This window comes from Condylura cristata, unplaced genomic scaffold, assembly GCF_000260355.1.
Source record: "Condylura cristata isolate star-nosed mole 26May11 unplaced genomic scaffold, ConCri1.0 scaffold00002, whole genome shotgun sequence".
In the NCBI taxonomy this organism is placed as follows: domain Eukaryota; kingdom Metazoa; phylum Chordata; class Mammalia; order Eulipotyphla; family Talpidae; genus Condylura; species Condylura cristata.
In genome coordinates, this window is record NW_004567103.1 from 39,654,776 (window position 1) to 39,788,183 (window position 133,408).

Here is a 133,408-nt window from a genome sequence, read left to right on the forward strand (position 1 = left end):
TGGAATCTTGGCTTTCATCTCAGCTCAGGAGCTTCAGTCTTCATGGTTTGGTGCCGTAGACTCCTGGAGGAATATGAACGACTGCTTTATCCTATGATGAAAACTAGTAGGACGAATTTGCTTTACTTCATAGGTTTAAAGATGGTATGTATTAAAGGAATTCAAAAGTTGGATATTCTTTAGCATCCTTGATCATTCTTTTTAGTGAAAAAGTCTGGATTTGAAAGGAATTTATTTGAACCCTTTCTATTTCTTTGGCTTTTGTGGCCGTTAAGTTCTACTATCTATATGAATGGATGTTTTGAACTCCTTTTACTTATAAGCTTCAGATCTTTCCAAAAATTAATTTTTGCTTATGTTACTTAAACAGCAGAAATTGGCTTCCATCTCACATTGTTTCATTACTATAGTGTAACTTGTTGTGGAGCATTTTAATGGGCTCTTTAGGGCCTTTGCATATTAATGTAGTATACTAAGGATTATTAAAGCATTCTAAACAAAACTTAATTACCAGTTAAATGTCTGTTTTATTTGTGATAGCGAATGAAAATGACAGGCTAGTTATTATTATGGTCACTTAGAAAAACATATTATAACCTTATACAAACTTAGTTTCCTCAGATAAGGCAACTTAGTCACATAATTCCAAAGATGGCTAGAATGTATTACTCTCTCCATTGGATTATCATTAGTAAAAACAATCAAAAAGAATTTCATCCCACTATTGATTATTTAAGTCTGAGACAGGTTTTTTCCTTCTGTCAAAAATAATATGGTAACAGTTGGTTTACCTTCACCTGGTATGTACTCCAGGATATTGAACTTTTGAAAATCTCTAAGTAAATGCTAATTGGTGTTGTCAACTACATTAGAAGTTTGAAAAATAGGGAACAATATAAGTATAAAATCAAATAATACATCATTTAAATAGTCTCTTGCTTGCTTTCTCTCAGCCAGAAAGAAATACTAGATACTCATCAAATAGTCACTAAAATATTGAAAATTGAAGCTTTATTCAACTAAGTAAGCAAGATGAGCCCTTTTCAAATAAATTAGATGAGTACGGGTATAATGTTAAATGTCTGAGTTTAAAATCAGATAAGATTTCTAGTTTCTATTCCTATTCTATCCATCACTAGAAGATGACCTTACATAACTCATTTAACTTCTCTGGACCTTCTTTGCCCATGGTAATAATACAGACTTATGCGGGATTCATTCGACAGATATCTTTGGAGCTCCTGATATACTATGTTTTGGTATCATAAAAAGAGAAAGAGAGAAAATCAGCTACTACTTTTAAGGAGCTGAGCATTTAGTAGAAGGGGCAGTTATAAAAACTAAATATACACGTATGTGGATTTGACAATATAAAAGAAATTTTGTAACATACCAAAAGCAGTCTTTTCTTAGTTAGGTGAGGGAAAGGAAATTAACAGTGAGTTTACAGAGAAGCTATTTTAACTGAGTTTGAATACCATTCTCCAGAGAAAGGAAGGAAGATGTAAGAGCATAGGCCTACAGGAGAAAGTCGGCATAAAGTCTCAGGACCTAATAGAGGTCATCTGTGACTAGACTGTGAACATGAGAAGAAATACATGAGAGATATTTGGAACATATGGGAAAAAAGCTTATATGCCAAGGATTTTAGAATTCATGAGAAGTAAGGGTATAGTTCTAATTAGATCTGTGATCTACTAGATTGGCTCTTCTAGAAAGATCACTTTAGTAAATCACAGAAAAGACTTGGGGAGGGTAAAGGCTGGAGACAAAGAAGTAGGTAAATTATTACAGAGAAACGTGGGGAGATGATGAAACTGACATAAGTAGCTATGAAGTGGAAGAAAAATAACTGTAAGACATGAGGGACAGGGATGCCTCTGACATCACTGAGTAGATGAGAAATAAGGAAGTATGAGGAAGGCCTACAACATTTCTTTCATAAGTTGATTACAATTTAAAGTAACTATATGAAAACTTTGCAATCCAAGGAAATATATATTTAATTTTATATTTAATAGAAATATATATTTTTTAGAACTTGAAAAAATGATTTATTGTTTTGAAAAAAAATCATTGTTTTTAATTGGAAGTTATGATTTTAGTGCGGACTAAGTCAGAGATTAAAATTGATTCTCTGTTCAGAAGACAGCATAGACAAGTAAATTGTACTGAAAACTTCACTCCAAAACATATTATACTTGAAAAAATAAAAACCATTCTGTTGAGAAAAATCTGTGAGGTACCTTAACGCAAATTCCCTTGAGACTCAAAAAGCCAGAAACAAGATCAGAGTCTGTATAAGTAGCATTTGCAGATAACCTGAAATCAGAACTCACATTTTAAATTCCTCTGAATCATCCCCACCCATCTTTGGATTTAATTTTACTTACTGAGGATAGTTATCATCACTTCCTCTGACATGAGCACTATCTTTACATCATTCCAAATATTTCTGCAAATTCCTTGAAGCAGTTTCTTCTTGAAACTATCCTATTTACTCCAGCCCACTAGAAGTTGGTTACTACTCAAAGTACACCAATAAGTTGGCTCTTGAATAGACCACTGTGTTTTTTGTTTTTTAATATTTATTTATACATACTGAACCCAGTACAGACCAGACAGGGAGTAAGAGGATTCACCAGAGAGAGTGTGTAGCAGAACAGGCAGATCTACTGAAATACACTGCTGAAGGGAGCAGCAGGTGGGTCAGGAGAGGTCTGCCATACCATGTGGGTCACCTCCCTGGCCTAGAATCAAACTCATGCTGTGTGGCTTCTTAGCTTCATAATGCTGTGCTTTAACCCAATGAGCCACCAGGGAGGGCCTAGGCCATCATGTTTTAATTGCCAATTCCAGTGGATGTTTCTTATTCCTATTACTACTTGACCTGTATTCATGTTTATGAAACTCTCTCCTCATTTGCCCTCTGTGACATCAGGCTGACCTTTTTCCTTTCCTCACCTCTGTCTACTTTGTCATTGGCAGGTTTATAGACTCCTCTTCCCCCATCTAAACTCTCCCTGGGTCATTTTATCCACCCTTCTCTCTACAGATGTTGTTCAATGTATTTATGTCTCTATATTCAGAAATAATCTAATGTTTATGTAAAGAAATAATTTAACTTTCTCAGGATAGCTTCACCTGGTTGTTCCACTAGCAACTCAAATTCAACATGTCCAGAACTGAACTCCTTTCTCACACATTTGCCTTTTCTGATCACAACCTCTTGTTATGAAGAGAGTCTGCTTTCCATTGTAGATATGATCTTACCATACTTTTTCCTCACTCATACCTTCCCACTCCACCTTCATTCTCCTAGATGTGTTATTTTCACTATAAACTGAATCTTTGGCCTTGTTACACATATACAAAAAAGACCATTTACTTTATCTCGTTAAGTGTTTTGAGCTTTCAAGACTCTGTGAAGTAGTTCTTGTTACAGAAAACGCTTATGGCCCAGGACCTTTGTTGCTATATGCCTATTTGTTGTTTTATATTAACTTTTACTCTAATATAGCAGTTCTGAACAGGGTGAGAACAGAGAAAAGGGAATAGGAAATATGAAGGTGATTTACTCCCAGGGAACATTTAATAATGTCTGGAGATCATTTTAGTTGTAACTAAGAGTGGGAGCACTTAATGACTACTGTGAATAGAGACCAAGAGTGCTGCAAAAAACCTTACAGTGCACATCCTCCCATACCAAAGAATCATATAGTATAAAACGTCATTAATATTGAGACTGAGAGTAGGCATTGTTTTAATTTAAATTAAGTTCAAAGTCTTTCTATATTTCCCAGTAGATTATAAGCTTTTGGAGAACAAAAACTGTGTTATATCGACATTATGTACAAAGTAACAGGTGGCTTGGCATATAGCACACAATCACTAAATATGAATATATGAGTAGTTAGATTGGTAGATGTTTTAAATGATTTTATGCCAGAGAGGGAAAAAAAACCAACAACAACAACAAAAAAAAAACAAAAAACAAAAAAAACTACAGTTAGATGTGGACTGAGGGCACTAAGTTCTGGGTTTTCACTCCTGCAATAGCCCTCGTACAATTTCTGCTATAGGTGCTGATAATGGAGAAACATAATTGTGAGACTCAAACAATGGGCACATATTTCTTTCTTATTGCATATTTAAATATATCATTTTATTTATAAGAGTAGTTTTCTATATTACTTGCTGAGTGAGGTATTACATTTGTGTTTGACCTCATTTCTAGTAACTAAAATAGTTCTGAGAATATGCTATAATAAAGAAATATGAGCATGTGTGATGAGAAATAAGATTTTGTTTAAATCCTAGCTTAGTTTCAGTACTGAGATATGTAAACCTAAGACTGACAGTAGGCACTAAGAGTCTTAGTGCCACTAAACTTTAATTTTCTCAACTATGTAGCATAGTATTGTTTTGATGATTACATGAACTTAAGTACATAAAGTACTTTATATATGGGACATTCTTTCTGCCTCTGCCTCTTCTTGAAACTACTTATATTAACTAGGAATTGCCTTTGACTCAGAGCCCTGATAAATAGTGACTTAAAAAGTAAATTTCTTCCACACAAAAGAAGCTGGAAATCAGAAGTCTGCAATCAGAGTTCATATTATATGTTCATAGTCATTAAATAATCTAGGTCCTTTTTAGTTCAACACTTCACTAATCCTTAAGTATGATTATAGAAGTCAGAATACCTGCTATAGCACCAGTCACAAATTCTATATGCCAAGTAGCAGACTAGAGGAAGAAAGTAAAGATTATACCTTCATTCTTTTAAGGAGCCTTCCAAGACATATTTTTACTACACTAAGCATGCTAAATAATAAATTCCTCAAGGCCCAGTGTCTTACAATATAAAAGGGAGATATATTATAGTATTTACAAATCCATTTTACCATTCTATATTTAACAGTTTTACTGTCTATAAGTTCATGTGTGTATATATATGTACTCTTACATAGATTTCTTATATTTAATGTAGATTTATAGAATGGACCTCATTAGTTCTGATGTTAGAAATTATTCAATTTTAAAAATTACATCATTTACTTAAGGCTGAGAAATAGCAATGCCATCTCAGTAACAAAAACCATACTTATTGCCTAACTAAAAATTTCTAAATATCATTCTCCAGTAAACAAAATAAGAAATTCTTAAAGATCAGAATTAACACCACAGCAACAAGTTGTTTTGTTACCTATTTCCTTGGTATAAATTGATGAAAAGAGCACTTTATTTCTGTGATATTCTTTCAAAAAACCTAAATTTCAATCTGGTCATGAGAAAACACTAACAATCTGAAATTGGTTGTTTTGTATATATCATAAGTAAAATTGTGTGTGTGTGTGTGTGTGTGTATGCACATATATAGAGAAAAATAAAATTATTGCCCAAACTACTCAGGGTCATGATAAAATAAGAAATTATCAGAAATTATGGAAATTATCAGACAGTGTATTACATGATGCATTTAAGTATAGATATATTTAATTATAACCTCTACATATAATCTCTGAATGGACCTATGGTGCCTTCTAGGAACCAATTTATTAACCTAAGGATATAACAGTGAAGAATGTTTACTGCCCCCAACTGATGTTTCTGAGTTATTGTCATTTTTTCACTGTATCGCTTTGCAAATTGTATTTGGGTATTCTAACGATTTTTACAGGCAGGAAAATCAGAGTATTTTATTCTCCATAATTTTTCACACTTTGTGAGGGATAGATTTTATAGGATTGATAACTGTCAGGTGTTTAAAAAAAATAACAGGAATTTGCTGTAGATTCTAATTCAAGTAAATTGAAGCCTTTTTATAAACCTATGAGATCAGAGATTAGAAAGCTACCTAATACCAATTTTCTACAAACTACTATTAGTATAAAAGTGACCTAATGGGAAAGGCACTTAATTATAATCCTAACCTCATCACCTAATACCAACACATTAAGGACGTTTTTTTACTCTCTCTAAACCGCAATTCTCTAGAAAAACTTGAATAATAATACCTCACAAGGTTCCTGTACAGTCCTCTAATAACGAAAATACAAATCCTCTAATAATGAAAATACAGTGGCCCTCATAAAACAGAAGCTTGTTTCTGTGTCAGCTAACAACGCAGAATAATACAACAGCATTTGGGGGAACACCTGCAGCCCCATTTTACTGTTTAGTCACCTCTGCTTTGTATATAGCTATTTATTTGCACACTAGACTCACTACCACCACCTCAATGTCCGCCACAGGAAGGCGGAAATCTAGAGAAAGTCCACCTTCCCTTCGAAGGGCATGATCCGGAAGTTTTCATATCCAGTCCTATCTCATTGGCCAGAAATTAATCATGTGATTCCACAACTAACTGCAAAGGAAGCTGGGAAGTGTTTTCCTTAGCTTGGAAGCTACTTACTGAACTTCCGGTACTAGTGATCTTATCAAGAAACCTGGCGTAACTTTCAGTAAGTAGCTGACATAGTATCTCAAATGGGATAAATACTCCCCAGATGATGGTCTCTCGCCAGATGAAGGTGATTAGTGTGAAAAGGTAAGTAGAAACATGTTATCACCATGATTTGCATTTACTCAATTTAAGAAATAACTTTCTAGGAAGCAATGTTTGCACTTGAAAACTTGCTCATCTTGTAAGTTAAGACTCAGCATTCAAGACCTAAGAATTTATCAATGGATTCATCCTAAGGAAAATAGCAGCACAAGCAATGTTTCTAAGTGCATTCGTTTTTATATGTAATGACTTCAGCTAACTTCCCTTCTAGCTCATGAAACTATGATAGATTAATTTAGAAGGAAGTGTCTCTGGAGAAAAATGAAAGCTACAATGTGAACCATGTTATTTTTAGTGAAGAAATTCTTTTGTTTATTCCATTGTAATTTTGTTAATCCAAAATCTTTGCTCTTTGCATGGGTGTGGTTTCAAGTTATAGTAATAATTTATATTTACACATGTGGGACTGCATTTTTAGGAAAATTTTTCATTTTTCTATTGGTTTGATTTGATTATTTTCCTGAAAATATTTACTGTAACCTGTTGAGCCTTAAGAGTTTTATAAGGAAAGCAGCTTATAGTGAGAACTCTTCTTGGCTAACCTTACCCAAGATATTCTTTTACTCATGGCCCCAACTATAGTGGTCAGTTTCTTATTCCACCTATCAGACAGCTCTTCTGTCCATATGGCAGCTGGATAGGGCTCAGTTGGCACCGCTCTTTGAATGACACTGACACACGAAAGGTGATTAGGATATTATTGTTATTAGTCAGTTTAGGCTGTCTTAACAAAATGTGATAGACCAGGTCACTTAAATAAGAGACAGTTATTTCTCATAGTTCTGGGGACTGGGGAGTTCAAGATCAGTTGAACTCCAGTTCAGTTTCTGGCAGTTGCCTTCTCTTTTTCCTGTGGCAGTGAGAGATCACTCTGGAATCTCTTCCCAGTATAAGTGTGTAAGCCCTATTGGACTAGAGACCCTACACTTATGACTTCATTTAACTGTCATATCCTCACAGGGTCTATCTCCAACTACAGACACAATGGAGGGTTAGGGCTTCGGCATTTGAACTTTGAGAGGATACCATCATCCCAAAACATTAATCTCTTTCATTTATCATGGCACCCACAAAAAGGTGGACCATTTGTCTAGTAATCAATTGCCCTTTATCATTCTGGGAAATCTGCCTAAATTTTCCAATAGTAGAAGAAAAAATTACTCTAGGGGCTTACTAAAGTCTCTTTCTTTAATGAGGTATCTCGTTTAATTCCATTGTTTGGTCACACAAAATACCTTGGGAGTTATAAAATGTTGAGTTATTACAATATAATAAAATTATATAGAGCTTTCCACAGTTTTCTTGCTTACCTTATGTTTTGAATCCTCATGGTAACTCCATGAGAATGGTCAGGACATTTTATTGGCTCCATTTTATACATTAGAAAATTGAAGTTTGGAGAAGTTCAGTGATTTCCCCATGGTCTCCAGGCTAATAAATGATTGACACTAAAACTCCATTCTGGCTCTTCTAGTTTTTAATCCACAGTAGACCAAATAGGAGCTGGAATTTAGGTCTGTAATTACTAAGAATTAGTTTCAATCCAAGTTGTGTCACTTATTAACAGTCAGTGGGCAAGTTACTTAACTCACTGAAATTACTCAGTGTTCTCTGTGTCATGGAAATAATAGAGTCCACTTTACAGGGTTCTAATGAAAATTAAATTATATACTGCATCAAAATCACTTGATATATTACCTGCTACATTGTTGATTGTTATTTTAAAGCACATATTAAACCCTGTTGCATTGAATTTAACTCTGAAATCAATGTATACTTTTCATTGGACTTTACTTAAAATATTGTTCAAATTATGTAAGCTCTTGAGTGATTTTAGGATACAAGTTTTTTTGGTAAAATTCATAAATATAGACTCTATTGAGATAGAAGAATATTGTCACCTCAAACATCTGTCTCTCTGTATTTATTTATCCTTCTTTGTCTGATCAAGTAAAAGATTAAAAGCTAACAATTACTTTTTTTTTTTTTTTAAGTTTTATTGCAGAACTGGGTACAGGCCAGAGGTGCAGGGGAAGTGAAAGGACTCACCAGAGACAGGGTAGGGAGCAGAACAGGCAGATCAACAAGGTACATTTGCTGAGGGAAGCAGCAGGTGAGATTGGAGAGGTCTGCTGTGCCATGTGGATCACCTCCAGGGCTGGGCATTGAACTTCCTCTGAAGCGGCTGTGGCTAGCTTGCAGTGCTATGTCCTAACCCATTGCACCACCAGGAAGGGTCCCAATCACTTGCTATTTTAAACTCTTACCAGTTATACTTTAAGCAAACAAGTGGGATATTTTTTAGTTATCTGGCTTTGGTTTGAGGTTATTTAGTGTTTGTTAATAAAGAAAATGGAGTATTTAGTGTTTGTTAATAAAGCAAATGGAGTAATTTTCACCAGTTAGCCAATAATAGTAAACATATGCTAATCATTGTGATCAAAGCAGCATTAATAAAAATGCAAAATTTAGCTGCTTGGAATTTTGTAGAGAGAAAAGTCAAATTATGTGCAATTATTAACATTATCCAGAATTTAATCTTTAAAGTTAAATAGTTAATTTATGTCAGAATTCACATTTTTTATTATTATTTTTTCTTATTTATATATTTGGCCTATGTTCTCAGGAAGCTTATAGGGAAACCAAAACAAATATATGTGTTGAGTGGACTAGGTAATGTGAGACTAAGCAATATATAATAAATATGTTATTATATATTTATATTCTTCTTAGTATATCTGTTTCTAAAAACCTAATGTTAGAGTTCATTGCCATAGACTATGTCAACCATAAGGACTAGGAGATATGTTCCAAATCTCAGATTTGTTGGGTAATTTAATATGTATCTCAAAGTAAATTAATAACACATACTTAATTTGTTGTGCACATCAGTCCTGATTTTCATAGGAAGTAGGTAATTAGAGAATTTCATACTTTTTTAGATTTAATATGGGTGCATGTTTGTGGATGTAGGTATAAGGGAATGTTTTTATTCAGATAATTAGTTCCAGTTAAGGTGTCATGTAATAGGTCAAGTAAGCTTTTCTCAGGTAGGAAAAACCACCAAAGCACAAATTAGCACGTTTGGAACAAAGTCTGTTAGCAATGTAAATGTCATTACCTCTGATTTGTGATTAGCTAAACAAACAGTGAAGGACCGGGGTGACTTTTAGACTTTAAGAACAGTGTCCAGTGACTTTGAAAAGTAAAAGAACTGTTTCCAACTAGGTATGCATGTTAGTCGATTCTGAACTATCTTGACTGATAATACTGCTGATGACTTACACTGATACCAAATGGTTCTTAGTAACTGGACAGAGAACTCTGAAAACATAGGTGAGTGAGGAGGATGGTAATATCAATTATATTTCTTGCAGATGGTCTCAGATTGACTATACATACGTGAACATAAAAACACACACACTCTGATGGTTTTGATTTGAGAATGAAAGGGAACCTTTATCTACTGTCAGTTTGCTTTTATACTATAAAACATAATATAATAATTACTATAATATGTGGTTTAACATAGTATAAACTCAGAAAGAAGAGCCACACATTACCTAGTCCACTGAACACACATATTTGTTTTGTTTTCCTTACAAGCTTCTTGAGAACACAAACCATGTCTTACATAGGGGGAACACAGGGCCTGGCTCACAGTTGATGTTTACTAGCTATCTGAATGAATGGGTAAATGGACTTGATCTTATGACTGGAAAATCAAAGTACTTATATATACAACATGCATAAATATAATCCTGATGTGAAGACTCTATCCTGATGTGTATATGGATGCATACACAAATATTTCCTTTCTTCTGTGTATTCTTAGTATTGTCACTCATTAAGGAAAGTAATGTGCATGGCATCTAATCAGCAGTAATGCCATAGAAATATGTTAATAAATATTGTTCAAACAGGGAAAAGTTAATTTATTAATTCTTAATGTGAAAAATGAGTAATGTTCAGTTTAAAAACAGATGAGAGTTAAATAGCCAGCCTAAGAAAATTAACTGAAATTTTAGCACACTGGTATGCATGTCCACCAGTTATTTGGTTGTGCTTTTAATTAAAGATAGACTTTCAGTTCAAAACCACAAGGCAATTATTTTACTTTTACTCACTGTTTTTCTTACTGTGTGAATAAGTAGTACTTATCTTCATAATTTACTGGTAATACTGAGACATAATTATCCAAATTTTTGTTAAAAGAAAATTATAGATTTTATTCTAATAAGTATGTTATACAACCTGATTTCCCCATAGTCAGTAATTATGAAGAGCACAAGTCTACATGTCCCATTTTCTAGAAATTTACTGACATACATGTGCAAAGTTTCTACTTAAGTAGAACCCAGCTCTATATAATTAGAGAATTATAAAATAAGTTTTAAAGAGCTATATTCATGTGTACTATTTGATATGTTACTGGAGAAATGTTACATTTCATTGTGAGATTACTTATTTTCTATATAATCAGCTTTGTTAGCTACTCCAGTTAGAACCAGAAGTAGATTAAGGTAGAAAAAAAGTATCCCAAGATCTCAGTTGAAGAAGCATTTTTACTTTACTTTTCACTAATCTTGGCCTTAAATATAAGACAACTTCAATCCATTTGGGTTGGGTCATCAGCATATTGTCTCATGTAGTGTTCTGAAGACCTTGAAGAAAGTCTTAATCTTGACTCTAGTTGTCCAGTGGTATAGGGCTTCTTCATGTATCAATGTCTATTTGCAGGAAATGATTACATTCTTCTGCCTCAATATATTTTCATATCCAAGTTTCAACATATTCCTTATATCCTCTATGAAGAATGTTTGAAATCATCTGTTAAGAGATCTTTTTCTCCAACCCTCCCTCTTCTCTAGTAAAAGTATCAGCTTTTACCAAAACTCAGTTATTAAAAACTCATTCGGGACAACAGACATACTGGCCTAATAGAGATTTCTGGAATAAAAAACCTGATTGCATTTTCTCTATATTTGTTGAACTACCTGAAATATTTTTTTTTAAACATTTCTTTTTTTCTTTTTTTTTAAGATTTATTTATTTATTCATATAGAACTGGGGTACAGGCCAGAGATGCGGAGGGTGAGAGGATTCACCAGAGACAGAGTGGGGAGCAGAACAGGCAGATCGACGAAGTACATTGCTGAGGGGGGCAGCGGGCGGGTCAGGAGAGGTCTGCCTCGCCATGTGGACTCCTCCGGAGCAGGCAGGAATCATACTCATGCGGGAGTGGCTTAAGCTTCTCAGTGCAGTGCTTTAACCCGCTGCGCCACCAGAGAGGGCCACTACCTGAAATATTTAAACCCATGGTGGTTATGGGACTAGAGCTACAATCCAAACACTTCCTGCTTCCTGTTATTTTCCCTGAATTTACATGTCTCTGCAATATCAGTATCCTTTTGCAACTAATGGTACTAAATCATTACAGAATATGTGAATTATAGAATAGATGAATCATTATAGAATAGATGAGTCATCATGTTTGAGTTTGGTGGTTGTTAAAATAAGTGCTTGCTTAGCATTGGGTGATTGTGTTATGTGTTAATATATACAGGATTGTGTGTATGTGTTAATGTTGTATGTATATATTAATATATACATATACTTATAACACAAGGTAGTAGATATCTAATGAGGAAAATAAAACAGAAAGATAGTGGAGGGATACTTTATCCAGCTGCCAGCCTGAGTTGGTCAAAGAGAGACTTCTCTTATAGAGTGTATAGAAATAGGCAAATAAAAATGGAGCAGAACAAAGTTTCAAGCAAGAGAGAACTACAGGAGTGAGAAATGGCATAATGCATATGGAGAATTATAAAACAGATGTGTATTCATGCAGTGTCTGACATAGGGATGGTGAAAAATGAAGACCAGTTGATTGTTATGAATCTCATCATGGAAGACCATGTCAACCATAATTGTGTGACTCAAATGGTGAAAGCAAAATTCCACAGACACTGAAGCCCCAATGGTCTTGTTCATTCCATATTCTCAAGCTCTCTTGTGCACATTGTCCTGGCCAACAACAAATATTTGTTGAATAGATGAATTAAAAAAGGAATTTAGATAGAAAATCATGTGGTTCCGTTTGGATTTTGATAGCTTGTTATAGCAGCAGGCTGAAAGATGAATCTAAGGAGAGAATGAAGCTGGAGTGAAGACCATTATGTGGGAGGGAGGATGGAACCAGCTATCATGGAGCCTTAACCCCAGACCTTTTGACTGTTTCTCCATTTTGCATGGGAAAAGACCTATGTTTGGAGTAAAATAAAAACAATCGTGAGGTACACAACAAACCCAACAGAACAAAGGGGACCTCTTCATTTGAACCTAAAGTTCAAATAATGCTCAGTTTAATTTGTACTCATATCATTAAGTTTTACTAATATGTCTTATTTTTGTACTCTGAAGATGTGACTGTAATATATATTGCTAGTCTTTTGCTTTTTCACTCTTGTCACTGACTATCTTCTTCTAATTGTATCTCTTGTGACCTCAGAGTCTTTCTTCAATATTTGTACCTTTATTCTCTCACATTTTAAAGTTTCTCAGCTTGAATGAGGTCATAGATACAATTGTGGGTGTATAAGCAATACCCAGCAGGTATACGGATATACAGAGGTGAACCATGGAGTTGAGCTGGGTTCTGAGCACTAGTTGTCAGCCGATCAGTGCCTTAGAGGCAGAATCATTCATCCAGGGAGAGGGTGTAGTGAGCCCAGCAGCAAATTAATAGTGAAACTCAAGCATCAGCATACACAGAACTGGAAAAGAAAAAACAAGCCCCAAAGAGGCAGAGTAATTTGATTAGAGAAACTAGAAGAGGACCTGGAGAGTCTTACCCAGAAAGTAAGACTAAAGAGAAATTCAAGAAGGAAGGAGGAAGAGAGCAAGTGAAGCAAAAAACTCTTTGGGTAAAACCAACTTCTCATGCGTGCGCCAATCTGTTTTCCTAACAATCCTCTAACCTCTTCACCTTGCCGGTAGTTCATTGTTTATATACTTAGAAAATATTAATGATTTATACCACATGACATATATATTTTTTCCGTGAACAAGTATGATGTTAGCTTCTTTTAATGGTCTTGTCCTATAAGCAGCTACAGTTTATTTGATTCTAATACAAGTGTTTGGATAGTTGTTATTTTTTTTTATTTTTTTTATTATTTTGTTACTTAGAAGTTTACCATTATTTATTTAGGGATTTTTTTTTTTTTTTTTGGTCCCTTCTGCTCCTTGTTCAGCATGAAACTGATAAATACATTGCTTGGAGTCAAACAGAAATAGTTTAGATTCCATGGACTTTCTACTTTATTGTTTGCATTAAAAGAGCTAACAATTTGGAGAGGGATAAACAAAAATGTTCATTTTATTGCACAGTGTACTGAGCAAGAGCAAAACTTTGTTTGTTTCATATCAGTTTTAGGTTTGTATTTTATCCAAAGAAAGTGAGTATCCACAGAAAATACAGTTCTATTTCTCCCTGAATAGTTTGTGTGTTAGCTGTATTTGCCCAACTGAATGATGAAGTTCACATGTATGATTCAAACCACTAAGCCTAGACATAGGTTGTCTTTCTGTTAAAACACACACCTTTTGTTAACTTTTATTTGTCCTTTCCTTCTGGGGAAAGATTTTATTATCATTCTTAAACAGCATTACAACAAAGGATTGATTTTTAAAAATCATTCCTTTCGTCTCACAGGGTATAGGTCTGTGTTAAGAAAAAGAAGATGGAACACAAAGTACTGTGGTGGTGGACTATGGTATCTTTGTGGTGGGTGTGGTATGGTAACCACCCTTGAAGGGGGAAACCTTATGTTTCTAGTACATGAATAATGATGTAAGCCAATATTACTTCAATAAAAAAAGAATGAACTTAGTACTCTTAAGTTTTATAAAGTGAATAGGAACTCATGAACTTTAATTCCTGTGGCATTTTTGAGAGTTTGTTTTGATTCTTTCTTTGAAACTGAGATGTAAGAAATTCAGTATTTTTTCCCAGAGCCCTGCAGGTGTTAGTTCTGAATAATCTTGGCATTGCTGGTAACAATAATTTGACTTTCTGCTCTAAGCTTTCTTAAAATATCGATGGGCACCTTGAGTACTTTCTCATTGTTTTTCTTTTTATCTTCTATAGAATTAATTTGTATTTTTTAGCTTCAAAAGTTCACATAGCACAGTTGTTTTTAAGTTCAAAATAACTTTCTTAAATTTGACAGTTAGCCTAAACTTTAAATTTTTTAAAAGACCCTATCATACTGCATATGATCTAGTTCATGAATAATGCAGACTGTTATTCATCCATTTTGAGAAAAAATGATATATTTTACTTTTGAAAAGCTTGTTTCCAAGAACAAAACTCATTCTTTAAGTTTTTTTGTTTGTTTGGTGGTTTTGTTTTTTTCAGGCAGTTGCTAGATTCACAATAATTATCTTGCCAATTGCTGTTTAGTTTTGCAAAATAAACAATTATATCATTCCTTTTAACTGAAACTGAGTGCTATAAGTTAAGATTTTATTTCTAATATTAATAGTTCATGTGAAATTCTTGGAGATAAAGCAAAAGACTATAAATCAAACTGAAAAGATTCACTTCTGATATAGATGTAAATGTGAAGTGCATATGTAAAGTCTGAGAATGAATGAAGTATGAATTAGTCATTTTCTAAGTGACTTTGATGCAAGATAGGGTTATTTTCTTGATTTCTTTCTCTCCCAGTTAATTGTATATAGGAATACAACTGATTTTGTATAGTCTTTGTTTGAAGGATCAACACTTGTTAGGTTAACATTAAATGCTTGAGAGCAAAATTTTGAAAAATAGACTAAATCTGACCCAGTGCTGGATTATTTGAGATGCCCCCAAATCAAATACAATTGTGTAAATTCAGGCATGAGCTGAAGGCTGCTTTGCCCATCACTATATCCATAACACCTGTGTGGCTTTAGTCAGCCATCATTAAATGTCAGATGACATTTAGGTAAATGAATCCATACCAGGTCACCAGTAGAGATAGAGAGGGAAAAATGGGGGCCAAAACAATTATGGAGCCCTGTCCAAAGGATCAAAGGCCCATGAGGGTTAAGAACAGCACGGGGAAGCAGCAAAGCAGCAGACCATGCCTTCTCTCTCCCACCAGTGCCAGGCCTGAGACAAGGATAAAAGCTGAGGCTCATATTGTGTTCCTATGATGAAGCTAAACATCAATCCACTATAAATTGCCAAATTAAAGTATATTTCACCCTTTGCCTTGGCACATCTATTTGTGAAAACCTCAGAAGTCCATTTACTTTAGAATTTCCAGATACATAAATCTGGAAATACAGAATTTAGACACATAAAGTGTTTCCTCTCCACTCACTTATTCTCATCCAGCCCAGTCCTCTACTGAAAGAGTAGACACATCCCAGTCCATCCATTTTTCTCAGAAGCAGCCATCCTGAGGCTACTCCTAGGCCCACCTAGGTATTGTCTGTCTCAGGGGGAGAGCTGGTAGAAACCTAGCCAGAGTGATTAAAGGATGGGCATTTGGAATGTTAGTTATCCAGATGTAATTTAAGAGGTGGGAGCAAAAACGTAGGATCAATGTGGTATGAACTGATACAGCTCATATATATATATATATATATATATATATATATATATGAGTTACATCTCTCCTAATAACCTCTCATTGTTTATACTTTTAAGACAATATGACTCTGTTCAGTTTTATTCTAGGAAGTTGTTTAAAGTAGTGCTTCACAGCAGTCTTAGGAGCTAAAATATTGTTATAAGTTTGGGGTTGGTTTGTCATCTGAGTTGTCCATTTACTGACTGTAGCACCCTGGGCAGGATGCATCCTCTGCTGAGTGGAGGTAATGAAATCTCCCTTTAAGGTTGTAGTGAAGTGAGGTTCAAGTCTCTAAAAAACTTAGCTTAAGTGAATGATCAATAGATCATAGTGCTGTCATCATCATCATAGTCACTGTCATTATTTTTACAGCTGTTATTCCTTGTTGTCTGTAACTATCAAAATGACCTTGGGCAGGTCATGGAACCTGAATTTATTCACCCATAAAATGAAGTCTTTAGAACAGAGGATAACTAAGGTTGTGTCCTTAAGAGCAGGGACTTTTTAGAGTTCTACTTTTATTTTTCCAATTACATTAAACTTGTACATGATCTCTAGGCTACATCTTAAGTTGTTAATCAACATTAGCACTATGCATACAATATCACAGTATGTTCTATTTTAAGTGAAGTTGGTATTAAAAATATGAATATTTTTGTAAAATCTGAAAATAGTGGGTTTAATGTGTAGTGTATGAAACAAGTGTTTTAAAGAAAGACACATTGTAAAGTTCGTTTACTTACTAGTTCTCCTGGTACAGTACAAATCAAATTTGATTTATAAAAGATATTCAGTCTGCTTGTAACTTTTCAAAACATGCAAAGATTTTTGATTTATGTGAATCACAGAACCCTTTGAGAATTAATTACATCTGATTAAATTCTCCCCAAAAGGAGCATGGTTGTACATTTGCATACAATTCTTAAAGAACAGTTTGGTCCATGCATTATAATTTAGGAATCCATGACATACATCCACAGATGATTGCATAAGGAAGATGGCTTATATATACACAATGGAATATTACTATGCTGTAAAAATAAGATGGGATTTTGCCATATGTAACAAAATGGATGGAACTTGAAGGGACTATAATAAGCAGAAATAAAGCACAAGGAGAAAGCAAATAGAAGATTTCACTCAGATGTGGAATATAAAGAAACAAAGCAAATGGACAAGAAATTCAAACAAGGAAGTGAGGTTACCAGAAGAGGAAAGAATTTGGCGTATAGGTAAAAGAGACCCAGTGAAATATGCGGTTATCGTACTTCTTTGTGGGCATGCTCTGGTAACATATTTGAAGAATTATTATCCTGTACTCATGAAACATATACAATGTTGAAACAGTAAGTAAACAAGTAAATAAGTCCCTGGCATTAAGCCAAACAAAGCAAAGTCAGTGAAAATGAACTATGCTGAGGTTTAGATGCTGCAAAACACTTGGCCCTTTTAGGAGTAGAGTAAAGGAAAACTACCATGACTAAAAACATACTATAACCCACTTACTGCACTGAACATTTACATGTGTTACATTGTTCACTCCCTTTCCAAATCTAAAACACAAATATTATCTCTGATGAGAAAACTAAGGCTGGGGTAGTTAGCTTTCTCCTCAAATCACCTCAATAGTAAATAATAGAAGCAAAAGTTGAACTGAGATTTAACTCTAAAATTACTGATTTGTGATTAAAGGGCCTAAATTCCTTTACATCTCTTCCCAATCTCCCAAAGGTTTGTAAAAAAGTAGATTGCAAAAATGCAGAAATCTATCTTCCTTTAGTGAACTTCTGAATAAGGAATGTCTTCAGCCACTTCATGTTGAAACCAGTTCTTCCTCTCGCCAGCATTCTGTGCCATCTCACTGAGGCTGGCCTGTCTTGCAGGGGAGCTGTGCTGCTGTTGGGATGGAATAGGCAGACAGGGAGCTAAAGGATGATGGATTCTTTTGGTTGGAAGTGATTCTAAAGTTCTGATCCCCTGCGTGCTTCAGTAAAAGTTTCAGCTGACATTTGTGTAAAAGAATTGTCAGCTGAGGAACAGAGGAGAGACCTGTCAGATTCACAATGTCCCATTTGCCAAGTCTTACATGAGAAAAGTGAAGACAGGTCCCATTTGGAACAGATGATCTGCTTTCCAAAAGATTTATTACATAAGGGTCATGTTGCACAACATGAGTTATGCTCAGTAGAGTCAACTCCTTTTTGATTCATTCACATTTCACATGATAGCTAATTAATCTTTTTTTAAAAGGAGGGAGTAGATGGCATAAATGAAGGACGGTACATGAATGACAGAACAACCTGAGTCCTGCTGGAATTCTGTCTTGATTCTATAAGCTGATATTCTACTATCTTCCTGAGTACCATGACCCAATATTTTTCAGAACTCAGTGAGATCTGCACACATAAAATTTTCCTTATGTATTAAGTTGATATCTGCATCTCCATGTTCTCGCCTTCTTGGAGAGTTGGAAATAGCACTCACATATCCATTTTTGGTTCTATGTCATTTTAAGATAAGCTATCTTATCACCTCAGATTTCACAATGTGTCCTAGAAAACTATGCTGTAATCACAGTGATATTAAAGGCACAGTGATACTTGGTATTTGATTTAAATTTTCCTCATGATTTCTCACGTGATAATAGAACTGCTTCATTGAAGTCACTTGCTGCTAAGCATGTCAGACCTCTAGTTGGCAGTAATGAGAAAACAACTGCTTGAAAATGGGAGTGACTTATTCATATTTAGAAATAGGTGTTATCAGATATGTAATTTTTCTTATATGGTATGTATGGTGTGAGCAACTCTCTGAGTTTACAGGTCGTCCCTTATATCAGCAAGGCAGCATAACATAGGGGTTAAAGTATAAACTCTAGAGCCAGACTATGGATCTCAACCCTGCTAATTTTTTTCCCCTCACCTATGAAATGTAGGTAATAGCAAATTCCTTCATTACTGAGTGAATTTGAATATTGACTGAATTAACATGTATAGAATGCTTTGAAACATATTGACATGTAGTAAATGTTTATCTGTTAGCCATTGTTATACAAATGTGTAAAGATAACCTATAAACTTTACCTTAGGTGTTAGAGAATTCAAAATACAGGTTATTTTGTCCTTATATTAGGAAGGTCAGGCAGATCAGCTGAAATACACTGCTGAGGAGAGCAGCAGGCAAGACAATAGAGTTCTGCTGTGCCATGTGGGTCAGCTCTCTTGCTGGGGATCAAACTCATGCTACAGTGGCTGGCAATAGCTTTATAGTGCTGAGATATAACCTCTTGTGCCACGAGGGGGGGCCCTATCATTTATTCATTTAAAGTATGTTTTTACTACTGACCATAGGCCTACTATTCTTCTAGAAGTTGGTAAGATAGCACCTAGAAGATCTTTATTGGCCTCATAGAGATTGTAATTTAGTAAGTGGAGACATTGAATAAGTAATCAATAAAATAGAGCAACATAACAGAGGAAGGCCTTGCTGAAGTTGAGCTGAGACACAACTGAATTAAGGGTGAAGTGTTCCATGCTAAGAGAATAGAGGTACCAAAAGCCTTGAGATAAGAATAATTTCACATGTTTGGGAGAGAGAGGAAGTCTTGGGATTAGAGAAGAGGACAAGAGGATATGGTATATGGTGAGATTCAGGAATAAATAGGGACTTACCTGTGTTAACTGTAGGCCATGCTAAGGTGTTTGATTTTATTCATAGTGCACTAAGGAGTCTTTACATGCTGGAGTAGCATGGTAAGATCTCTATTTTTAAAAAGTTTGCTTGGCTGCTATGTAGAGAACCAAGAGTAAGGGTGTATTAGTGATCCCAGAGAAATCCTGTAAGAGCCATTAGTTGTAGTCCAGGTAGGTATTGATAACTCGGGCATGAATGTGGCAGTGACATGAGAGAAGCAGAAAGATTCACAATATATGTTTGAGATAGAAAGAGTGGGACTTGCTAATATTCTACATATAGGTAGTAAGTGAAAGTGTTAAGGGGAAGGATGTCCTAAAGAACTCTGCAGAGTCTTAGGGACTCCACGCCTGCTCCAGCTTTCTGGACGCTACCCCCTACTCCAGTGATTGGAAACTACAACTCCTAGCAGTACCAGGGAGAGAACTGGGAGGACCCAAGGGCGGAGCTAGAAGGAATTCTGGGACATTTGGGGGATAAATAGGCGTGATTGCATCTCTCTCTCTCTTGCTCGGGCAGCAGCTCTCCTGACCATGTGACTCGGTGTGTTTAGTCAGCCTAGCCCTAAGGTATTCCAGTTATTTTGTATCCCACTCTCTTTCCCTGGGTTGTTTCCTATTAATTTCCCTTTTCTAAATAAACCCGTAATTGACCCTTTTGTGTGTACCTGCAGTATAACTGAATTGTGAGTGCACAGGTGAGGCCCCACAGACAGGTTTACTCTGGGCTACCCTGTAACAAAAGGAGGAACTGAGGAATCTCTTTTTTTTTTTTTTAAGATTTATTTATTCATGCAGAACTGGGGTACAGGCCAGAGGTGCAGGGACCATGAGAGGAGTGGGGAGCAGAACAGGCAGGTCAACAAAGCACACTGTTGAGGGGAGCAGTGGGCAGGTCAGGAGGTCTGCTGCAACATGTGAATCACCTCCAGGGCAGGAGATCAAACTCTCACTGAAGCTTTCTGCTGCTGGCTTGCAGTGCTGCATCCTTACCCATTGTGCTACCAGGTTTTTAAGGTCTTACTCAAGTCCTGCCTTCACAGTGAAACGGTCTCTAGTCATCTTAGCACACTTTTGATTTTCCAGTTTGCTTGTTTTGAGGTCGTAAGATGTACAAGTATGATCTTCCGTGCTTAAGACATATTAATGGACAAAGCAAGGATCTTGACTCTGGTGGGTTATATTTTCTTGCATACTGTTTTTCTATCTGAGCCTGTAATTTGAAATAAACTTTTATGTGTATTTATATAAGTTTCTAATTGTTTCAGATAAATTATTTTTATTATCCTTCTTAAGGACCAAGTCCCTCAGTTTAAGTTTACCATAATATTTAACTCAATACTAGGAGAAGAAAAAAGAACAGAATAGTCTTTTTCATAGATAATTTATGTATAGGCTTGCCTACTTTAAGTAACTTTATGAAAATCCAAAACTGTAATTCAGATAATTGGAAAGACAATTATTTCTCCATTAAAAAAGGATTATTTATTCACTCAAGAGTTACTTTAAAATAGTAGACTCCCCTAATGAATGTAATTAAAAGTTTGTTAACAGGTCATTATGTTTTTGTCAGGGGATACCAGAGAAGGAACTGAAACTAGAGTATCAGGGGCCATAGTCAATTTAAAATTAATTCAAACTGAAGGCAAATAAATTTAGAGTTGTAAGTAAAAAAGAAAATAAGTTTTGATTTCTTAAAAGTCAGTCAGACAGAGCTTTATAAAGAACTTATGTTTCCTAAATCTATGATTTAATTGACAAGTATAAATTGATTCTTTAACCTGAGCACGTTCATCTTGGCAATGAAATTAATCATTTGAATACACAAGAAAATTGGCTTCTTGTTATAGTTACTCAGAAAAGCATAAAGAAGAAAACAACATTCACGGTTTTATAAAGTTTTGCAAGAAAGATTAAGTATCTTTATAAACACTCATTGATAGACTCCTTTTCAAGATCATTTATAATGTTGACATTGAGGTGCCCTTGATATCTTATCTAAGACACTTGTCCTGTAGATTAATTAAACTTTTGAGGACTATCCCAAAAATCTAACAATAATTTATTATTTGTTTCTATGAAAAATTGTACTGAGTTCTAGAATGCACACTTTAAACACAAGCTTGGAACACATTGTACTTCTAAATTCTTGTAAATGTATTTACTCTTAGTAAATTGTATAACCTGTCTACTCTTTGAAGACTATCCTAATTACCCAGGGGAAGTAAAACCTTTAATCAAGTGGTATGTAAAGAATACAGTTCTGATAATAAGAACAGAGACGTCATTCCCTTTACTTCATTCATTCATTCAACACTTTCACTGAGCTCTTTCTCTGGGCAAGGTGCTACGCAAACAACAGCAAATCAATTCCTGTCGCTAATCCAGAGGAGCTTATAACTCCTTGGGGAAGGTGACACATACACAAATAATACACAATAGAATGTCTCAAGTACCATAAGAGAGGTGTAAGTGAAATGTAATACATATTTATAGGAGACAAGGTACTTTCCTACTGATAGAAGGAGGAAGCCTTCCTAGAAGAGATGACATTTAAAATGCCACTTGAAAATTGAGAGAATTTGACAGAGGATAAGAGGAAAGGATATCCTGGCAGGCATATGAGCAAAAACAAGGTGTTAGAACTAAGAAAGTGTGTTGTATATACAAGAACCAGCTAGTGCTTCATGTAGTGAACATTTCTGGTGATAGTATTAGGTGTAAACCACTCTATAAGGAACTAGAGACAGAAAGAGAAATAAGAGTTGGTCCCTGCCTTTAAGGAATAAAGTATGAGTGGGAAATGACGTTCAGTTACATTTAGGATGGAGACAGATACTGAACTGAGATGTAGGAATTACATTTCATGGTGATGATGATAATGATGCATATTATTTTCTAAATTTTCCAATATTAGATACACTTTAATAAGAATTGACCTATAAGTCTCATTGTGAGATATGATTACTCTTTTAGTCCTATTTTTCAGCTGGAAAAACTGGGGCATACCAGCTTGGTTAATTCATTGAATGTTGCCCAATTGCAGTGATTTCAACAGGTGTATTGGTTTTCAGGGACTAACTCACTAGCTAGGGGAGCTAGCTGTGGAAGACATTTGAAGATGATAATGATTAATTCTAGCTGTCCTTAAAAAGCACTTTACTACAGGGGGAATACAGTGATTAAAGAATTATGCTAATTAACTGCTAATGAGGACCTAAACGAAAGTAATGGTGTTGGGTATGAGACGGAGGTGACAGATGTCATAAAGTGACATAGAGTAAAATAATTGCCTTATATCTCCAGATGCATCCAGACTCTTCCCATCCTTTAGGTCATCATTTAAATGTCTCTTCGCTGCTCAGCATTTATCTCTTGCATCATTCCCCTCATTGAGGAGTATCTCATATTCCTTATTCCATTCTCCTACTCCTCTTATAATTTATACACACCATGAACTAATGTTCTCAAATCACCTGGAAGGATGCTTAAAGTATTGATTGCTGGGCCCCACCCCAGTGGTTTTGATTCTGTAGGTCTGGGGTAGAGTCTGGGAATTTGATTTGCTAACAAGTTCTCAGGGGGTGATGATGATACTTGTCTAGGGACCACACTTTGTATCTGCTGAAGTAAGCTGAGAAGCTCTGGAAGGTACAGATAAAAGACTTGGGAGCTTGAGGATAGACTAATATGTCAGACCTGGAAGCATCCTAGAAGATGACAAGAATCGGGATGGATTTAAGGACAGGCAGAAAAGAATAAAATATTTTGCCTAGCTCCATGAAAGAAAAACACTTTGAAGGAGGCACCTGTGTATACCTACTGAGCTAGAATTTATCTTAGATGTGTCATTGGTATAGATTTTATATATATATATATATATTTATATATATATATATATATATATATATTTCCTTGTGAACTAGTTCAAATCTTTTTAAAAAAAGATTTATTTATTTATACATACAGAACTGGGGTGCAGGCCAGAGGTGCAGGGGCAGTGAGAGGATTCACCAGAGATAGAGTGGGGAGCAGAACAGGCAGATTGACAGAAGTACACTGCTTAGGAGAACCAGTGGGCGAGACGGGAGGACTGCTGCATCATGTGGATCACCTCCAGGGCTGGAGATCCAACTCTTGCTGAAGCAGCTGTGGCTTGCTTGCAGTGCTGCACTTTAACCCGTTGCGCCACTTGGGAAGGCCTGGTATAGATTTAAACCAAAAAAGTAAGTGAGTATCACAGGAGTGTCTGTAATTTATTTTAATCATGAAGCAGTTAACACTCTATAAGCAACAAGTACACAGTGTTGAGAGAAAATAAGTGTAGAGCTAGCCTACTATGTTCTGTTTATGTTGTTATTTTGTTATTTTTCTAAGAACTGAGATCATTGGATTTGGAGAAATGTACTATTTCTAAGAGCTGGTTTTAAAATTACCATTTTGATTGTTGCATCTAATTATTCCGTTAGGTTTTATCTGTCTCTGATAGTTACCTTGAAACTCTGATATAAGCAGATATATACATATCAAGTCTCCTAACTTGAGCAGGTATAATTTGTTCTTACATCAATAAGGTATTAGTTGTGATTGGCAGGTGTACTAAGTTGCACAAGCAAAGGTGAAAAATCCTCCCTGTTATTTGCAAACACCAGTCATTTCAAGTTTCTTTTATTCACTCAAATGTCCACTAATCTAACAGCTCAGGACCCAATGACAATCACTTCAGCCTAAGAAAACAACCAATCATTCATAGTCACAGTGTGTAAGCAGCATGGACACCTTGGGAGCCTTATTCTGGTCAATTAGCCAGATTCCACTAGATGGAGAGTGAAACTGATAAACTTAGTAAGTATCACATCATCTCAGAATAATTTCACTGTGATAACTCACCCATCTACTGATATTAGGGTTTGAGTTGGGATGCATAAATATTCCTATTAATTTTAATGATATCAAATATTTGGTTATCTGTTTTGCCCTTTTGGAGAATATGCAATACAGTAAATACATATACAAATACATATATATATAAAGCCTATAAATCCTCAGAAAAGGAAACAAATTATTCAGGCCGAATAGTATGTTAACTAAATTAATCTGGACTAACAAGATACAAAGTTCCTATTTTGAGAACACATGACTTTTTAAAATGAAAACAAATTAAGGCCCTCCCTGGTGGCACAGCGGGTTAAAGCACTGCACTAAGAAGCTAAAGCCACTTCCCCATGAGTTCGATTCCCGCCTGCCCCGGAGGTGACCACATGGCTCAGCAGACCTCTCCTGACCCGCCCGCTGCTCCCATCAGCAGTGTACTTCGTGGATCTGCCTGTTCTGCTCCCCGCTCTGTCTCTGGTGAAGCCTCTCGCCACCCCTGAGCCTCTGGCCTGTACCCCAGTTCTGTATGTACAAATAAATAAATCTTTAAAAAAAAATGAAAACAAATTAAAATCAAGATTTATGTGTCCACCTGGAAAAGAAAAAAAAAAATCATTTCTTTAAGTGATACCACAATTCCAGATTGTTATAATAAATAGATATTTTGAGAAAATTGAATTCCTTGGTTGGGAAGGAGAGGGTGACAGATCATTTTATTTTATATTTATCCTAGCAGAATGGTAGTTTTGAGTAGCTAGGAGATAACATAAAAATTCAATGAAGAAAATACTTGTCAGTCTTTTAGGATATATTTGGTTTAATGTCGTCAGAATGTAGTCTGCCCTCTCCCTGGAATCAAGTTGCAAACACTACCCTCAATAGTAATTAGAGCTAAGCAGCAATTACAGGACTTATGATTTGTTCAGACGCAGTGCCTGTCGGCTGTTTCCTAGCACCACATTTCACAGGAGCACCAGGTTGAAATGATGGAATTATTTATCTCTAAATGTAATGCCTTGTTCAGTGCTCGAATGCAGAAGTGAACGTGGACTGTAATCTTAAAAAACCAAGGTAAGCATTGCTAACTGATCAGCATTTATACCTCAGGGAACTTTTTAGCGAACTATGTGGCAAAAATGTAAAGCAATTACAATCAATTTTGAAGAAAGAGAAGTAGAATTAAAACAAATAGAATTTGCTAATTTCATGCTCCCCTCCCCCCAGTATCATCTTGGTTTTCCTAAGTTATTTTTATTTAAATTGTAATATTGAGTCACTGCTAAATGTAATGAAGATGTGACTGATTCCCTACATTTCCCTCATCGTTATGAGCTTTGGTTCCTCTTTGTTTCAAAGTTTGTCTCAGAATAACTACTAGTAAAAATGAGTTATGTTTGATCCAAGTGTGTTTGAACCTCTCCTTTTTCTCCACATATTTATAAAATATATTTAGGCTGATGTGTACATGTTCAAGGATTCACATTCAGAGTGACCGAATAGTGGCTGTAAGTCAGCAAGAGAATTCAGTGATCAGGGCAGTTTGAACTCTTGTCATGTGATTTTTATGGTAGGCATAGTTTAAGTTTTTGGTGTCTCATCTAGTTTAAATAGGAACTCAGTGGCTTTGTGTTTATTTAGACGGTTGGGCATTTAAATCCCAGTAGAAAGCAGGTAAATTTAGTGCCTCAAGAGGGAATATTGTCTGTTATGAAGGTAGATGCATTTTGTTTGTATAACTAGTTGTGAAATTCTCATTTCTGTTTTAATGTTATCACTTGGTTTCCCCCACCTAAAAATTCCTCTTTATCCAATTTTCCATTCTTAAAATATTAACAAATTACTGTTAGGAAAAGGCTTAGAAATGCTTGGCACTTGGGAGATGTTTTACCCTTATCGTCCCTAGTGGAAATTCAGGTACTTGGAAAATATTGAAAGAGGCTGGACTTCTCTCTTGGTAGATTAGAAGTATAAACACTGATGGTTCAGTAGACTCTTGCAAAAAATTAGTAGATTAAAGTCAATGTACATTATTTTTTCCATGGTTCTAGCGAGGTGTGACTTCTTAGCAGACTCTAGTGTTCTGTGTAGGCATCATAATAGCCTGGTACCTGACTTGGAAAGAAATCTTTGTTTTCATTTTTTTATATTATCGCATTTTCTATGTTTACTTTGTGATGGAGTTATTTACACCTGTCCACCATTTTCTTCAAAGGATGAAATAAGCCACATAATAAGATTTATTTATTTATTCATACAGAGGTGGGGTGCAGGCCAGAGTTGCAGGGAGTGAGAGTATTCACTAGACACAGAGTGGGGAGCAGAATAGGCAGAATGACTGAGTACACTGCTGAAGGGAACAGCGAGCGGGTCAGGAGAGGTCTGCTGTGCCATGTGGATCACCACCAGGGCAGAGATTGAACTCACACTGAAGTGGCTGCTGCTCCCTTGCAGGCTGAGTCCTAACCATGTTGTATCACTGGAGAAGACCACACATAGTATTTTAGAAGTCTACATAATATATGCAAATGAACCTTGTGTTTCCCAATGAAAAGATACAATATTGATATAATCCAGGACACCAAGGATAAATTTTTGTAGAAATAACACCATTAAAATCTGGTGGAGTTAAATTCTTAACTTCTCCCACTGTGTCATGTGAGCACATATAACAACCTTTGTTGCTGCAACTGCCATGACTACTTGAGCCATAAGCAGAGATACGGCCTAATTCTATTGTTCTGGCTTGACAACCTGTCCTGATACTAGCAAAATCTTGCTGTGAATCTTTTGATTTATAGAAGCAAATATCGAAAACAAAATTAACATAATATAGCTGCAAAGCAAGGCTACTGATGCATTTTATGAGTGCTTTCTAATTCTCTAGCAATGTGGTTAAAAAAAAAAAACAGACAAAAAGATAAGCGAGTCATAGAAGCATCTGTACATATAGAAGGAGGCAGAGAACCAGACATGAGAGACAAGAGAGTTGGTAAAGTAAGAAAGATAAACAGGTGAAAGAAGGGGAGAGAGCATAGGTAAACAGACGGGGGAGAGAAAGACTAATAACTGGAGTGTTTAAGGGAAAAAAGAGAGACAGCCCATCCATGTTTAGAAATATGCAGAGATTGTACAATCTGGGAACTTTGAATTCCTTTTACCTTTTCTTAAACTAGAAACCTACATTGTCAAATTAAATACATTGAATACCAGTCCACTTTCATCAATTGTTTACTTTCCCTTTATGTCCTTTGATGTGAAGAGAGCATAGAGAGTTTTTTGAATTTTAGAAAAGACTGAGTCAAAACAAATATTCCTCTAAAAGAAAATATTTTCATTCTTTTCTTGCCTTATAAAGCAAATCATTGAAAAGAAAAATGATGAGTGCTATGATTAAATTCTCTACTTTCCTTGTGGCTCCCTATTAAAAAGTCATTATGTCTTTGATTTTAAATGTTCATTTGGAGCATTGAGAGGAGCCATTTGGGAAGCCAAAGAAATCCCATAGAGGAAAAACTGGTACAAAGTCAGTACAGCGGTACAAGAAAAATCATGATACACAGGGACACAGCAACCACTAGAATTAATCACATCAGTTGCAGGAAATCCTTGGCCATTCGCTGCAGGGCCTTATTTGACACTGCTTTGCATATCACTGGTGCCCCAAGAGCTGCCTGTGTGAATGAAGCAAGGAGCATCAATTTCTAGGATGGCAGGACTGTGGCAGAGTTCCAAAAAATCAAGTCAGCAGTTGGCCATTCAGTAAAATACCCACTAAAGACCCTTTGTAATACAAGTATCCTGTGAGCCACAGGACACTGTTTCTTTGGATAAGGGTGATAGCACAATGTGTCCTCATTGACCCACTCCTTTGAGGCAATTAGATGCCCTGCACATAACATTTTGGCCTGGTTCTACATCATCCTATGTAGTTTGTCTCAGAATAACTACAATGCAACTTCTGCTATACAATTAAAAGATACATGAGAAGAAATCATTTTAGAAGCCAAGAAATTCCAAATATGGAATTGATGCTAATTCTGGCCCATCCTGTATGTAAATAAGCCAAACCCCATTTTTCTACCCTTTCCTAATCCCTCTGATGCTTTCATTTCCCCCCAATCACTATTTCTCCAATGTACCCATCTTAGCATGGTCAGATTAGTCACCCCAAACCAGGTTTCCATAGGGATAGAGCAGAGGTTTGCATGTTGGTGGCCCAGAAGCCTTGCCAGGTGGGAGCCATCTCTACTGCTCCTGGGGGGAAAAGCCCCTGACTGACAGAAGACTAAACAGCACCTCTTCCACAATGGCCACCATACTTCTACTACCCCATTAGAACTCTCCCAAATATTCTACAGTGTGTCCTAATTGTGGTCATCCAAAGATACATGAGCAGAATGGGAAAAGTCACAGCAGTTTTTACTATTTTTTATTACCAAGTCTGCTCCTCTAGCTAGCTAGCTATTTTGTAATGAGCAAGCTCTTTTGAATATCTTTGAAAGATTTGGTTAACATTTCAGTTAAGGAAAACTTTTTTGTCGACAAACATGGGAATAGAGAGTATTGAGAAACCCAAACAAATGTTAATTCTGTTTCTGTAAATTGAGCAAGTTTCTGAGAGAAAAGGATCATTCTGAAAAGCACCATTAGGTAAACCACTGCTCTCTCCCCTACGTCCCCTTTTGGTTCTTAAATATAAATAACCTAGACACTGAATTCAAGAATTGAAATTCTCTGAAACTCTGGGACAAAACCTCCTGTCCCGGGCCCTCCCTGGTGGCGCAGCGGGTTAAAGCACTGCACTAAGAAACTAAAGCCACTTCCGAATGAGTTCGATCCCTGCCTGCCCCAGAGGCGACCACATGGCGCGGCAGACCTCTCCTGACCCGCCCGCTGCTCCCCTCAGCAGTGTACTTCGTCCATCTGCCTGTTCTGCTCCCCACTCTGTCTCTGGTGAATCCTCTCACCCTCCACATCTCTGGCCTGTACCCCAGTTCTGTACAAATAAATAAATAAATCTTTAAAAAAAAAAAAAAAAAAACCCTCCTCTCCCGGAGTTGGGATTCATAACAGCAGCCTGGTGCATAGACCTTCTAGTTGCTTTCTGAGGCCCCTTCAGCCTGGCCCTTCTGTGAGCTACAGAGGAGAGGCTGAAGATACAGCCAGAAACCTAAACGGCCCTGCTACTTGGACCGGCTCTAGTGGAAGTTCAGCTGCATTGCTTGGGAAAAAATGTGGCTTTTCAGCTATCAGTTTTGTTGCAATTCTGGTAGCATAAAACATCAGTGTAAAAACCACCAACAGAAATGTGAGTGTCCCTCTATGAAGCTACTTAAATTAGTTATATTGATCCAAATGTTGTACTCTTTTTTTCCCCATTGGGAATATTAAGGTAATTATTTAAAATGACATGTTGCAGTCTATCTCCTGTCATTCTTCAAAATAGAAGGAAATGTTGGCCCTTGGCCACCCTGGCTGTTCTTTCATGTAATTTCTTTCTTTGGTTATTTATGTTAATAAAACATTAAAATTAACATCTCATTTGAGAATGACTGCCTAAATAGCAAAATATGAAAAAAAAGCAGGGAAGACACTTCTTAAATTTCTAACAAATAATTTGCTTAAATTTTTAAGGAAGATAATGACTATGGTACGTACTTTTGTACATTGTACAGACTGCAGGCCCTGGGCGGGAATCTCTGGGCTTGCATGTACAGTCAGGTACCTTGCTGTGTTAACTTCGTCCAATCCTACTTTTGTCATTAAAAGGAAGAGTAGACTCCTAGATGACAGTTGCCACTAAAATTGTATGAAATATAATTCCTCTACAAATATCCAGTGGTTTGAGGAGAATAGCTACAAGCATTCCTACAAAACTCTGTATTTTAGGAAGATTTCTAAAAAAAAAATTCACTGTTCTAAGCTGTCATTAGATCCCTAAGCATGTTGTAAGGGAGAGCAGATAGCTCTCTGTTACAGGAGGGTTCAGAACTCATAAAGCATCTTGAGGCCTCAGACAGGAGTCTGAGCAAATGTAGCTCAGGACCATCTCTCTGGGTCTTTGGCCAGAAAATTTCGTCAGGCTGGTCTGACCTCCCAATCCATTCTTGACCTCAGACAATTTTAGTAAAGCCCTGTCTGAAGATAATTTTGGCTTCTAAAGACTTAGTAATTTAGGAACTAAGCACATGACATTCCCTTTTGATAAGTCAGGTATATTAAAAACTATTTCAAAAAGCTTGACAAAGCATTTGTCAGAACCATTTTCCTATCTTGCATGCCCATGCTTAATACCCTTGGATTGCAAGTGGAAAAACTATAACAAAACAAAACAAAACAAAATTCTATTCAGCTTCAAAGAAGAAATTTAGTTCTCAATTTTGTTTTTTTGAAAACTAGTTGACTTCTGTACTTTAATTCTTAAATTTTCAGCTTTTGCAATGTTGCTTTTAAAAAGAATTACCATAATGAAGTATATCACTTGTAGCCAAACTATAATTTGTACTGTAGTATAGTAAATACATCTTACCCAGTTTTTTCAACACATTAAATATAAGAAATTCAGTGCATGAGCAAGATATTCAGTATAAATGAATCACCACTTGGCTTTATGTATTCTATTGCCACACATCCGAAAAGCTGTATTTTGTATCTTAGTAAAAGATTCATCATTTTGTGTAAAAGCTACTACTGAACCCAAAGGACATTGTGACTTAAAATCTATCATGATGTGGTTTCACTGCTGTTTTTTTTAATACAGCACTTCATTATTGCTTATAAACCTCAGTGTGGTTCTCAGGAGGATTTATTTTTAAATGCTCTGTTCGGCCAGGATGCTGCTGTTGGAAATCTTTGGAGAGAAACCTATGCTGGCCCAAGAAAAATTCAGGCACAGAACTGCCGGTTGTTAAATTTTATAGACTTTGGCATTCTAGATACACAATTTGCTCTTTGAAATAACTGGATTCTATGTCAGTCTCTTCTATCTACTTCTGAAATTCAGAAAGAAAGCATCAGCAGTAAAGATAATTTCTATTTTCTCATAAATCATTTCAAACAAAATCAAGCTGGTAGTAGGAAAAAGCACTAAAAAATATATTCATGCTAAAAAAAACACAAATTTGACAGTGTTTGAAGATGTTCTTATTGGAGAATTTTGTGTACATTGTCAAAATTATTTACTAAAAATTTATAGCATTGAGTATATGACTTTTAAAATTTTCTATAAAAGTATAACGTACAGAAAAGCACACACATGTAGAATCAAATAAATATATGGAAACTTAATATGTAACTGGCATTTAAATCAAGAAAAGGAACATTTTCAGCACCCACAAACCCCCTCACAAGCTGACTCTGGTCTCTCCACCTGCCGCCTCCACCCCATCCTTTCTACATGAATATAGGCACTATCCTAACAGCAGAGATTAGTTTCAATTTGGCCTGATTTTGTGCTTTTTAAAAAATGATATCATACAGAGAGTTGATATACTCCTTTATGTTAACTCTTTTTCTTAATATGTTTAGAAGATCTATTTGTTTTTCACATTAATTATGTTTTGTTCTCATTGTTATATTCCATTATGTCTTATTGTGTGAAAATACCAATGTTATTTATTCTTCCCATTTTTAATAGAGAATTTGGCTAATATTTAGCGTGGGGCATTAGTATTGATATGAATATTCAGGTATATATCATTTCTGTTAGCTATGTACTAGAAGTGAGGTGACAGGGTATGTATACTCAGTTTTAGTAGATACTATAGTTTCTCAAAGTAGCTGTAATAATTTACATTTCAGATAAGAGTTCTTGTTCCATATTCTTGTTAACACTTGATATTTTTCATCTTTTTTCATTGCAAGCTTTCTTGTAGGTATATAGTGATAGGTCCTTGTAGTTTTAATTTGCATAGCCTAAGGACGGGTGAACTTCAGCACTCTGACATGTTCATTGGTCATTTTTGTACCTACTTTTGAAGTTTCCACTCCAGTCTCTTGTGCTGTCTTTTCTCTTAATGATCTGTACTTCTTTATTCTAGATTAAAGTATTTTGTCAGTATATATTTACTGTAGCTATCATCTCCCACTCTGTAGGTGTCTTTTCATTCCCTTAATATATTATTTTGCTTAATAGACTATATGCATAAATTTTTGTTTATGATTAATACCTTTTCCTGTTTTAGAAATCTTTGCTTAAAGTCATAAAGATATTCTGCTTTTCTTCACTGTTTTACCTTCAAATCCAGAAGCCCTTAGAATACTTTGAGAACCTAAATGTTTTTAATTTAATACATTCCATTTTCTATGTTTTTTGCTTATACAGTTCTTTCTACCATTCTTATACATCCATCTCTCAAAATATTAGTTTTTCCTCATGACATTAGCTTTAGAGATAGCTCATCTATAGAAACACTTATGAACCCAACTTCTAACCAGATGTAATTTCTTTCCTTCTTGACCCTCTTTAACATTTTATATGATCCCTAACATATCTGCTTTTTAGAAGTATTAATGTATTTAACTATGTGTGCTCTCCTGCATATGACATTGACTCAGAGTAGTAGGAATTGTTCATAACTACAGTAACTGAAGCTTACTAAACACATACTGTGTATCAAGTATTGGATCAGGTAATGCATAGGAAAAAATCTCAATTAGTTCTCATACCAGTCCTATGATACAGACATTCCAAATTATAGAAAAGGAAAAAGATAAAAAGAAGTAAAATCACTTTACCCTGATGTACAAGAAAATGGTAGATCTGAAATTAATCATCTTCTGAATTGATGTTTTAATGTGTGTACGACCATCCTTCCTGCAGGACATGACTTAGTCCTTATTCCAGAAGCTCTGAGGGAAAAAAAAAAATGATTCATGCTCCAAAAACTGTGGGCAGAAATTATATCTTCCTAGATTTTTCACAGTGCCTGTTAGTATATTAAAAGCTCTGAGATGTCTTACAAAAAAAAAAAAAAAAGAAGCCAGAATTTTAGAAGTGTATTTGATGACAGGATCTTTTTCATGTAACAGTTTTATATATAACCACATATGGGATGATGGCATGGATTTTAGAGTCAGATGATAAGGAATATGACACTGGCCCTACTACATCTAAATGATCGTAATCTCTGGAAGCATCCCGCTTCTCCTTTATGAAGTGGGGATACTAACACAGATATTTTAATGTTGTATTATTTAATTAAATCTGGGAAACACATCACATAGCATAGGACAGGGTAGAATATCATCAAATGATAGTAATTACTATTGTTTTCTTCTCTTAAAAGGTAAAATTCCATCTGACTCAATTTATGATCACCCTAGGAATCAGCTCTGTATTTTGAACAGCTGCCTCTCCCTCCCCACCCCACCCCCTGCCCTCCGTAACTATCTGTTGAATTAAACAATACCACTATTTGGGGAAAAGTATCTTTAGGTAAACATGTTCTAAAAGCAGGCCTTATAGAACATTTTTAAATCTTACATATTTTTGTTTCAGTTAGTACAATAAAGTCAAATTAAAGTTTCAACTAATCCCCAGCTACAAAGGGGTCCATTTTACATCCCTTAGTTCGATGGGAAAATGTTTCTATCTACAGTTAGAGTATGTTTCTGTATAACTGAAGTGTTTTGGGTAGGTAATTTGATGCCAAAAGCTCAGTAGTAAAGAGCAGAATGGAGTAGTCAAATTGTCTCAGTTTGAATTCTGTCCTCTCCACATGAAATCTGTGTGAAGTTGGGCTTAAGCTCTCTGTATCTCAGTTTGTCATCTGTAAAATGGGCCTAAGCAGAATACCTTGTTTATTGGGTTATTGTTAATATATGTACTTACATATATATTAATTGAATATATAGTTAATATATACTATTTTATTTTATTTTTTAAAGATTTATTTATTTATGCATACAGAACTGGGATACATGCCAGAGGTGCAGGGGAGGTGAGAGGATTCACCAGAGACAGAGTGGGGAGCAGAACAGGTAGATCAATGAAGTACACTGCTGAGGGGATCAGCAGGACAGATAGATCTTCTGCACCATGTGGGTCACCTCCCTGGCTGGGGATCGAACCTGTGCTAAAGCAACTGCACCTAGCTTCATAGTGTTGTGCTTTAACCTATTGTGCATGGGGGGCCCCTAATATATAATATTTTAAATTTATATATGATATGTAATTTAGTATGTTGCAATTAATATGTATATCTATATATTTATCTATATACAAGCATATTTATAGTTCTGTATACATATGTGCAAAGATGTAATATGCTTAGGATAGAGCCTAGAGTCACATTGTATGCACTATAAGGTATTATCTCATATTATGTGTGGCCTTTTCAGAAGCCATACCCTGTATTAGTATCATACCTTATTCATATAGCTACATAGCTGCCTCTTAGTGGCTAGTCTTGATGGTCTTTTGGCAAATTGGTTTCCCTACATTATAAACTGTTAAAAGAATGGAAATGGTGAAAAGAATAAAGGTGATAGAAAAACAGTGAAAAAACAAAACCAAGTTTGGTGGAAAATCTGAAATGCCACTCATTTTAATTCCTTCAAATAAATTTTTTGGGGTACTGCAATTGACATTTTCTTCTCCTGTTACAAGGCAGAGTGAGGGACACCCCTGGAACACCAAGCCTGCCTGCTCTAAATAGTTTCTGCTATCCACATCAAGGCCTATGCTAGAGTAGAGTGTAAGAACTTTAATACAATTAGTGTACTGTAAAGACAAGAGAATGTAAAAACTAGATAAAATAGTTTCTAAATCAAGCAACCAAAATTATCCATCCCCCTCATGGGTAAATCACCAGTCAAGCACAGTTGGCCCAAAGCACGGCCACTGAGGCTCAAAAGCTTGCATTTAAGTCACCTTCTGGTGGGAACCCATAAAAAGAAGCAGAAGAGGCCAGGCAAATCTGGAAGACAATGAGAAAAACCAAAATCAAGTTAAATTCTGCCATTATCAGCCTCCTGATAGGTCTTTTCTTTTTTATAATATTTACTTTTACATCATTTGTGCCTTTTTCCATCTCAGTTGTAATCCCCATGGACTTCCCATCACCATATCACCCATGTGCCATCACCATAATCCCATGCACTGCCCCCACACCATCTTCTCCCCATAGGTCTCTAATGCACATCTGGTTCAAATAGCTCTTTCCATGTCTTCTGAGTCCCTCGTTCTGCTCCAAGGTTGAGAAGCAAGCACAGCGTCTTCACTTGTCTCTCTGTTCCATGTGCCATCTCCAGGTCTCCTTCTTCTGCATCCTTCTTTCCTTCTCCCAGTCTCCTCTTCAGCTTTTCCTCTCTGCTCTCTTCCACCCTTCCTTGGTTGAAACAGGGATACTAAACCTTCCCTTTCTCTGGGGACCACCTTGTTACACTCCCAATAGATTTTTATAATTTTCTTTAATTTTAACATTCACTAAAGCAGACACATATAATAAAGGTATTAAAAAGGAAATACTTCAAGATTTATAGGAAAGATAGGTAGATAAGGAGAGACAGACAAGAAGATTTTATTTCATTTTATAAATCCTTTTCTTGCAGCCCCCACTCATTGCCCAGCAGACAGGTTTGGGAAATTTGAATAGATAAGGGAATTGACAAGACTTCCAAGGGAACCAGGCCCAGAGACCTGATCACTTCCTCCATGAATGGGGAAGGAGAGCCAGGACACATTCTGTGTCAAAGATCAATGCCTAAGGCTAGACATTCCAGCAAATAACTCGCCCAAGTTGGCACCTGAAGTAAGGAAGAAGGTGAAAATAGAATGTTAAAGAGGGCTTCTAATCCTTTTTCTTGTGCAGATCTCTCCTGTCTCTTAGAAGTGCTTCTCTTAGAAGTGTATTTCAACAAATCCACCTTTTCTGTTTTTTCCTGTCTCTGGTGAATTTTTTCATCCCTGTGCCTTCAGCCTCACCCCAATATTTCTTGCAAGTACAGAAACCTCAAGGGTATCACCTAAATAGACTTTCAAGATTATATTTCTAAAGATCAAAGACTAAAGTAGTAATTTCATTGTCACCTGATCCTCAAATAAGTTTTGATTGTGATGAATTATGACATAAACCGTTGACATAAAGCACCTTCTATGTTACAGAGGCAGTTGGTTAAAATAATGGTTACCTTTATAATCACAGTAGTGAGTTGTCTTAAACATATTTTTATTTTCATACCTATAGAGGAGTACAACTTGGATATACCATCGAAATGAAATTTATGAAAGAGATTAATTGTATTTTTATAGAATGTGTGGACCTGTGGAATATCCATGGCAAGAGTGGTAACTGTTAGATCTTTGTAATATGCATGCCTGTGAATGTATTTAATTTTAGTACAGTTAGATAAATAAGTATGCATCAAGTTAGTAAAGTACCTTGTTTTCAAATGAGGTTTGGAGCACTATTACAATTTGGTTCATTGTGAGATACATGATGATATCCTATGCTTTGAAACAGAAGTAGCTAAAGCAAGTATCTTGCATAAGGTTGCCACACAGAAGACAAAGGTTGGCCCTGTCCCAAAAGAATAGCCACTCTTTGGGTTTACAAAACTGCTCATTCTATTTTCAACCCTCTTTATTTCTTGGCATTCTTGAGCTTTTGAGATACTAAGTTTTTTTCTTTCAGGATGTAATACATTTTCACCAAATTTCTGCTTGTATCTCACCCTGACATTTGTGCATCCTGAGGTGAGAAGAAATACCTCTGAACAGCAGCAACAGTAAAATCTAAAATAAGGTGGCAGCCGAATCAAAACATGAACCTGTACAAAAAATGCACTTTTTCCTCATTCACTTCTCCTTTGGGTAAACTTCCTTTGAAATGGCCATCTTAGTGAAGAAATATTAAAAAGCATGTTTCAAAGTGAAAAGCACAAGGCTGAGGTGAGGGAATACATGAAAGCATAATTTATATTTAGTCAGAAGATCTACCAGTACTTTAAAACAATCTGTGTTTAACATGGCAAATTGTCTGTCATAAAAATGCTAATGAAATGGTAAACAGTTGCTAAGTTTTTATGCTAATTAATGGTGGCAACTAAGTAGTTCCCAACCCTTATCTTTATTAGCATAAATATTTGATTGGGTAAGGGAGGATCATTGGGTATTCTGACCTTTGTTGATGGAGCAATATATTTTCCAAGTTGCATGCTGCATTCTATTTGCCTTGAGTTTGTTAGTACAAAGTGACTCACCAGGCTCATAGGGGGCCATATATTACATGGTGTTACCAGAGTCACTGTTAGTAGGTTTCGGAAAAAAATTTTTTCCTTCCCTTTGGGAGATCCATCATTGTTCACCAGGAAGTTTTAAAGAAAATATTAAGGTATACATTTTATGTTTTTTAGCAGCTATAATAATTATAATTCATAAAAATCATTGCTTTGGCCCTCCATGGTGGCGCAGCTGGTTAAAGCACAGCACAAAGAAGCTTAAGCCACTTCTGCATGAGTTCTATCCCCGCCTGCCCCGGAGGCAACCACATGGCGTGGCAGACCTCTCCTGACCCACCCGCTGCTCCCCTCAGCAATGTACTTCGCAGACCTGCCTGTTCTGTACTCCACTCTGTCTCTAGTGAATCCTCTCACCTCCGCATCTCTGGCCTGTACCCCAGTTCTGTACGAATAAATAAATTTAAAAAAAAATCATTGCTTTAATATAAGAAATACCTGTTTTGCAATTTAGCTAAGATTTTAAAGCAATGTTTTTTAAATAAATATTTTAATAAGTACCTCTGTAACATTTTGTCATACTGATATATGTAATATGCTATCTTGAATCTATAAACGCTGAAGTTAGCAATGAATGTTACCTAACTAGAGGAAACATGGAATTAAAAAAAGAGTGGTTATGTGAATGCCAGGTTGTGTTCAGAGGAGCATCATTATTTACTTGGGCATCAGTAAAACAATACTGTTTGCTCTCTTCTTTTGACTCATACTCTTTTTACTGAACCAAATTCTATTCATTGATAAATGGAATTGATATAAAGACTCCCTACTATAGATAAATGTTATATAGATGGTTCTATCATCCTTTTTTCTGTTTTTAGAATCAATGTAAATGGGGTTGACAGTCCCTTGGACATTATTGCTAATAATGTTCTACAATGATTTAACATATGATACAGATTTTATTAAGGAAATACATAACAAAAATTCATTGAAATAAAGATTTTTAATTATTCTGGAACACTGTAAGAACATTGGTAGATATTTTAATGGAGCATTTTCTCATGTCCATTTTTCCTTGAAATCAGTAGGGGCTTTTGGGCATATAATTATATGTGGTGGTTCTATATGGACATGCCAGGAGAAATTGGAACATTCATACACTGCTAGTGGAAATGTAGACTAGTTCAGCTGTTTGGAAAACATTCTGGAAGTTCTCAAAAGGATCAATTATATGATTACCATGTGACACAACAATCCCCAGTTCAGTACTTAGATATGTACCTAAAAGAACTAAAAATTAGATACATAAAAACTTATAAACAAATGTTATTAGCAGCATTATTTATAATAGATTCAAAGGGGAAACAACCCAAAAAGGGCCTATCAGTTAATGAATGAATATACAAAATGTGGTACATTCATATAATGAAAATATTATTCACCCTTAAAAAAAGAATGAAATTCTGGGACCCTCCCTGGTGGCACAGCAGGTGAAAGCACAGCACCAAGAAGCTAAAGCCACTTCAGCATAAGTTCAATCCTTTCCCCGGAGGTGGCCCACATGGCGTGGCAGACCTTTCCTAACCTGCCCGCTGCTCCCCTCAGCAGTGTACTTACTTCATCAGTCTGCCTATTCTGCCCCCTGCTCTGTCTCTGGCAAATCCTCTCATTGCCTCTGCACCTCTGGCTTGTACCCCAATTCTGTATGCATAAATAAATAAATCCTAAAAAATAATGATCAAATTCTGCTACATGCAGCAACAGGAGTGAACCTTGCAAACATTATACCAGATGAAAGGAAATATTCACAAAAAAACTCAAATGATTCCATTTAAGTGAAATATCCAGAATAGAGTGCTCTATACAGAAAGAATAAATTATTGGTTTCCAAGACCTGAGGGCTTTAGGAGAAAATGCAGAAAGACTGCTAAAATGGATATGGCGTGTCTTTAGGGATCATGAAAATGTTCTAAAGTTAATGTAGTGACAGTTCCACAAGTCTTTGAATGTGCTAAAAAAAAAAAAATTGAGTTGTACACTTGAATACAGTGGGAGAATTGTCTGTTGTGTGAATTTTATTTCAATAAAGCTGTTATACATATATATATTAAAAGTCACACCAGAGCCTGTCTCCAGGTGAGCCATCTACAACAGCAGTTACTTATCTGCAGGCTCTGGAGGCTACAGATTGAAAAAGAATGCTTATTGTTCTGCTTTAAATCTCCTACCAGTGCTAAAACAGATACCTAAAGAGATTTTTACAAGGAAGAATTGCTAATGTAACATAAAACTCAAGAAATAACAAGTTGAAGGCCAAAGTCTGAGCTCCTGTCCTGACTCCTCCCTGTTCCCCAATACCTTGCCCTTACCCAGACCATAATCACTCCCTGTAGATTTTCTTTACATTTAGATGTTTAGATGTCTAATATCTAGACAACCTATTTTTCTCACAGTGAGATCAAATTTCCATTTTTTTTTTTTTTTTTTTTTTAGAGGACAAATGTTGAGTCCTAACATTCTGGGGAACAGACAATAACTATAAGAGACCAAGGTCTCTTCCTCTTATAAAGACCCAATAATTATTTCTAATTTGTGTGAAACAAGTCTTCTAGCCATTCTGTTAATCTGAATAGTAAAAAGCATGCAGTTTCAAGAGGTTCCTCCCCTCCTCCTACATATTAATCAAAGGCAATGATCAAGCGCCAGGCTATTCTCATTCTTTCTCACTTGCCAGCAAGACTCTGGGCACTCTGTATCTCAGCTGAGTGAGATCCGTCTTTGGTCCTTACCATGCAGACACATTCTGAATCACAGTCTTAGAAAATGAGCAAGATTACTCCCTTTGAGCTTGGTTTCTTCCTCCTGTGCCATTCACTTACTTCCAGGACAACTTTCTTTCTTGCAGGTTGCCACTCAGCACTTTTATTTTTGTACTGTAGGTTGGAGAGAGATGTGGATGTGACTGAGCGATTGAATTCATTTTTGTTTTGTTTTGGGCAGGCAGTACATGCCACACTACTACCCTTCCTGCTCTCGTGCGCACACCTACCCTGATGATGCAACCTTCACTGGATATTAAACCATTCATGTCTTTTCCAATGGACAGCAGTTCTGCTGTTGGGCTCTTTCCAAATTTTAACACAGTAAGTAAATGCATTTTTCTTTGAATTGTGCCCTCTTTAATTTTTTTCTTTTATTAAAGTTGTGAACAGGTGGAAGATGTAACCACTTTCTAAACTGTATACTTTTAGACCACATATTGGTTATACTAAGTGGTGTTATGAGTGATAGTGATTCCCCCACGAGAGTTAGTCCAAACAATAGCCAGCATGTTTATTTTATAAGTATTTCCATCGTTAACATTGCACCTGCTGCTCTGTATGATATTGATAGACTTTTCATCGGCCTGAGAACTCATATCACTTTTGGAATGCTGTTCACATGCTCAGTAACACAGTTTAGAAATATCAAACCACATTGATTTTTCCTTACTACTTGAAGAGGAAAAGTGAATACTTTATCTCCCTCGGTACATTTTTATTTGGGAGATATTTTAGACTCTTACACAAAGAGAATTTTTATTTGCATCTTTTGTGGATTCTGGGATTCTGAGTTTATTAGTAAAAAAAAATCTTTGTTTTTTTGTATTAATTGTTTGCATAATACCTTGACACATGATATATATAACATGATAAATATTAGTGAATTCTGACAATTACCAGTATTTTTTATTCAAGTCAACTTGCTTTACTTTATCTGACTGAAGAAAAACACTTTGTAGGTGTGCCTAGTAGAGCATGGCATTTTTCTCAAAAATAGAAGTCACCATAAAATCACTTCATAGCCAGAATCTAAATGTATGGTATGAGAAAAGGTCAAGTGATGGCATGAATTATGTCTGTTCAATCAATAAATTCATTCAGATGGGGCATGATAGTCAACATAAGTGACACAGCATTGTAGAAAATGCCATAATTAAGAAAATTTGCATTATCAATACTTTCAGACAACCAGCATCTGAAGTGCCTTCAGATGTTTTCTTTTGCAAACTTAACTTCAGTAAGAAGTGAAAACAGCAAGAGGATTTTTCCTCAAGGCTTGTAAATAAAATCTGCTGACAGGCCTTCTGTCATGGCTTAGCATTGTGTGATAGATAGAGGTTAAGGGACCAGCCAGCTACTTAAAGAACATCAACCTGAACTTAGCAAGTAAGAAGTTGAATATATTTGTCTTCTTTGGAATTTTTAGAGGCAAGTCAGGCAGTTAAAAAAAAAAAAAAGAAAAGAAAGTTGAGTATAATTTCTAGTGCAGTGGAGCATCTCAGTAAAGATAAATCATGCCTGCCCTGGCCGCATAAATCCATCAGGAGTGACTGCCCAAAAAGTACCAGCCATGCCATTTCAGAGAACTTGAAGTCAAGCATGCTGATTTTGTCTGCTATCAAAATGTGAATGCTAAATTCCAGACGTAACTGAATTAAACAATACTCTTAGATAGTCATTAAGTACTTGTGTTTTGATTAAAATGCACTTGGAAAGCAGCATTTGTAGCCACTGCAGAAGTCTAATCGCTCTCTGGAAGTCAGCCTAACAATATGGACAGAGTAATTGGTCCCTACTCTGGTTCACTTCTCTCACTCCTTTTTTCTTTTTTTAAGCACAATACATCTGTGTGTGTGTGTGTGTGTGTGTAATTCAAATTAAACATCAACTTTGAAAGCAAAATATGAAAGTTACTATTCCTTGTCCCTGTGTACACACTTAATTACTTTACCAGAGGAAATTCCCTCAGCAGCTGATTTGTATTCTTCTGGTCATCCTTCCTCCCTTTCTGGAGGCATGAAATGTATATACCTAGTAACCCAATCACAATTGCCTTTATACAACTGTGATCATCTATTGCTCTATTATCTAAGTCCACTTTTTTCACTTATCAAACTGCCTTACCTAAAACTATCTGTTCTTCAGGGAAATAAACCAAAAATGCAAAGAATATTTTCACAGTTTTTTTAAAGATAAGAAAGGCAGTGTCATAATGTCTTATTAGTATATAGCTTAGAGATATTCTAACTTGTCTTCTTGTTACCTAACTTGCTTACCATATCTAGCAATTAACTTTTAGATGAGTATAAGAAAAAGCAAAGAATTACTCTACTAACAACAGTTCACTTTTTTTCATTCTTGCAAGAAAATAAACTTGTAATTCTCAAATTAAATTAGCCTTCTGTCAAGGCTAAGAATGGAGTAAAGAGCTACATGAAATCATTTTTCTACCATTTCTACACTATAACCAAGGCTTTTGTCAGACAGAGTAGTATATACTTTGATAGTGTAATTAAAAATTACGGCATTGCAAGCAGACTTCTCCATCATGCCAAAAATAAATGAACTTTCAAGATTGTGGTTCAACTTGATTTTTCACTGAATTGCAGTTTCCGTTATTTTAATCCCCTTTCCATAGGCTTTCCTATTTGAGTGTATAACTCAACAAACAGATTTCCTAGGGCAATTTCATAAAAATCACTGTCCACATTTTCCCAGGAAAGCATTTTTACATCACTAATAACAATAATTACACAAACTTATCATTTTTGTGATGCTACGTCCTTCAAAGAACTCAGACCTTAGAACACTTAGTTGACTATGATTATTATTCCTATTGTTTAGAGAAGGAAAGATTTAGGAAGGAAGAAATCAGACTTGAATTAGAATCTTCTGACTTTGAAACTCATGTTCTAGCTTTTCTGTGTCTTTGGTTCTTTTGGTTCATGCCACCTCCCACCTCATTCACTGTGAACAAAGCTCAATCAGTAATCTTTTGTGCTTTTTTTTGGAAGCATAGTAGACAATTTTCAGCAGAATCATTAAGTAGAGAAAGGAAAAGATTTTTTTGAATGTGTAAAATAGTTCTCTACAATCTTTGAAGCAGAATATATTTTTAAAAGTTATAATTTTTGTTAGCAAATTTTTAAAGTATATACTACTTATTAGTTTTACTTGTTCTTTGTAAACCAAGGTGAAAGCTATTATAATCACTTTATTAATCAAGAGTACTGTAAGTAGATATAAGAAATTTGTTTCAATTCAGAATTATTATCAGAAGAATGAAGAAGAAAGAATGAAAACTGTACTCTGAGGCTATAACAAAGATTTGGGGCTTCAAAGCTTTGCTACATAAGTTCATGTAAATTACATATGTATATATATATACATAGGTTTATATAAAATTTTCTTTCTGTCTTTATGATGGAACATGATAATGTTTCATGAGAAACATAACAAGAATGAAATGGATTATTTTGCATTCCAAAACAAAATAGGTGTCCTATACTAAACATACATAGTTTCATAGTATTAACTTAGTAATTGTCTTGTATTCCACATCTGATAAAATCTCTTTCAGTGTGTATGTAAGGAATAAACAAATAATTTGAGTTCAAGCAGAGTTATGAAGTCATGCTAAGGAAGATGGGGTTTGGATCACAAATAATTTATGATGGGCTATGTGTCAAGGGTGCTCGCCTGGAGAATGATGATGTTAACACTGCACTTCAGCAGTTGTATTTTATAGCAGGACTATTTTGATCCACTCATAGGTAAAAGACTGCAAAGCAAGACACAAATTTTTAAAGATCTTGGTTTTTATATCTAAAGGCTAATAGGCTTCTCTGCCTGGCTACCCACCAATGCTTATTTCCTCCCCTGAAACCCCACCTTCAGCTATTCGGCACTCAGGGCTTAACTTAAATGAGGGAAGTCTTCTGTGACTCTTTAAATCTGAATGAAGTTCCCATCCTCTGTGTATCCAACAAGCTCCCAGACTATTTCCATTATAGAAGTTGTCACCCCACATCCTAGTTACCTGGTTATCTACCTATCTTCATGTAGAATGTCAGATCCCTGAGGACAGGGGTTAGATCTCGTCATCTATGTATACTTGGTGTCTGGCACAGGAGTTCAGTAAAAGTTTTTGCAGGAGGGGGTAGACGAAATGAAAAAAGGACAGAGGAAGAGGACTCAGCTGTTGGATTTCAGTGTTTTTCCCCCATATCTGCATCCAGAAACAGAACTTATAAACCCTTTCTAAGTAAAAGTAATAAGTCCAGTTTACTTTTATTCTCTCGAGAAGTATAATCTTCTTTAAATTTGAAGGCAGTAATTAGTTATAATTTCACCAGTTATAGTTCTGCATTTCTCTGTGGATGGCATGAAAGGTTTATAAGTATTTAATATATGCCTTTTCCTAAGCCCTATCTTTAAGAGCATTTACTTAACAAAGTCACTAGTTATTGAATTTTATTGAAAACATAATATATGCACAGAGAAAACTAGATTTGTGGAAGAGAATTAACAAAATAAATAAAACAAAAATTCCCTAGTCCCCAAGAAATTTATGAGCATAAGTAGACTAGAAAAGGCAATATAATATTAAAACCCAAGAAATAGGGGCAGCATGAAAATAGTTACTCAGCTTCACATGTGCAAGAAATACCAGAAAGAATGAAATTTTGCTTATATTGTAGTGCTATTTCCATTATTTTGTTATTCACTTTAAACATGGTCGGGTGTGCCATGGTCATCCAAAATCTGAACAATAGTCTCTCCTATTAAAATTAAAACCTACCATCTCCTGTATTGTAGATACAACTTTTATCATCACTTAACCCAGATATTTAACAACTGGCATAGGCATAGGCATAATACTTGCTGCTTAATTTCCCCTTAGGAAGAGACTTCTTTAGAACTTAAGAAGCTGCATACTTATCATGTAGAATGTATAAATCTGTATAGAAGGTACATACACAAGCCATGAACTAGATTAATATATGAAGCTCTGACATCCAAGTGAAATGGGGCCTTAGAGAATTCGAATTAGAGCTAGATGAAGTCGTAAGGGTGATGTCCAAATAATGGAATGAGTGGACTTATAAGAAGAGACACACCCTCACCCCAGAGAGCTTTCCCTCTCTCCATGTAATGACATATAAGGCAGCTATCTATAAACCAGGAAGAAAACTATCACCAGATTCTGGCCCTGTTGGCATCCTGATCTGGGATACTAGCCTCCAGAATTGTGAAAAAATGAATTTCTGCTATTTAAGCTACCCAGTATATGTTACTTTGTTATATAGACTTGGTCACATATGCAAACTACACATAGCATGAGATAAGTCCATAAAATTTCCTCTCAACAGTCACATACTGGGTACAAGCACAGCTGTATATGTGCCTCTCTAGAGCTGTAGCTAAATTAAGGGTCACCTCAAGATCACAGTAATCTGTCAGTCTCTCTGCCAATTAAGGTATAGTTCATGTGTCTTTATTTCAGAAGTCTGTGTGAATCCTGCCATGTTTTTACATTTGCCATCCAGGAATGTATAAACACAATGGAGGTCACTGTTGCTTTATTACAAGAGGCTCAGTGATCTATCTCAATTTTGTGAAAAATGGTCTGATCTATAAAACGAACCTTGAAATTATTTCTTCCTGACTCATGAACAGTAGATGGAACAGAGTAAAGATTATTTCTACAATATAGAGTCCCAAATTGCTCTATGAGTCTTGGAATCACTAATGACAAGTTGTGAAATGATCTGTAGGTTTACCATTTACTCGGACATTATGGGTTAAAGAGTCATAATTTGGAAATATCAATGAGAATTTGAATTTTTTCTTTGTTGGAGTAGAAATAATTAAGATCGAGATCACATTTACTTAGCTATTTCATGCCTTGTGCTTTTGATGTGTATTTTTTAAGGAAACCTGAAAAAAGAAGAGTTAGCATTTTTACCTGTCTTTAATACCTTGATCTATTTAATGAAGTCCTTAGTTAAACATGTCGATACATATTCTTTCTTTTATTTGATTTTAAGTAAAATACTAATACAACCCAAATATGAATTTTTGCCACTTGAATTTTTTTTTTGCTAGTGCCTTGATGTCATTTAAAAGTTATATATTGCATATTTCTTAAAATATGATATATACAACAAATTAAAATGGTACATTTATCCCAAACAAAAAATAATATGGCTGAATGTTTTTTTTTTTTTTATGATATGCTTGGAATATTAGAAGGGTCATATTTGTTTATATATTCTAAAGAAATGTATAGTATTAAAATATGCCAGGTTGAAATTTTCCATGATTACTCATATTTACTTGAAGAAATCAAAGGATTATTACCTTTTGTCATACTTAAGAAATTTAGCAACTATACTCCCCAGATTGTTAGAAAAAGATGGGAAATATTTGAAATCTGGAACAAGGATTTTGCACAATTATTTGAACAGAGATTCTTGCCTAGAGAATTTTACATCCCTATTAAATATGACAGAGAAAATGATCTAAATGTAACCAGTGGGAGGAAAACAAAACTACATAGTGATCACCGTACTATTGATCCTTCTCCTCTTCAGACCACAAGCATGTCATTTTTAAATTTACCTTCTGATCTCTTGAGCTAAATCCAAGATTTATCTACTAGAGATTTTATGCATAAATCTCCCTGTTGTCTATTCACTCTTAAAACCCCTTTAGAATGTGTAGATACCATTCATTTGGTATATACGTATGTCTACTTGTGTACTTACAGGTGTGGTCACAGGAACTCCGTTTCTTAATTAAATTATTTGCTCAGGGCATCTAAGAAAAGACATTCATTCACAGCCACTTACTGAATCTCTACATATGCCAGTCATTGTGCTGAGTGTTATAGTAAGAAAGCAGCTGCTCGCTGTCTAGAAGGAATTAGTCCTCCTCTTGTACAATTCACCATAGGAGGTTCTGCTCATAGTGCATAGTCAATACAGTTTAAAGAAGCCACCAAAAAACATTAAATTAAGATTTTTTGAAATCATATAAGGGAACAAAAGATTTTAGGAGCCCATGAAAAGAGGCGCCCTCAGTCCCATCATATTATGTCCTCTTGTGTGTCACTTTCATTATCCTAGTCTCAACCTCACATGGCTCTGGGGCCTCATCTTTAGTGCTAGAGTTTCAAGGATTATGTGTACTTGGAGGGCACATCAGATTTTCTGGCAAGACAGGTCTTCACTCTTGGCGATGTCCCAGGTCAGCATTTTTCAAGAGTAGAGTCAACTTGAGAAAAGTGTTTATGTCAGGCTCTTTCCTAAAAAATAGTTTAATTTATTCTAAATAAATCTCCAGTTAATTAGAAGAAGCCACAACAACATTGTTCTTAAATTCTTTCAGTGACCAGTTTTATGTGCCTATGATAAAACAGAAGAGCTTAAAAAACATAAAAAAAATAGCAAAATATTGCACAGCTCATTTCCCCAGACCAAATAAAGAAGGTATTTCTAAATTTGTTGTTCTATGCACATTGACAGTGATGTTCACTTTTATCAAAAATTTGGGGATCCATCCAATAGCACAGACTGGGTTTTCTTCTTCCCAGTGAGTTCTTATCTTCTTCCCTCTTAGTGTTTTATATTCTTAAGTGCAAACATGTCTTAGAATATTCCAGTCCCTTTTCTTTTATAATTGCCATGGAAGGTGCTAAAGATGAATTGGAGTGCTATTTAGCAATCTGTGAAATTTTAACATCTTTGTGGAACACAAGGAATTGTGGAAAATTATTTTTATTCACAGACTTAGCTGTCAATTTGCACTTTTTTACCTTCCTTTTTATGTCCTAATGCTTGAAGTAAGATGGAAAAACAAACTATAGGAACAATATATCATGCTTTCATGATTTCTAGTATTGGAGTATTTTAACATATTTTAAATACAGTCAACAATTAATTCTTTTAATACACCCACATATGAACTAGGTCACATATATCATTGATGGTGTGACTGTATATTTAGAAAATTTCAGGAATTTAGTGAGAGTACGTGAAAAAATCAGAACTTGATAACATGTCATTATACCGTTTTTAATAACATAAAATAGCAATTGTAATAATGTTTATAAAAGGACTCAAAACCAAAATACTATTCTTTTTAATGATATTTTTATTAATATTTCTCTAACTTTGATCTCAGCTTTTTACAGGATAGAGTCATTTACAGGATAGAGTTACAGGATAGAGTCATCTTTATCACCAGAGCTGACTGTGCATTATAGCAATCCTAATTAAGGCAGATGCTAAGTATATACATATGGTTCAACCCTAGTTTTTAAGTTCAAGAAATATGCACTCTGGATTAGTCATGTCTGGTACCAAACAGGTGCTCAGTTTATGTTAGCTGAATGAGAGAGCATGGACCATACTTAAAAATCATCATCACCTGACCTGAAAGCAGTGAAAAGCACAGCAACTAAATTTGGATCAGGAGTGGGGAGAGAATATAATTCTAATGGGTGAACTGGTTGGATTCCATGTTTCTGTTTATCCTCAATATTTAGATTCTAAAAGCTACATATAAAAAACATATAATGTGTATCATTGACACATTATCTTTTTGAAAGATTTATTTTATTTATTTATCCATACAAAAACTGGGGTACAGGCCAGAGGTGTGGGGGATGGGGGTGAGAGGATTCACCAGAGACAGAGTGGGGAGCAAAACAGATGGATGTACTGAAATATACTGCTGAGGGGAACAGCAGATGAGACAGGAGAGGTCTGCTTCACCATGTGGTCAGCTCCCTGTCAGGGGATGAATTCAGATAGCTTCATAGTGTTGAGAATTACCCCTTGTGCCAGGAGGGAGGCCCAAGGCACATTATCTGTGACTCCTAAGACATGATATTTTGTTTCATTTTTAATATAATGTTGACTTCCAAAAACAAAACCTTCATTATCACTTGATTCACTGGTCAAGCTCACATGTTAAAATGGCAATTTTAAAAACTATTTTAACTCAGTAGTCAAAATACTGACTTGTCCTTAAAGTGGTCATAATGGACATTTATTTGAAAAGTCCTTTGGGCTTTGACTTAATGAGTCTCCTTTTACTCTGCCTCCACCTTTTTTATGAATTGAAATTGACAATCTACTAGAAACACCTGAGTTCTGAGTTAATCTGAGTTCTGACCAGTAGCATCTAACTGTGAATTTAATGCTTACTCAAAAAAGATTAATAGCTATAATTTTATTCCTAAATATTTTAAAGATCTTAAGGGTTTGTATGTATCATTGAAAGCTATTTTTTCCAGAAATATCAGCTTCAATAAAACGTTAAAAACTATGCAAGTGATTATGTTCATAGCTCTATAGTTATTAGGAACAGCAGAGAAATGTTATTAATATTTAGAATTCAGGTGGGTGGAGAGGATTTAAAACAAATGCATTTTAAATCAACTCCTTCATATAAAGAACTTTCTAGAAAGACATCCTGTAACACACAGCTCATCCCTCCTTATGCAATCAGACCCTCCATTGTCTTCAGAAAAAGATGCTGCCTCACAGGCCTGGCCCTTTAATGGGTGAGTACCTTCTGAAGAAGCATTGTAACACCCAGATGTAGAGTTCTTTGGCTACCTTTCTAGGGAGCTGTCATTTTGTTACAGAGCAAGAATAATATCAGAATTTCCTGGGAATCGGTCATCACAGGAATTATCAGCAATTCATAGACTCCTTTTGCGTTGGCTTCGGCCTTGAGGGTAATCACAAAAGATTATAGTCTCCATTTCAGCTTTCATATCACCGAAATATTCTTCTTTCCTGAGAGCATGATTGATTTCCAGAGGCTAGCTTTTAACCTCAGCTTTCAGAGGCCAATCAGACAGCAGTAGTTTGATAACTACCAACAGTGGTTATTGTGATATTGCTCTGTTGTGAAGCAGAAATTTGGTGATTGCTAATTATGCAAAATCTTTTACATGAAGTAACATAATATCTATTGTTAGATATAGGTGTTGTCCTATAATATATATATATATATGTATATGTATATGTATATATGTAAATGTAAATATGTGTGTGTGTGTGTATGTATGTGTTAGATGGGTAAAATCCCAATTTGTAGTACAAATTCCAAACGTCACACATCCTAATTGGCTGCATTTCAGAATATAAAAAAAATCCACAAACATTTCTGAAAATCTTCATAAGTAGATAAATTATAAGAACAAAAGATCTTTGTTTCATGTTCATTAAAACATTTAATAAACATTCTACGGGATTTTGTGTTTCATGTCAGTCTCTTGTGGTTCAGGCAGTTTTCTCCATTGCTTCATTAGGAAACCTTGATGCCATGTCCATTGCCAAAATATTAGCAAACTGGATGCATTTTTTAACTTGATGAAGTCATTTGATGTTTTCATTTTTTCTTATATATGTCACCCTCTGCAGAATGTAGAGGAAGAAAGGGCTTTGTGAATATTTGAAATAAATTTGGCGGATAAAATAGTTTTAGAAGTGAATACATTTCCTTACAAATTGCAGGAGAAGGAAGACAGTTCATTTAAACTACTTTTGGTTTGAACTATAGCCTCCTAGCAATCACATAAAGAGAATTATAAATCAAATGGATGAATGTTAAATGTCAATCTGTACCATTAACAGTCATATACAATAAAACAATTATCACCACAGAGAGTAGTGTAAGGTACTTTATTAAAACTTTATTTTACTTTACAAGTGTGGTATGTTTTATGCCATAAATCCAGAAGTGAACCAAATTATTTTTTGACTGAAAAGAGATAATATGTATATACATACACCTCCATCCAAAAGACAATTGCAAAATAAATATGTGATGTGAAACATATCTGATATAACACCACAAAGCCACGCAGGGACCACTTTCCCAATAACAGCGCTCAAACATTAAGTGTGGTAGGTGTGCCTACAAGAGAAGAAAGACTAATAGAATCAGTCCTGGTCTTTCTACAACATCCTTGAGTGGGAATCATGGAGGGGTATGGTAGGTAAAATGTACACAGGATATTTTTACATCAAAAGTGATTCGTTGTTTATCTGAAATTTAACTTCTACTGGGTATCTTATATTTTTATTTGCAAGTCGAGCAACCATAGCTAAAACCTGGGGAGAGACTCAGTCATGTTACAACAATTCTCCAAGTCTTTTCTCATTTTAAGTAAGCAATTTGGACTAAAATCAGGAATGTGGGTCTGGAGTCTGACCTACCTGCTTTAATGGAATTGACTTTCATTGTTTTATTGTATCGAATTACCATTTAAGATTGTTTTGGGGTTGGGAAGAAGTTTCTGGGATTCAAATACATAAGCTAAATGTTACATTACCTGGGTATCTTCAATAAGTCCATCCTTCCAATGGTCCCTCTCTTTTAAGCTTCAAATAAATCTGATTTTGACATGCTAAAAAGAAAAAGTACAGCTTTGAAAATGTAGGTGATCGTTGACTTTTTTAAAAATATATTTATTTACTTATGCATACAGAATGGGGTACAGCCAGAGGTGCAGGAGCAGTGAGAGGATTCACCAGAGACAGAGTGGGGAGCAGAACAGGCAGATTGATGAAGTATACTGCTGAGGGGAGCAGCGGGCAAGGCAGGAGAAGTCTGCTGCACAATTAGGTCAGCTCCCGGATGGGGATTGAACTTGCACTGAAAGGACCATGGCTTGGCTTAGCGTCTCAGTACAGCACTCCTACCTGCTGTGCCACCTGGGAGGACCCTAATCTTTGACTTTTTATCTCTGTGGAATGAGTATGTGATGTGGAATTAAGAACTCGCTGCTTAGGCTTGGAGCGTTGTAGATTGTTGCTTTTTGTGTGGAGAGTTGTCAGCCTCAACTTTCAGGTTTCTTCTTAATGCAAGGGTAAGACAACTGTCCTCCCTTTGAGGGAGAAAATACTCTCAATTTCCATTTTTATTTGCATAATGAAGAATGCATTAGGCTCAGGTTTGTGGCTTTGTATTTCCTCCTTCCTGCTGAGCTTTTCTTTCCACAATATATCTTTTTTTTTTTTTAAGATTTTTATTTACTTATGTATATAGAAATGGGTACAGGCCAGAAGTACAGATGAGAGGATTCAGCAGAGACAGAGTGGGGAGTAGAACAGGTCTACTGACAAAGTACACTGCAGAGGGGAGCAGAGGGCTGATCAGGAGAGGTCTGCTGTGGGCATCATACTCATGCTGGCAAGGATTTAGCTACTTAGTGCTGTGTTTTAACCCTCTGTGCCACCAGGAAGGGCCCCCCCACACTATATCTTTTTAATTTGTGTCAGGATTCTGTTTAGCTTCAGTATCAGAATATATCTGATTAGTTACTGAACAGTCTTTCAAACTTAGTTTTGATGGAATGATTTGAAAAATTATCACTTAATGCATTTGATTATTTAAGAGCTATACTTATTTTAAATAAAAAAAAAAACCCCTCATTTCTCTACTCTGAGAAAATCCTCATAACATTTTTAGTCCATTGATCTTTAAAAAAAAGGATGAAAATATGCCCCTCCTGCTGGTGCAGCAAGTTAAAGCGCATTACTAAGAAACTAAAGCCACTTCAGCATGAGTTCATCCCCCACCCCAGATGTGAGTCACATAGTGAAGGAGACCTCCTCCCCTGACCAGTCAGCTGCTCTCTGCAGTGTACTTCCTCCATCTGCTCTGCTCCCCACTCTGTTTCTGGTGAATCCTCTCACTGCCCCTGCACCTCCGGCCTGTACCCCAGCTCTATGTGCATAAATAAATAAATCTTAGGGAAAAAAAAATGAAAATATTCTTAGTTACTTAGATTTGGAGACTTGGTACCAATAATCTTTAAAACAATATCCATTTAGTATTAGCAAAGTAATCTTTAGCCACTTGTAAACATTTTTTTTTACATGAAGAATGAAGAATTTTTTTAATTTAAATTTCTCAGACTGAACTTTGGCACTGAATTGTAAACTACTGAAGTGCATTCTTAGAGAGAAGTTTTTAAAGTTGTTTTTAAGCCATTGTTTTTAAAAGACCAAAAGGACAGTCCAAAACCTTGGAGACTGTCTTCTGTATCAGAAATTAACCTGTCCTTCCAAAACTTCCACATGGGTCTCTTCTTTCAGTGTGTGATAGAATAACCACTTCTCAGAACCTACCTTTTAACAAATCTTTTAGTAGCAAATCTTACTTAGTATTTTGTACATCTATTGAAAAACCTTGTTTCAGTCCATATCCCTGAAAACATTAGTATATTTTTTAAATTTTATTTCACCCTGGAGAGACACAATACTAAACAACATAGGAAATACCTGATTCACTCATTTTGGATTTTCTTGTTGAATCCAGTTCCTGTTCTCATCATTCTGAATAATGGACTTTTTACTAACTTTGTCGGTGGGTTTCTTTGGGCTATATAGTTTATCTACCTATTTAGTATGCCTTGAATTGTTATTTTAATTTTGGAATTGAATTTACCTTGTTGAAAAATATTAAATATGAACACTTTGAGCACAGTTATTTCTCCATGGTCAAAAAAGATATATTAACAGTATTTATTATGACTTAATTTCATTTTTTATGCTATTAAAATTCACAAAGAGCTAAATTCTTATTAATTCCATACTTCCTCATTTTCCTTAAAAATGAAACTTTTTTTCATATTCTCTCAAAAGGAAATCTAAAAATTTTTACCCTATATTTGACAGGTGTCACAGATCAAATCTGTATGTATCCATTGGCCAAAAAATAATTTCATTATAAAAACATCAAATTGAAGATATAATAAAAATCCTTCGAAGAACTTTGTATACTAATTGGAAAATGATTTGTCTCTCTCTCCTGGTGGGTTTCATCACATCTAAGCATCTGCTAGTTCAAGAAAGGAAATGAAGTAAAGCACTGAGTTTTCTTGGGAGACCTAATTCAGTTGCATATTCTAATTTTTTCTTCCTACATTAAAAGGAGCAGTGGCAATTGATGATGAGGGTGGCCTGGGCTTCTTTAATACATCACATTTACCAATTAGGCCTTCCAATATGCATTTTTAACTTGAATATTTGGACATAGGCAATTTAATTTCATATCTTTAGTTTTACTCATCTGATGTTAAATATAAAGTGAACACCAAAAATATTCCTGGGTATGTGTGTGTTCTTGCAGTGAGGTATGAGTGAACCTTCAATTAAATGTCATGCCCACTGTAGACATAAGTTGAAAGTCTTAAAGTTAAACTGAACTTTTGAAATGCCCTTTGATGTGGCTTCTTAAATTACCCAGCAGCATAGCTAGGCTTTGCTGCATCATTCTTGATCCCTGGCAGCATGGAAAATCACCAGGGATGTAGAGCCAGCCAGGAAAATGGAACATTTTACATTTGTCCTAACCATATTTGTTACATACAAAGATCAACTGTTGTTCAGTTCCAGTCTAGTACACAGGTCTGATCTTCAGACATTTTCAGAATGTTTAAAAAGTTCTTTAAAAAAGAACTTAGAAAAGAAAACACTGTCTAGAATGTTACTGGGTTTTCCAGAGAACAGGAGATAGTGAAATCGCCCATTCATTTATGTTTAGCATGTTTGCTTTTGCCTTTTGGTAACTCTTTAAAACTCTTGAGAATGTCAAAAATGAAAAACATTTTTTTTTGTAATATCTTAAAGTTTTAGATCTTAGACACTATATGCACTTAAGTAAAAAACAAAACAAAACAAATAATTTATGGTCATTTTTGCTATTGGTTAACCAATAGCAGGCCCATCACAGTGTACACAAACCCATCTCCAAATGAGATGCATCTAGCATTTAGCACCCTCCATAGAGAACTTCCACAGTGCAGACTATTTCAGTTTCCCTTTCTGTTTGGAGAGATGATGATGACAGCACTGATGCAGAGATCCAATGGCTGGGTGCTTGATAGTTGAAGAAAATCCTCTGCCAACATTTCACAGACCACTTCGTGGAGGAGGTATTTGGCTTTGTAATTTTTTTTTAAGTATTTGTTTATGCATACAGAATTAGGGTACAGGCCAGAGGTGCAGGGGCGGTGAGAAGATTCACCAGAGACAGAGTAGGGAGCAGAACAGGCTGACTGATGAAGTACACTGCTGATGGGAGCATCGGGTGGGTCAAGAGAAGTCTGTGTGCCATGTGGATCACCTCCGGGGTGGGGATCAAACTCATGCTGCAGTTGCTTTAGCTTCTTAGTGCTTTGCTTTAACCCTCTGCAACACCAGGGAAGGCCCTGGCTTTGTAATTTTTAACCACTTGTATGTTGCTAATTCTACATAAGTTTTCCTAAGTCATGGATCCATGTCCTTATTTTCATGTAGTTGGTATGATTTGACATGTTAAAAATTTCAAAATCATAGTTATATCAAGACAATCAAAGTGTTTAGGAATTATCCATGGTAATATTGGAAAGATTTTCTTGGAGATCCATGGAAAAATCTGTTTTCCATTTTTTTCTGTTTTATTTTTTCATGGTACTTGAAAAATGACTAGAATGTTATCCTTATAAAAGCTCTCCAGCACCTAGAATATATATGCATTTTCTAAAACAGCACATGAGAGCCACTTAATAAATGTTGTTAATAGTCACGAAAGTGTTTGTGAAAATTGAAAATGATGCATTTTAAAAGTGTGATGTTATGGAAAGGAGCAAAAATTTCCAGTAACAGAATTATCAAAGTTGATATGAGACACTTAAACTCTGAAAACGTATCTTTCCCCATCAGAGTGATCTAGGAAAAGGACATTGTTTTATGGCAGGAATACACATCTCTTGGCATTATGTTTATCTTGCTTTTTATTCTTCCAAAAATAAAACCAGTACAGATTTTCTTCCCACAAAATATGGAACCTGCAGACATGGTTTTCCTTTCAGAATCTTCAAAAATCATAATTCTAGTTATCTAATTCATCAGTGGAATAGAAAAATCTTCTTTGATGGGTCCCAGAGTATTTCAAAGAAAATCTAACTATGGAGATTGTGTGAATGTCATAAAGCTTTTAAATTTTTTTAAAGGAAAAAAGTGAAGTGTTAATCTCTGTGCTATTCTAATTGATTGCTTCAAATGCTGAACCGAGTCCACTTATGTTTTCTACTGGGAATATTGACTATCACTAAGAAGGTTCTAGAAAAGGGCCTGGGGTCTCACTTAATATCTGCAGCAACCAGATACTGCTAATTGTCAACCAGTCTAAAAATATTTAAGAACCTACAATATTTTGATAAGAGTAGTCCTTGTCATTATTGTAGTTACAGCAAAAGCTTTATTGGGCCTGAGATTTTTATGTAATGTGACCTATTGTTCTCCAAATGGTGTTGCATTATTTTAGTGCTTATACCAGTTCTGAATGGCTAATAGACTCTCTGATGGAGTAATGGCACCCCAGTAGAACAGGGCACAATTGATTTTGTTTCCAAGGCATAGTCTTTGCAAACAACTGAGAATTCTTGAGAGAAGCACCTTTTCAGATATGTCTGTGGGTTGAAATAACAATCTGTGGTGGGAGTGACATGCCACTTGTCTTCCTTTCAGAGACCATAAAGCTATTCAGATGGACCTCTCTCAGGGTGCCTGGGTAGCAGAAGCAGTGTCATTATGGCAACACTCAGCTTTTTTACATTCCAGATGTAAAAATACAGGTCTTGCAGTAGTGTGCAGTCTCAGTGGGATATTGTGTGTGGTCTATTTTTATTGAAACTTCTGGTTTGAGATCCGAAACTGAACAAAACTGTTGATCTGATGTTGCCAGCAATATATTTCTTCGTTTTGAGAAAGACATTTGTCTTTGTGATAGTTGCAACTATATTTTTCTATTTAAATTTGTAGCAATTTGAAAAAAGCAAAACAGTAATACAGAGACATGTGGCCAGAGTATTTAAATATAAAAGGCAAAAATTTTCTTGAAGTAGCTTCAGAGAAATAGTGCTCTTCAGTGTTGCAGCTGTCACTTTCAAATGTGTTACTTTCCAGCTATTTGAAGTTCAAATGAGACCCTATGGTCTCATTCTTTTCCATATTGAAAAATGAAGAGGTGAAAAATAGTCACTCTTTGTTGTACTGCTGTAATTTCATAATATCATACAAAAAAAAAATTGATGTTTTATCCCACTTCCAGAAAGTCCCAAGTTACAAGGGTTTAGTAGTTCAGGTCCTCATTGCAGTAAATTTAGGACAGCTACAAATGATGACTGTCACCTACTAACATGTAATCTCTAAGTATTTCTGGAACTTTTTTTTTTCTGTCTGTAAGCCCAATGATTACTATGGGGAAAAGGACAGCATCGTCCAAATTTTTATTTATGGCTTTTCAGAAGTTGCATGAGAAGAAATGGGTTTATCCAAAGATGGGTTTAAATAGGACAGAAAGAGAAAAACTGAGACGCTTCTGCAGGAAACTTACTTCAGCACCAAATAGACATTTTGTGTAGTGTGACCTGGCGGCTGCTCTCCAGTCTGCAGAAGCTCTAGGAACACTCGGCCTTTCTTCCCAGTTCTCACACCCAAGAGGGGGCCTCACAGGATCCTCCCCTTCCCTACTCTGTGTTCCTGAACAGGCAGCAGGAGGGCAGATTCCTGCCCCTGCCCGAGATTGAGTTCTGGCTTTAGCACCTATAAACTTGAGGGTGGCAAGTCATTAACTCTCTCAAAGTCTCAGGTTTCTCATTTGTAAATGGAGGCTAATGATCATATCTGCCTCATGTGAAGGTGGAGACTATACCAGATAATCTCTGAGTCTACTTCCTGGCGCACAGTAAGAGCTCAGTAAATCTAAGCAGCTCTCATTATGATGTCTATTATTATTATTATTACACAGACAGAAAAGGGATTTAAAGACAGATAGCCCTCGGAAGATAATATGTTAATGTTAGTATTAAAGGAAGGATCCTGAATATTCTAAGTAAATCAGTCTCTAAAGAGGGGGAGATTGAGGCAGACCTTTATGTACTTTTCATACCTCATTATTTTGCTTAAAGGCCACTTCTTTTCCCAGCCAGTTAAATATAGCAGATATTATCTTTTTCACATTTAACTTTTACAATAGGATATGTCCTTTCTTGTGTCTACCTCATTCTACCCCATCTAGTCTGGGACAGTATCTAAAACATAACAGGCCGCTAGAAATGTTTCTTGAATGATTTTGAAACTTAAATTCAGAAACCTGGTTTCTATTTTTTTTTTAAGTAGGAAAGCTAGCCTTGCAGATGTAATAAGTTCTTACCAGGTCCTGTTTAGAATGTAGATCAAAATAGGTGATTAGACCCTCTGTAGGTGACCCACATGGTCTGGCAGACCTCTCCTGACCCTCCCACTGCTCCCCTCAGCAGTGTACTTCCTCGATCAGCCTGTTCTGCTACCCACTCTGTCTCTGGTGAATCATCTAACCACTCCTGCACCTCTGGCTTGTACCCCAGCTCTGTATGCATAAATGAAATAAATCTTTAAAAAAATAAAATAGGTGACTTAAGTTTAAGGTGAAATATCTCCACCTTTAAGAATAGTGTGGCTCTTCAGCTGCTTAAACACACAGAGCAAAGCCTTTATAAATACGAGTCGTTTTTGCTTTTTAATTGACCAGTGCTCAGTTTACTCCCATACCCAGCCCCTTTTGATGGCTAGTAACGTCATTTTAAGATTTTGACAAGAACGCAATTCAGATTTTAGGCTTACAGGAAATCAGTGAGGTAGTTGAGAGTGTGTAATTCTACTTTCTTTGCCTAAAATCCCAGTGAGAAAAATGATCTATAATCTAAATAACATCGAAGCTTAAGTCACTTGATCATGTAACCCACCTTATAGCCTGCCTCCCTTCCCACAGCATTCATCCAGCCTTCAGTGAAATGCTGCAGTGTGTTTCTTTTCCCTATGGCTAGGTTTTATTTGCAGCTGCATATTTTTATATGATTGCTTACACTCTGCAAATGTAAATTACTTTTTGGCATACTCAGTAAAAGTAATGATCTTTTTAAAAATTCACAGAGATTGTGATTCCATAATCTTAGTGAACACACCAAAGAGATTTGCTTATTCTTATTTTGATACTGAAAATGTTATAGATTATGTGGTAAGGCTCGCTTCATTAATTCATTTTATAAGTACTATAATATAATGGTTAATTTGTCCATACATAGCTTCCAATTATCTTTTCCATTCCTGGTAGCAGCCACAACTCCGTATTTCATTTTTATTGCCAACTGGTTAATTGCACTAATAGGTTTTCCTTTTCATTTCTACATGATTCTCATTAGAAAAAGTGGCAAGTGTTAATTCTTGCTACTTTTTAGTTAGTAAGCATTTCAAGCTTTTTAATCAGAGCTGAACAAGTAAAATAGACTTTTGAAAATATCATGTAAATGTTCTAGTTAGCCTCAAAATTCCAGATGACTACTTCTTTTACTTTTTTAGAAAAGAAGATGCTTATTTGGAACCAATAAATTATGGCAGGTAAGGAATATTGGTGACTAGAATACTTGGTAGTTATTTTTCCTTTTAAAAAACATTCTTTAGCCTTATTTACCAATGAATCATAATTTTCTCAATTCTAGACAGTTTTTTTATGCAATGTGAACTAACAATTTAACAACTATTTAGCAAGGCAATTTTTCATGTTAAAATAATATAAACGTTTTCATGAAGATATTTAAACATGTGTCCATTTTTAATAATCAAATGGCTATATACCAATTGATATTATTAAAAATAATTTTTATTGCAATGCCTCCAATAATTTTCCTGAATAGAAAAATGGAAATGGGTAGAATGGATGGAGTAGTATAGATTTTACTGTACTAAATTGAATTACTTGCAGTATCCTCACATTTTGGGATTTATGTGAATATTTTTATTCATTTTCAATGTTTTATTTCTCTTGAAAATTGGTTATTGAATAAATGATTTATTAATTTAGTTACACATAACTCATGATTTCAAAGAAATGATATTACTCTAGTGGAAGAAAAAGTTTAAATTAATATAAATTTAACAACACTATTATTTTCATCTAATCTTTGGAGTATTGTATAAATGTTAAAAAATTCATGACTTTGCCACTGTAAACTTTAAGAGAGCTCTGAAGACCTTTATATTATCATGAAATCTGAATCCCGTTTAAATGCCTCTGTTGTTACTCTGTTGTTACTGTGTTAGATGGGAAATATTTAAAACATCAGGTAAACCGTGTCTATTTTAAGGTGAATTGGCATTCTTTTTTAATACCAATTAACATTTTCTTTTAGCAAAATCATATTCCCTAAAAAATAATAGTTGAATTATAAATGTAATCATACAATTCTATAGTAAATATCAGAGAAAGAATAAGGACAATTAGGGGAGGGCAATGGAACTTTCCAAGAATGAGTACAGGAACATAGTGAATCAAAATATGGAAAATATGTTCCAAGTGAAAAACGTGGAAGAAGGGTTAAATTTTTCTTACGATTAGTGCTAAATTATTCAATGAATAGAAAGGCAGTAAGAGATAATGACTATCAAAAGAATGAGATGAAAGAGCTGTATTCAATTGGTTAATTTTATGAAGACTAATTGAATTAGGAAAGTAAAGTAGAAAAGACAATTCTAATTAAAGTTCCTTGAAGGAATCTCCTTAGTTTGATTTTCAGAGAACAGATACCTGGCAACTCACCTTTTTTTGGCATTTGAAGTCCCCCAATATACCCCTTCCCACAAATCTTCACATACACATACACACACACACACACAAATGCACAATTCACTTTTCTAGACGGAGAGCTCTTAGCCTTAGGAGCATAAGGAGATATATTTTCAGGCTGATATGGTACAAATATGTTTTATACTAGAATCAAAATCTATCTAGATTTATTTGAAAAATTAAGTAGATGGCTCACCATTTCAAGAATTTAAAGGAAATTTTTACAAAGGGTTATGGTGAGGTCCCTCCCTGGTGGCGCAGTGAGTTGAAGCAAGCACTGCACACTGGCTTCAGCCACTTCAGCACGAGTTCGATCCCTGCCCCAGAGGTGACCCATATGTTGCAGCAGACCTCTCCTGTCTCTTCTGCTGCTCCCCTCAACAGTGTAATTCATCAGTCAGCCCACTCTGCTCCCCAGTCTGTCTCTGGTGAATCCTCTCACTGCCCCTGCACTTCTGGCCTATACCTCAGTTCTGTATGCAAAAATAAATCTTAAAAAAAAAAAAAAGGATCATGGTGAAGCTGTCCACAGTTATTCAGTTTAGATATTACTGAAAATTTGGAATTAGATATTTTATAGATGTATCTTTTGTCTGTTTCTTTATTGTGGTATAGAAACAACTGGGCTGTACACATATATTTCAGATGATGAATATTTTAATTTTAACTTTCAGTATATTTTCAAAATAAATAAAATACATTAAAATTATAAGTTTATGAATATTATTTCATTTTAAAACTCCACTTTAATTTTATTTTTTTAATTTGATTTTTTTTAAGATTTATTTATTTATACATACAGAACCTGGAGTACAGGCCAGAGGTGTAGGGGCGGTGAGAGGATTCACCAGAGACAGTGGGGAGCAGAACAGGCCTACTGATGAAGTACACTGCTGAGGGGAGCAGTGGATGGGCTAGGAGAGGTCTGCCATATCATGTGGGTCACCTCCATGGCGGGGATCAAACTCATGCTAAAATGACTTTAGCTCTTAATGCTGTGCTTTAACCCGCTGCACCACCAGGGAGGGTCCTTAATTTGATTTTAAGTGAATCCTAGCACAATAATACATGGACATAGCAAAATAAGGAAAAGTGTTCAGAAAGCTGGTGTCAGGAAATACTTGTTGTTTTTTTTTTTTATGAGTTTTGGAGTGCAAATACTGAAAGTATCTCAATAAAATGTTCTAGTTTTTTAACTTTGCAAAATAATGTCAATTTTCATCCTGCCAATATATTTTCAATTTTAATCTAAGTTTGTCCAAACTGCCATCTCTAAGGACAATCAGAAAGTATCCTTTCAATTTTTACAAATGAATGGTTGAGACTTAAGTGTATGCACCCATGAGGAAAATAAGAATGTGAACTAGGGATTTATATACTGACCTTTGAGATTTTCTTTGCCCACAAAGACAGTGTTTTGTTTTGTTTTGTTTTGTTTAATTTCTCTTTAAATCAAGTTTAATACAATTATGAGTTTCAACAACAAAGAAAAAAAGATTTTCCATTAAAGATATTTTACATTTAATAGCTAAACATAATCATTTTAAGAATTTACTTTTTAAATTCTCATATGAAAAAATAGACTTTTTTTGGAGCAGTGTTTAATTCTGTCAGTTTTAACATTTGTATAACAATGTATAGCCACCACTCTAGTAAGGACATAGAATAGTTCTGTGACTCTAGAAAGTTCCCCTCTTCACATTTTGGAATGTGATCTCAACCCACAAAACTGTTCTATGTAGTGGATGACTGTTCTGCCTTCTCTCTTTAACTTGTAGCAAAAAATAGGCTACTTTTCTATTTGATGAATTTTGTAATCACCCTCCTTCCTAGTGTTTTTAAGTCCATCTAATTGCTCACTTTGCAATTTGTTGATTTATACTCATGATCAGGCATAGTTTAATTTCTCTCCCCTACTAAATATCATCATCTAATCCAATCCTAAACTGTAACCTCAGGAGATTTTCTACACCAAGGTGTCAGTGAATATGCACTTGTTCATACTACATCTGTTTATGAGTAATGCTTTGTTCATCATCTGCATTGTTTTTTGAACTGCCAGTTGTCTGATGTTAATGCTGGAGATTATTATCCAGAGTACACAAGAGAATCGCTGCTGTGTCTGTCTTTTTTATAAGCTCTGCAGATAGTGTTCTTTTCTTTTTCCAGTTGTTTTAATGGCCTTGTGCTATGGTTGAGTACTTTTATCACTGTATATTTCTCTAAATATATGCCAAACAAAGGGAGGAGAATCAAAGGTTACAAGTAAAAACTTGATCACTATTTAAACAAAAGCCATAATATAACCAATATGCTATGGGCATTTGAATGTAGGACTGTGACGTGCATTTCCAGCAAAATGAATTTTAATCTACAGTACATGAAAAATAATGAATTGTTTTAAAATGAAGATCATTTCCACACTGTGATATTAGCCTGTTGTTTCTGACTTTACCATAAATCAAAATTAAGAAATCTAAATATACATGTAATAATTGTCACTGAGGTCATTTGAAACTATCATAAGTATTGTTTCCTCTTATAGGGGAACATTAAGTTAATTTTAACCCTGATTATGGGATCTAAGAATTTCTTGTTTTATGATTCATTTAAAGTTTTTCAAGATTCTTTATATACACACAAGATCTCTTAAGCTGTGGCCGTTCTCCTGTAATTTGGTGTATGTGTATCTGTGTGTATGTGCACATGTGTGTCTTTATGTATTATGATTTCAAAACAGTTTTGTTTTTGATTGTTGGAAGAAAGACATTATCTTTTACTATCCTTGAATAAGTCTTGAATTATATCAAATGATATTCTTTATTTTCCTTGTTTGGTACTTCAATTTAAAACCTTAAGAAATTGTATAGCTAGTTTTATTTGCTCATATAATATCTGTCCTGTGAAGTTATAAATTGACTATCTTATCATTTGCTCTTCAGATGGATCCTGTGCAAAAAGCAGTCATTAACCACACTTTTGGAGTTTCCATTCCCCCAAAGAAGAAGCAAGTTATTTCTTGTAATGTCTGTCAGCTCCGCTTTAACTCAGATGTGAGTATCACCTTATCATTGTTCCCTGTAGTCTGTCAAACTGAAAGTCTGATTTTTTTGAACATGATTTCTTTTTATTTATATACTTCCTCACAGCCCACTTTGTGGTGGCCAACTTATTTCACTGTGTCAAAATGTCAAAGGATTTGGATTCAAGACTAGAAATTTGAGTAATTAGAGTAAGTGGTTAATGTCAAAAATCAAGGATTTTTCTGTGTAATCATTTCATATTTTACACTTAATTCCATCAATTATATTCAATTTTCAGATTACTTGAATAGTAAAAAATATGAAAAGTTTTTAAATGCATTGAAATAAATTAAAATTCAGTGAATGCGGGAAAACATTGCTGTTCCTCTTGATAGAAAGTATCATGTTTCAGTGTATGTTCCAAATTATATTAAATATTCCAAGAATTATTTACTACACAATTTATATTTTCTCAGACTAAGAAAATACAGGAAAAGCTTTGTAAATTATATTTTCTAAACAGCATAACCATGCTGCTAAAGAAAAGATAACAAGAAAACAAAGCAAATCAACCTTTTATGAAAGCAAATTTGTAAAGATAAAATAGCATGAAATCAAAATAATTAATATCTGAATGTTCATAAAACCCAATTACCAAGTAAAGCCAATGACCAATGCAAACCTGAATATAGAGATCATATGTTATAGTGGGATTTCCTGTATTATTCTGCTCTGCAAGAAGATTTTTGTTTAAGAAAATCAGAATTTCTGATTTTTGTTTAGTAAATTAACAAAAATATTTATTTCTATATACCATTAAATGATATTTTGATAATTCTATATATTGATTGGGCAATAGGAGATAGTTTTATCATGGCTTATGAAGTATAACTTATGTAATTTCAGTCAAAAGTCACATGAAATTTTTTTTTTGACATTTCATAAAGTCTTTCTCAACTTCCATGTTCAAAAGGTTCAGACTTCTAATTATAAAATGAATGTCCAAGGGATATAGTGTAACAGCATGGTGATTATATTAATAATAGTGGATTTTATATTTAAAGTTTAGAAGTATATCTCTGAAGTTCTCATGTCAGGTAAAAATGATTTGTCACTGTGTATGATTGGATGTTAACTAGACTTACTGTGATCATTTCATAATATATGCAAATTTCAAATCATTTTGTTCGACCCCTGAAATTAATATAATGCCAATTATAGTTCAATTTTAAAAGAATTAAAGTTAGCTAAGTAAAGTAAGACAAGTATGACATCAGTTTCTTTGAAATCTCAATATTATTAAGATGTCAGTTCTCACACAAATTATAAAAATTAATTCAAATGGGTCATATATATGACAATAAACTTAAAACTATAAAATTCCTGGAAAGAAACATAGAGGAAAACCTATGTAATCTTAAATAAGGCAGTGATTTCTTTATAACTAACAACTTGCTCTCTAAGACTCATCAGAATTAAAAATACCTACTAATCAAATGATGCTATTATACTACTAAGAAAATGGAAGGATAGTTATTGGTGAAGATTAAATATTTGTAACACATATGACTTTTAACAAGATATATAACTAAGTTACAATTCATTAATAAATAATAAATCACCAGAATATTTGGATATGTACTATACTAAAGAAGAAATTTGAGTGACAAAGCAAACATATAAAAAGGTGCTCCATATCATTAGAAAACAGAAACCCGAATATCTACTAGAATGTTAAGAAGGAAACAAACTGATAGTAGTAAGAGAAGAAACTGGAAATTTCACACATTGTTAGTAGGAACACAAAGTGGTGCTGGTACTTTGGAAAGCAGTTTGTTAATTATTTATATAAGAAATTTTATAAAGTTATAGATACATTTCAATCAAGCTCATGTCTGTATATTTATTCAAGAGAAATGATAATGTATATTCATATATGCGTGCCATTTAGAATAACTTTACTAATAATCGTACCAAACTGAAAATGCCCATTAACTAATGACTGGATAAACAATTATGTTATGGCCGTGCAACGAGCTAACAAGAAAGGATGCCATGGTAGCTGGTACAGCATGGCTGAATTTCAACAGCAGCATGCTAAATGAAAGACATTGGGCACAGAAGCTATATACCATATACTGCTTATATAATTTTATAAAAAGACAAATTCTGAGGACATAAATTAGATTGTTATAGGGAACTGAGGGTAGAATTAGGGAATTGAACTATAAGAGCAAGAAAAAAATTTTCAGGTGGTGAAAATATCCTCTATGGCCATTGCTTAGTGGTCAGAAAACTATATTTGTTTTTCAAAATTCATATAATGCAATACCATAAAAGGAATTTATGAAAAGTAGGGGATGAGGATTTAAAAAAAAAGAATTTAGGGAAAATATACCTCAGTATTGGTGTGACAGCCACTATGAAATATTTTACAAATAGAAGGTTAATTAATGCTAGAGACAAAAGTACTAGACATATTAAACTACAGTATTGCTTCCAGACTTAAGGTACAATAATCTTGTGAAAGTATTTTTATAAGAAAAGATACTGAAATAGATTTAAATTTATTTAACAGTTTTTCAGTTATTATCCAAATTTATAAAATTAAAAATTTATACCATCACATGGGAAATTAATATAATTCTAAATTAAATTAATCCATAACTGTTATAAAATTAAATGTTAATTATTTTACTCACCACTTACAAATACTCACCTGAAAACATGCCTCATATTTAGTCCTAGCAATATTATTCTCCTCTGCAGCAGTGCCAGATTTTAAAATGATAACTGCTGTGCAATAAGGAAGTGATAATAAAGTGAAATTGCAGCCCTCCCTGGTGGCAAAGCCAGTTAAGCGCAGCACTGCAAACCACTACAAACTAGTCACAGCCGCCAAAGTGCAAATTCATTCCCCACACTGGAGGTGACTCACATGGCTCAGCAGACCTCTCCTGTCTTCCCTCTGCCCCCCTCAACAGTGTAATTCAGTAGATCTGCCTGTTCTGCTCCCCACAACGTCTCTGGTGAATCCTCTCAACACCCCTGCACCTCTGGCCTGTACCCCAGTTCTGCATGTATAAATAAATAAAGCTTTAAAAAAAATAAAGTGAAATTGCAAAAATCTTGCAAAAGATGCAAAAATTTCATGAAATCCTTGAATGTCATGTTAGAGAACTGCTTGATACTAAACAACTGTTCAGTGAGCCTCTGCCTATTTGAAGTGTTAACGAACAGAAAAACAAGGTCGAACAAAACATTTTAACTATCCAGTAAACAGTAGGGGCTTGGGACCATTATGAACCCATCAAACTAATTTTGAAAAATCATAAAATTTAAATGGCTCATAAATCAAATTAATTTTAAAAGATAAATTGGAAAAGCTTGTTTCATCCCATTTTCCACCCTTCTACCTTCCACACCACCGTCTACACCGTTCCCTGTCTATCAGCAATGACTTTAGTATCACTTACACATCTTCCTTAGGTTTATTTATACAAATTTAACTAAGTATGAATATATAATCTTATTATCTCTCCTTTCTACATTAAAAACATCATATGTATACCTTTTTTGTTACCTTGCATTTTTTATATAACAATATATCATAGAACATAGAGTAGCAGAACATAGAGTTCCCTTGCCTTTTTGTTTTCGTTTCTTTTCTTTTAACAAATTTGGAAGGTAATGATGTTAATATCCTAGTGTCTGAAGTCTTTTTACTATGTTATTTTGCATGGGACTGGGAGATTAAGGTATCATATGGAATAACAGGTAGTAATCACATAATGTCAAATAAAAAGGTTATCCTAGATTGTGTAGGGGGCCCAAGTGCCTGCCCACAAAGAAGAGGGAGGGACAAGAGATGGTCAGAGTGAAGCATGTGAGAAAAATTCCACTGGCAATAATTGGTTTTGAAGGAGGAAGAAGGGGCCATAACCCAAGGAATGTGGGTTCCCTCTAGAAGCTAAAAAAAGCAAAGAAATTCTTTTTCCCTAGAGCTTGCCAAATAGAACACAGTCCTTTAGGTACTTTGATTTGGGGTATAAAACTCACATCAGACTTCTGACCTGCAGAACTATGAGATAGCATACTTGTGTTGTTTTAACCCACTATGGTAATTTGCTGTAACAGCAATAAAAACTAAAGCAGTAGTCTATTTATGGGGTGTTCATAGGTTATTTAACTAGTCCCTTATTAGTGGATACTTGAGTTGGGAATGCACAGATTTTTAGAGTGTAATGACAGAGCTAGAAAGTAAATTTATGTCTCATGCTTCTAAATGCACAGCTCTTCATTATATTATGTTTCCTCACATAATAATTTTGTTCCTTTAATTAGCATTTATTGCACTCCTGTTGTATGTTAAACACTATACTAGTTACCAGCATCCAGCAACACTCTTTAATAACAAATAGTGAGAATCAAAATAAAATATTGGAATATGTTCCAATATTCTGCTTTATATTTTCATCATGAAATGTGTAGGAAGCTGCACAATTATAGAACACTAGAATAAGAACTCTTGAATGTGATTAAGTCATAATACTGAACCTGATAAATCATTTCATCACTGTAGACCTCCGTTTCCTCTTGCTACTGTAACCGAAAATGCTCTACCATTCCAGCTCTCTGATTAAAAATAATTTTATTGCTTATCTATTAGAAGGGCAGGGTATAAATACCTCCCTCTTGCAGGTAGAACAGCTAAGCCCTAGAAAAAAATACACATTTTGTTTATTTGTGACATGGCTTGGGTAAAGGGAGGTATGCTTTCCTCATTCTACATGAAAGATTGCTCAGAATTCACCTTTGACCTGGAATTTCATTCAATGTCAATAATTTTCTTTTTATTTAGTAATAGGAGCATGAACAAAATTGTTTTTTCTTATACATGCAACCATCAGCTTCCTTGTTACCACTGAAAGACTATGTTGATAATGGAAAAAGGAATTACATTTCTGAGTCATGCTTAGTCTCTGGAAAGTAACCCACAATTTGGGTGGCAAATTCACAAGTGTGACATATACATATTTTCAGTATTTAGTAATAGAGCTATCATCTGCATAATAGAGCTCTAAAACTAAGCACTTTTTTTTTTATTTAGGGGAGTTTATTATTTCATAATTACCCTATTTACATTTTAATATAAGAATTAAGAAGATGCTCATCCCTGTTTTCTTTAATAACATTTCTAAATCAGCCTGAGACTGAATTGGCTTTACCCTTCAGTGTAGAAAATATGTTTATGAAAAATCTAGAAGGTAGATTTGCACAGTGAACGAACAGACTACATTCTACAGTTCCCCATTAGCCATATAAAATCTACCTGGACATGGCTCATGCATTAAAATTCAATGTAATCTAATTTAAGGTCCCAAAGCCCACTTTGTCCATCTTTTATCATCTCAGTAGTCCTCCATTGTTGGAAAGAAAAGGCTACAGCTTTATTTACACAATACTGCATTATGTAAATGAGCAAGCATTAATCACAAACACTTCCCAAATGAACCTTTACAAATTAACACCATTAACTTTGCCAGGGGGCAAGCATTGCAGGAAAAAATATATCTTTCCAGCTGAGTCCCAGACATTTATAAAAGTGTGTATAGCACCTAAGTACCTACTTTCTTCTTGGCCATCCTTTTGTCCTAATATGAATTAAGCTTAGCATTTGAATGAGGTTGTGTTTAGCCAAAATGCCTCTTCTCCAATGAGTGAGTGCACTGCAACAGTAGTATGGTTGTAAATTGCTCAGCCTAAATCTGAATCTTAACTCTTCTGCTTGGAAAGAGCCTGGGTAATTGATCTTCTATACTGTTCTGCAGCTGGTTTTATTTGTTCATTCATTCATTTTTATTAAGGTACAATTGACATGTTTTACTAGTTTCAGGTACATAATGATTCAACTTTTGTATATATTGCAGTGATCACCACAGTAAGTCTAGTTAGCATCCATGACCATATATACTTACAAAATATTTTTATATGTGTGAGAATTTTTTTTTTAAGATTTATTTATTCATACAGAGCTAGGGTACAAGCCAAATGTGCAGGGGCGGTGAAAGGATTCACCAGAGACAGAGTGGGGAGCAGAACAGGCAGATGGATGAAGTACACTGCTGGGGGGAGCAGCGGACAACAGGTCAGGAGAGGTCTGCTGCCCCATGTGGGTCACCTCCAGGGCGGGGATTGAATTCACACTGAAGCAGTTGAGGCCAGCTTGCAGTGCTGTGTCCTAACCTTTTCTCCACCAAGGAAAGCCCTTGATGAGAACTTTTAAGGTTTACTCTCTAGGTAACTTATTATTATGAAATACCTTATTATTAACTGCAGTCACCATGCTGAACATTATCTCACCATGACTTACTTATTTTATAACTGAAAGTTTGTACTTTGACTCTCTTCACACATTTCTTCTACCCCAGTCCCTCCACCACCTAGCTAGCAACCACCAGTTTGCTCTGTAGTTGTTTGTAAATAAGAATCAAAAATGTATTAGGCATTTAGTTCTCATAAGAAAAGACAGAAACTAGAGTTAGCATGTTTTAGAATTACTTTTCAGGATAACATTTCTCTTTGGGGCTAAGTATAATGTTAGCAGATACCAAATAATTTGTAAATTACATATTAATTTCAATTCCTTGGAGAAAAGTTGCAGAAGAATGAAAGAAACTGATCCTTAAACACACTCTTTTGCAAAATCCAGGCAGCTTAATTCTTTTAAATGTTTAGAAACAAAGTTGATTTTTTTTATTATTTTTAATCTCAAAACACAGTTAATCATAGATACCTTTAATATATGATTAGGTCTTTTATGCTCCATAGACAGACAAATTGAAAAATAAAGTATAATGGTATTTTTAATCAGATTTATATACTTTAATTCAGGAAGTTACCCTGAAATTTTGATACTCAGCAGTTAGACTGCAATTGATTAAACATAACATACAGTGTTCTGGATGGCCACATAGTCTTCCATTACTCATTTGGAACTAACCCATTTGATTTTTTTTAATTTATAATATTACTTTTTGAATAAGATTAGAATTCGCATTGTTTTAAGTTTTATCTTACTTTGTGTTTCCTTTAGGTTTATAATTTTTTTGTGACATTCTTTATCTTTGTGTTGCTTTTTGGTTTTTGATTATCCAATATCACTATCTCGTTCTCTAAATTCAACCCACTATTCTCTATGCTTTCTTCTATTTTCTTGTATCTCATCACATGAGAATACGACCTCATGCCATTTCATTGACTTACATTAGACTGATCAAGTATAAATGGACAGAAATTAAAGGTTTGCTTAGAAGTTAAGATGGTTGTATGAATGTTCGTAAGGAAAAATGATTCTCCTATTCATTATTATAAATCCGTCTGAAATTTCAGAAAGTACAGTTGTTCAACAGTCATTCCCAATTCCCCCATGACTGCAGTTAGTGTCCACAATTCATTGTGGTTCTATATTTTCCATCTTTGTTACCTTAGCAGTTTTACTTGGTTAATGTCATTTAGGTACACCCTTATTCTGCTTAAATCTCTTTATTGTTTTTGATTTTATTCCCTCATCTAGATTTCTTTAGCGTTAAGATAACACAATGCAATACAAATTTTCTCTCTTACATTGCAAACTGCCCCCATCCACCATCTGTTACTTGAAGAACCTTAGTGCCATATCTGCCAGAAGCCGTAGCATTCTCTGTCATCCAACAGCTTAGAGTCAAGAGGGGCTAAAAGCCACAATTTTGGTCTCCACATAAATGTACTACCCTTACTAACTGGCTCTGCAGCTCCTTTGACCATCAAACTCCACTTCTGCTGCACTGGTGCAGCCAGTCCTTGTTGCAGCTACGGCTCCTTCCTTGAGAATGACTGGGAAGCAGGCTCCTGAAGTGGTACAGCATCTGAGCATGTCTCTTCAGCTACAGTAGGACAGAAACTCAACTGCAAGGGCATCTGTTTACATTTCCTTAAGGGTCAAGCTTTTTATTTGTCAATAGTTAACATACCTCTGGGGATTCCCTATTTTGCAGTTGCCATCCTAGCGCTTGCTTTCAACCCTAGAAATTCTATACACAAGTTGTCAGTGTTTCTTTTCCCTCATCAGAATGTTTTTTTTTTTTTTTTCTAAACCGTTGCATCCTTACTTCCTTTATTCTCTACTCAGTCTTCTCTTCATGCTTTCCTCTAGCTCTTCTCTTTTCCCCCTTCCTGTTCTCTGGCATACTATGAATGTCCAAGAGAGACAGGAAAACTCATATTGTATTTAATATACAAATAATACATTTGTTTTCTGTTTCTCATAGACATAATATCTTCACTTTTTTTAGCTTAATCACCAGATTCATTGCTTTAAATTTAGCTTCTTTAATTGAAAATTCCTCTTGAATTTTTTCTTTGAATATTGAGCACAATATTGAACAACTCTAGCATACTGTTTTAAAATGTTAATTGTATCTTTTTTGAGTTCTCAATTATTACAAATTGACATGTCAAGCAAAACTTTGAACAATCAATTTCTAATAATTGACTGTACCTTCATCACCACCATGATGTAGATAAATCACCACTGTGATGTAGATATATGTATATCTATATGTAGCATATTTTTACATGTGTTAGTTTTACAGATAAACTGTTATCTCCCTTCATATATACAGAATAATCATTGCCTTCCACCCATACATATCCTGTTTCTCTTGAAAGTTTTTGAGATAGATGTTCCTGCAGTATATTAATTTATTCTATACTTATATAATTTATAATACATATATATAAATTGTTGAGGCTGTTTTTTAAGATTTGATGCCACTGAGATAGATGAGACTTGAGTTTTAAAAGTACTAGTGCCTAAACTGCTAGCTTTCCCCTATACTAACAGTAGCCTATTATAAAAAAGCCACGGACATTATCCACAACGAAACGTGAGTTTATGGTGAAATGGTTTAGAGAAAGCAACACTTAAACTGAATTCTGTAGCTGATGATTAAGTAAAGAGATACCAAAGTGATGATAATTCCATTGCTAGACTGGGACCTGAGAAGCTATTTGTAAAGTTAATATCTACTATGCAGCAGTGCAGATTATTAGATAACTGAATAATTTTGAAGTTTGAAAAACTGATTCTGTCAAGTCAAAAGGTAGTGAAGATAGAAGGAATCAATAGCATCAAATGGAAATCTAAAAAATGATAGCCTACTTTTGTCAAACATTTTACATTTTTCCCATAAATAAGACTATTTATATTGATTCTTAGGTTTAGGAGGTAGTGAAGCAGATAGGAGGTAATTAAAAGCATAAATCTCAGGAGCTTGGGAAGGTAATTCTCTGCTTTGCAGACAGAGCTGACAAAATGATGAACAATTTTTGCTTTAACATGACAGAAATATAGCGTGGTTACAGGGAGAAGGAACATACTGTGCTAAAGTTTTTGTTCAATAGCTGCTATTTAACAGAGCTCTTAACAAAGTTTCATCAGCTTTTTTGAAACATAGAGTAGTTGCTTATTAAATGAAAAGAAAAGCTTTCCTACAAAGTAACACTATAATATTATTAAAATGTACATCTCAGCACTACCTTCTCGTAAGTGGGCATTTGGATAACTTAGGACTGATTTTGAATTCATCACTGGATGAGAGATACATATAAAAATGAGGTTAAAAAAGTGAGCTGTGTGACATAAATCATTTCAGATCTTATATTTAATTAATTATGTGGTACACATAATTCACTATTTTTCTGGTGTTTCTTAAAGCACATAAATGTCTAACATCACTTACTACTTTAAGCTGTTCATATATGCTCAACACTATTCAAAATTAGAATGACTGACCTAACAAGATGTTGTGAAGAACACCCAAAAAAAAAAAAAAAGGTATAGGCCCTCCCCGGTGGTGCAGCGGGTTAAAGTGCAGCACTAAGAAGCTAAAGCCACCTCAGCATGAGTTCGATCCCCAGCCCGGGGGTGACCCACATAGCATGGCAGACCTCTCCTGGCCTGCCCACTGCTCCCCTAAGCAGTACACTTGGTCAGTTAGCCTGTTCTGCTCCCCACTCTGTCTCTGGTGAAGCCTCTCACCACTCCTGCACCTCTGGCTGTATTCCAGTTCTGTATGCATACATAAATAAATCTTTAAAAAAAATGTTACAAGGAAGATACCAACCCCATCAACACATATCACACTATGTTCTCCACAGATAACCAATAAATATCTATAACTGATCCTCAGTACTTTTAAGTTGTGGGAATATTTTCATTAAATATCAGTTGGCTTATCAAATATTAATAACACCTTTAAAAATGCTGAGTTATCTTTTTTTCCTGTGTAAAAGTCCTATGTTAGTAATAATGCTTTTAGGTAAAAGTAAAAAATTTCTTGAGTTTTGAAGCCATTTTGTTATGATTTTTGTAATTTAAAAAATTGTTTGCCATTTGGGGGTTGGAAGAAGACTTGGTTTCCAGTAGTTTGTCTGTATGATTGAGTGGGCAATTGGCTGTAATTATTACAACTTTTAAAACTAGAAAGAAGAGAGCCTCCCTGGTGGCTCAAGAGTGTTAAATCGAAATTCTGTGAAGCTGTCCGCAGCCACTGCAGCACAAGTTTGATTCCAGTAAGGGAGGTGACCCACATGGCACCACAGATCTCTCATATCTCACCCACTACTCCCCCTCAGCAGTATATTTCAGTACTTCTGCCTTTTCTGCACCCCACTCTGTCTCTGGTGAATCCTCTCACCCCCTGTACCTCTGGCCTGTAACCCAGTTCTTGTATCATAACTAAATAAATCTTTTTTTTTTTTTTTAAGCACTAGAAAGAAGTGTTATATGCAAAAACCAAAAAAAAAAAAAAAAGCTAGATATAATAAAAAGTAACGTTATTGACTTTGTTGCTTTCAAACAAATGGTGGAATTAATGATAAGTTTTATAACATCCTGCAAAAAGAAAAAACTGTCAGCTATTTTCACCTTTGAAACATTTTTTAAGAAAGTGACAGTATTTGTTTGCTCTGGAGGCCATATCGCATTTCATAGATTAGTGTAAAGAGCAATTTCTTGGAAAACCCTACTGACCATAAAGAACTTTGTGATAGATGGCTTGTGGGAGAGGGGGTGGAGGAAATGGACAGCAGATGGGACAGCAGATGAAGATGTTTTGCTTTAGTCAATTTCCAAAATTTCATGCTAGGAACGCTGTTGGAAAAGTATTCCTGGTTAATATGAGTTCTTCAAGGAGAGTAGAAAAACAGTGAACTTTACCAAAGATAGCAGAATAGTGTCAAAATGGGTCCTGATGTGTGAAGTATAAATTAACAAAAACAGGCATACATTTTGAATCAGACAACAGTTTGGTGGAATCACAGGTGGCTACTGGAGGGTAGTGGACTGAGACCCAGTGAAGTAGCAGTGGAGAGACTCCATCAACGGTGATGGGTCCAAAGTAGACTTTCTGCAGAGGTTGTGATGCAATGAATACAGATGTCAAGTAATAATAATGCACACCTGAAACATAAAAATTTATTTCAAAAGAAATAAATTTAAAAAAAAATTTATTTCAATAGTTGCTGCCTAAAAAGAATGATTTAAGAAAATATGTGACAGGTTCCCTACCCTCAGAGACCTGATTATCAAGCCAGAGAAGCAAAAACTAATACATTTAGAAACACTGCTACACAATGTGATGCTAAATGCTGTGTAATATAAATTTAGGGAAGGAGACAACATGTGGGCTAGAATAATCACAAGTAAAAAACTAATAGTGATGGATGTCTTTTCTGCCAGATTCTATAGCTGATACATTTCACATGTGTTATCTCGGTGTTAAAATAGGTTCATGAAGAAGGAAAACCATGGAAGAATTGAGATATAGTCAAAATTGTAGAGAGAGAGAATTAAAAATTATAAAATAGGAGAGTTAAAACAGAGAGGGCTACTTAGGGTTGTGACCTATGGAGACACCGTAGAATTTCCAAAAGGCCCCTAAAGTTAGGAAAATTTACCTGTGTGTATGCCTGAAACCATAGTCACTTATGATGGTGAAGTTGATTAAATTTTCCCTTCTCATAGAGCAAATGTTCCACAATTTCCTTTGAAAAATGATATCCAGATTTAATCATTTTTAGTGATTATTATTTCATCTTGCCTAGATCTTTTTTTAAGGATTTACTTTATTTATGCATACAAGAACTGGAGTACAGGCCAAAAGTGCAGAGATTGAGAGGATTCACCAGAGACAGTGTGGAAAACAGAACAGGTGGATTAACTGCTGAGGGGAGCAGTGGATGAAATAAGAGAGGTCTGCTACACCATGTGGGTCAGCTCCCTCTCTGGTATTGAACTTGTACTGGAGTGTCTGTAGTTAGCTTCATAGTACTGAGACTTAACCCTTTGTGCCACCAAAGAGGCCCTTGCATAAACCTCAAAAAATAAATAAACAGAAAGAAAGGTAAAAAGAGAAAAAATAAGTCTTCATCTTTTATTCCTCAGTTTATTTTTGCCTTCCACAGCACACAGAGGAGCAAATTTTATATTCACTACTCAGGAAACAGATGTGATAAGTAAAGAAAGATTCTCAAGATTACATCTCTCTGTTAAGGTTCTGACTCTGGGAGCTACGATGTAATTCACCTCTGATCATTTCCTTTAGACAGAAGTATATTTTAGCTCATGCAAATAATATTGTATTACTTTGTCAGTGCTTTGCCTAACGTATCTGACACTGTAAGCAGGTCATTTTAAACAGCCCTTTAGAGGACAGAGTCATTTTCAAATATAATTATGAAATTACATGAATAATAACAGTAACCAGGAAAAAATGCGGGCACTTTATTAAAGTATAGATGTATTATGATACCACTAAATATTATGAAGGGTGAATCATTTTTAATTACATTAATGTGTTTTCATGAGAAAAATCCTATAATTCTGTTACAGTGATGAGTAACACTATACACTTAGTGAATTTTAATAAATCAAAATAATACAAAATACCCAATTTATGTGGTTTGATAGCAGACTGTACCATTCTTTTCTTCTTTCCTTAGTGATAAAGCATCTTACTTTAAAAAGGATACATTGCAACTTAAAGATATTAGCTAAAGCTATGCATAAGCTAAAATCCATATTTACCAAACAAGAAAATACACCTCACATTTGGCACTAGCTCATTCTTAAATTTTAAATGCAAATATTACTTCTAAGTAGTCAGATAAAAAGAAAGAATTGCAGTGCCGCAAGTTCTGTTTCTCTTTACAGTCACTGCACTATCATTGTTTGAAATCAGCAATTGAAATGCCACAAGATGAGTGGCATGTGGTTTGCAAATTTGAACTACATCTGAAATGAACTTTAAATGAACTGTTTAAACTTGTTGGATGACTCACAAGAATTAGGAAATAACAGAAAGCATAGGTAGAGTGCAGTCAATGCAAATTTGGAGTTTCCTATAACTATATTTTCCATGTAAAATTAATTGAAAGGCTGGTAACCAAAATGTGCTAATTTTAAGTTTACTTATAAATTGTTAAAATTCAACTGTATGCATGGGACTATGTTGGTGGCACACGGGTGATTTGGTGATGGGAAACCCGCGGGGATTACAATCGAGATGGAAAAAAAAAATGTGCAAAATGATGTAAAAATAAACTTTTGTAATAATTAAAAAAAAAAGAAATATTATAAGGAAAAAAATAAAATACATTTAAATTTTAACTATTTTAAATTAAAAAAAAAATTCCACTGTAACCACAATTGTTTAGAACTTCAACTAACAGTTTCCCGCCCCTTTAGGAGGAGTATTTCGTTAGTTAAGTTTAGGATGGTCCATATTTAGTGATAACAGAAAGCAAGCTGATCTTCAGTGAGTTTTATTATTGTTTTAAATTCTTTACAGACAATCCTACATTTTTTTTCCTGCAGCTGAGGTGGGTAGCACTACCTTCACTATAACACTGACTAATTAGAATTCTAGTTCTGCTGTAAGTGCAAGTTAACATTAGCAGGGAAGATACATCATGCTGGCATACACGTAATCACCAAAAAGTTTCCTTTTTCTGTTGGTAATGCCCACCCAGTGTTTTCTGAAATGTAGTTTTCATGACCTCTGAATTGTGAGCTTGAGGTGACTACCTGGATTTTGCTTTGAAAAGAAATAGCATTCTATATTATTTGAGAGACACCTATTGAATCATTGTATGCGATGATTTATGTCATGAATTTTTATTGGCCTTTTTAATGTAATTTAAAATGGAATCACTAAAGAAATAGTTTATTTGTTATAGTTTTGTAATTTAACTCTTTTAAGTCAACAAAATGCCCTCAGTGCATATTTAAGCTAAAAACACCACCAATGTCTTTTTAAGATTAACTTATATATTTTTTTAAAGATTTATTTATTTATTTGTGCATACAGAACTGGGGTACAGGCCAGAGGCTCAGGGGCGGTGAGAGGCTTCACCAGAGACAGAGTGGGGAGCAGAACAGGCAGATCTACGAAGTACACTGCTGAGGGAAGCAGCGGGCGGGCCAGGAGAGGTCTGGCTCGCCATGTGGTCTCCTCCGGGGCAGGCGGCAGGCGGGAATCGAACTCATGCGGAAGTGGCTTCAGATTCTCAGTGCTGTGCTTTAACCCGCTGCGCCACCAGGGAGGGCCTAACTTATATTTTTAGACAGATGATTATAGAAGGGGGTATGTATTAACATTTGTAAATGTTGAGGAAATTATGGATGTCTGTATTTGTAATGCGAGGATAGAGTTATTAAATTTGCAGATGTAGATTAAAATTGTGAAATTTGAATATCTGAAAGACATCCTCTTCAAGCTAGTTTCCTAAAGATCTAGGCATAGAATAATTTTCTCCTGCATGAATTACCATTTTTATAAATGCAATAAATTTTTATTAATTTGCACTACATTAATTAGGGATTTGTGAGATTTTAGTAGACTGAATTATACTTCTGTTTGGTCTAAATTCTCATTCAAAGGTAATGCAACTTAGTTTTGGAAAAGAAATTGAAATTTAGAGATATAGAATGCCAACTGAACCAATTTTTTTTTTAAATTACTTAAGTACTTAATGGGTCCTCATTAAATTAAACTCTGTTTTAATAAAATAATTCCTATATATGTTAATAAGTTACCTATAAATATCTGATAGTTATCATCTAAGATCGCTTAACTAAAAGTGTTTTGTTGTTGTTTTTCTTTTACTTTCCTTGTATATTTCACTATGGTCTTCACCCAAATTAGTCTACATTAACTAAGTTTTTCTGAAGTTATAACTATTCCATTATATTCACTACTCTTCTCTTTTTAAAACAAACTATGTGAGTTGGTTAACAGTTTCACTAATTGTTCTGATCTGAGGCTATCTTGAGAGACAAGGGATTGAAATTGTTTCTCAAATAACCAAGTAGTTGGTCGGTGAAGCTGTTCATTCCATACTGAGAGTGACCAACTGATCAAATACCAAAAACTAACTGCTAAGTCTGCTTTGGTTCTCTGCTTCTGGTTAGAGTCAGAAGGAAATCAGTAATCTGGAGAAAGTAAAATCTACTGGTTTGAATATGATCACTCCTTATATTAAATCCTTACTCTATTGGTCACTGCTATCCTCAGAATTCAGGTTGCAGGCCTCTTATCCTCATCTTTAGTGAAATTCTGCCTTTAGTCCCTTTGCCTTGCAGCTTTCAGCTGCGGTAGCTTTCTTAATTCCTTTAACCTGTCAGGCTACTTCTACCCATCCACTTTTGGTCTAGTCAGTATTCCTCTCTTAGTTCTCACCTGAAAGCTCTTTCCCCCAGAGAGAGTTTCTATGTGACTGTTTTAAATTAGCCCTAGTCCCAATTATAGATTATACCACTCAATATATGATGATTCATATGTCTTTGTTTGAGTAGTTATTGCTTTAATACCTATTTTCAAGTCACATGCAAACCCTAGGTTTTTGACTCCATATGGAAAGAAACATGTCTGTCTCGTATCTTGCATTCTTCTTGGTGTATAACCTATTTATTTATTTATGCATACAAAACTGGGGTACAGGCCAGAAGTGCAAGGGTGAGTGGATTCACCAGAGACAGAGTAGGGACCAGAACAGGCAGATGTACTGAAATACACTACTGAGGGGAGCATGGGTGGGTCAGGAGAGGTCTGCCACACCATGTGGGTCACTTCCCTGGCCAGGGATTGAACTCATGCTGCAGTGAATGCAATAGCTTCATAGTGTTGTGCTTTAACCTGTTGTGCCACCAGAGAGGGCCCTAACACAGTGCATTTCTATTTTCTGAAATGCGTAAGTGTTTTAAAAGGAGATTGTGTTTTGTTCTTTAGTTTGTGACAACTAAAGGATTGGTTGAAAATTACTGAAGCAATGAAAACTACCTATGACCTCAAAGGTTCCATTCCCAAACCTATTTTCACTTCCAGATTATCCTAAGGAAATAAAGATCATCTTTTATCATAGGCTAAGGAGAAGTGTCCATTCTGTTTTGAATCTGTCCTGTTGAAGGCAGTTTGGACTCCAGGTTGGGATTTGCTTTATGACCCTGTGGTATAGTAGTTAGAAGCCATCTTTTTTTTGTCTTTGGTTTGAATCCAGGATCCTTCATTTATGGCAGTGTGATACTGGACAATTAATTAACATTTTTGAGTCTCTGTAAACATGGGTTTATAATACTTGCCTCCCATGGTTGTATAAGGATTAAATGACATGTTGTCAGTAAGGCATTTAGCATAGTGCCTGCTACACAGCAAGCAATAAATGGCATTTGTAATTATTTATATTATTGAATTCAGAATAGTTTTTGTAACTAACATTGTATTTGTGATCTTCCTGACTCCTGTTCTTTCTATGGCTCTGCATTCCTCAGCTCTTTTAAATGATGGGTGAGATGTTATAATTGGCCTTAGAGCAATAGCTTTAAATTGAACCTTTATTTCAAACAAGCATAGCTATCACTATACTCTATGCAACATCGTCAAATACTCTTCCAAGGCACAAATACCTCATGCCCCATTATTTTATGAGATTATTTTGAAATCACTGAAGATTTTTTGTTTAAGATTTATTTTATTATGCATATAGAACTGGGATACAAGTCAGAGGTATGGGAGGTGAGAGGATTCACCAGAGACAGAGTGGGAAGCAGAACATGCAGATCGACAAAGTACACTGCTGAGGGGAGCAGCAGGTGACACAGGAGAGGTCTGCCATACCACGTGGGTCACCTCCCTGTCCTGGGGTCAAACTCATGCTGCAGTGGCTGCTATAGCTTCATAATGCTATGCACCACCAGGAAGGGCTCCACACTGAAGATGATTTTAACATTTAAGATATTGTTGTACTTTAGTAACAGTATAGTTCCTCCTTAATAGTTGTTGTCCTTCTTTGGGGTTTTTCATTTATTTTGATCTCTGTGTTTTATTTCACTCTTGTATACCTAGATTTTATGGTGGTCTCTTTTCAGAATCCTATACTATTTGGCAGGATGGATAGATAAGATAGATAGATAGATAGATATAGATAGATAGGTAGATAGGTGATATTATCTATTAAATATACTGTTTCTTAAGTTTTTTCCCTCATGATGTTTTTTTCCTTTCTGTACTTACTTACTACTTCGGGAATCTCATACATCCCCAAGAAATTCATCTATCATCTTATCTTGTGATCCTCAAACTAAAACTGAGGTTGAGTTTGACTGAACAAGGGAGAATGAATCTGAAAATGGTTCAAAAAAAAGAGTGGGGGAATTCCAGCCTAGCCAGAATTTGGGACAGAGTGCTTTTCAAAAAGGAAATGAGAGATCAGCAGGGCCATTTACAATGGATTAGTTTAGCTAAATGAAAAATAAAGATGTTCTTGATTTTATGATTCAGTGCATTTGTGTCTTGATGACATCTGTTTCATTGGATTGAGGTAAACCAGATTAGAATAAAAACAGAAAACAGAGATGTGGGCACAATTTATTTAGCAAATTAGTCTGTGGAAGGAACAGAGAGTAAGGTAAAGAGCTAGGGGGTGATTATAGTTTGAATGGGTGGTTTCTTTTGAGTTGGGCCAATTTGAGCCTGTTAAACAATGATCATAAGGATTTGTTTAAGGGGGAACTGGAAATAAATGTTAGAAGAGATGGTATAGTAGACTTTGGGAAAGATGAAAAGAACTTAAGACAAGGGAGATAAAGAAACATCTTAATGGAGAAATAGCTCCTTATCAATTAAAAAAAAAAAAGTGTTGTAGTTGGGTTTATAATGGCCCGGAAATTTAAAATTGGTTTTAAGAAATCTCACTACTCCATTTCTTGTTATGGTAAGAACTTTCCAGTTATTCTCCTGTCTTTTCTTTCCTTCTAGTAGGTCTTTGCTGCTAAATATTATTCTAGAACAAAAGCTATCATTGGTTTCTCATTACCTATTTAGTTAAATAGGCTATTTTTAACTACCTTCCCACTACCTAATATTTAAGGCCTAAATAATATGGCACTTGCCTTTCTAATCTTGTCTTCTACTCCTATTCTATAAACACCCACATTTCACTGAACTGGATTATTTGCATTTCCCTAAACATAAATTGTTTTTTTTTTTTTTCCCAGATTTTTTTTTTTCCTATCATCATCTTCTCCTTAATGGGAGTATATGTCTCTTGCCTTTGAAATCCTTTCTATTATTGAAGGTCCATCTCAAAGTTCTTTACTTTCCCCAATTTTACTACCATCTTACAAAGTCTGGGGCAGACTTTTATTGCCTAACAACCAAGAATATACTTTGGAGGACATATAATTACAATATATCCATAATCACAAATTAGAGTTAATATGAGGCACTAATTATTTAGGAATTAATGTTAAATGTCTGCTTTAATTCAAATAAAGTATGTTTATAAAACCATTTCTAGTTATTAAAGGAGAAAATACTCATTTCAAATATCTAATGCTTATTTTTACATCATGGGTGACAAGACAACTTTAGAAACAGCCTACATATCCATGAATAAGATACTACTCAAATAAATTATGGATCCTTTCTACAATAGAATACATATATACAACTACTTTAAAAAAAAAAAGGAAGACTTTTTAATTCCTCATTTACAAATCTCTGAAACTTATTGAGGGGAAAAGGAGTGGGAAGAGAATAAGTAGAAAGGAAGCACCATGGACCATGGTAAAGGAAGGACTATGGGTATTTTGGTGGTGGATGTGGTGTAGTAACAATCCCTGAAAAGGAATGGGGAGTAATGCTATACCTTTAAATCATATACAGTTATGTAAAACAGTGTACCTCAATAATAAAACAATACATGATAAAATTAAGATGGAAGAAAGATGAAACACACACCATACATATTATTCATTTACTTGGGAGACATCTGGCAAGGTACACTGATAGTACCAATTATTCGCTAAGTCTGAAAAATAGAGATTTTACTGTGTGTGTGTGTGTCTGAAAAATATATATATATATATACCATACATGCATAGTTTGTTTCTTTCACTATATATATATATAGTGAAAGATTTATTTATTTATGGATACAGAACTGGGGTACAGGCCAGAGGTGCAGTGACGGTGAGAGGATTCACCACACACAGAGCACGTAGCAAAACAGACCAACTGATGAAGTACACTGCTGAGGGGAGCAGCGGGCGGGCCAGGAGAGGTCTGCCACGCCACATGGATCTTCTCCAGGGCAGGCGGGGATCAAACTCATGTGGAAGTGGCTTAAGTTTCTTAGTGCAGTGCTTTAACCCGCTGCGCCACCAGGGACAGCCACAATTTAAATTTAAAGGTGATAAAAGTATAGGCTAGCTAAGTGGACACAAATAAAAATCATAGTTGATTCAAGAGCAAAGATTATAAATCAAGTATTACATTTATTGGATAAGGCACTCATTCTTTCACATCCTTTAGTGGGATTTGATTTTGACCCTTTTGTCTCTTGACTGGGTGATTGTAGCCTTTTATTCTATGCCTCACCTCAGCCCCCATACCATACATGCATAGTTTGTTTCAAAACATTGCTATAATTTCTTGTCTATACAAAAAAAAAATGTCAAAATCCTTGCAGTGGCCATTTGCTGTTGCCTGTACCCATAATGCTTTTCTTTGAAATAGCTACCTGGTTAACTTCAGGTCTATGCAAATACCCCAAGACATCAAAGTCCACCCTCCTTTTCTTTCTTCATTTTTAGCGGTACCACATACCACATTTATAAATGTATCATTTATCATTTAACACTAACACATATGTATACATGGATGTATATTATATATTTTTATACATGAATTTATATATCTTTGTCCTCATACTAAATATAAGTTTTAGTAGATCTGTATTCTACAACATTATTAGTAATGTCTGGAACAAGATAACTGCTCAGTAAATATTCGCTGAATGAAAAAATGAACTATTAGCAAAAAGTTCCTGCTTTTAAAAGGTTTTCCTGACTTTGTCATATATTTTGCTTTCATGTGATAACACTTATATTGAGTGTGTACAATATACCAGTTATTTCAGAAATTCAGACATGAGTAAGACAAAGTGCACACTGACCATATTGCATAGTATATGATCAACCTTTGTTGTGACTCTCATTGCTAAATTCAATTTGTAGACTGTCTGAAATTAGGCATTTACTTAGCATTAATATAGTGAACAAGTTTGGTATTTGTAGGTGAAACTTAAGTTATAGACTTTTAGTTTTCCCTCTAGAGGAAAAGTCCTCTTACATGTGAGGAAGATTGACTGTGATTACTCAGAAGGTTCTAGATGTCTCAAGTTGGCTATATGACTACTGAAAAGTGTACTGTTTCATTGTTTTAGTTTTACTTGTATGTTTTGAAAGAGTATGCTACTAATCTTCACATCAAAATATTTTACTTAATTTTAAATTATAAAATGTCTGCTGGGTTTTAAAAGTTGGTTCAGGACTTTTAGGTATTAGTTTTACAAAAAGCTATAGAGTTTTTCTAATGAGTAGTGATAATTATTAAAGAAAGTGCCATATTACTAAAGCCATTCTTCAATTTTCTGAACATGGTACTTTCAAAATCACTTTACTACTCTTGTCTAAATAAAGATATTATATATCAACTATAAAGGAATACAATGCAAACTCATTTTGGATTTACTTTGTATCATTTATGTAAATTTCTTTAGTGTAGAAATGTCTAGGTATGGAAGCCTGGGAGCCTATTTTAAAAGACCATCAGAAGACCCGAATTAGTTAACTGTAGAGTCACAGCTTTAATGGAGAGACAAATTATATTACATTACTTATTATTGGGTTACAGAAGTCATACTTATAAAGAACACAATGACAATGTTTTCCCACTGAACAATATTGCTACTCTCAAACACTTTAGAAAGTTAGGATTGTAGCTGTGGAATTACTATAAAGTGAAATATTCTTTAAATTTCAAGGTAGATGAGAATTATTACTAAAATTCCCATTTAATAATAAATGTGAAACTAATTTGAGAGAAACAGAGAATTCCTACATTTAAATACATTGGGGAGAAATCATCAATTACTCAAGATTATTAAGTAACTATTAACAACTCCTTAATGTTTTATAATGTATTATAAAAATAAAGGATGATATCCATGTGTTTCATAAAAATTCTAAGATTTAGAAGTTCATATGGGATTAGGTCCTCATATACATAATTTCTAAAGAAAATGAGGTACTTTTTAAATTATAAATGGTCCCACTATTTCATACTCAAGATTATGATAATGTACAGAGTACTTATTTTCCCACTTTGGGCATAGTAATATAGGGGATATAGCTTATCAAATTCATTCTATATAGAGCTCATGATTTGCACATCTAATGACTTGGAGAGAAATTACTATGTTTCCAGCATTCATTTACAGTTTCAGTTAAACTCTAATGCACATAGTAGTTTACATATACATTTATCATTAAATTGACTCAGATAATGACCCCTTCAACCCAACAGACAAAATAAATACACCTTTCAAAAACTGAAACGTAGTATGAAATAGATATAAACCACATTATTTTCTTAATGTCAGCACCTCATATACTTCCGTTGAACTCTTTAAACTGTGTTTAAAGAGTTAAAGAAGTTGTGACATTTAATAAAACTAATTTCATTATTCATTATCTGTACTGGAAATTCATATAAACCTAGTTCCATTAATTTGGTCAGGACAAATCTTATGCAAAAATACAATCATTATAATTTATCATATTTATGAATAGAATTCAGAAATTAATATTATTCTGAAATGAACTTTACCTTGACATACACATATAGTTTTTAAAAAGAGATAATTTTTAATTGTGCCATCATTTTTAAAAAAGGAAAGAACAAGTAGAGAAAGAGCAGACATCACCAAATGAAATTGTGGCCCAATTTACTTCATTTAGTCAAGCTCAAATAATTGTCTCTCTCATGCCTCTATCTAGCCAATACTGAATTAGAAATAAAGGATATAGTTGGACATCAAGAATAAGGATATTAAATTGCTGGGAATCGCCTAGAGTAATAATACTCCTTCACAATTTGAAATAAGAAAGCCCTTAGAAAATTGTAGCTATATTTTGTTCTTGTAAAACTATAAAATAAACAATTTTTGATAAACCAATTTTTTAAAATCACTTTTTTCTATATTCCCAGTGATTTTAAGCTCAAACTGCAGTGTTTTATTAATTCATCATGTAAATTCTGTCATAATTGTTAGGTCCACTTATAGTTTCTTCATGTTTCAATGTATAATATAATTCCACCAATGACTCATGCAACAGAAACAGGAACATCAACATTTTTAGCTGCTAATAGGCTACATCTGGAGATTTAACTGGAAGCCACTAAATATTTTTAGCATTTTAGGAAATGAGTTAATTTGCCTATGTGGAAATTGCTTGATAATCTGAGTGAACATATATGTGACTCTGATAAACTCAAATTGTGGCATTTTAAAGAAACTTCAACCTACTTATGTTTTGTGATATTTGATAGCATCCAAATTAGGCCCAGGGAATTAGCAGGCTAAAGTGTATGTTATTTTCTTCATAGAGCTAGACCACTTTTCTCTTTTGAAATTTAGAAATATCTATAGTTGTTGACATATATGTATTCTAAAGTCAGTGAATATGAAATATGATAACTAGAAGTATGGCCTTGTAGAAGCCAGAGGACACCACTCTAACAGAATTGTTTCTGTATGGTCTTCCTTTCTCCACTTTTGGCCCCTGGAGTAATGTAGTTTGGTGCACCTAGACAGCCTGCAGCAAAGAGTTTTTCACTTAGCTACAAATTACAAATTAGCAAAACAATCGTCTTTTTAGGCCTAAAGTCTGACAATAGTTAAAATTTCACTTGGGCTTTCTTTTCAACAAATTCTAGTCGATGAGGACTACACAACGTGAATATGAAAGCCAGTAGTATGTCCCTAGTGATCTGCAGACCTTATAATACACTCATCAGCAGAAAGGCTCAGGAGTGATCTTTGGATTAAGTATCCAAATTTTTTCTCTTGGGCTTATCTTATATTACTTATGTTGTAGCTTTTTCTCTGACTGTGTGTGACCATGTCAATACAATAAGAACAAGCAAAAAAAAAAAAAGTTAAAAGTAATCATATGTTAAAGCAATGATTTATTATTTTACTCTTACTCAGTAATCTTTAGTTTGTTTTCTAAAATATTTAGCTATAGTATTTTAAGGATCATACTTTTACCTCAAATAATTACTGAAATTCAATTTAAATAATTTGGTTGTTTGAATATAGGACTATAGTTTAGAACAGAGGATAAAATCTGTGTTGTAAAAACATCTCATTTCACAACCAATTTCTTTTTTTTTTTAAGATTTATTTATTTATTCATACAGAACTGGGGTACAGGCCAGAGGTGCAGGGGCAGTGAGAGGATTTACCAGAGATAGAGTGGGAAGTAGAACAGGCAGACTGATGAAGTACACTGCTGAGGGGAGCAACGGGCGGGACAGGAGAGGTCTGCCTTGACATGTGGATCATCTCCAGGCCCAGGATCAAACTCATGCTGAAGTGGCTATATATAGCTTCTTAGGACTGTGCTTTAACCCACTGGGCCACCAGGGAGGGCCCCACAACCAATTTCTATACAAGATGTTTGTAAATAGAACTTTTGGACATTTTAAAAAATTGTATAATATATGTTTTCTGTTTTACAGGAGATCATTTTCAAGGTAGCATGATATAGCAGTCTTTCCCCATTGTTCCATTTATCTCTGTGTGTTGTCACAATGCTGAGAAGCCAATGTGTTCATGGACTATTGCATAATTCACAGACCCATAGAACATCACTGTCCTACGCACTGTAGATTCCTTTGCCTCAAATTCCTTCTTCTCTACATTGCCAATTCATAGTTTCATCCTTTCAGCAGGATCCCACTCTGAAGTCTCTTTCTCAGGAAGCTTCCCTTCTCCTCTCCAATTAAAAGAGATTTGTCCCTTCTCTGAATTCCATACTTCTTTGTTGCTCTTTACATTTCTGTTCTCCACTTTGGAGTACTGTTATTTGCATGCATGTCTTATCTTCCCACTACTATTCATGTGTGAAGGGTCTTTGTTTTTAATCTTTCACAATATGTAGAACATGACAACTGGTAAATAATTCCTTGTAGAATAAATAATCAGAATTCTCCTCGTTAACCTGCTTTTTATGATAGTTCATTTGATATCTGTTTTATTTGGCATTTCAGTGTAAAGAGTTTTCCCGAAAACTAAATGACCTGTTTTTCATATAGCATAGCACTGCTTAACACATTGAAATCTGAAGTCTTAGAAAGAAAAACAGATGCCAGTAATTTTAATGGTTTACTTTCTTTAATTAAGGGAACAGTTCCAATTACTTTTTAAAATACAGTAAGATTGGTTCTATTGGTAAATAAGTAGTTGAGTACTTTGGCGAGAGTGACGTTGCCCTTCCCCAACTACTTTGTGAGTTTGTGCCTCGACTATTCATTCTGCACAACAAGAATGCAATTTAATATCATTTTCCTAGATCCATCCCTTCTCTGAAATCCAAATTAGATAAAAACCAGAAATAGAAGCACAGTGAGTTTTATACTTTACCATTATTATGATTTCATTTTTAGTGCCGTGTATTATTTCAGTCTTTACTTTCTTTTGTTTGGAACAGTAGGTTCATGAGAAATATAGAGAGAATTTGAGAAAATGAAAATCTTTAATAACAAAGGTAGATATGAATGCAAAAAAAAAAAAAAAACTTGTCATTACATGTCAAAACTATGCCTCTACCAATAGGTGGGCAGGTAACTATTGTAGTGAACTCTGAAAAAAAACTATCTAGATAAAGATGAATGCTTGAGTGAAGATTAGTATGAGGCTTTAAGTGAAGTAACTTTTTTATTCTGGCAATTCTTGCCAAGAGATTCCTGTGTTCACTGCCAGTTTGGGGCACTTAGCAGGAAGCAGAGAGAAAGTCATTAGTGCTAAACAAATTTGTGTCTGTTGATTATTCATTGGGATAGAATGTTTACCTGTTTGGTCAACCAGATCTCTTAAAAGTGATACAGAAGCCATCATTGATTGGACTTGAGTTCCCCAGCACATGTGTTTTCTGGCTCTTGTCTTATTTTTTTCATTCCTCAATTAAGGTAATGTCTAGATAATAAGTCAATAGGGTAATCTTATTCCGTTAAGCAGTACTCAGTTTTATTTAAAGATTTGCCCAGTATTTAGAAGCTGTAGAAACTGCCTCAGATACAGTACTAAGAACAGCAAAGCATTACTACCAAGAATACCACAAGAGTTAGAAAGGTGCCAAGTTCGAATAGTCCTACTGTCCTAATTTCACAACTTTTTTCTCAACATAGTCAACAGAAGCTAAGAGCCCTTATTGTACTTCTTTCCATATTCCAGAAGTTGAAAGGAAAGTGGATTGTGGTTTTGGAGAGTTCTCTCCATCTTGGCAACCAGTGAGGTGTCATTTAGCTAGATCTTTATAACAAGTGTTAATTTATGTGTTAGTTTCTACAGTGTTGGGGATATGACATTATGCTTATCTTGTGCTTATCATTACACTGTTCAGAAATCTTGAAAAAAAGTTTAATTAGTAAGTCTCATGTCTTGTAGAAATTGTTATATATCTAAAAAGTGGTTCTTTCTTAGATATACAGTAGAAGAATCAAGCCTAAGGTATTATGTTAGCATATTTCCCATGAATTAAGTATATACCCCTCACTAATAGAAACCTTTGCTAAAATAAAAACCTTCACTGAGTCATTAAAAGAATACCGCATTCTTTGTGACTTGCCATTTCTAATATTATGATGTTAACATTATAAATACATGTATGTATATGATGTGTGGGTTGTTGGTTTAATAGGGGCATACTTATAAACATTTTTGATCTGCAGAGTGACTTCTACACCTATCCGTGAGACTTTACATAAGTTATGTAAATTCTCCGCATCTGGCTTTTCTGTTGATAAGCTACTCACTCATAGTAATACTTACCTTACAATATTATAAGAAATAGGGCCCTCCCTGGTTGTACAGCGGGGTAAAGCACAGCACTAAGAGGCTGGAGCCATTTCCCTATGAGTTCGATCCCAGCCTGCCCCAGAGGGATCCACGTGGCTTGACAGACCTCTCCTGACCCGCCTGCTTCTCCCCTCCGCAGTGTACTTCTTCGATCTGCCTGTTCTGCCCCTCACTCTGTCTCTGGTGAATCCTCTCACCAGCTCTGGCCTGAACCCCAGTTCTGTATGCACAAATAACTAAATCTTAAAATATATATATTATAAGCAATAAATGAGTTAATACATGTAATGCATTTAGAAGTATGCTTGGCACAATTTCAATAATATTAGTCATCATTATTAACATTATCAATTTTTAAATTTTCAGTTTAATGTTCATTTCTTGGGTATATTTATAGCTGCCTAACTATATTAACTGGATTTTACTTTTCTTAGTAATAAGTAAAGGACTTGAAGTAATGTTATACTCTTCTCCTTTGTTGTAATTGTGTGTTGCTCCTTCAGCTTGACAGAGAACAAAATGACAGGTCCTTGAGAAAGCGAACTAAATGCAATGAAAAGTTCCTAATGACTGAAAATATTTAGCCAATTTGTAAAACAATACTAAGGAAGTTAGGGAGTATGACTATTAATTCAAGGCTCTTGTTCTGGATGATCAGTTATATGCTGGAAATCTTCAGTTGAAATACAGAATTAAAAGCTGATAAGTCCTGCCCAATTTCACTTTTCTCTACCTACTTATAAACACACACACCATCTGTACTCTGCTTGCTGGAAAAAACAGATGGAAACATCAGTATATCATTTTCAAACACATGGAGACATAAGGAAAGCTGATATAAAAAGTTATTACAAAATGATGTAAAAATAAACTATTAAATTATTTTTAAAGTTATTATTTTAGAAATACTCTAATAAAAACTTGCTTTATATGTTAAGTTTATCATAAATTTTACTTTTAGATCTATTCTAATATGCTAAATAATATGTGTTTTAGTTTTTTGGTTATTTTAATCAAATGCATGTTTATACTCACAAGGTTTATTCAAAATGAAATTAAGTTAATATACTTAGGTTCTTTTGCTAAATGTGTAATAGGAGATATCAAAAAACCAAAATCCTTTCTCTTTAAGCAGAGGGGAATTTTCCAAATATTAGTAAGTTGGCTAAATATTTTCTTATTTAGTAGTAATTTGTTTTTGTCTTGAAATTTTAAAATAGTCTCTGATCTTATCTCTTTTCTTCCTTTTGATCTGGTATTAAACATAGTTTTACCTATGCTTTGTGGATACATGAATGTAATACTATTTTGACTTCAAAATCACTTCTGAGATCAGAATGGAGTAGCGTTTCTACCAGCTTTTTGGTTTCCATTTTTGTTGACCTGGACTCATTAAAATGATGCATGAAGTGCATGTAGGTGACTCCAATACTTAGAGCCATTTCCAGTCACTAGCAAGTTGCTTTGTCCATCAATTGTTCTCAGAACAACTGAAAATAAGTAGAGGCAGAAAAACCAGTTTTTAGTTGAAGAGAACCAAGTTAGAGGAGTTGTGGAAAGACATGCGTAGGTAGAACACACAAAGCAACTTGCTGCTGGCCAAATGTTTGAAAAGTAACCCCGACAGGCAATGCTAGGGAGACACTGATGACAGAGCTCACCTTTGTCACAGTTTACCCCTGGCCCTGTCATCCACTTAGACAATGTCTGGATTTTAAAGACATCGAGTCCTCTGTGTTGTGTGGAAGGTTTCAGTGTGCAAAAACCTCTGAGATACTGGTCTACCACTTCATTAACTGCCGAAAGCATAGTTGAGTGCTGAGTTGTAAATGTATGTGGTGCCTATGATTGGGTGTGTTTTTTTCCTGCATGATCATCCATTGTGTTTGTAAGTAGCAAAAAATGAGCCTGATTTGTTCTCCTTTGTAGAGCCAGGCCGAGGCCCACTACAAAGGAAGTAAACATGCCAAGAAGGTCAAAGCACTAGAGGCAACGAAAAATAAACCCAAAATGGTTTCTTCCAAGGACAGCGCAAAGGCTAATCCCAGCTGCTCCATCACTCCAATCACAGGCAACAGCTCTGACAAATCAGGTCAATGACACTTTTTGTTCTTTGCATTCTTTGTGCTTCTCCTCGTCCCCTGCCCCACCCCAGTCTCCTCTCCTCAGCACTGCATGCGACTTTCCATGATTTGTTTTTATAATATTAATATGTTTCCTTGTAGGAAGGGTTATGTGTTTGCATGGTATTTAAGCATTTGATCTGTTACCATCCCATGTTGTTAAAAATAAACACTTAAGTATGTGTGTGTGTGTGTGTGTGCGTGTGTGTAAGTACATGTAGTTGTAGATATAAGTATATGTATGCATGATAATAAGTAGAGGCTGTATTGTGTTCAGATTCCAAAAATCAAGAAATGAATCTAAAATATTGACTTTATTTTTCTTTTGTTCATCTTCTGTTTGGTTTTTTATTATAAACTTTTTTAGTGAAGGAACTACTAAACTTGTTTACTGGTGATTTTTTTTTATTCTCTTACCCCTGCAAAGGGGAGTGAAGGATCTAAAAGGTGAAGTTACTTGAATGAAAGTCATTTTTAAAGCAATCTAGTGATGAGTTTAATAATAAAATACTTGGTATTTTAAGATCTCCACAGACTTCACCTATTTGCAAATAAGCCATATATTTTAAGGGAACTATGGAAATTATGAATTGACCAACAGAAGAATTTTATATAAATGGAATTGGCTTCTAATGGAGATGTATCTTAAGAATTTGAATTTCATCATCTCCATGAATTAAAAGTATTTATGAATAGGCTCAAGCTATTCAGTGGAAAAGGGAAAAAATCATTTTTCTAGCATGTAGGCCATGAAAGTAGATGTTGAATAGATTTTCACAGACACACATCTACCACTCGGGGCACACGATATAAAAGTCATCTTGATTCAGTGACTAATTAAGGAACAATGTCTGCTAAAGGAGCCTAAGAGAATATATTCTTTCACTTATGTTTGACTCTCATGACCTTTGTTGTTGGAAACACATACACAAACATCTGCCTCTTTTCCACCTATGTAAAATATGAGGAGATGTGAACATATTTTTCTTTATAAAAGGAAAGGCCCTCCAGGTTCTTTAGAGAAGAGCAATTCCTTTATTTAAGAAAGGCTTAGAAAAGCTTAGGCATGGAGTCTATGGAAGGTGTGACATTATCATGTTATCTGACAACCAGATAATAAATATTGGAGTATTACATCACCCTTTTCCCTTTTGAGAGAACAAAATATTTTCTAGTTCTATTCCTTAACCCACATCCATGGTATATTAAGGTCAAATGCTATTTTCAATTTACAAAATAATAGTAAACCAAGTGGAACTACACATTGTGGCAGTTATTTGCTAAAGTTATTGGAGAAATAGGATTCATCATCCCCTGAGTTTCTGGTTTAATTTTCTACAGGCTGTTGTCTCTGTAAAACAATATTCTGTCAAGTGTTTTATTACCTGAATTATAGTATTTATTCACATAACTAGTTATAAGCAAAATGTTAAAGCAGTGGAGATTAATGTCAATTCATTCTTTCGTCTATAACATCAGCTAACAGCACAATTGGTAGGTCCTGAAATTGTTCCAACTTTGCTAGATGTGTGCTCAATGCTCCCCTTGAGTTATATTATTATTTGGGATGTGGGTTTCTCTGGATGTTTTCTAGGTAAAAGTAATGCGCAGGAAAAATGTGTTAGAATGTTCAGTAAAGGAGGATCAATGAAAGAAGGATCAATTGAGAATAGAATCAATACTTTAATTAAAGGGAGAAAGAAAGGCACGGAAGAAAAGGAAAAGGAAGCAGTGGGAGGGGAGGTTTAGGCGATAAACCCAAGGAAGAGCAGTCTAAAAACAGAAATTCAAATTAAGATTACTAAGTCAGAAAAAATACAGCATGCCTTATACCTATACCCAATAGCATATATTAAAATAAAAGTCTAACTTTTCAAGGCTTTTATTCTAACTCTCCACTGCTAGAGAATGCTCAGTGAAAACGATTGCCTAAGCAAGTGTGTTTTCCTAGTGAGCAATCAGAACATAACAGAGTCAAGTGTAGCAGCAGATAAACTCATAAAGGGAACTGAGATCTAGAGGAACCCTAAAGGGTAAAGGTGGGGAGAGAGGAGAAATCTCAGTCAAATCTCTTTAATAACTTCACACAGGTCTTTAACCCTTCATCTTCTACATTCTCTGCCTCTTTCCTGTCCCCCCAGCTAAGTGCCTGAGGTTTAACAGTATTGACCTAACTCAACATTTCAACCCAAACCTGGATTAGAAGTAATAAAACCTATCAGTAATTTGGGGTTACCACATTTTCCAGGTTTCTTTATTCAAAAATCTGTATGAATTATTTGGTAAACCATTGACTGGATGATTTAAAATGCTTTTCTTTTTTATTTCTCATTTCATTTCAATAAGTACTAAAGAAGTATTTTAATTGTCCTACTGTATCCACAAGGGCAGTACCAAATCTGTTGAAAGATAGTACTATTTAAGCATAAAGTGGGTTGCATTCGGTAAATGGATATATGTTCTTTTGTCACCTTCAATTGTCAGTTTCTCAACAAGAATCCCCACATATGTTTTGTAGAATTTTCAAGTTGGAAAATTAGAAGATTTGCCCAGATGGGAGATCTGGTCTAAGTAATGTAATTCATAACCTATTGTTAACCATCTATTTCTAGATCCTTTAAAAGCTCCCACAATTTTGTCAGAATCTGAGTCTTTATTAGTAATAGGAGAACAGGAGACTTGAAAAACCACTCCTTCATAAATGATCTAGGCGGAATGTGAAGAGGAAGGTGGAGGGCAGAGGAACGATGCCTATGGCATTTAATTGACTGAAATGTCTTATTTTAGACAACATTGCCTCTAAGGAATCAGACAGACATTAGAGTAACAGGCACAGAGAGAAGTCACAGTTGACTGACAATACTTCTGCATCTGAAATTCCCAAGCATTGGTCTTTTTTCTTCTGAATGAAGAGCTCCTGTCAAGTGGGCTTTATCTGTTTCTATGTGATTCTTAGACACTTGAATGAAAAGTGAAACATTAGTTATTATAATTGATGTTTCAGCTGCCAGACTAAATATACAGACATTCACAGCATTTTCAGTTTCCACACTTATGTTTTAGCATCAATAACAGCCATAGAGTATTTGCTCAATGGGCACATATCCTGAGAGAGAGGAAATAGCCACATGTGAAGAAGGGAACATCTGAGAGAGCCACAGACTGGGAGTCATTGAACATCAGACTAGTACAGTGTGTGATTTCAGAAATTTGACAAGGATCATGAGGGCCACAGATGACCTTTCTCTGCTCATCAAGAGCACAGATTATTTCTTTTAAGAAGTGGCCTAATAATCTTCTAAGAACTAGAAAAGTCTGTTATCTGATAATTTGGTATTTGGAACAAGTTTTGTTTGTTTGTTTGTTTGTTTTTTCCCTCTCATGTTACATTTGGAGACATAATGTGGCTCATGTTATATCCAGATCTGTGCAATACAAAGAGATTTGTTATAATGGAGCTATCAGTTATAAATTTTCAGGGTATTATGGCAAAGTTTTTTCTTTCTCTCAGCTTAGTAAACAAAATGACTTCAAATCACACTAATAGTAATTTCATTTATTATAAGAAATTATAACCATATGATTGGAAAAAAAAATAGGCATGTTAAAAAGACAGTTAAGTGAGATTAGCTGACCCATTAACTTCTTAGAGTTGGGGTAGAATTAAATGTAAAATCCAAAGTAATAGCTTTAAGATCTCATAGGACCTATTCCAACTTTTAATGATACATCAGTGGAAGTTCAAAACATAGTAGGAGGGAAGAGAAATGTACTTTGGGAGAATTGGGGTCAAAACACAGCAAGCATTAGGCAGCTTCAGGAAGATGGCTAAAATATGTTGGCCAGACACTCTACCCAAATTTCTCCCTGGAGTTCAAATGCCATAATGCCATATGACAGTAAACTTCCCTGAGATAATATTCTCCATACATCATATTGAATGTTTTTTGTGACAGGTTCAAAAATACAGAACCTTCCAAAAACCTTATTTCTTGAAAATTATAAAATCTTGTGATATTCAGCTTAATGATAAAAATATTGTGATAGTCACCTAATGCTCCATATTCTAGTCTTTAGCATGAGATATTTTTAATGAATTAGATGTCAAGATGGGGAAAATATATTTCTAGTTCAAAATATCTAAAGCTATTTAAACAATCTTTAATCAGTTTCTTGCTAAACAGATAAAAGCAGATGGAATGATTCAAAATGCTATAGATATATTTACAAATGCAATTAAGAACAAAAATTATAGAACCAGCATGCTCTGCTTGAAATAGAGCCATAGAAACACTTAAATTTGTGCAGTTTACAAAATCCAGGTACATATGTTTTTGTATAGCCTTCTCGACAACTGTTTCAGGTATGGCTGATATTAATATCCTTTTTTTATATGCTCATGCAACAAACTTAATATCCAATTTCACTCAAAACTATTATCTATACTATAGTACAGTATATCTGCATATTTTGTCAGATATTGGGATGCAGCAATGAATATAAAGATAATTTTTCTCACTCTCAAAGAGTTCTCAAATTTAGCATTCTTATTATTTGTAGCATTTAATTATGATAGCACAAAACTTTATAAGTTATAGCTACTCTCCTTTCAAGTAAATGATATTCTCAAAGCTACATACCACTTGGCAGTTGTAATCATTTTCTGTCTATAACCAAATCTACTTAAGATGGAGATTAACACTGGCAATTGCATCACCACAATGACGAAAGCCTGGAACTGCCCCTAAAAGGAAGATGGTTGAATTGTACTGAACACTGTCCACATTTGCAGTAGCATTTTTACTCATTCCATCTAAAAGTTTAATCACTGTGGTAGGGAGATTGTTTTGTTTATCCCTATACTGATATCTATATCATAGAGACTATGAGATGACCATCTCAAAAAAGACAGAAGAGGGAGAGAGGGAAAAAATAGTCATGCTGTTCTTATGCATAGCGGCTATTCTTCAGGTGTGAATCTAGAGCCATTATCAACTAGTTGATCTGTATGATTTGCCTAAAAAGCTGCCCTGGTCAGCTTTTTATGGTCACCCTGTTGCCTTATAATAGGGCATTTTCAATTTTATCAAAGAGTTTTTCTACAAATGGGGACCCTCACCTCATCATTTTTATGGGGTCTACTGTATGTTTCGTTGTTTTGATGTCTTCTTACAAAATAGGACATTTTCCAAATGACAGATTCTTCTTTCCTCTGATTCATGAAGGACTCCATAGATTAGCTTGCAAGGTCTTTGATGTTGCCTCTGTGCCCCTTTCTATCTCTAACTACAGGACCTTGTGCTGTTGAATAGAAGAAAATAATGGTGTTCTGCTTTAGTAGCTCTTGTCACTTATACACAAGTGTCATCCATAAATTTGGCATCCATCTATCCAAATCCAGGAGATCAAGATTTAGTATCCCTCATAAATAGCTAACTGTATGACAAACATCTTAAGTCTGAAATTCTGGGGTACAATCATGTAGAACATAAATTGAGTTCCATCTGTCTCACAGAGCATTATACTAAGGCTCATAGTTTCATGAAATGTACATATATCATTAAGACTTTCAAAGTCAATTTAAAAACTGAAACTGCCTCCATTTTTGTTCATGTACCTTGAATTTGACAGTAGCTTCCTGCTATGCAAGGCTGAAGATTTTAGGTAATGAAGTGTTTGTCGTCCTTTAAAAACTAACTTCTGAAACTTTCAAGCATGTTTTATTGCTTCAAAATAATACTGAGCATTTATTATTAGTTTTTCCACTTCAAAAAACTTTTTCCTACAAAAACCTGAAGCTGACTTATAATTTACTGGATATATTACAAACCACTCAAAAAATCAGACCTTGGATATATTCTTGTTAAGTCATATATTATATTAACAGTTTATTGCTTAACTGGTATCCACTTCTTGATTATATTTGTTTACAACCTCCTCTCTACAGGAAAAAGATACTTGAATATAAAAAGATTTTATATGTATATAGAATAATTTTTTAAATGTACGAATGTAGATGCTCTTAAAATTTAAACAAAGGTTACTACTTACATTTTTATATCATTCCACTTAACTTGCTTCAGGAAGAATTCCCTTACAGTGACATTTTTTTTTTTAAATGGATGGATGATCAAACAACAACTCAATAAGTATTTGTAGATCCTGTGTATAAAGCATTTTAATACTAGACATTTTGGGGAATTACAGCACAATTCTGATGCTACTTACTAAAGTCTAATGCCAGACAATTTTAACTTTACAGTATAAATCTTAAAGAGTTATTCATTAAAATACTTTCTAATGTTTTTCTCTTTCCTGACTATCTTTTTGAAAGTCCAGTTTACTGTTATGGACACCAGACATATGACTTGATGCTCTCATTTCTACAGAAAAAGCACTAGTCAATGAAATATTCTCTGGTGATGAAAATGGTCTGCAGTATGTTTTCCAACATGTGTGCTATGAGCCACACATAACTAGGACTGTACTGCTGAAGAACTGACTATTCAGTGTTAAGTAGAAGTACATTGCTAGTAGCTATTATACTAGACAGGGCTGTTGTTCTTTTTGCTTTTTGACCTAGCTATGATTTCAGAGAAGGCATTAAATAATCTAACCAAGTAGGAATCATCCCCTCCCTACATCACATCAGCATTGTATGAATCAAATGAAATGATTTGTAAAATGTAAAGCGCAATAAAAAATGCCTAAGTATTATGTTTGCACAGTTTGGAGAGGAAGGAGTTAGTCCTCTTGGTGTGTCCGTTTTAGCCTTCCTTTCTTGCTGCCATCACTTAAAGGTGACAACTGCCACTTACATTGTTCAGCTATCGTCATCTTCCATATTACTCTACTTACCAAATAGTATATCCTAGAAAATCAGACTCATACTTACTAGACTGACATGCAAAAAGTAATTTTAACAACTATGGAAACGATTAACATGTAACTGAATGATAATTAAGTGCCTGACATTGTACTAAACATTTTATATATATTATTTAATGACTGTAACAATCATTTGATGGCTACTAGAAAGTAAGAACTAGAAGGAGAAATAATGTCTCAGAGTCATTCAGAAATCTAGATAAAATGTGATTTTAAGGACAGAGTCTTAACGGGGAAGCCCTGCAAATTCACTACTGTGACCTGCTACATTTGGAGGAAAATTCCAGAACCAGGTGCTTTCACTAATGAGTTTCACTAATGAGAAGGAATGCTTACAAATGCATATTATGAGCTCAACACTACACTCATAACAATAGCAAAGATACCTCACACACCCAAAACCTACAAGCCAATATTCCGATGAACATGGACACAAAAAAGCAAAAAAGTAATGCATTTGCAAAAACTTAAGTCTCTTTAACAAATGGTATTTGGAGAACTGGACAGCAACTTGAAAAGAATGAAACTAGACTTCCATATATATAAAAATTAACTCAAAATGGATTAATGACTTGGATATAAGACTTGAAGCCACAAAATACATAGAAGATAATGTAGGTAAAACACTCCACAGAGTCGGCTTTAGGGATGTCTGTGTGGACTCAAGACCAATAGCAAGGGAAAAGGCAAAAGCAAAAATAAATAGGTCTATATCAAAGTAATAATCCTCTGTATAGCAAAATAAACTACTATTCAAACAAACAGCCTCCTGAACAGGAGAGAAAAATGTTTGCACAACATACATCAGACAAGCAACTAATATCCAAAATATACAACTTAAAAAACAACCAAATCAAAAAATAGACATAAGCACTAACTAGACACTTTGCAGAAGATATACATCAGGCAGATGAAAATATGCTCATTCATTATTTACCGTTATGGAAATGCACACTGAAACTACCATCACATACTTGTGAGAATGGACCAGAAAAAAAAACAAAAAACAAGTGCTGTTGAAGGTGTAGAGAAAAAAAGAATAATTGGACACTTATGGTAGGAATATAGGCTGACCAGTCCCCTATGGGAACCAATATGGAGCTGTTTCAAAATACAGAAAATACTAGATTGTCAGAAAAGTCATGACACATGAAAAAAAGACAAAATATATCATGCCTTTTCTGACAACCCAATAGATCCACCATGCAATCCGGTAATTCTACTCTTATTACTCAAAGAATGAACAACACTAATGGTATGTTATTGCAGCACTATTCACAAAAGCTAAGTTATGGAAACAACCTATGCCTAACAAAAAATGAGCAAATTAAGAAGAAATATACACCGCACACGTCAATAACATATATATGTATGTATACGTGCACACACTCATACGCACATAAAACACACATACACATGCTGTCATTTATAGCAGAATGGCTGGGACTAGAGAGGCTTATGCTAAGCAAAATAAGACAAAAAGAGAAAAATACCAGGTAATTCACTCATAGATAAAATACAGAGAAACAAAACAAACCATCGGACCAAACCAAACCATTTAAAAAATTCTAGAAAATAAGACTGTAAAAGTGAGACCATCAGAAGAGGACAGAGAAAGTGGAGAGCAAAGCCGGACTGTAGTAGAGGATTGTGTGTACCTGACAGCAGGATGAGATGTGTCTGGATAGGCGTGATCCTCTACTTCTGATTCATACACAGTGTTGTTAATCAATGTTCCCCCCCCCAAACATTTTATATTAAAAAATAAGAATAATAAAAACCCTTGTTTAGTGAGAGATGATCATGGGCTCTTTATTCCACATTCCACTTATTTGCATAATAATTTCTAATGACTTAATGAAGTTTATATCTCATGGGACATTGGTACAATGGTATAGGAACTCCTAAAGAAAGAATTAGGCAACAGGGGCATTCACTGAAATGACTGAAGTTCGTTTTTTTTGCTGCATTTACAAGTACTTTGTCCAACATCTCATTATTGTTCAATATTCAAAACAAACAATGCCCTTGTTATTGTTTAACATTCACTAAACCAAGTTAGCTCACTCTGATAAGTATTTGATGCTTTTTTTTTTTAATAAGAATTCTTTGTTTTATGGATGAACTTTTTCAGGTGAATTAATAAATATTTTTCAAACAAAAAAAAATCCTTTGTTTTATATTATAGTTGGCCATGAAGTCATCTCTTTCTTGTTCAGTGTGCTATGTTGCAGTCATTAATCCCCGTGTAGCAGTATTCCTACATGCAGCTCTCTTAAATTACATCAGGTTTTTTTGAAGATTTATTTATGTATACAGAACTGGGGTACAGGCCAGAGGTGCAGGGGCAGTGAGAGGATTCACCAGAGACAGAGTGGGGAGCAGAACAGGCAGATCAATGAAATACACTGCTGAGGGGAGCAGCGGGCCAGATAGGAGAGGTCTGCTGCACCATGTGGTCATCTCCAGGACCAGGGACGGAACTCGCACTGAAGGGGCTGTGGCTTGAAGGGGCTGTAGCTCACTTGCAGTATTAACTTTAATCCACTGTGCCACCAGGGAGAGTCAAATTGCATCAGTTTTTTAAAGAAGACTTTCTACAGTTCATAGACTTTGTCTTGCAACCTATAGGTCTTGAATATAAAACTGCTTTGGCAAGTTCATAATAAAGCAGCAGATTGCATTTAGGCACAAATGCTACATTTAAAATGGAAAGGTATGATTGGTTTAGCAATATATTTTTAATATACTGATGGCTTTTTCATACCCAGGCACTCCAGCCCTTGAGTGTCTGCACAGTCTCCTCAGGGCTAGCTGGACCCAGTTAGGTCCATAATGAGTGAGAGCCAAGACCCATCTCCCTGGAGCAGCCTGAGGCAATAAGCTTGTGTGCTAACAAGAATTTCACTGCCCTGGAGAAAAAAATCTGTTACCTTCATGCTCTCGTGCTGACCTTTTCATTTTTAATGTGCACCTCACCCTGCCTGGACTATCAGAGTTAAGCCTTCAACTCTGCACTAGAGAAGACAGTGGAAAGTGCAGAATTCAATGGTTTCTCTTTACCTTGAGAATCCATGTTTCTCTGTAAAGGACCATGCTTTTAAAAGAAGAACCTGCTCTTCATTCCTTCTAGAAAATTAGTTTTTAATCTTATTCCTGACTTTTGAATTGCTGGGCCGACTCCCTGAAGGACTTGATTTGAGTGACATGAGTTTCTTATTATATTTTCCATAATAAAACTGCCTCAGAAATAACTGTTTCACATTTCTTGGTGACAAATCAAAAAGGGGCAATTTTTCAGCCTGAAGGAGTTGAAGTATGATGTCGCAATTGTATGAGTCAAATGGCTGGAAAACTACACAGAACAGGGGAAAGCTGTTCATAAAATTCAAACTCTAGCAAACAAGCTTTCTTTTGTGCTCACTTAGAAAAGTGACAAGTTCACTAATCTCAGGGCCAGCTCATTGATAGAGTCTGGCTGCCAGCTTTCAACATGGAGACATTTAGTTTATCTAAGTGTGAGACTGGCATTTCATGGGGCCACAAACTCTGTGCAGGGTGTAGCCCAGAGGCCCAATCTCTTTTGATATAGTCTTTCAAATGGAAGAGCAGGGATATCCTAAATCAGGACTGGCAGAAAATTACAGTACAGGACCTATTTTGAACTTGTGAGAACAGTCACCTGACTTTCATGTGTCCTAAATTAAGAAAGTAAACTTCCCTCTCCCCCCACTTCAAGGTAAAGACATATGATTCCAGCTGTAAGTTCACTGCTGGTCCTTGGCTATTAGGTGTTTCTGATCTTGTCACTGAAGTACTCTGTTCAGTTTCCATTAGCTGCAAAAAGCATAAGCATATAGAGAAGCCTTTCAGTTTCCAAAGGTTCAATAGTTTACCCCTTGGGGAGACATTGAGACCAGATATTTTCCAACAGGAAGTCATATGAGTAGTATAGCTACTACTAGGTTTTGTGAGATAAGCCAGCCTATGTAATCCAATGTATATGTAACCCTTAGGGACACTTGGAATTAGATTGAGAAGAAGCATCCAGTTGGAGGAAGCCTGAATGGATGACCCAGTGTACTGGTCTTAGGCCACCTGGTATAAAGATGAAGTGCTGGGGATTTGGATTGGTTTTGGGTGGCATCCTCTCTAAGACACAAAAAGTCCGCTTTTTCAAGAGGGCAAGGATGGACAGATGAAGAGGAAGTAGTAAGAGCCACTTCACTGGCCACTCTAAGTTCAGTACCACAGAGTAGATAAATGGAGAGTCTACTAAGTCAGTAACTTTTGAAATGTGTAAGTTTCAGCATTCTGTAAACACAAAGAGCCCAGTAGAGGGTAGTTGCATCTGTAGGAAAGAGAGAGATTTAAAGGAAAGACAATTCAGGGGATATCAATTTTTCCTCAGAGACACAAAGAAAGTAGGTGCACATGGGAGGTATTGTAATATCAAAGGTAAATTCATCCAGCCTCCCCATTTTTCTAAGAAGTAGGAAACCAGATATTTGCTAATGAGAGTTTAAAGTGTTGGTAGCAGACTTAAGAAGGATAAAGTTTCCACGGAGAAGCTGATCAACTGTACATATTCCCCTATAGAATCCCTTTTTTTCCCTATTGTTTGTCTAATTTATTGACCTGTTAGTCCTGTAACTGTTTATTATATATTTCTAATCTAAGCAAATCTAATTTGTAACAGAATTTTAAGATAAATGTGTAGTTATTGTTTTGCCAAAAAGAACTCTACCTTCAAAACCAAACAAGCACCTTAAATGGTGCACTGCAATCATTACTCAATTTCCCAAGTTTTTTTGCACCTCACCTCCAGGAAAACATAAACAAAAGAGAAGCCAACCGACTCTTGTACTTCAGATACAAGATACTGATCACCATAAACAGGTGTTGGTTCAGTCCTGCCTATTTATTATGAATGACTAGCCTTTTCTTTGTGCATCCACTGACACCGTGAGGGTACTCTACCTTCTGTCCATCTCTTACTACACTTTTTTTTTTTTTTTTTTACAAAGAACGTCAAGGTACCAAAATGATTTGTTCATCTTGCAGCCTGTGTGCTGCTTTTCTTTAAAGATTTATTTTTGCATACAGAAGAACTGGGGTACAGGCCAGATGCACAGGGGCGGTGAGAGGATTCACCAGAGATGCAGCGGCAGGCCAGGAGAGGTCTGCCAGGCCATATGGCCACCTCCGGGGCAGGCGGGGATCAAACTCATGAGGAAGTGGCTTTAGCTTCTTAGTGCTGTGCTTTAACCCGCTGTGCCACCAGGGAGTGCCTCTTTTATATATATACACACACACATATATATGTGTATATATATATATATATATATATATGTGTGTGTGTGTATATATATATATATATATATATCTACTTTAATAGAATTCTACTTTAAGCTTCTCTGTCATCAGTTAATGGTTTCTATCATTTCTCTAAGTCAAATTTGTAGATAAAGAGGAAGGAATGAAACAAAAGTCTAAGAAGTTTTCTGCAACACAGCACACAAACTGACAGACATACAGATTTCCAGTGTCTTCTACTCTAGTGCAGATCCCATGGGCTTTTCAGTTTTATTTCTCAATATTGTACTTGGTAATGAAGTAGGTACTCTGACTGACACCCATTAACTTCTCATTCAGAGAGTGGTATAATAGAGCAGAAGAGGATGATTTCAGAATTCCTTACCAAAATGAGCTATTTGGCTTAATGAGTGTTAGGCAGCAATATGTGTTTTTTTGTTTGTTTGTTTTGAAATAATAATGAGATGTTGAACAAAGCGCTTGTGAATACAAGAAATAATACGACCTACAGTCATTTCAAGAGTGTCTTTAATGCCTAATTATTTTAGTGCAATATTAAGTATAAAAAGCAAAAATTATTATAAAAAATGATAAGTAGTAGCCTTCAGTTAATCCAGAAGACACAAAGTACAATGCTACTAAAATTATGGACTTGGTTTCCTGAGCACTCTTTTTAAGTTTTGGGATTCCTTTAGTATTCTGGAAGACTTTTCCTTGGAAAGACATTGGTAGATATAACTGAGCACAGCTGAAAGACTCATTTTGACAAATAGTGAATGACTATACCAGCAGAGAACCTGCTACATTTTCATTGAAGGCAAAGACACATATTAAAACTCTATTCAAAAATTTTGTCTTTGTAAAAATAATACACAAGTGTACAAGTGAATGATTAAAACTGTGCACAAAGATATTAAAAATTAAAGTCATTGCTTTAGGGCACAGAATGTGAGTAGGGGTTGTATGATTGTGATAATTTGTTTATGAAGACCGTTCCACATATTTTTTTTTCAGTCTCTCAGGAGATAATCTGGATTTAGAAATCCACAGCCCTCAAGTATGGAACAGAATCCATGATCTTGATCTCATTATCAATTGAGCTACCTGAGTTAATGCACAGAACTATTTGTTGTGTCTTCCACCTGAAACCTTACCTCACTTTTGCAATCTTAATCCCAATGAGAAAAAATGGTAGTCTTTTGTAGCTGTCCTTATTAAGAAACTAATAATTTAAATCACTTACTTGATGTAAATCAGTCAGAAGTAAAACTAGGAATAGCCAATTTTTTCTGGATGAAAGATCAGGAAGTTTAGTTGGCAACCTAAATGTCTATTCCTAATCACAGACATCACCCACATTCACTGTATGTTCATACCAAAACCATAGTAATGATCTGGATTCCTCCCCTTCTCTGGCATCCACATTGAGTTAATAAGTCTAGTTAGTTCCGTCTACACATAAATCCTGAGAATACGGCTCAATTTTTACCATCTAAACAACCATCATTTCTCTGGGAGACAACTACAGTAGTCTCTTAACTATTTATGCTTTCCTGTTCTGTTATCCACACTGCTGTCAAAATGCTCTTATGAAAACATTTCTGATCATTCCTGCCCCTGCTCAGTAATCACACTTAGATGACATTTAAATTTCTCTCATGCATTACCAAACTTTATGTGCTCCTGGTCAACAACTCCACAAGCTCTGTTCACCTCCTCCTCACTCATCTTGATCTTGTTTCACTTCAAGACTTTAATTGTTACTATTTTCTCCTGGATTGTCTTTCCTGCTATAATTCCTGTTATTTCAAGAGTCTGTCAACTATCAATCAACTCTCAGGACTGTCCAACAAGCTTAAACTACTTCTATTGCCTTGACCTGCTTTTTCTTTTTAGCATTCTTGCTACAATAAATTACATATGTACATTTAATATAGAGATATAAAGTGCATATATACACAAAGTACATATACTTTATATGTTTTACATATAATTTTATAGATATATAATACATTAACATAATTTACATGCTTATTTCATATAGAAGTATATAAAATATACTTTTATATGCTTATGTTTTATATGAATATCTATATACAGTATACATGTGTGTGTTTTATTTTCTGTCTTCTACACTAGAGTGCTCTCTCATTTGTTAGATTTGTTTGATGAATCGATGGATAGAAGAATGTTTTTATGTATGATTATTTTCATAGGATATATTCCTAAAGAGGTCTTGATTTGTAAAATAGTATGATTGCCATATGTTTCAGAATAGTTGTCACTTATCACTGCATCAAGAAGTGTATGTGTGTGTGCCTACATGTTATTGCACTTTCATCTTATTTCAATATGTAAATACGATATTCACATTTCTCAATGGCAACAAATGATAGCTTTTAGTGGTTTGAATTTATACAACTTGATAAATCAAGACATGTTATCAGAAACAAAAACAAGAGAAAATATTTACTTTTCATAGGGAATCAGAGACCTTCATATGTCTGTTAATCATATCCACTAAAGAAATGAAAACTCCAGAAAAGTAATGTTTAAAATAATTTTGCTTGAAATGTTTTTATTGCATGTTGCTATCATTTGCTTTTGTAGATTACATGCAAAGTTTTAACTTTAAAGAAAGTGTATTAAAATAAACTTTTACCTGGTTTTCAGCAAGTTTGCTTATAACATGCTATATTTTGTATGGCATCATTGAACTAAGATATGTAAAAATATTACCATACATTCAATTGACAACAATGCCTGTCTTCAGGAAAGTATCACTGAGACTGAGATTTTCTCTGTTCTCCCTTAAAATAGAAGAACATTATGACATCTTGGTTCAGGATTCAGAGTTCTGCATTTGAATTGTGTTCTAACATTTATTCATTGAAGACTGTAGGCAAATTGCATAACTTATCTATCTAATAACCTTTAGTGGTTTTTTTTCTTTTTGGACAAATGGAGTTATAAAACAACATTTAGAGAAAGAAAAGCATTCCACTTCCTAGAAAAAAAATGACTTTTAATCATATATTTGAAAAAAGTACTGTTATTTGTACTATATCAGTTCTAATTCTGGCCTTCAGTTCTAATCCATTTCCAATTATTAGGGATAGGTGGAGGAACTAGAGGGGATAAAGAAGCAAATGTTTTTTATATTTAAGTCATACCCTGTGCATGGAGAGTATGCACATGTTTTCTCTCTCTCTTTCTCTTTCCTTCCCTCCCTCCTTTTCTTCATCTCTTTTTCTCTGTAACCTTGGGTGAAGTCTTTCCGAGGTTCTTCCAAACCTTCCTGATCTTCTGCTGCCAGATGTCTATGCCTCAGCCTCTTGCTAACAGAGTCCACATAATCAGCCTTTTTGGGTTAGGTGCTATAATATGACATAAGCCTGGACACCTTTCAAAATGTCCTAGTGGCTCAAAAGATAACTCATTCAACCTTGGCATGCCAAACTGAGCTTGCAGGTTCTTCAACCCTTGTTGATCCAGTCCTTTCCACCCTTCATTGCCTTTCTTCACTTGGCAGATTGCCAAGACTAGGAAATGAAATGCCATGACCTTTCTCGTTTTTCCTCACTTGGCTAGATTCAGAAACTCCCAGTCAGGCCCAAAACTGAGAATGTCAGTAAGACTTCTAGTCTCCAATCCTTACATAATCCAGGGAGGTGAGTGATACAGTGTTGGTAGCAGTATACTGTTTTTAATAAATACTACTTGTATGTATCTAAGGAATCTTTATGGACTCTCTACATGCTGAGCTGCTTAATACCAACTGCTTTCAATTTGGGGATATAACTGTCATTTTGAGGCAACAGAAGTTCCATTTGATGTCTTTTTAACATTAGTAAAAGTACAAACCAGAAAGAAATAACTCAAATATCAAAAGAGGACTAGTTGAATAAATTCTAGTCACATAAATGAATCTCTTCTGGTGTTATAAATCATGACCCAGTTAACACTTATTAACATGGAAAAATATTATTTATTGCTGAGGTGTTACAGAATAATTATTTCTGTGCATTAATACTTACTATTTTGTAACAAAACATAGCCATTGCAGGTCAAGTGTCAGCAAACCTAGGCTGGCCTGCTGCATGTTTTATAAATGAAGATGTACTGGATCACAATCAGGTGGTTTCTGCTTTCCTGCTACAAGAGCAGACCTGAATAGTTACAACAGAGAGAGTGTGGCCAGTAAAATCTAGTGTATGTACCTTCTGGTAACTTACAGGAGAAGTTTGCTAACTTTTATTCTAGATGAAGGAATCGTGTGTGATTTTTAATCTTTGACTCTATTTCCTACAGTGAGCATAAATTTATTGTGTAAGACATGTATCTGTTATTAAACTATTAATCTGTTTTATTAAAAGCATAGTAATCACATTAAACTAAAAAGTAAACTTTGTAAGTGAAATCATGAAAAGCTTATCACTTCCAATGTTCTGCTTAAAGTACAAGATCTATGATGAAGTTAATTTTGATTGGTTTTAAAATTAAGACCTTATATGGACATAATTCCTCTATTTTCCAACAGCAGTCATTTCTGAAAACTGCTTTCAGAGCTTTTGGTATGTTCTTTTTATTTTCTTTGTCAACATCTCGGTCTTCTGAGGCTGTGGTTGAGTAATACAGTGCTAAATTTCATGAATAGGTGAGTTCATTCAAGTAGTTTCTTAAGTGAAAAAAGAGTGACAAATACATATTGAAAGCAGATTTTCTTCACAGGAGTTGTCAGCTGGATATGAAAACAGTTCTAAAAATTGAGGTTTTCAAAATGTTCAGAACTTTTGAAAATAAGCAAATCAATCTAAAACCTCCTAAGGAGGCTACTTTGAAAAACCAAAGTCACAATTATAATTATTTGTTACCATGGACGATTCTAATGCAGCTAAGCAAATCTTGTTTAAAAATCCTGTAGGACAAAACTTTAAAAAAAAGATGTTTGAGTAATCAGGAAATTATTAAAACAGTCAAAAGACCTACTAATTAACATGAGGTGAGGGAATATTTGAAAATGGAATTTATATTAACTAGAAGCTCCAGATGACATGCATCTTTATTAAAAAGAAATGGCAGTGAAAGTACATTCATTAAACTTTCAAATACACAAAATAAAAGGACTTAAAACACCATAAGAAGAGAGAAATAATGTAAGGGTTTTAATTTTAAAAAACCAAGCAATTGAAATGAAAAATAATAAAATTTGTCTCTGAAACATCAATTTAAATATCCATAAAGAGTGTCACAATTTAAATATATTAACACATCAGTGACTTTGCTGATTTTTAGGATCTATTTTGTTGACTAGCTAGTCCAATGGCATGAATATGATAGAATAAGTCACACATTTTTAAAGTCAGAATTTCTCCCTAATCTCCAAGATTAAGATTCCAACCTATCTAGTAGGTAAAAATTAAAATACACTGTATCTAAATTTTAGATAATGGAAATATTAAACACATCATAGCTCTTGATATTTTTAAAAGGAAATGGCTATCCTTAGTGTGTACTTTAACTACTTTATTTTTTGAACCAATCTACCTTTATATTAATACCTCTTATCACTATTGTCATCATTCAATTCCCAATGATCAGGTATTCAACAAATAAACCTGACTTTCTGACACCTAAGCATTCCCTCATGTTTTCACTTTTAACCATCTACTTGCCACCTTTTTTCACATCTATTCTGTGCCTAGCTAAATTGACAGCCAGAACACTACTTTCTTAATGAAAAATGTCTCCATCCTAACCAGAGGTACTCATTTCCTGCTCTAAGCTCTCATGCAACCAGTTTCTATCACAAATTAAAGGTCTCTGAATGACTGTCTCATTCTCTATGAAATCTATTACTTGCTTAACAGTAAATACCCATTGTATTTACTGTTTCCTTCAGTGGGTAGAATAGCACACTGTCAGCAATTAGCTTATTGTTAATATGCACTTGTTAATGAATAAATGGTCTCTTGAAAAGGACTTAAGAAAAGGAAATTTGTTGAAAAAAAATTTGTGTAAATTTTTTTTTTAAATCAAGATACAGAGAAAAAACAAACTTGTGTCTATTTTACTGTAATCTGAATTCCATGAGTGCTGAGTAAAATAGATATTTTTTTTTTTAAAGATTTATTTATTTGTGCATACAGAACTGGGGTACAGGCCAGAGACGTGGAGGGTGAGAGGATTCACCAGAGACAGAGTGGGGAGCAGAACAGGCAGATCGACAAAGTACACTGCTGAGGGGAGCAGCGGGCGGGTCAGGAGAGGTCTGCCACGCCATGTGGTCACCTCCGGGGCAGGCGGGAATCGAACTCGTGTGGAAGCGACTTTAGATTCTCAGTGCTGTGCTTTAACCCGCTGCGCCACCAGGGAGGGCCCAAAATAGATATTTTTATATAGGGTGAATAAGCTTCAAAACTAAACAGTAGTTGTATAACAAGGCCACATCTCTGGGTGGCTATTGTGTGCAAAGTCCTGCCTTTGTTCAGGCAGATTAATCCGCTCACTGGCGATTTGTGAAAGAAAACATCATGCCCAGTATGCCACGTCCTAGTCTGCAGGGTATTAGTTCACTTTGATGAACTCGGTTTCCTCATCTTTAAGATAGAATTAACAATGGACTTACCTTTTTCACAAGTGTGTTGTGAGAGATAATAAAAATGTGATAACACTGAGTAAATTATAAAGTTCTATGTAATTATATAGTTATAAGAGAACATAAAGGGGATCAATATAAGGGATATTTAAATAGTAACATAAGTAGAAAGAAAATGTGTAATTGAGAGGTCAGATTCTTTAGGTCAAATTTATACAAAATATGAAGGAAAGAAGGGTTTTGGTGTGCAGTAACTTGTTTCCATCACCAGATATTGAGTCATTCCGTAGAGGCAAGTATTAAGATTTCTCAATTATTTCACTGCTTTGTGAGTCCTATAAAATTGCAAATTCAATCTGCGGATTCATAGATGAGAGAGTGTGGGCAGAAAATAATCCTCAACTTAATTTACATACTATTACCATTTAGGAAAAATTATTTTTTCCTTCCTTTTCTCATACTATTGAGGTCACTATTGTAAATTTTAGATCTTTTCCATTATCTTCATGGCATTCTGAACTTGCTGAACATGAATATAGATTGTGGAACCCAAAGATAAGAAGGGTACTAGGCTATTCATTTGTTACAAAGACCACCAAATTTAGAACTTATCTATAGAATCCTTGCTATGTCTGATCTTGACCTAGATGGATCCAATGCAGGAAAAGATGAAAATCAACTGCTAATAAAGTAGAAATAGGCTCTCCAGTCACTTTTAATGTATGTGAATGCTCTTGTTTGTCCCCTACACAGAACAGACACAACCATTTTTCTGTTCCCCTGCTCGTCTCTCCTCACTTGGTCACCTGGGCCCATGGTACATATAGTTCCAATTAACAGAGCACTTAACAGATGCATTTTCACTTTTAATTTGCTTTCTCTCTTAATGAGAGTCTAACAGCATATCTAAACAATTTCTAAGAACACCAGCTCTACAAGGATTAAAATGTGATGGAGTTTTGTTGCCTAAGAAGTTCCAGTTTTTTGTTTTTTTGTTTTTTTTTTTCCCAAAGGAGCCACTCAACAGAATCTGTGTTGAATAGTAAATGTGGTCTGATGAGTTAGATTTTGTTAAAGTCACCCTTCCTTTTCTTGTAGCCCTGAGGATTATAAACATTTATTAGCTACATGATCAACATGCCAAGATGTCTTTAAATGACTTGGCTAATCTTCATTCTGTGCTTTTGGTTAATGTCATTATTTAAAACTTATGATTTAGACTGGCAGTAATTAATAATCATAGTGAGTGGAATCTTTGCATTATGTAGTTTGGATAAATTGAGTTGCCATTAAGAACAGCAAAAACTTAACTAATTCAAATTAACCATGTTGCCTCCCTCCCCTCTAACTTATATCCCAAAGTTAAAATTTTAAGTTGATATAAAATCAAATTGTAATTTTATATTTATATCATAGTTAAATTGAGTATTCTACTGAAACTATCATTGCTTAATGACTTACTTCCTGTTACCTTCATGTCATGTAATCACACTGCAGGGTAATTGGTTTCTGTGTATATTAAAGACTTCCTAGAACAGAATTGACAATTCAAGCATGCCAGGCAGAAAGTTACCTGTCGTAAGTGATAGAACAAAGTTAATTTTCATAAGTCATTGTGATCTTGAGGTGACCGGATATGAAGTTGGAGTTCTGTTTCAGTCAAACTCAATGAACTGAAAATCTGTGCTGGCATAAAAACTACATATAGAAATGCAAAATCCTGCTTTTAACTCCTTAGGGCAATTTACCTATGTTTATGTGACATATGAAATTTAATATCATCTTTCTTATGTCTCTCTTAGAAGATAAAGGGAAGTTAAAAGTGAACAGTTCCAGTCAGCCATCCAGCTCCGAAGGTGGCTCCTTTCTCCTCAAATCTGGCGCAACACTGCTGGCACCTGCAGCCGCCGCTTCTCCCTCCAAGAGCACAAATGGAGCTCCTGGTACAGTTTCTGAATCAGAAGAAGAAAAAGCCAAAAAGTTACTTTATTGTTCACTATGCAAAGTGGCTGTGAACTCCCTGTCACAGCTAGAAGCACACAACACAGGTTAGCAGCTACCATTTGAATTTCAATAATGTTTATAACAAAGCTCAGCTTTTCCAATCAGAATACCATATCTGTTGTTCAAACATTAGGTTTGTTTGATGTCTTTTGTACTTTTATGATTCAAAGGACTGTTTTTAAGAAAAATATAATAATGACTTTGGAAACAGCAAGGCAAAAGCAGGTTGGAGATAAAACTTGATCGTTCTTATCCCTCAGAAACCTCTAATGGTTACCAAAATTCATGTTGGTGAAGTTACAAAGAGGAAAACAAATATCTGTGTACACTGTTCACTGCAGCACATATGAAAAAGAGAAAAAACTTGGAAACAAGTTTTAAAAGCTACTCATTAGGAAAATATTGAATAAATTACAAAAATTGAATGTGGTAAAATATATTATTCAGTCATTAAAGTGTAGTTACAAGAAAATATGTATATTATTTGATATATGAAATGGTTAGGATATTAGTATGATTATAAAGATATTTATGTATGATTTTAGTATACTAAAGAAAAAACCTGAAAAGAAATACACTAAAATGATAACAAGTGGCTCTCTGATTGGAAAAAGTAAGGGTAATCTTTATTTTCTTATATTCCACACTCTATTATCCATATTTTCTTTATTTATACTATTATGCTTTCCTGTTTTTTACAATGAAAATATAACTGTATAGCTGGTGTCAAAATGGCCATAAAATAGCACTGGGAAATTCAAACTGAAAACATTAAAAATAAATTTCTCAAGGATGTGAAAACAGAGTGTCCTGTCCTTCTTAAAGAACTATTTAACATGTCTCTTTCTGTTTAGGATCTAAACACAAGACTATGGTTGAAGCTCGTAATGGAGCTGGTCCAATTAAATCCTATCCTAGACCTGGCTCAAGATTAAAGATGCAGAATGGCAGTAAGGGTTCAGGACTACAGAATAAAACATTTCATTGTGAAATCTGTGATGTTCATGTTAACTCAGAAATTCAACTCAAACAGGTAATGTATCCTGAATTAGTAGCCACTGGTGCTTAGCATTACCGTTTGACTGTGTATCTCTGAATCTATGCAATGGCTTTTCCTGTGTTCAGTTAAATTTACTCTATAGATAACATACAGAAGTTATGTAGAAGAGAGTCAGTACCAAACATTTATATACCAATATTACACTGTCAGATCACAGGTCAAGTGTGAGACAGGTGAGCACTGGCATCACCTGGAGCTTACAGTTGTTAGAAGGATCTTCTGGAAAGATAGTGAGATGGTCAGCCTTTCTTCCAAGGCCATAATCTGGTTAGGGAAACAGACTCATCAGTCACTGTGGTAATACCAGCAAAGTGGGATAAAGGCGGTAGAAAAAGAATAGGCAGAGAAGCATTACAAGGGGATGGCTAAAGAGTCCTAAGGTAGAGAATACGGTGATACTACCCAAACCATCTTGAAACTATGGGTGTAGAATTGAGAATGGAAAAACCAGCTACCTCTATCTAGGAAATATATTTTACTTTTTTTTTTTAAGGAAATATATTTACTGAATAAATTTCACATTTAGTTTCAGCTAATGCATCACCTTTTTTTCAGCACATTTCTAGCCGAAGGCATAAGGATCGAGTTGCAGGGAAACCATTAAAGCCGAAATACAGTCCTTACAACAAACTCCAGCGGAGCCCAAGCATTTTAGCAGTAAGTTCACTTCTCTTGTTCACTATTTGTGGGGTAACTTGCTAACTTGGCAAGGACTATCGGGAGGGAGGGCTTGGAGACTAATTGGTCATTGAGAGGTTTTGATTTTAAATAATCATAGTAGACAAAAGTTTCAGACTGAATCGCTTTGTCCCTCCTGTGGAACACCTTGAAGAGAGCTTCCTTGGGAAGAGAAACTGAACCTCTTGAAGTGCAATACCTTCCACTTTAGCAAGTCTTTCTCTCTTTCTCCCCTCCCAACCCCCAGAGGTAAAATGGGTGTTTGTGTCCTCTGTGTCTGGGAAGGGGAGGGGGTTCCAGCGACAGGTGCCATATACCCACCCGAGATGGATCATTTCATCATCTTCTTGGGACTCTGCCCAGTATGGCAGTCCCTGTGAGGGTAAAGCTCAGATTGGCCAGCTGGATACAATGCTGAGATTACCTTTCAGTTTCTTCAAAGCCACTGTCTGATGCTGCAAGCAGGTGTTACCTGCATTAAGTAAATCCAGCTTGCAAGGTGCCTCCTGATTTCAAAAGAGAAATGAATGATTCTTCCCTGGGATTTCTTTCAACAGAGAAAGTTTCTAGCCCACTTGAAATCATTCCCAGCAAGAGAAGTTTGAATTAGCTGCAGTTTTTAAAGAAATGCTCTTTGAGTGGTCAGAGAGAAAGAGGTATAAACCGACTCTGTTTTCATGACTCTTCGTGGGGGAGCCTTCCAATTTTCCAAACCTCAGTTACCTAGCTCAGTGAACATTTTCAAGAGAAGTGAAGTAAACGGTTGTGCATATTGTAAAAACAAACAACAACAACAACAAAAACTCCCTCAAAGCTGCATTGTGGCCTAGACAAATCAGAATCTGGAATTGAGCTCCATTATCTAAGCAGGAAACCTTCTGGGTATGTTTGTTCTTTCTGAACTATAGCATGAAATAACCCATTGTCTGTTCAGAGAAGTGTGCCTATATCCCAGTGCCCAGGGGCAGAGAATACAAGAAAAGAGTTGAAAAAGAAGCAAATACAAGTAAAGATTTGTCAGGTTTCTTGAAAACCAGTTTTGTGAAAATAACCATTTTTGATTTCCTAGAGTAAAGATTTTTGCATATAGCTTAAATTTGATATTTTACTTATGAAAATGGACCTGTGGTGCTGTTGTTCAAAAAAAAAATCTCCATCCTGTCCTGGTTTTTCTCCCTCCATTAGGCAAAACTTGCATTCCAGAAGGATATGATCAAGCCTTTGACCCCGGCTTTCCTGTCTTCACCCCTGGCAGCGGCAGCAGCTGTGACCTCCGCGCTATCACTGCCACCTCGCCCGTCAGCCTCGCTCTTCCAGGCTCCCGCCATACCTCCAGCGCTCCTGAGACCTGGCCATGGGCCCATCCGCGCCACACCTGCCTCCATTCTTTTTGCTCCATATTGAGGGCTGCAAGCCCCCCACGACGTTGAGGCCAGTAGCAAAACAGAGAAGGCAAGCCAAAAGGATACAGCAGTTGAAGCAATTCCCACCCAGTCATAAAATACAGCAGACTAGAGCCCTGACTCCAAAGAGTAACAAATCATTAGTTCAAGAGTGCTTTCAGAGTCCGCTCCCGTAATGCAGGAATCTGAGCAGCAAGGCTTTATCTCCCTCGCCCGCCCCCCTCGCCCCCCCCCCATCAATTTGTGCATCTGAGATACTTGGTTTCTTGCAAATGTATTGGTCAGAAAATATATAGTTATCATTCTCTGACTATTTTTCCATGGGTGTGATTCGGCTTAGAAACAATATGGAATGTTTTTCCTGACAGACTTGAACACTAGGGTCTTCCTCACACGTCTGTAAATAACTTTGGAATCCAAGTGGGCACATTCAAGTGTGGAACAACAATAGATGAACGCAAGTGCTTACTTGTGGCTACCATCTTCCCGACGATCGCAACGTCTTCTTTTTGGTGTATTTTGTTGACAGGGATTGTGTACTGTTTTAGACCTAAGTACTGTTGTATCCTGTGTAGTTCTAGATCTGTATCTCTTGTCTGAATTAAACATTTTTTAGTTGCTGTGTAAATGTTAGGAAGCAAAGTAGCTTTGAATTTTCTCTTTAAGAGAACAAAAGATAAAGTAATGTGTTTTCTTTATTTTACATTTTATTTAGTGATATTTAAACAAAATAGAAAGCCATATAACATAGCTATAATTACTGTTTGCTATTTTTGTTTAACTTATTTGGTAGCTTCCTCACTGGTTTGAGTTGCTAAGCACATGTATACACACAGAAAAAGAGCTTCCTAAATTGCACATTATTGCACCTCTAGTGCATTCTGCAAGAAGACAATGAATCTATGTATTTCTACGTAATTATCTTCTTCATTTTTAACCTGTTTTCATTTGTAATGATGCTACATAATTTTGTGGCTCCCTGATGCAATAATGTACAGAAGATAAAAAATTTATAATTGAACACTCTGTCTTTCTGTTCACTGAATATGTTGCAGGTCATGCTCCCATGCCCCCCTTTCTCAACTGATATCATCAAGACTGGAATGTTTGTGATATCAGGGGCAAGAGGTATCATAAAATGACAAAATAGAGTGAGTTCTCTTAGAGCATCTATATCTGCAATCTGTAAATGGTAAAATGTCTGTGTATTTTTTTAAATGTACCTTTTCAATAAAAGTGCAAAAAAAATAAAAATCTTTATTTTGAAAGTTATTTTCTCCTGAGACATCTCCAAATTGAAATCATCTGATGGAAGATTTTTAGTAGGTGCAAAGATTGCCTCTTACATATTTAGCATTTTCAGCTCTTATTTGCAGCATATTTATTTGTCATGTTTATTCATTACTGTTCACAGCATCTGCATGAGGCGAGACTTGACTGCTGTCTTCCCTCTGAATCTCTAAGAAGTTGGACCAAAGTTGTGAGTGAGGCTCAAAATCACAGTAGCAGCCTGTTAAAAATTTGTGACTCTGTTTTTTTTTTCCCCCCAAATTTGCTGTAAGTTTTCTGAATCCCTAGCTCACCTTTAATTCATTTCCACAGGTTTTTGTGACCTCTTTTCAGGGGGCTCTATTCTCCTTCCCTTCACATTCTCTAGTCTACTCTTCTTGTTTGTTCTGGTGATCTGTTGCTCTAAAAGTTAGTGACTCTATGGAAAGCAGTTGGGTGATTTCTCAAACTGCTAAAAATGGATCTTCCATATGATCCAGCAATCCCACTCCTAAGTATCTACCCAAAGGACACAAAAACATTAATGCAAAAGGACACCTGCATCCCTATGTCTACTGCTGCGCTATTTACACTAAGGAAGATGTGGAATCATCCCAATGCCCAAAAACAGAGGATCAAGAAGATGTGGTACATACAAACCATAGAATATTACTCAGCAATCAAAAAGCAATAAATTCATGCCATTTGTGGCAACATGGATGGAGCTGGAGGGGATCATGCTTAGTGAAATAAGCCAGAAAGGAAAAGAAAAATGCTAGATGGCTTCACTTACAGCATAAGTTTACTTACTTCACTTACAGCATAAGTTTATAAGTGTAAGAGATCAGAAAGAAAATCAATTGCAATAAAGTAAAAGTGAAAATCAACAAATAGCTATAAACCAAAGACATTCTATGGGGGTAAAGAGGGGGGTATAATTAAAACAGGGGTGGGGGCCCTCCCTGGTGGCGCAGCGGGTTAAAGCACTGCACTGAGAAACTAAAGCCACTTCCGCATGAGTTCGATCCCCGCCTGCCCCAGAGGTGACCACATGGCGTGGCAGACCTCTCCTGACCCGCCCGCTGCTCCCCTCAGCAGTGTACTTCGTTGATCTGCCTGTTCTGCTCCCCACTCTGTCTCTGGTGAAGCCTCTCACCCTCCGCATCTCTGGCCTGTACCCCAGATCTGTATGAATAAAAAAAAAAAAAAAACGGGTGGGAAGAGCACACGGGACTATGGTGATGGCACATGGGTGAATTGGTGGTGGGAAGTCCACAGGGGTTACAACCATGCACAAAATGAAGAATGATGTAAAAAATATATATTTAAAAAGCATTTTCAAAAATACTAAAACACTATTTTTTAAAAGTTAGTGACTATTAATATTAAAAAAAGTAAAACATTTCATTATATCACAACTTCAGAGGTCAGGAATTCCACCAGGAATTAACTGAATTGTTCTGTTTCCTCACATATCAGTAGAGGTGGTATTCAGCTGGGGGTGGCTGGTCTGCAGGTCTCAGATGGCTTCACTTACCTGTCTGCCTGGATGGAGATTGTTCAAAGAATGTGTTTTGCTAGAACAGTTACTGAGAGGCTACATGTGGCCTCCCCAGCATTTTGATCTTAGGTAACCTAGTAATTCAAGGTCCCTGAGAAAGAAAAATTAAGAGGCCTGGGAAGAAGTCAAACAGCTTCTTATAAAATAGTCTCCAAACTCTCAGCCTGTCACTTATACTACTTTCTGCTGATCAAATAAGTCACTAAGGTCAATCAGGATTCAAAAGAAAAATTAACTCACTTTGTTTCTGAAACTGTATCAGTTTCAGGTGTAGAGTATCATGATTTAATATTTATATATATTGATCACCACAATATATCTTGTTTGCATATGTTACCATACAAAATTACAAAACATTTTTTTCTTGTGATGAGAACTTGTATGATCTCTCTTAGCAACTTTCAGATATACAATACGGCATTATCAATTGCTATATATCCCAATAATTTATTTATCTTGCAAATGGAACTTTGTCCTTTAAACCTCCTTCACCTGTTTCACCACCCCCAACCTCTTACCTCTAGCAACCACCAATCTATTCTCAGGTTGTGGGGCTTGGTTTTGTTCAGATTCCATATAAAGTAATAATGAGGTATTTGTCTTTGGCTGACTTATTTCACTTAGCCTAATGCCCTCAATACTCATTTATGGTATTGAAAATAGAAAGTTTCCATTATTTTTAAAGGCTGTATATAACTTACCTTTCAATGGGAAGGAAAGGTTTAGCTTTAATTACATTATGTTACCAAATTTTAAGGTGAGTGATAACAATGCTACTACAGATCTCCTCTGCCCAACCTTAAGCTCAATCATGTCAATTTTTAAAAATGAAAAAACTGGTATGGAGTAAAAATTCAGCCCCCTTTTCTAAAAAATTATTCTGGGGGTACTGTAATTTTATTGACATTGGGTTAAAACATTACATATGATTTAAAGTATAGGGTCGTCCCCTTCAGGTGTTCCTGCCATACCACACCCAGCACCAAGACACAGTAGTCCTCCACCATTGTCCATAGTGCTCCCTCCCCTGTGCTCTACATGCCCTCCCCTCCCCCACATAGTTACTCTACAGTCATATTTCTAGGATTTTTTTTTTAACTGGCTTGACTATCTGACCATTTGTTTTGTTTCTATTTCCGAGCATAATCACCTCCAGTTCTAGCCACATTGTGAAAAATAAGAGTTCATCTTTCTTTTTTGTAGGATGAGTAGTATTCCATTGTGTATATATACCACATCTTTGTAATCCCCTTAACTATCTTTGGACACAGTTTTTTCCAAAGCTTAGCTATTGTAAATAATGCTGCAGTGAACCGAAGAGTTCTGTGTGTTTCAACTTAGTATGTTTGCAGTCTTCAAGTAGATAGAATTTCTGGATCATGTGGTGAATTTACTTTAAATATTTTGAGAAATGTCCAACATCATAGATGAGAGCTCAGCTGTGATAATATGGAAATAGACCTATCAGTTTATCCAGTATTGCTGAATTTAATATTCTAGATTTATAACTATATTAAATTCTTAAGAATTTAATCACTTGAAATTTCAATTTGATATTCAGAATTTATTTCAAGACAACTCATTTAAAATCTAATACTAGTATACTAAACCTTGGTTTGGGTTTTAAACATGGTTTATATACATGCTGCTCTCAAGAAATTGTGTTTTCATTTAACATTTTGGGGAAAACATGTTCTTATGGACTTCAGTGACAACTACAATTTATTTCTCTTGTACTATCCTGTATCTCACTAAAGATTACTGTAATACTCAAAAAGAAATTCAAATATTGATATTTAAATAGATTTAATGACTCAATTTATAGAATTTAATATTTCTAAACATCACCTCAGGGAGATAGTAAATTGTCATTCATCAGAATGCATGTTTCCAAAAGAAAACATAAGTCACTTCAAACAATGATTTATAAATCGCTATTAAACAGATCTTATCCATCCTGATTCTAAGGTGTCAGAGTAGGTCAGTCCTAAAGGGAGATATACATCTGACTAATATCCCTTCCTCTGTCATTGTTACTTGGAAAAGGCAACTAATCTGCTTCTCTACTTACTAGGAAAGTTTAAAAATGTGCTGTTTACTCTGACATAATCCATAATCCAACTCTGATCTCTGTAGGGTCTGGAAATTGGTATCAGGTGGGATACCAATTAAGTTTGAATCTCCAATAAACAATTTTTAGCATAATATTTTAATAGTTTTAGTATGATTGACACATATTATGTCTCATAAATAAGTATACTAGTTAGGATATACTTATATTAAAAGATTATTTGTATTCTTCTAAAATTCAAACTTAAGCAGACATTTGTATTTTTATTTGCTAAATCTGGCAACCATGTCTCAGGAGCATTCCTCTTTAACTGAAGCTTCTTCAGGAGAAAGGCAAACTCATGGGTATTCAAAACTAAATAATGAGGTGTTTTTTGTTTTTTGTTTTTTTGTTTTTTTAAGCCACATTGTAAAATGTACTTGCAAATAGAGGAAGGAACTTGAAGTAAATAAAAGTTAATGATATGTTGAAATTGGCTGGGACCAGAATAGGAGAAATGTAGCTACAGATGCTTCTTACTTAAGATACACTGACACCTGTTTAACAAAATTAAACTATTGTAAGGGCAAAAAACAAAATTTTCATGTGTGTCATGAACCAAATACAACACTCTGGTGTGTTCCTCTCTGAGAAATTCTGGTATTTCCAGAAATGGATGTGGCCATGTGGAATTTTTCTCTTACAAAGTGCTTTCTGGAAAACTACACTACAGTTAATGAGTTGAGAAGATAACCACGGGATTCCCATTGGGGAAAAAAATAAAGAGCTAACAGAGCATTAGGTGGAAACTGCTATGCCAGGACTCCCAAATGGTATGCAAAGAGACTCACTGAGGAGATTGAGTTTGGAGATGTTTTGAGAAGTGGATGCCCACTTAGCCAGCCTAAGGAGCCATCAAAGAGAGAGATCACTGTGGGAGGAGTTAGCCAGAAACTCTTTCAGAGAGAAAATCAGCATCAAAACAACCTAGGAAAGTGCAAACATCTGCAGGTACAGGTGAATTTCACTTCACCTTTGTAGGTCTTCTGTAATGATTCTGTCTCTTCCTCACGTGTCTTTCATCAGATTCTTGGTTATTAACATAATGGCCTTCCTTTAATATCAGAGAACTTGTGATCCCTTTTGTACTTGGGTAGGTGGAGAAGAAGTTGTATAGTGCAAATGCAAATTCCACAAGGAATGTTCATCTTTTCCTCCTTCCTTCCTCTAAGTAACTAGCTCCATGGGGGAATTCATCAGGGACGTGACACAGGTTCTCGGCAGCTATGGAGTATAGCTGTAGGGAATTACCCTGACTTCCTTGGCTAAAATGTCTGAAGCCAGGGTGACTATATAATGTATTCTTCTACTCCACTCTAAATGCACAAACTGCATCAAATCTCTGGTTGTCAAATATAATGCCTTCTTCGTTTCAGTGAAAACATCTTCATGTTACACTCACTACTCATTTTAAGAAGTCATTTGTCTGTAGGTGGATGATTGGACAGCCTGTTTTTTAGCATGTGTTTTTCCATTGTTATTACAGTGAAAAAGTAAAATTACAATGGAGAATTTAATCAAAATAATACAAGCTTACATACATAATCCGCAATCTAATGACCTGAATTCAGCATCACTGTTTAACATCACTGGGGGTAAGGGGACCCAAGTTGCTGTCTGTCTGCTGACTTGTTTCCCTTGCTCACTATTAAAACCTGTGAAAATGATACCAAGGGCTCAAAAATTCTCCTCTTAATACTAGAATTGATGGTGAACCTACCTGGCCTTGAATGGCTGCAAAACACAGATATATGAGTGTAGTTCTGAGAAGCAAATAAAACTAAACATGTAAAAATATTTGAAATTTGAGCCCTCCCTGGTGGTGCACCCGATTAAAGCACAGCACTATGAAGCTTTGGGCAGCCACCACAGCATGAGTTCCATCCCCTCTGTCAGGGAGGGACCCACATGGTGCAGCAGACCTCTCCTGTCTCACCCACTGGTCCCCTCAGCAGTGTACTTCCTTGATGTGTCTGTTCTGCTCCCCACTCTGTCTCCGGTAAATCCTCTCAACACTCCAGCACCTCTGGTCTGTACCCCTGTTCTTATATGCATAAATAAATATTTTTTTTTAAAAAAAGTATCTGAAATTCTAGCTTGTATATGCATCTTCATAAGAAGTAAATAGTCAATTTTAAGTTTCTGGATTTTAAGTAAGATTCTCAAAAATTAGTCAATTTTAAGCATTTATAATAACAAACTTGGAGAAAATGTATTTGTGCATCATAAATGTGTTTGAATTTTATGCCTTATTTTTCACGTATCAAAACAGTTTCGAGTTGTAAAAAATTAAAAACATTCATGTTACAAAAAATCACAACTGCTATGAAAAAAATCTCCAATATAAAATATTGAAAGCACTATTAAAAGTATTTAAATATATAAGACAAACAAAAAAGTTACAATCCACATGAAATATAAAGTTTCATATCCTAATCATACATAGAACTCATGAAATAGGGCATGGGCAAACTCTGGAAAAGATAAACAATCCAATAGAAAAACAGGTGAGAGGGCAATCCAGAAAAGGAAATATATACAAACACGTAATAAATGCAAAACAATGTATGTTGTCACTAAAGTCATACAAATGTACATATTTTGCTCTAGCGTATTGGCTCCAAAATTATAAATCTTTTAAACCTTGAAGTGGGGAGGAGGACACATTCACACACTTTTGGTAGTTTCGCAACTCTTCAGCTTTTCCGGATGGGTGACTGCTCAATTACTTCTTTGTGTCATTTACACACAACATTTGGCCCAAGAATTCTCCATTCAAGGCTTCATCCTCAGTTACTAATCCCATAAATAGAGAAAGATTTTCATCCAACTATGTTTTTCAAAATAATTTTAAAAGAAAATGTCCATGCTAGGGAATGAGTAAGTCGATTCTGGAACTTGTAAGGTAAATGAAGGTTGCTTGGGCCTTTACGCCATTGGCCTCTGTGGCTATCATCTGAGGCCTTGCAGATAAGGAGGCGCTTGGGAACAGGGTGGGCATGGGGAATGCGCTCTTGATTGTGGACAGCTGGGGAATAGCGTGGGCTTCCGGAAGTGAGCACACCTGAGCCTGGAGGCAGAGGCTGTTAGGGCAGCATGACAGGGAGGACAGCAGCAGAGAATGACTAAGAGGAAGAAACCAAAGATGACTCTGGAGAGAGCCCAGACAGAGTGAAGATTCACTAGAGGCCTGACAACCTGCTGGCCCCCCAGCCTCCCTGCCTCACTGGCCTGCAGCTTGCCCCACAACAATTGACGTTGAAAGAGCACTAAGGCCTGCACAAAGCCATTGAGGGCTCCGGGACTCTGCCTGAATCCAGTGGAGAATCCGGCTTGTGCCTTGCTGGCACTACAGAGCTCATACAGTAGGAAACAGCATGCCTTTTAAAATGATGACACGACTCTCTGTTAACATTAAAAGACGTCCATGATATGTGCCAAAGTGGGGGAAATAAAATGTTGAGTATGATCAGATCATATTATATCTTAGCACTGTCTACACACGGGTATTTACTCACACACAAACATGTATTTGTGGAAAGACATCTCATAGGTGTTCTCCCCATTGAAAGAAGTTACCTTTAAGTCACAGATTTTCTTATGACTTTATATTTTATTGATAATTTGGGGGGTTGTTCAAATTTTTTTATAATAAACGTGACGCTATTTCAGAATCATGTAACCAAAACAGATGACTTCCATTATATAGTGACAGGGAAACAATTTCAAAAAGCTCCAAGAAATTTTAATTAAAAAGTAAATATAGGCCCTCCCTGGTGGCGCAGCGGGTTGAAGCACTGCACTGAGAAGCTAAAGCCACTTCCGCATGAGTTCGATCCCTGCCTGCCCCGGAGGCGACCACATGGCGTGGCAGACCTCTCCTGGCCTGCCCGCTGCTCCCCTCAGCAGTGTACTTCATTGATCTGCCTGTTCTGCTCCCCGCTCTGTCTCTGGTGAAGCCTCTCACCCTCCGCATCTCTGGCCTGTACCCCAGTTCTGTACGAATAAATAAATCTTTAAAAAAAAAAAAAAAGTAAATATATAATATCAAATATCCTCCTTTGAGAAATCCTATTTTCCCGACATGTTGAGAAATCAGAATAAGCTTGCTTTGAAGACAGAAATATACAACTGATGAAATAATGTAAATAGCATCTTGAGGTCTGTGGTTCTCAATGCCTTTCAGATGGCTCTTCCCACCTTCCTCCTGTGTTCTGGGCTCTTCTATTTCTCAACTAATTTTGTGTCACTTCTGATTAAACATTTGTATTTTGGGAATTGTATAACCACCAGGTAAATTTAAATGATGCCATTTTTCCAAACTGAGAGATTTAACTCTTCTAGAAATTGCTCTGTTATTATGAAAATACACGTTTTCATTAATTGCATTTTTTTTAAAGATTTATTTATTTGTGCATACAGAACTGGGGTACAGGCCAGAGGCTCAGGGGCAGTGAGAGGCTTCACCAGAGACAGAGTGGGGAACAGAACAGGCAGATCAACGAAGTACACTGCTGAGGGGAGCAGCAGGCAGGTCAGGAGAGGTCTGCCACACCATGTGGTCACCTCCGGGGCAGGCGGGAATTGAACTCATGCGGAAGCAGCTTTAGATTCTCAGTGCTGTGCTTTAACCCGCTGCGCCACCAGGGAGGGCCACATTAATTGCATTTTCACTATAAAATACATAGTTGCATGATTAAACACTAACAGAAAGAAAATGGCACCCCTCCTTTTCACTAAGTGTTGATCATCTAGATTTATTTGTCTGATATTTAATTGTCTGCAATTTAGGTAAAGAAGAATCCCATATGCCAAGAGCAAACTGTTGATTTTGAAGGACTAGTAAAACTTCTTTGAAGGAAAGCTTATACCATTTAACCTACAAAGCCCAGAAGTTTCAAATGATAAAAGGATAATATAAACAAACTTGAGTAACTACCCCATCCAGACAATCTCACTAAGAGCAATCGTTATCTTGGATGTCAACCACTGTTTGTACTAAATACAGTAACACGCAGCAGGAGTAGGACTGAACACTTAAAATAGAAGCTTGTTTGGTAAAGAGGAAAACCCTGGAGTAAGGAAACACTTTTCAATTTCTGGTTCTCCAAGATAAAGACCAGCAGGCATCTCTTTGCAGCTCCTGGAAGTAGGAGGCTCTAAGGTACAATTTCATTAGTCAAGTTCACACTTTTGTTAAAACAAAAGACTAGTTTTAACTTCCTCACATAATTTGCAACATGACTGAGTTCATTTTCAATCAATATACTGAGCAGTTAAGCATTCAAATTGCTTTGGAAGCAGAACCAAGTGGACAGGGCTACTGATCCCAACCCAGAAAGTAGGGCTGGCAGTGGCTTGGTTTTTTATAGGCAAAAAACTTGACCTGACTGCTGAGTCTTCAGTGAAAAAACAAGTACAACCTCAGTCACAGATTCTCAGAGGGTGTGTATAGAAGAACTACCTGCAATGTTTGTTAAAAAATGGCTATTTGGGGCCCTCCCAGCTAGTGCAGCGGGTTAAAGCACTGCACTAAGAAGCTAAAGCCACTTAAGCATAAGTTCGATCCCCACCCCGGAGGTGACCCACATGGAGGTGACCTCCCACATGGAGGTGACCCACATGGCGCAGCAGACCTCTCCTGACCCACCAACTACTCCCCTTGTAACAGGATGGTCCCTAGGAAAAAGAGAAGTTCCAGGTTCCCTGCCCTACCCAGAAGGAGGGTGGAGCTGAGCAGAGAAAAAGGAGAAGAGAGAAGAAGGGAATGAGGCTGGATGGAGAACAAGACGGAGACCTAAGGAAGCCACATGGAGCAGCAAGCCTGTGATGAAGAAACCGGGCTTGTTTCCTGACCCTGGACTGGTTAAGGCAGATGTGGGTGAGATACCTGTAGGGAGGTGACTATGGCAGTGTTTATATTGATTTTGATTTTGCTCTTTTCCTCCCAGATTTGTCTGGCCATTTCTGACACTTTTCCATGGGTCCCGCCCAGAAGGTGCTTTAGTCTAGTGACAGGCTTTCAGGCCTTGCTTTGGGCCAATCCCTTTTGGGTTGACTTTTGCCCACGAGGCGATGGGTAACTTCAGGTGTTTGATTTAGAAGTTACATTCTTTGTGTTCTGTATTGTATATTCACTGTATTAAAGTTCCTTTTCATTAAAGTTTTATATATGTTTTGTCTTCTTGCGGCGGATGGCAGAACCCACTTAGAACAGGCAGGATTTGGGGGCTTGAGGTGTGTCCCTCTCCCCTGTTCTGGAACAGATTTGGGGTGCCCTGTAACACCCTCAGCAGTGTACTTCATCAGTTGGCTCCCCACTCTGCCTCTGGTGAATCTTCTCACCGCCCCTGCACCTCTGGCCTGTACCCCAGTTCTGTATGTATAAATAAATATATATATTTTTAAAAAGTGGCTATCGGATCTCCTCTGATCTCTAATCCTAGAGATAATTGTCCAAGAGGGCAGGAACAGAAACCAGAGACTGGCTCTACCACTAGGCCCCAGACCACTACTAGTGGGCCAGGCAAGAGCAGCAGGTGGTGGGCATTTTACTGCCTGGCACCAGTAGCCCCGCTGGGGCTCAGCAGCAGGCAGAGGCCAGGAGTAACGAAAGGCAGCAGTGGGTACCCACTCTCCCACCCCAGGGCTTGTAGCCCCAGTTCAGAGATGCAGGGAGGAGCATGGAGATCCCACAGGGCCAGCTCCAGCACTGTGGCTCCCTCCAGCTGCAGGCAATTGAGAGGCCCAGGGAGTTAGTGATTGCGTACCTGCATCTTGGAAGGGACCATCAGGTGCAGCTATGAACTGACAAGTAAATAGCCAATCAGCCGTAGGATGGAAATTGGTCCAATCAGATGGGAAGGTGAGGGGTGGGTGGGGAGCTGAAAGAGAATATAAGGCAGGGCAGGCTCCAGCTCAGACTGGCCGGGACCAGACTCTGCAGTCTAAGGCTCTCTTAGCACTCTCTTTGCTCTGATTCTCTGTTCCTGGCCTCAAAAGAGGGGCTCAACACTCTCTCTCTGACTTAGCTCCTGACCTCTATAGAAAGAAGAAAACTAAAAAAGGTTCTCAGAGGCCGGGGGCTGCTTCTGTCCTTCCTCTGATGCTGGCATGGGCTGTTAATTTAGCCCTTGAACCACCAGTAGGTTCTTGTCTCACAAAGCCATAAAAAGAGTTTTCAGGCTTTTTAGATAAGCTGGTGGGGAGAAGCAAACTTTATTCAAGAAAGTAAGGAAAGGTTTACTTAGAGGAAAAAGAACAAAAGCAAATACATCAAGAGGGGCGAAAGACGCCATTATGGGTTGATAATCTTAAGGGATATTTAAAAACTTTCTCTACTCTCTACTCTAAAATCTCACCACCTTTTTCGTGAGTGGCTTTTTCCTAGTGGCTATTTTCTTCCGGGCAGGTGTGGGCAGGTGTGTCCATTTTCTCATCTCTTATCTTAGTTTCTTTTTACTTCTGTTTTAAGTTCTCCTAAAATCTACTGTCCCAATAAGCCTGGCATTTTAGCCTTAAAATTTACTGCCCTAACTATTCCTTCTGAATTTCTGCTTTTACCTTCAAAGCTTCCCTTACTTCTCTCAAAGTTCCTGCCTGCATTGTCTGGGAAACTGCCTGTTTGGCCCTAACTTGCTCTGAGACTCACCTCTGACCTCATCTGCAGAAGTGCCAAAGTCCCTGGGACCTGGAATCCCAAAAAGCTTTGTTGAGGGTGTGGGCCAACAAGTCAGAGCTGTGACACTAGTGGCCATGTGGCCAGTGCTGCCCAGTACTCTAGGCGGGTGATCAGCACTCTGTCCAGGTCACCATTTGGGAGCTTTAGATCATCTGCCACCACCTCCCAGTGCTACTGCCTCTGTGGGTCTCTGGTCCAGCACCTAGTGCTGTCCATCTGAGCAAGTCTATTTCCCAAGCTGGCTTCTCTCCTGCCTTCTCTCCTCACTCGGGGCACACCTACAATCTGATAGTACTATTTTCAATTCTATGGCTGATTGAACCCTTATTCAAACAGCTCATAGCTCATTCTATGATCGGGCACCTGATCCTACTTCACTCCAAGGGCTTCTCTATTGCCTGCAGCTGGAGGGGGGCCACAGAGTTGGAGCTGGCCCTGTGGGGCCTCATACCCTCCCCTGCAGCCCTGAACCAAGGGGCTAGCTGTTGTCTCCTATGCTGGAGGCTGCTGGGACCCAGGGAACCTTGCCTCTGCAGCTCCGGTGGGGCTGCATGCCCTGGGGTGGCATGTGGTGGGGAAACCACTGACCCCTACCACCACTGCAGTCCTCTGCCTGCAGCCTGAGTCCAGCTGGAGGCACTGCTATGACCAGGCTGGCAAGCAGCACCCTGGGCCAACTGTTGTTGCCCTCAGGGGTGTGCGTGTGTGTGTGGGGGGGTGTTCTCTGTTTCTGAGACTTGACCAGAAATCTGCATCTTAACAGCCCCCCTCCCATCCCCCAGGGTAACAGAAAGAACACAGAAAAGAATCAGGCTCCTGGAAATGAAGACCATTTTATTGGCCTCAGGGCACCTATCAGCCCCTGGTGGAGGAAGTGTTGCATAAAGCAATAAATAGTTGTGAAGATTACATTGTTGGCCTAACTTTAGACTAAGACCATGAGATCTATGTCCGAACACCAAACGGGCAAGTAGACTTTTAAATGTTGGAATGAACCCACTTATCTTTCCACTTGTAAACAAAATTCTATGTATAGTTCTTAAAATAATTTGCAGTACGGAAAAGAGACCTCTGAGGCAAGAAAGTTTCCTCTAATAACAGATGTTAGGTGTGTGGCAAAAGATTCAGGCTAGTTCTTCAGAGCCAATCTAGAAAAGTAAGATCAACCACTAAGGGTGACTTTCAAAGCTAGAGCCCTACACTGTACCCGTCACATATGGAGTGGGAAGAGCTTTACTCCAACATGAGAAGGCTCCAGGGTTTATCTCCAGAATCTTTTTATGCCACTATCTACTTCCTAATGATGCCGCTTTTTGGGTTTGGAGTGAGGGGTCCTTGGGTTCACTCTGGGAAAGGTTTCACCAGAGCTTCCCTTTCAATGGCACTCAGCGAGTTTCTCTCCCAAGACAGAGACATAAGTTGCATTTAAAGAGCAGACTTATTAGGGAAAGGGGACAGAAGAATAAAGGACACTTGCATAGGCACAAGCGGGCAGAAAAAGCTACTCTGGAAAGAACAAATTTAGCTGAAAGGCCTGAATAGTCACAGGTGGGGCTGCCTTGAGGGGAGCAGCCCCTCCTGAGGCCTCGAGGCAGTGGAGAGGAGCCTGGCCTGGCTGGGTCATTGCAGGCAGGAGGCTGCTGACCTGCAGAGGGAGGGAGGAGGTAGAAAGAAGCAAAGGACTGCTGCCCAGCCAATACAGAGACTGCCATGACAGAGACCTCTTTGAGGGAAGGGTTCACTCCTTGTGAGCCTAGGTTTGTACACTCTGAAAGGGACAGCAGATTGCACAATAGGCTCAATCTCCATATCTTCGCTTTTAGGTCTGGGCTCTTGACAGGCCCTATAACAATCTGATAGCCTGCTGGGGTCTTGGGTTTTGCACTCTAGGCTTTGGAACCAGAGGGTCTTAGTTCCTGTAGCTGGATTAATGGCTATGCTAATCCCTTCTACCCCCTACCTCCAGCTCCTATTGTTGCATGGGCCAGGCTTCTGGTCTTGTGACATCTCCTTTCCAGTTTCTTTATTCTTACCCTCCATCAAACACCTTTCAAAATCTTAAGCACACAGGAAAAGCAACTAGCCCAACTGGTAACTGATGGGGGTGGCAAGGAAGCTGGAGAGATCACAGTTAACATCGCAAAAGCAAAAGTCAAACTGATGGGGGAAGGAATGCAAGGGAGGCATTACAAGACTGAGTCATATAAAGGGGACAGATAGAAGGGGCCAGTGCAGCAACCGACACAGCCATAACATCAAGGTCCTCAGGCACCAAAGCCCAATGCCGGGATGCCTGGATGTCTCCAAGAGGCCCCAGCAGATAACAGACTGGTGGGGGCTGTCTGTGAAGCTCAGTCCCAAACGTAAAAGATAAGGACCTAGAGACAAAGCTCATCAGGAAATCTCCAGTCCCCTCAAGTTCTACCTAGGCTCAAAAAGAGTGAGCCCCTCCCGAGGAGAAACTGCCTATATCAGGGCAGCTGTTCACTCCCCATCTGTGACTATGCAGGTGCTTCTTTCCACCCTCTGCGGGAAGCAGCCTCCTTACCTACTTGTGACCATGCTAGGACTTCTCTGCATTGACCTTCCCCTCCCCCTACCTGTGACCATGCTGGGACTTCTCTGCGTTGACCGTCCCCAGAGAAGCTACTCTCTCCTTAAGCTGTCTGCCTGCAACCATGCAGGTCTCTCCCTCTGCAAGCCTGTCCCTTTTGAGGCAGCGCTTCCTGCCCACTTGAACTTATGCAAGTGTCTTTTCCTCTCCTGTCCCTTTCTAATAAACTTACTCTTTAAATATAACTGAGTCTCTGTCTCATGAAGAATCTTGCCGTGCGCCACTGAAAGGGGAGCTCTGGTGAAACCTTTCTGAAGAGTGAACCCAAGGACCCTGAACTCAAGACATCAAAACCATATTTTATGTAGCACAGAATCCAATGAGCAGAGTCATTGATTTTTATTATTTTATTACAAAAGTTTATTTTCACATTTTGCACATTTTTTCCCCATCTCTATTGTAATCCCCACGGGTTTCCCATCACCAAATCACCGGTGTGCCATCACCATAATCCCGTGCATTTCCCTCCCCTCTCCCCCCCCACCCCCATTTTTGATCCCACTCCACCCCCACAGAATGTCTCTGGTATATGGTTGTTCATTATTTTTGTTATTTTCTCGCCTGGTCCATTATATTCCTGCTATAAGTGAAACCATCCTGTATTTTTCTTTCTCTTTCTGGCTTATCTCACTAAGCATGATCTTTTCCAGCTCCATCCAAGTTGCTGCAAAAGACATGTTTTTTTTTTGTTGTTGTTGTTGTTGCTGAGTAATATTCCATTGTATACATGTACCACATCTTTTTTTTATCCAGTCATCTACTTTTGGACATTTGGGCTGCTTCCATGTTTTTCCAATTGTAAATAAAGCAGCAATAAACATGGGGGTACAAGTATCCTTTTCAACCAGTGTTTTTGTGTCTTTTGGGTAGATAACCTAGAAGTGGGATTGCTGGGTTATAGGGAAGCTCCATGTTTAGCAGTTTGAGGAACCTCCCAACAGTTTTCCATAGTGGTTGTACTAGTTTGCATTCCCACCAGCAGTGCAGGGAGTACCTTTTTCTCCACATCCTCGCCAACATTTGTTCTTGCTAGTTGTTTGAAGATGTGCCATTCTCACTGGGGTGAGGTGGTATCTCATTGTGGTTTTAATTTGCATCTCCCTT

The 133,408-nt window shown here is 35.9% G+C and overlaps 1 protein-coding gene across 1 annotated transcript; it reads left to right on the forward strand.

The window, feature by feature from the left end:
- The first annotated feature begins 40,958 nt into the window (after nucleotides 1-40,958).
- Nucleotides 40,959-118,307, forward strand: ZNF385B (zinc finger protein 385B). Its single transcript, XM_012724967.1, has 7 exons — nucleotides 40,959-41,095; nucleotides 64,393-64,503; nucleotides 92,929-93,091; nucleotides 113,727-113,972; nucleotides 114,783-114,961; nucleotides 115,544-115,645; nucleotides 116,852-118,307. The coding sequence occupies exons 1-7, from the start codon at nucleotides 41,006-41,008 to the stop codon at nucleotides 117,068-117,070; spliced, it is 1,110 nt and encodes a 369-aa protein (XP_012580421.1). The 5' UTR covers nucleotides 40,959-41,005; the 3' UTR covers nucleotides 117,071-118,307.
- The last annotated feature ends 15,101 nt before the right edge of the window (nucleotides 118,308-133,408 follow it).

Coding starts and splice junctions, on each gene's coding strand:
- ZNF385B (XM_012724967.1), top strand. CDS start 41,006: ATGATGCAACCTTCACTGGATATTAAACCATTCATGTCTTTTCCAATG. Junction 41,096..64,392: donor TCTTTCCAAATTTTAACACA/GTAAGTAAATGC, acceptor TTTGCTCTTCAG/ATGGATCCTGTGCAAAAAGC. Junction 64,504..92,928: donor AGCTCCGCTTTAACTCAGAT/GTGAGTATCACC, acceptor TCTCCTTTGTAG/AGCCAGGCCGAGGCCCACTA.